The sequence below is a fragment of the Struthio camelus genome, chromosome 26 (assembly GCF_040807025.1).
Source record: "Struthio camelus isolate bStrCam1 chromosome 26, bStrCam1.hap1, whole genome shotgun sequence".
Taxonomy (NCBI): Eukaryota; Metazoa; Chordata; class Aves; order Struthioniformes; family Struthionidae; genus Struthio; species Struthio camelus.
Genome location: NC_090967.1, coordinates 722,333 through 835,617, shown reverse-complemented (window position 1 = coordinate 835,617; position 113,285 = coordinate 722,333). Strand labels below are relative to the sequence as shown.

At 50.2% G+C, this 113,285-nt stretch overlaps 3 protein-coding genes across 5 annotated transcripts; all 3 read right to left on the bottom strand.

Moving 5' to 3' along the window:
- Nucleotides 1-5,481: 5,481 nt before the first annotated feature.
- MARCHF2 (membrane associated ring-CH-type finger 2) lies at nt 5,482-44,178 on the bottom strand. Of its 3 annotated transcripts, none has more exons than XM_068920211.1 (5): nt 43,912-44,178; nt 30,778-31,005; nt 25,118-25,313; nt 11,784-11,993; nt 5,482-8,618 (listed from the first exon to the last, which is right to left on the bottom strand). In XM_068920211.1, exons 2-5 carry the CDS (start codon nt 30,951-30,953, stop codon nt 8,460-8,462), a joined length of 741 nt encoding a protein of 246 aa, XP_068776312.1. In that variant the 5' UTR covers nt 30,954-31,005; nt 43,912-44,178; the 3' UTR covers nt 5,482-8,459. The 3 variants fall into 3 exon arrangements, with proteins under 3 accessions (XP_068776312.1, XP_068776310.1, XP_068776311.1); XM_068920209.1 differs by lacking the exon at nt 43,912-44,178 and adding an exon at nt 43,593-43,667; XM_068920210.1 differs by lacking the exon at nt 43,912-44,178 and adding an exon at nt 32,345-43,325.
- Nucleotides 44,179-44,957: 779 nt separating this feature from the next.
- RAB11B (RAB11B, member RAS oncogene family) lies at nt 44,958-65,719 on the bottom strand. Its single transcript, XM_068920213.1, has 5 exons — nt 65,510-65,719; nt 58,566-58,761; nt 56,304-56,497; nt 54,566-54,646; nt 44,958-50,017 (listed from the first exon to the last, which is right to left on the bottom strand). The coding sequence occupies exons 1-5, from the start codon at nt 65,547-65,549 to the stop codon at nt 49,872-49,874; spliced, it is 657 nt and encodes a 218-aa protein (XP_068776314.1). The 5' UTR covers nt 65,550-65,719; the 3' UTR covers nt 44,958-49,871.
- Nucleotides 65,720-74,538: 8,819 nt separating this feature from the next.
- ANGPTL4 (angiopoietin like 4) lies at nt 74,539-84,635 on the bottom strand. The gene is made up of 7 exons (XM_068919841.1): nt 84,081-84,635; nt 83,772-83,882; nt 83,062-83,194; nt 77,656-77,769; nt 77,467-77,562; nt 76,868-77,143; nt 74,539-76,237 (listed from the first exon to the last, which is right to left on the bottom strand). The coding sequence occupies exons 1-7, from the start codon at nt 84,618-84,620 to the stop codon at nt 76,056-76,058; spliced, it is 1,452 nt and encodes a 483-aa protein (XP_068775942.1). The 5' UTR covers nt 84,621-84,635; the 3' UTR covers nt 74,539-76,055.
- Between the last annotated feature and the right edge of the window lie 28,650 nt (nt 84,636-113,285).

Genomic DNA, 113,285 nt, shown 5'->3' with positions numbered 1-113,285 from the left:
GGCCTCAGCACTAAAGACTGAAGTAAAGGAGGCGTTCAGTAGCTCTGCCTTCTCTGTATGCTTCGTCACCAGGGCCACTACCCCTTTCAGCAGCGGGCCCACATTTTCCCTAGCCTTCCTTTTGTTACTGATGTATTTGAAGAAGCCCTTCTTGCTGTCCTTGATATCCTTTGCCAGGCTTAATTCCAAATGGGCCTTGGCCTTCCTCATCACATCCCTACGTGCTCGGACGACGTTCCTATATTCCTTCCGAGTGGGCTGTCCCGGCTTCCGCCTCCTGTACGCTTCCTGCTTATGCTTGGTTTTGCCAGCCCTTGGTGTTCCCACATGTGTAAGGCGGACATCTCAAACTCTTGGCAAAGGGGGAAGGAGCCCAAAATATTTCTAATACAGCCGCAAGGTCCAAGGACGCGTCACCCACAGCGCCAGCTGCTGCACAGTGCAGCGTTGGAGCTGGTCAGATGTACCTTGGCAGGTGAGCCTTGTGCAGTGCAGTTCTCACTGCAATTTGGACAGCTGTTGTGCAGTGGCCGAGGCTGCTCCCCTTGCAGCTGCAGGGGAGCAGGGAATGACCAGAATCACAGTATTTCTGTGACTTGAGGCATCCGTGGCCAAGAATAGAACAGGCCCTTCCAAACCAAACCCCTCACTGTTTTACAATCAAAAGGGGAGCAGCAGCTGTGCTGCTGATGACACATGGCCCAGCTTGGAAATGAGCCACAGAAAAGCTTGGGCCCCAGCAGCACTTCTGCTGTGCCCCATGCAAATGATGTACAAACAAGAGACAACATTAAATATCTAGGTTTCATTGTTCTTACGGAGTTTCCTGTTTCCTCTGTTTGTATACAGGAGAAGGGGTTTCAGGAATTTTGTTCTTAGAAGGGGCATGGGGACTCTGTGCATTAACCAGTCTGCTTTCACCTGCCAAAGGAGGGACCCGTGTGGGAGATGAGATGCTTGGGGCTCATACAGCCAGTGCAGCATCTTTTCTCGCAGGCAGTGCCCGGCCTCTCCTCTGCAATAAAGCATGCAGGGCCCAGCACACACTATGGATACAGTGCTCACAGGCACCTTCCTTCCTTGTGAGCCATTTGGTGACTACCAGAGCCAGCAATAATCCCCTTTTGACCCAGGAAAGCCTCAAACAGGTGGCCCCACGCCTGATGTCAAGCTTAGGCATCTGCACTGTTCAGTGTCAGCCCTGGCTGTGGCAGGAGGCTCTACTTCAAACCATGCCCACACTGATATTTCCACTCTGGTTTTGCACAAAAAGGAAGCAAATGCATCCCCATGCATGTGTGTGTGTCTGCCTCTCTCTCTTCCCTCATCACTTTTGGACCCCCCCTTGGCAGTTTTCAATCCAATGCGCTAGGTGATGGGGCAGAGCGCTCCAATATTCGGTTCCCACCAGGCTAGTGAGAACAGACAGCTGGGTGGAGGAGGGACTGCATTCATGCCTGTTGGTAGCGGATGGTGGGAGCTTCTGTCTTACAAGACACTGGAGACTCCATGTGGGAAAATGCCCTTAGAGATGCTGTCGCCAGGGAAAAAGCTCCCATCCTCCTCAATCCATCCATGAGTCACCCACCGACTGAGGCCCTTCTCGGACCCTCCTCCAACCACATTGCAGCTCCTGGCACTGGCTGGCAGACTCAGACAAGGCAAGGTGGCAAAGGGAGTCACACACCAGGGCATGTAAGGAGTGCTCAGTGCTAGGATGACACCCCCCCCCCCAGCAGCCCTGCACTGTGCTAGCGCTGCCCTTTATGGTGACAACAGGAGACACAGGCTGCAAGGCACACAGGTATCCCTCTTCCCAGGTTACAGCTCGCTGATGCTTCAGTGGGGCATGGGGTACAGAGTGGGCAGCAAAGGCCTCTTGGGAGCAGGAAAGGCAAGTTTCTGTGATGTTGTCCACATCCAGCCCATCATCACATCCACGCACCTGATTCCCCAAAGCGCCAATGCCCCTGGGAGACAGACAGCTGGTCCCTCCAGCAGGGATTTCCATGGGAGACTCAAATAGGGATGACTCCTCTGGTTTCTAGACCGATAAGGGCCTGAACAGAAAAAATTGTCTGCTTCCAAATTTCTTTCTTGAGCTGAACATATGCTGCGCTAACAGTGAAACATCTGATGTCCCTTGGTGGGATGAGAGTCCCGGGGCTGGGCTTGGAACGGCCATAGCCACCTGGACATGAGCAAGGAGGTGCCAGGAGGTGGAAAAATGCTAATGTGGCTCAGGAGCTCCGTGTTTAAAGGTGGCTGGAATGAGCTACAATTTAAAGAAAAGACTAATACAAGTAGGAAAAGAAACAACCCAAAGCTGGGAAATTTCTTAAACCCTCTCATCGGAGGGACTTCTCTTGGCTGACAGCAAGGAGCCACAACTCTGCAGGAAAGCAGGTCTTGCTCCAGGACACAAAACCCTTAAAATGGACCCCAATCAACATTGATTTCATGCAAGCAAGTTAAAAGGCAGACTGGCACCAGCCCCTTTTGGAAAAGGCCACCAACAGGTGCCTACACAGGGTATGGCCCTGGGTTGCTCGGCTGGACACTGATGCCCCTATGCAGACGGATCGTCAGGCCGAAAGCCTCGGCCAGTCCGAACGCAGGCCAGGCAGTTTGGTTCTCAGCAACCCGCTGGCCAACACATCCCATACAGGTGCTACTGCCAAGGGTGTCATCGATTTGTTCTCTCTCAGGACAAGTGTCTGCACTACCAAAGGACTATCCCCAGCTGTTGCAGGCCAGCAAGGAGGGGGGCCAGTGGGTGCCATGTGCTGGATGGACCATACTGAGAGGCAGCTCTGCTTTTTCCACAAGTTACCTCCACCTGGGCTGCAGGTGCCAGGGGCTGCCCCCATCACCTCTGCTGCCCAGGCCCATCTGGCGCTGGGGGCTTTGCCCCAAGCTGGGCAGCAGTGTCACGCTCAGTTGGAGGAAGGCAGGACACTGCACTGGGCCTTGGCCAGCCTCTGAGAGCTGTCACCAGCCTGTCATAGGAGAGAGTGGGAGACACCGCTGCCTCTCCTAACCTGGGGCAAGACGGGAGTCCTGGATAAAAAGCAGTATGGGGAAGCTGAACGGGTAGGAAAACCCAGCAGTGTTGGGGGAAGGGGAATGGATGCTCCTTGAGCAGGTTGCCATTGGAGTGCCTGCCAGATAGACATGTTCATAGCCCCCTCCTTTTCCAGTTCATAGAACCAGCCCTGCCAGGGAGGCCCTGGGTGTCGCATGCCACCGGGGATCCCTGTGCATGCAGGAGCCAGCACTGCGGGTGCTGCTCACTGCAAATCCAGGCAGAGCCATGGCAGCCAGACACTCCCTGTCCCAGGGCTGTGGTGGGACAGAGGGATTCCCTAGAAAGCGTGGCAGGTCCAAGCATGGGGATGGTCCTGCAAGACACCAAGGAGGCACTGCTGGAGCCTGACCTGGCACAGCCCACAGCCCCGGCAGACTGGGTGCTGGCTGGCACTTTGGGGTACAGATCACCCTGCCACGGGGCATCCTGGCTGGGGCAGAGAGGTCTGCCGTGGCTGTGCATGGCCGAGCCCTGCTTCCTAGGAGACAGCTTCAGCCCAAGCCAGACCTTTGCCTGACTGCCCAGATCTACTTCTGTGCACACACATGCACATGGACACACACATCCATGCTCACGCCTCTGGGCACTCGCACACCCCAGGCAGGCTCACATATGTGTGCACGCATACTTCACCCCAAGGAACCTGTTTTCCTCCCCAGTCGCAGGTCCTCCCTCACTGGCCAGAGGAGCATAGTGTGCTGCAAAGTCCCACCATGCTGGTGAGTCCCAGTGAGGCTGCTCGGAGCCATGGGCAGCCGCAGGTGCTGGTGAAGCTGCTGCCCAGCATCTCTGCCTGGTCACAGGGTAAAGCCCCCAACCAGCAGGATGCTCATGATGTGCCAGCGCACAGGCCAGGCCCCCAGCTCTTGCTTTTCCCATTTGTGCTGGTGCTGACAGGCCCAGAGCATCTGGTTGTGCTGTCCCCAGGACTGGCAGAGACTGGGCTCAGGATTACTGACTGTTTCTTGTGCTTGGGTTTTGCAGGGCAGGAGGAGGCTCTGGCTGCCCTGAGCATGGCTCCCAGCCCCAGGAGGTCTGTTCATCCCTCTCAGGGTGGGCCAAGCAGCCCCCAGCCTCCACGGGAGCAGAGCAGGAAGCCAGTGGCTAAGGACAGGGCTGGGCAGCACAGTGCACTGCCAAAAGCTCAGCCTCTTCCATGGGGATAGGATGAGGCCGTGCTAAAAACAGAGCCCAGGAAGGAAAACTGAGCTCCTGCTTCCTGCCCAGGGGCTCCCCAGATACCCGTGGTCACGAGGGACCGATCTAGCTGGGAAGATCAGCACCATCCCCAGCTCAGCTGCTCCCAGCTGCAGGGTTGTGCAGGATATGGAGTCTCTGCCCCGGGGGGCTGGATCCAGCCCAGGACAGGGACTCCTGCCTCCACACCAGTCTGGAGGAACAAGCTCAGCAAGCCCTGCCAGAACTCTGTGCCCCACGTTGTCCTTGGAGCAAGCTGCAGAGTACCGTGTCCCAGGAGCCTAGATCACCCTCTCCTGCTCCAAACCAGTTGGCAGCTTTCACATGCTGCAGCTTCAGATGTAGCACTCCAAAGGCTCAGCAGAACTCAGACCAAGACTCCAAGAAGTTCCTCAGGATGGTGGCAAGGCCTCGTCAAATGGTCCTGCAGCTCTTAGCACCAGCAAGCAGACCCCCCTGGAGCGAAGCGCCAGGCAGGACTGGCTGGCAGCAGGGTGGACCTGCTCAGATGATTCACTGGAGAAATGTCAGCAATGTTTCAAATAAGCATTCCTGTGGCACAGCTTGCAAAACATGACATCAAGTTGGCATTTTAACTACGCCTGGTCATCCTCACAGGTCTAATCTGTTGGGATTCTGGTTCTAGGGACTCCCTGCCTTTGAGGCCATACCTAAGGGTTCCTTAGTAGTTTACTAGCCTTTACCAGGTCAGCAGAACACTAAAGAGACAACAAAACAGAGAACAGGTATCCCTCTAACCTGATGTAGCACTCCAAAGCCTCGGCAAGACTCGGACTAAGACTCTGGAGTTCCTCAGGATGGTGGTAAGGCCTCATCAAATGTTCCTGCAGCTCTTAGCCAGGCTGGGCTGGTGTAGCCCTCTGCCCGCCCCTTGGAGAGGCTGAAAGAATCCCCTTGGCCCAAACCTCACCATCACCTTCACCTCCTTGCTTGACCCACACTAGGGAGGCTGCAGTGTGCACAGACAGGAGAAACCTGCCCTCAAATCAGAGCAAGCCTTGGCTTTGTCCAGCTTTGGCTCAAGCAGAAAGCCTTCTGCCAGCTCTCCCAGGGGCAAGGCTAGGAAAGCTGCTCGCAGTGCCCAGGCAACCCAGCACACAGGGTACCCTAGCAGGGAGACAGCTCCAGCTCTTCGAGCCCTCCCAACTTCTCCAGTAACAACAGAACAACCCACAGTTCGTCTCACTTTTATTTACATAATTGCACAGCCCATTTCCTCACGACACTGGAACGTGGCAGGTCAAAGACATTGATTTCCCACATCCCCCAGAGCTGAGCGTCTCCACTGGGAAGGAGGAGAAGGTTCAAAGAGGCGCTATCAGCTGCTGCAGTGGCACATGCAACAACTCCAATTATTGGCAACTATGATAAAGACAACAGAGCAGAGAGTGAAGCCACAACCCTGCAGCAGCACAGGGCCAGGCCCCATCTGCCCCAGCCAGGGACTTCTGGCTTTCACAGTTGCATCTTTGGATCAACATCGGGTTTCCCAGCTGAAACACCAGCCCCATTAAGTCCATACTATGGGAACGCAGTGTGGGAATGCACATCCTCAGATACTAGAGGCGTTAGCGCCAGCACTAGATGCGTCAGAAGATCAAGCTCCTGGGAGGCAGCCAGGGATGGGAGGGTTAAACTAGACCCCCAGATTCAGATTGTTGTTGCTCTGGAAATATCCTGGCGACATGAGTGTCGCTGGGGAAGGGCTGAAGCGGGGGGGGGAGGGCCCAGCACCAGGCACAGAGCGGCAATGCAGCGCTCATTGCCAAGGGAAGGGGTTTGGGGAGGGAGGCAGCGCCCACGCAGGAGCTGCGGTGCCTGGAAGCAGGGCTGAGCCCCTCCAGCAGCACAGCCGGCACAGCTGGGGAGCAGAGGGGCTACCGCATGGCCCCCGCACACACGCAAACCTCTGCACGGTGGGAGCAGCAGGCTAGAACTGTTAGCAGCAGGAGCAGCTACTCTGCAAAAGCTGATTTGAAATGAGTGCTCGTAGGACATTACTGCTGCGCAGTGACCGTGATTGCAGCTGGACTGAGGAGGCCTCTCTTTACTGTAAGCCTCTAGGAGCAATGCGGGCCAAATCATCCCAAATTACAGAAAAAAGGAAGGAAGGGAAAGAAAGGAAGGTGCCCACAAGTAAGTGGGGAAAGGGAACAGACCAGACCTTTCCAGGGGTCTGGAAGAGAGAGGGGAGCAGCTGTGGCAGAAAGCCTTTGTCCCCATGACCAAACACATGATCTGACCCTTGTGCTCAGAGCAGAGAGCAAACTGGACCACCATATGCAAGCCCAAGGCTGGGCAGACAGAGGTTGCTGCAAAATGTGCTGGGATATCATTGAGTCATGCAAAGAAGCCTGGGACATGAGATAAAGGAGGAAAGCGGACACATGCCCTGGGGTTGGAGCCATCCTGCTGGGGACACAGGACACTGGCTACTGCTGCTCATGCCCACCAGGGGCTTCCAGTCTAACAGGGCACTAGACCGATCCACCTGCATTCAGCAAAGAGAGCAGAGGAACATGGTGCACACCCATGCCCACCACAAGAACAGGGGCACTGCTGGAGCCTACTTTCGCCCTGCTATCTACGCTCTCTGGTGCAGGAATCTGAGCCAAGGCTCATGTCAAGCAGCAGCACATAACCCTGGAGCACTCAGCAGGGCAGTGCCAACGCAGGCATCCTTACAGCCCGCTCTGCTAGCAGGGCTCTGGAGAGCACAGCACCAAATGCAGGCATCGTCTGGCACGGTGGGGAAGCAGTGGAGAGGCAGGGACAAAAGCCAAAGTCAGGAAGAGAGACTCCACACCAGGTGCTAAAGACCTTTGGCAGATCAGCCCCTCCAAGACAGAGGGGTTTGTTAGCTAGGTGCATGCAGGTGGATGGAGGAGGAAGAGGAGCACTGGCCCTGCAAGAGAAGGGACCCAGAGCCTGTGCTCCTCCAGGAACAAGTGAACTTGGGGCATTTCTCTAGTGGACACAGATAACAGGCAGGCAGCCATTTCAGGGATGAACTAAACCATAGCAGCTCCTCTGGCTTTCACCAAGGAATGTGCAAGTAAAGTGTACAGAGGCAGCCGAGGCTGCCTGCATCCTGCCAAGCAACTGTGGAGTATGGCCTGCCCTAGTAAGGTATGTGCGGAACTGAGTAACGAGAGGTCCAGCCTCAAGACACTGAAAGGACACCAGTAAACAGAGACTCTAGCTCTCACCTCCTGGGGTCAGAAAAGGTCCTTTCTGAGCCTTCTAACAGCAAAAGGCAATGGTGAGTTTAGCTAGTACAAACCATCACTTCCCACCCACAGATCCTCCATCTACCTTTGCTAGAGGGACTTTCATACCAAGAGCTGAGCACATCCACGTCCTGAGGATGAGCAGGTTCTGGGAAGAAAGTGTTTTGTGAGATCACATCTGCACAGGAAAGAATTTTCTCATTCAAAACTTCTTTTGAAATTCTCAAAATTACAGTATTTTACAGTACAAAATGTCTCCATTCAGTATTATGTCATTTTACTCCTTCTGGGATTATAATAATTATTAAAAACACACAACTTCGTAGAAAGGACAGAAACACCACAAAAGAGACCAAAGAATAACGGCAAAGGCTGCTGCAACATTGTCAAAACCCATGTAGTGCAAAGGAGAAGAATGACTTTCAAGAACGGTCAATGAAAAGTGTTCTTTAAATGCTCACTTGGAGAAAAGGCATAGATTTAACCTCTGAATGAGATCAGGCTGCCAGCTTCTATACTGAAGCTTAGAACATCAACACAAAAGGACTGAAACACGATCTGCATGGCCATTAAAAAATAATATTATATATAGATATACATATATAGGGGGAGAGATTTTCCACATATGGTATTTAGTTATAGGAAAGTGTCCCTGCAGACAGGCACATTTGCCATCGGGCTCTTTTGGGCCGTTTCACACGACAGACTTTTATCATCTGTCTGTTTGCTGTAGCATAAAGTACGTGCTAACTGCAAAGTCCCTTTGGGTGGGATGACTGTTTCTTAGCGCCTCCACAGCTATCACGTTCGTGGCATGCACGTGGAGATCTGAACCTCTTTCCTGTTGCCAGCCCCAAAGGGCTGCCCCTGCCCCGGCCGTAGGTGCAGCCTCACAGCACAGTAGGCAGCGGCCGAGGGACAGATCAGACGGTGGTTTCATCCGCGGTCTTCTTCATGAGCTTGGCAGAGAGCAGGGAGTGGGGCATGGGGTGAGGGCTCCGCGAAGCTGGGATCATCAAGCGGACTTTCTGGTTGGTCCTTCGCCACTCCGAGTACAGCTGGCAATGGTAGCGGAACGAAACCTGGTGGGCAACAACGCATCGGTCTGGTTACCATACTCCCAGCAGAAATGCCAGAGCCTGTAGGGGGCTGGCGAGACACCAGCCACCCCATCCATTCTAGTCATGCTTTCTGGCTATTCCAGCACCGCTCCTAAGCAAAGGAAGCAGCATTAACCCCAAAACGGTTTGGGGTGCTCCATGTCCCAAACCTTTAATGAGAAATCTATCTCGCACTGACACCAGTCTGAGACAGCCAAAGGGGCTTCCCAGGCAGCACCAGGACAGAGGGCCAGAGTTTACTCAGCTGGGTTTGGGAAACAAGCCACAGAGACATGGCAGGGAGGAACCATAGTTGGCCCCTTCATCCTGGGCATGGGCTGAAGCAAGCTCCGGGGCTGGACTAAACCAGGGGTTCTCAATGGGATCAGCCTAGAAGTGGCTGAATCCAGCCAAACTCCTCCAGCCTTACAGATCCCAGTGGATCTGATGCACCCTCTGCAGAAACCTTCTCTCCTTGCTCTGCAATGGCAGGACTTTAGTTGATCTTTTACCATCATTTCTTCTGACAACGCTCTTGCTCAGGAGATGGTCAGTTCTATGCACAGCCCACCAGAGGGAGACAGGAGAGGACGCCACGGCTGGACAGGACCTGCAACAGCCTGCCCAGCAGCAGGAGCTGGCCCTGTGGGGAGAGCTTTCAGCTTGGCTTCCCCAGCTGGCTGGGCTCCTTGCTTTGCCCTGCTGCAATCATTAACCCCACTACACATTTTTTCCCAGCTCCTCCTGCTTCCTTAGCTTTGAAATTACACTCTTTTCTAGAAATTTTTGAGGAATAAAATGTGACTGTGTGCGACATAAAAGGAACAAAGAGAGCAGGTATTTTCCTTGCATTTTTTTCCCTCAAAAAAGGGAAATTCCCTTCCTCTTGTGAGGAAGAAAATTAAATACTTAATCTAGTCAGCCACTCTTCAAAACCAAAGTTTTTTGTTTTGCAGAAGTAAAGGGAACATCATGCGTCATTTAGCTGGTATACCTGACAAATAAAAAGTCAGTACCCCTACTACTTTTGGATAGTACTCACACATGCTACCAGAGATGGAGCTGGGCCGTGCATGGGGCAATTTAGCCTATTCACCTGTACGCTCCCATCTTTTCCTAACATAGAGATGCAACTGTGGAAATAATGGGATTTACTTTTACATGAGAAGTAGATGCCTCTTGTAGCATTGCTGTAGTGTTCAGAGACAGTGTGCAAATGGAGAGTTAATAAGGCAAAATTCAAGGAAAGCTCCTGCTCCATAGGAAGGAGCAGTAGCCCTGACCACAGCATCTCCCACAAACCTCACGCTGGGGCTCTGACCACAGCGCATCACTGTCGACCCGCATAACAGCCCTCTGCGCTGCACAGCCCACAGTGGCACAGAGGTATTGCAATAGCCTGTTACAGTAAGTCTGAATAACGGGGCTCCAGATCAGTCCCAGGACAGAGAAGACAGAAGCACTTCCTCTTAAGCTTTCCAGTTGTAGCTCAGCTTTCTGCAGAAATGAAGCTTACGCAACTGTGCGTCAGAGCATGTACATGCAGCGCTGGGGTTCTCCCTTGACAGTTCCCTAGTGCATTGCAGTTGCTGCCTGTTTTGACAGCAGCACAGATCACACGCACTCAGTGCACTGGCTGCTTCCTATGCGCACCCCACCGAAGGGGAGGCTGCAGCACCAGCTCACCCTTCACCAGAGCCCATGTAGGAGAGCTGCAAGGAACGTCCAAACCCCAGGGAAAGCTCAGTTTCTCTGAGAGATCAGCGCACAAGGTGGCAGGGAACCGGGCTGTGACTGGGCTGCCCACAGCACGGCCAGCTTTTCTGGGCCCCACTCTTTCACCCCTGGCCACTGTGTCTCCTCCCTTCCCAAGATGGTGCTTCCCAGCAAGCAGCCAGAAAAGGGTACCAAGAGGGTGTGAGTACATGCCAGGCTTGGAAGGAGGAGAGCTGAAATGAAAACCCAAACCCTGAAACCCACACCAACAGAACATGAAAGAACTGGGTGGGAAACAGAAGAAAGTCCCCAGCCTGGGAGCCGTCAGAGAGAACAGGAGCAGCTCGGCTTGGGGAGCCTGCAGGGGCTCTGGGAGCAGCAGGGCAAGGAGCTACTCCCTAGCCCAGATGCTCCTCTGGGCTCTCAGCTGGGAGAGCTCACGGACGTGCTACACAGCAAATTCATATTTGCTTTCCTGCTCTTACGGCCCTGCTCCAAGCTGCAGGCTCCTGGCTGCCTAACACAGCATGTGTGAAAGGACGCAAAGCAAGGCATCTGTGGGAAACCCTTTCCCAGCACAGATCAGTGAAGCATCCAGGCAGAACCAAGTGCCGATTCCCACTAATCCTTGGTTCCTCTAACCCCCATAATGTAGCAGTAAAACAGCAGTGGTGGGCCAGGGCAGCCTGCCTACCCAACCTTGGCTCAGAGCTCTGCGCCTGAAAGCCCAGTTCGAGAAGGGAGGCAGAGCTCTGCCCAGGTCAGAGTACTCCTTACACACACCCTTGTGTGCTACTGACATTTCAAAAATACATTTGTAGATATTTATTTAGCTATGGGCCACAGAAACCCCAGACAACCAGTTGACGGGCTGGCACCTCCTTCCTCCTTGCTACTGCTCCTCTGAGTATGGCCCCGCTGCACTGGGTGGCACAAAGAGTGAAGGGACATGGTGGAAGGTTCCTTAGGATCAAATGTTTTCCAGGGTTTTTTTTCCTAAACCACCGAAGCGCCAAGTCTGTGTTTCTTCTCTTACTTTAAAATAGCAATAGGCACAACAGCTAGATTGATGCCTGCCCCCAGCGCCAGCGCTTTCCACCCAGCCTCAGCCATGCTCAAGCCTGTCTGTGCCTGGATACCTTACAGCCCACGGAACATGGCTCCCATGTCAATCTGGAAAGCAGATGATCAGGAAGTGGTTTCTCATTCTCAGGCACAGCCAGCAGCTCATTTTCAAGCAACAACTTTAGCAGCTCCCATTTAAAGACAATTAAATGGACATTCAAGAGAACGAGCCAGAGCTTTGCTCAGGAGGGCAGTCAGAGAAATGGCTGGCTGCACCAAAGCGGTGTGAGCCAGTACTCTGACCTCCCTTTTTAGCAGAACAAGACCCCAGGCAGTGGAGAGCGAGGCTCTCTCTTGCACACTCACCAGTGTCCAAAGGACGTAGATTGTAAAAAGTGCTATAGTTAGTGCTATGAGTCCAATGGCCTCCAGTCGGCTGTTGAACTGCAAATGATCCTGGGCTCCACGAAGACACAGCCAGCCTGAGATCGCTGCCAGAGGAGTAATGAACAGGAAACACACCATGTCACAGAAAAGGGTCCTCTTCTCATTGCGGGGACCAGGATCCTTCAGCCACTGCAGAAAGGAAAGGAGAAAGGGCATTAGTCAGCGCTGTGCTGGCAAAGCAGGACTGCTGCCCCGGCAAGCTCTCAGGTGCTCTCTGCAGTCTGCAAAGTACCTGGTGGATACACTTAACTCACAGAAACCTTCATCATAATAGGGCTAGAAAGCTCCAAGCGTATCTTTAACAACTAACAAGGGAAAAGGAAGCAACAGCTGAAGAATGTGGGGGGGGGGGAGGGGAAGGCATCAGGAAACACAGGAGCAGCCTGGGCTCTTCCCTAGAGTAGCAAAGCCCAGCATGAGCTAGCAGACAGAGGGAGGTTGGTTTAGTGAAGTTTGGTCTAGTGAAGCTCCGTCAGGTCTTGGACTGAGCTTCAACAGAAACATATCCATGTCTCTACAGCTAGTGTATGGACTTCAGGAAATCAGGGGCTGCAGGGTCTGTGGCCAGACCAAGCCACCAGGCCAGCTGTCCCAAATCCAACACTAGTTCCTTTTGGAGAACCTTGGCATTTTAGGCTGTCACTCCTCATTTAAATCAAAAGCAAATCTGAAATATCCAGATTCACCTGTGAGACTGTGCAAGGAGACAGCTGGGCAGATGGAGTACTCTCAAGGGTACTGCACTGTCCTCAGGGCCCGCTGGAGCTGAGGCAGCACTGCTCCCCAGGGAGTCCAGCTCCCACTCGATGCCACCAGTGGGAAATGCAAACACCCACATATTCAATATTTTCACTGAGTTGATGACAGAGAGGGAAAAAAAAGCATATCATTTTAGCAACTAAGTTACCTAAATGCATGGGCTGGAAGACCCCTTACCTGATCTCCCCAACTCCAAGTCTGGAGTTACTATGGGGTTGCCTGCTTTCAAACAGGCAGCGTTAAAAGGGAACAATTTGAGAACTCTGAATACAAAGTCCCTTCCCTAAGAGAGAAATCACAGTGTAAAAAGAAAGTGATACAGAAGTGCTGGTGGCAGACATGCAAGAAGTAAATGGGACAGGACCAGCCGAAGAAGAGCACTGGCAACCCGAGTGCATGGCTGGACAGAAAGATAAGCAGAAAAGGTTTGCCTTGGAGGGGCAGCATGGAAGGATGTATGTAACTTCGTGCAGATTTAACCAAGGGGAGAGAGCCTAACATCAAGGACCAACAGTGAGACACAAGAGAAGGGTGAAGAAAGGCTCTGAAGTATAGACAAATAACTCCTGTGAGCTGGAAAAGAGAAGGAGCAGATGGTGAATAGGGGCAAGGAACAGCAACGTGGCTGTGGCATCAGATCCGCAGCAGTGGCGTGCTCTCCGGGCACCTGCAGTGGGATGATGAGCCGGACAAGGCCAGAGGAGAGGACACTGCAACAACAGATAAGAGTCTGGCCAGGAATTTCAGCTGGGAGGACTGGTAAACAAGGCTGTATGTTAGAGATGTGATCTGATGCGTCCAAGAGACCCAGGCAGAGCATGAACGAGTGAAGCTAGGGAGCAAGCTGAAGAGCAAAGAGATCTGGGGCCCGAGTCGTGTTCCTGCAATAAAAACGGGCAAGTTTAAAGCATTTTAAAAGCCATGCTGAGCACAACTGGATGGTCAGACAACCACAAGGAAATTTCACAGCGGCCACAATCATGGTTTGGACATGCGGAACTGAGTGCGGGGCGGCAGACCTGCAAGTCACCCTCTGCGTGGCTTTGCAGATAAGATTAGTGGGCGATGAGCTGTGCAGGGAAGAAAAAGACCACATACACAGTCCTGAGCAACCTCAAGAGGAAGCGAGGGTGGACGACAGCTCATCTGCACAAGTAAAACTGCTCCTACAAACAGCATGTTGGCAGCCCTCTCATTCAACCCCCCCCCCCCACACACACACCCTGCACATGCCTGATTTCCCTACTCCAGACAGCAAAGGCCTTCCACCAGCCTGCCACGGCTATACAGCACTCGGGTGGATGCTCAACTGCCTCGACCTGGACCAACAACCCTCCAGCAGCAAATCCCAGAGCATCCCATCCCTGTAAACTTTTGACCCTTGTATAATAAGAATCTCAGGGACTGAGGGCAGCTAAATATTTTACTGTATCCTATTTTGTTTACATGCCTTGTGACCTTTGAAACTCCCCCTTCCTCCCCAAGACGGGAGCCAAGCATGGAAAGGCAGGAAGCAAATTAATTTCCTTTTGAAGTAGTTGATTCACTTGGCCAATATGCATCAACACAGCAAAAAGAGAATACAATAAGCCACCTTAAGGGTGCAGGGGTTTTGGCATAGCGGCAGATTAATGCACATGGGACTTAAAATAAACCTTGCAAACAATCCAAAAGTGTTCAGATTGAACAATTTTTGTAGGGAAAACCGTCAAGTAAACATGGGAAAGCAACAAAAGCACAACTTGGTCTTCTTCCAGGCCAAGTCCAAAAACAACTGCTTCCATGCCACAACCAAGTGTGAGCCCAAAGGCAGAGAGGCAGAGCTGGCTGCTCTCTGCCCCACTTTGGCTACAAGCTGGGTCCAAGACCCCCCCCCCCCACTGGCAACAACCTCTCTCTGCTTGTGCAACAAGAAGTTGTTCCGGGTCCAGAATATTTCTTTGTCCTCCAGCACAATCCTGGGGCTTTTCCAGATGTTCTTTCTTACTTGGATCAGCAGGGTTGTGGAAGGGAGCTTGTTTCTCTCACCCATGGCGTGACACCCTCCTACAGTACTGCTGTGAAATGCTTGCACAGTTGGCCATAGCAACCACAAGCCACCTCAAGTGGCTCCCTTGGGTGGACTCATGGCAGCCCATGATGGGTGCTGCACCCCCTGCAGGGACCCGCAGTATAGCATCTGGGGAGGATGCTATAGACTAGCGCCAGGCGGGGAGCAGCCCCATGCCTTGCTGTCATATTCTTGAGATTACAGGGAAAACTTCCAAGCACTTTGCTTTCCTCTCTAGGCCACGTCCTTTAAAGCTTAAGGGTTGTCTGTACTGCTGTTTAGCAGTGGCTTCAGCTGGGCATCCTTTGCACTTCATGTAAAGCAGACCTCAAAGAGGGGGAAGGACTGAAGGAAGATGAGCTCTGATGTTTGCGGGACGAACGAAGGAAGATGAGTTTCTGATCTTTGGGCATTTCAGTGCCCAAGGAACTAGGGTGAGCTCTCGATGACAGAAGGCTAGAGGACAGAAAGGCACCAGGATATCATCAGCTCCTCAGCAAGCAAACAGCAGAGCTCATAATTATGTAAATATAATGATCACAAAGACCTACCAATCTCAACTGCAGGCCCTACCAGAAAGTTCCCTCTGCACTTCACCACTACGGTATCACACAGGCAGCAGCAAAGATGACAAAGCATCTGGCTGTGGAAAGCCAGCTATGTACTAAACTTCCTTTGTCCTGCCCATCCACCAAATAGTTGTCCTGCAGCTGCTCAGGTGTCTGTTGCGTTTCCTCTTGTCGCTGACCTGGCAGGTGGCTACGTAAGCCAGGAAAGGAAAACATAACCTTGGTTCACAGCACTGTCCCTGCCCTGAGCAATGCACTGAAACAAAAAACATAACTTCAGAAGAGGAACTGTCGCATCCCTTCCCTGGGCGGCCACAATGAAATCCCACTGAAACCTCCTTGCAGGCCACCAAGCTACTGGGGCAGCCCCAGCAGGATTATCCTGTTTCCTTTCCCAAGGTGGGCAGGGATGTTTTCTGATGCAGCACTTGGGAGTTCAGGAAGCTGAAGATCAGAAATGCCCCCAGCCCTACAAGCAGGGCATGAATGAAGTCTCTCTTCCTCATCCTCCTCTCCCCGCTGCCCAACAGGCTGCTGTGGCTGCTCTCGATACTCCACAAACCTCGACAAGCTGAATCTCGCCTCACACAGGCACGGGAGCCTTTCCGATGCACTCCTCACAGAATCACAGAATCGTTTAGGTTGGAAGGGACCTCTGGAGATCATCTAGTCCAACCTCCCTGCTCAAGCAGGGTCCTCTAGAGCATATTGCCCAGGATCACATCCAGATGGGTTTTGAATATCTCCAGCGAAGGAGATTCCACCACCTCTCTGGGTAACCTGTTCCAGTGCTCTGTCACCCTCACAGTGAAGAAGTTTTTTCTCAGGTTTAGGTGGAACTTCCTGTGGTTCAGAACTGTGGTTCCTCCTCAGTACAGCTCAAGCCCCAGGGAAGCACAGGGGCACCATGCTGACCCAAGGAGAGCAATAACAGCACATAAAGGGGGCTGCAGGAGCCCTCAAAGTAGTGCATAAGAAATAACAATTGGGGGAGCAGAGGAACTGACTCGAGGCCCCACAACTCCCTGAGAAAAGGGCCATGCAATGATTTTGCAGATGCTGAAGCAGCTGTGCAGAGCACTTTTTGACACAGCAGTGTGTGCTTCTGTGGTTTGTGCCACCACGGGAAATGCTGCACCACCAAAGGCACAGCTGCAAGATCACGGCACCACCAGCAGCTGCACCCCAGAGACCCCCCCGCTGGTAGTAGGTCCTCTAGACCACGCAGGGCATGAACGGGGCTGGGCAAACTGCGGAGGATGGAGACGTAAGGAAGAGATTAGTGCTGCACAGTGCCAATGGAGGGCAGGGATGAAGCATTTTGGGCTGTGGCCCAAAAAAGGCCACTCAGCACTTGCTCAACAGCGTCAGGAGAGTGCATAGAGAAATATCGAGAGGATCTAGAGATCTAAAGAAAAGAGGAGCATCTAGAGAAATATAATGAGAAGATCTAGGATGGGATCTGGGCAAAAAGGATGAGAGAACATGGGATTCAGTGATGGTTTTTTACTAGCTGCAAGAGTCTAACATAGGCTTGCATTGAAAGAGGAGAGAGATCAGAGTGACAAGCCGAGACAGGGCATAGCAGGGCATAGGGGAGACAGAGAAGAGAATGGGGCAGCGAGTTCAGCAGAAGAGTTCAAGGAAAGCAGAGCAAAAACGTCTGTGAGGAAGATAAGTGCTGGAGGAAGGGTGGGGAGAGCTTACGTCACATCTCGCAGTTCTCTGAACTGGAAGGGGGGTAGAAACCACTCCCGCACTGGGTGCTGCGTTTGGAAGCAAAACTTCTTTTCCTAGTAACATAAGCTGGACTGATAAAAACATCACTACTGCTCCCTGCCAACCTCACTTCACTTGTACTAGAGCCATTCCTGCAGCACCTCCACCAGCACGGAGTGGAAGGACCGCATGCAGCAGACCTGCTGGAAGTGTCCCCTACTCCCGTGTAATCCAACCGCCATGCAAGCATGCCTGCGAGTTTCAAACACGTTGCAGGCAACAGCTGTGTTTGGAAGTTGAATTTTCCTTACCAGACCAAAACAAAAAATCCACTGACCTACATAAAATATCCAGCTTAAGTGAACCAAGAACATCAGCAGTCAGTGACAAATAAGCATCTTCAATCCAAAATGTGTAATAGAGCACAAAGGAAAACAGTAGGAGCAAAAAACACGGCTGTCTCCAGTACGACATGATACACTTGGAAGGAATTCTTCTGAAGAAGCATAAGGACGCACAGATATTGCTAAAGCTGCCATTTTGAAATGAAACACATTAACAAGCATATTGCAAGGAGCACCAGCACTGAAGACACGAAAGCAGAGTTTTCTTGGGGCTCCATCACAAGCCCAGCTTGCAACGACAGAAATTTGGGAACAAAGAGCATTGTTAAACTGCTTCAGTGGTGACAATACAAAACAGCCCTTGGCCCATTCACCAGAAAAACAGTTTGTGGAAGGAGTGAGTTGTCTCCAATGAATTTTGCTTTAGCAAAGGTATTAAATCCTTACAGAGGCACTATGAACAAGTCACACATAACACACGTTAGTCTTTGTCACCAGGATACATGGGCTTTAGACACCCTGGTAATTTTAGCAAAGGCAGAGCCCCTCGCCCTTATCACCCAAAATGCATGCACTGTCAGAGCCCAGCCCTGTTAACTCTGCTCTTCTGGTCCTGGGATTTAAATGAAGGGTGGCCAAAAAATATGTTCTTCCTCTTTAAGGTGGACGGACATGTTGCCGGGGATTAAAGAGCTGCTGCTCTGACGCCCGCACAATCTGCCAGCCCCGGACACTTCCGCACAGAGACCTTAACTGCTCGGCACAGGCCCGCAGCCCCCACGACACGGATTTCCCAACAGCAGACCCATGGCTGTCTAAGCAGCGCCTTGCTGAGGGGGAGGCTGTGCCAAAGGGCACAGGAAATCAGACCGGACTTGCAGCACAGGCAGACAACAGCGGTTGCTGTGGGGCAGCTCGTGACGGGACATCACAGCCTGTAACAGGAGTCATGGGGACCGGAGACGGTGTTTCTCTTAAGCCCATTTAGAAAGACTCAGAGAGGGAAGGCTACCAATAGGGAAATGTTAACATGCTTTAAAAGAGGTTAACGAGTAGAAAAGACAAACGGGAAAGGGGCAGTGCCACAGCCAGGATGCCAGCAAAATGCGCAGAACAAAGTGGCCACAGAAAGGAAATACTTTCTCTAATAGTCTGAGGAAACAAAGAAGGCAAAGGGGCCAGAGGGAGCCTGGGTACAAGAAAAACAGACTGACTAGTTCGCCCACTTCCCTGGCCGTGGGCAGCAGCTGGGGAGACGGACAGGAACCGTGCAGAGGGGACGGTGCTTGCTCCTGCCAGTAGAAACAGAGCCACAGCATCACCTTTGCTAATGCTCTCTAGAAATACCTGATGTTTCAGATCCAGCACTGAATGTCTTACTCCATGTAGCTCTGCTTGGAATCCTAGGGGACAAAGCAGCTTTGGCAGGGAGAGCACTTTGCAAGAGCAAACAGGTTTGTGATGGATTCAGCCACAGACCAAAGAAAGGAGTTCAGCTGGAAAGAAGGTGACTAAGAGGGGGGATACATTTTGCTTCATTTTATACTCTAACAACTGTTTGTCTAAATCATTTCCACTTTCTTTGACTCTTCCTAGAGTCAGAAAAAGGCAGGCACCTCCAGCCAAGTCGTCCCTTCCTAACCTAGGTTTCTAAGGAGGTAGGGACAAATTGGTCAGAAGAGGTATTTCTTTGACCCCATCGACTGCAGGACTCTAGAGAGCAAGGTTTGCTCAGGCAAATTTAAGGTGCCCCAAAGTTAGGGCAAATAAACCCAACCATGCCTGGAGCACAGTGTGGCCATCCACGGCCCAGGCGAAAGAACTGTCTAGACCGAAGCAATGTCTCATTTCCAAAGACCTGTGGCTCTTCTGCTAAAATGCTCTGGACAACAGAAACACAGATGTTTTCTGAAGATCAGTCCTACACAGTAACTAAGCATTTTGTGTGCCTGAGGTTATTTGAGCAAAGCAGAATGAATCACCTGCTCCAGAAGAGCTTTATGCACTCTGACTTGGGGTTTGAATGTTCTCATCTACACATCTACTGCTGAAGTCTTCCAAATAACACAGCAATGCATTTTGCTCTTTTTGACTTTGTCAACCATGCTAGCTACAGTCTAAAATAGTCAGATCACTTCCATGTAAACATACAAACACACATTACTCTAACGTTAATGTAGCAACGTTAATTACTGGAAATTGGTCCTTCTCCAAGGCTTGGCCATCTCATTCTCTGCTGAGGACACATTCCTCACTCAAGAGCCCCAATCCACAACCCTCTGCGGGCTGGAGGCCATTTCAAAGGGCCACGCAGAAGCCGCTCAGTCCTTTCACAGCACAGACACCTTGCACACCCAGCCAACGGCTCCATACCCTCACCAGGCACGGGAACTTCTGTTCAACTCTCCATCTTCACCTGCAATGACTACAACGTGCCCCCCCGAAAAGCATTCAGCCCATCAAACTCACACCCTAATGGTTAACAAAAGCCTTTTGGGCTTTTTCAGCTTTCAAACACTTTCCTAGTTAAAAAAATAACTAAACGAGGCTGCACTGCCAGAGATAACCTCCCCACACCCATGGGGCAGCCTGTGGCTGCCAGAGCTGGCTCAGGGCTCAAATGACTCCCCCACTCCTGGTTCAGAGATCAGGCGCAGCGGCAGCAAACACTGTTGCTATTTTTACTTTGAACAGACCACAATATAAATAAATGGCTACTTAAAGAAAATAACATCCAGTTCTATTAAAAAAAAAAAAACTTTAACCAATGCTGAACAAGGTTGCTGTCTTCCATCCCAAAAGCAGGCTGCTGAACTAAATTACTGTTTGTGAAGTGCACAGCAATTAAGTGCCCTGGAGAAGCCTGAAGAATATGAATAATTTTGTCTTGCAAGCAGGGACAGAAGAGCACACAGCCACACAACACATGGCAGGATAAACCAAGTTAGCTAGCTAGTGTGTACCTTTCACCTGTGCACTCATCCTGGACCTAAGAGTCTGTGATCACATAGAGACCACATTGTAATGCAGCTTTCACCTGTGCACTCATCCTGGACCTAAGAGTCTGTGATCACATAGAGACCACACTGTAATGCAGTTCTACAAGTGGACAGAACTAAGAATTAAGGCAACTTTGTAAGAATTAAGGCAACTTTGATCACTGCCTTTCCTGACTTCCAAGAGCTTTCTGCAGCTGCCATAGAAGCATTTCAGCTCAACCATGTAGTCTCCCCACAGCCTTTGCCAAAGTGATTCCTCCAGTCCACAGTCAGTTCTCAGCCTCCCTCCTTCTGAAGGCTCTTCATGCACAAGTAAGATAGAATTATTTTTTCCCAGGGCTGATGGCCTGTTCCAGCTTGGGAAGCATCACCATGCTGTGCCCAGAGATCAGCTGTGCTGACCATGGACCATTAAAGCCAATACAAGGAGCTGTAAGCCTCTCCAGGCTGGAAAGGTAGGGCACAGCAGAGCAAACAGCAAAAGCAGATTGCTTCCTCCTAGGAGGACCAGCATTAGCAAGTAGCATATCACGTAATTCACCTGTGGATTTCATAGCTGCTACATGACAGCAAAGGAGAGCCAGGACACCTGGGTTCCCTTTCACACCCGGGACAGACCCTTTCATCAACCTCACTGCCACCAAGCACGCTCCCACATGGCACCCAGGCCTGGTCTCCATGCCATTTATCCTCCTCCGCTCACTAACTTCCATTTCGACTTCCCAGCTCTCTGCCCAACAAGCTAAGTCTCTCCATCACCTACCAGTCCAGGACTGTTTCTTTCCCCAGTTTTCCAGCTCCTTGACCCAACACGCAGAAACTTTCCCTGTATCAGCCCTGGGACCCAGCGCTGCTCAGGTTTACAGCAGCCTTACGAGCCATCCACAGCTGGGCTGCAGGACATCCTCTTGGCCACCACAGGGACTCAGGGATGGAACAGGCTCTGAGGGAAGCATCTGCTGTGCAGCCCTGGGATCACAGCGCTCACACCCTCCAGGGACTGGGGCTCTTACAGCACTACGGGCTGCTCCCTACCATGCGGCAACCAGTTTTACTTGGTGAGGAGTGGGCTCTCACCACAGCTACTAAACAGCAGGCTCCCACACAAGGATCACATCCCTGGAAGCTTCCAAAAGACCCCTCTGTCCCCATAACATCAAACAGTAGTAGAGAATTTCTCAGGTAAGAAAGTTCAAGAAATCATGTCATTTTTAAATGACCAAGCAGCATCTCTTTCCCTAATCCTGTTCCCAGAAGTGGCCGAACAATTTGGGGCTGAAACTGCACAAAAAGTAGCTGGTGAGGAGTTTCAGCCCAATGTGGTGTGGATGAGATTAAACCAGACTGCAGATAGAGGGTATTAATGGGAAATGCAGACAAGCTGGCAAAGCAGTTACCAGCTCTTTCAGAAGCACTAAGGGCAGAGCCTCCACTAAAGAGACCCGCTTCTGAAAGCAACCCAGTTTCATACATTGGCCTCTAAGTGAATAAAAAGCCCAAGAAAATGTTTCACGCTCACGTTCGTTACTTCTGACGAGCCCAGATTTCTGTGGCGCAGTAGCTCAGCATGGTTGTAACAACTCACGAGAAAATGAGAAACTGAAATCCAGGGCACTTTCCTTATACTCCTGGTAGGGATGAGAGTGTTTTACAGCGTGGTGGAAACTGTACAACAAAAATACCTGATCTTTCCAGGCAGGTGAGCCATGTCACTTGTAGCAGGCAGCCCCCCACTCTTGAAGTGCCAGATACATAGTACATGTGCAGACAAGCTGAACTGCAAGGTACAGAAACCTGGCATGTCCATGTGCCTTGGCCCTAGCGCACATGCTCCGCAGTGCGTACACCAGGCTAATTCACACCAGACTCCCTGCACTCCCTTGCACAGTGGGCAAGCGCTCCTGAGAAGGAGCAGGTTGCCACCACCAGACTATTTAAACAGAGCTACAGCTTCCTTCTCAGGCCAGGGAAAAAGCTTGCTGCCAACAAACTGCAGGCAAAGAAACTGCTCCAAGGCTGTATGAGGATGCCAAGCTGCAGGTTAGACTCTGCTTTACAGCAGGGATCACTCTCACTGGCAAGCTGGCAACTGTTTTCAGCAGAGGTTTAGCCCCAGCCTCTGAACCTGCAAGGCACTAACAACATGCGACATCATGCGAGCTGTTCTCCTAAAAGACACGAGAGCCAGCAGAACGAGGCAGATAACCCCCTTCACTGTGCTCATGGACTCTCCACAAATCCAAAAGGGTTTGCCTGCAGAGTATAAATAATTTTGTCTTGCAAGCAGGGACAGAAGAGCACACAGCCACACAACACATGGCGGGATAAACCAAGTTAGCTAGCTAGTGTGTACCTTTCACCCATGCACTCATCCTGGACCTATGAGTCTGTGATCTCATCCCAAAGCCTTTGACAACCATCAGTTAGTAATGGCTTTTAGCACAGATCATCTGTTGGTCACCACATGCTTACAGGCTCTGTTTCAGAGGGTTCTTCACAGATTTCAGCAGGAGTTAGAAGATGGCAGTGCTGGGCTGCTCAATCATCCACCTTGGAATTTAGACAACAAAGCGCACCGAGGACCCGTGACTTTGCTGTCAGCGCTGTCGCAGCAACAGCTTCTCTCGCCTGCTGGAAGCACAGACCTCTCTGCCACAGGGGAAACGACTACAAGATACACCGGTCTTTCAGCCTTGGCTCAAGTGTCCTGTTTTCTAAGCTGCTTCTTGTTACAAGGTACTACAGCATCTGTGAGCTATGACAAAATGCATTTCCACATGTTTGTTTCTGTGCCTGAATACTTTACTAGCTCTTAAGCTAAAACACCTGACACCTGCACTCAAAACTGTGGCCTGCGTAAGCCTTGCCAAGCTTGCTGTTACAGGGTGTTCCTGCAGCGTGTTCTCAAAGCTAAGATATGGCTCTTCCCAAGTGTTTTAAGGCAGTGGTTTTCAACCTCTGGAACACCCATTTGAAAGGTTTTGGTCAAAGCGACATTTTATATCTGTTTTAGCAGCTGGGGGAAAAGCGATAAGACTCGGATCGTACTAATCACAGACGTAAATGCTGTTTTACGAACTGTGCGGTCCTAACCATGCGATTCAACTTAGCATTGAAGTCTAAAGTCATCTCCTATCTGGTGCTGTCAAGCCAATGATAATTGGTTTTAAATTAAATGATCATCAAAACCAAAGATGAGTTTTCTGAACTGATGACTGAATGCTTTTCCAATTGGAGGGCTCTTTTCCCTCCAGCCCTCTCTGGGGACCTGGAGGAGATAACAGTGCAGGAAGGAGAGCTGGGGACTGCAGGAAGGCGGAAGAGGTTGGTATCATTTCCTGAGAAAGTTGGGATGGGAAAGGAAATAGCCTCGGGAGTTGATGGGAATGGGAACAGAGCTGGAAAATACAGCTTCTAATTGCAATTGAGACTCAATTTTAATCTGGTGTGGGCTGTGTAGTGGGCTGTGTCATCTACTGTGTATAATACGCTGTAGCCAGTCACAGTTACAAACCAGAATTAAGCCTCACACACCTCTGATGGCAGGCCTCAAAAACCCTAGCTGTCAGGTAACAAGAGTTTGTTAAGAATCATGTCACAGGCCTCCTTCTGCAGCTTCATGCACCATGGTGCAGCAGCATTGCTTTGCAACGGTTTGAAACACAATAAACAGAAAAAACCCAAACTTTTGAAACTAAACCTAGAGCTATGTGCCACAGTCCAAACAGCCATGAAGACATATGATGAGAAATTCTGTAGGGGTGCATGCAAAGCGGAGTATTTATAGTGATGGCTTCAAATGATGCTTCCTCACTTCTCTCACTACCGATGTCTACAGTACTGGTGGGGCATTTAAAACTGTTAACTGTAAATCCTCACCTTCCACCTGTAACTTCTCTGCAGTTGCATGTTGTATCTAACAAATGCCCAGTCCAACCTAGAAGCAAGCTGACACAGGGAGGAGCCTGCCTGCAGTTTCTCAGGCAGTAAATGGGATCTGAATGGGACACAGGCAAGGGCTGCCGGAGCTGCTTTGCTCTGCCACGTTGGTCCTCAGGCATCCAAGCAGCCACTATATGTGGTTCTGCAGCAGCCAGAAACCCTAGCCGTGTCACCATCACACACTCACTTGCCAACACAACTCAAGCTTATTTAGACGGATTGCGCTTCCAAATGAAGTATTTGTTCCCCTTTGGGGACGTACAGCTGAATTCTCTGCAAGATCACAGAGTACAAGGCCTAGATGTTTAACGGTGTGTTTATACACCTGTGCAGAATCTGACAGAAGGAGAGACGGAGTTGGACCCAAATGTTTCAAGCACACATCAGTATTACTCAATAGAGGACAGGTCCCTAGTGAGCAGTATCGGCAGTCACCACATCACTTTTCAGAGCAAAACACAGCAAGGAAGTCACGTGCAAGAGAGCTACAATAATATAACACTGTGAGATAAGATTAAAGCTAACAGGAAAAAAGAATCATATTTCCAAGTTTTGTATTTCAGAAGGTTGTGTGGTGACCTCTGTGTTTGGACGCTTGCATTTGTCTGTAGACATGCAATGTTTCTTTCCTACAGATCTACAGCCTGCACTTGGTAGGTAGCATATGGGGAGCTCACAGATAATGGTTGCCTCAAGCATTGCCATTGCATTTTTCCAACTACAACACTTTGGCCTCTCTGTACAAATCTTTCCTTGCGAATGTTAGAGTACTGCAAGGAGGAGATAGCAGGAACCACAAGAACAGTAGGGCAAATTAGTCATTTTTTGTTAAACGGTAGGAAATAAAAGTGAAGCAGGAAGAAAGCAGTACCTCTGTCAAAGGCCTTGGTCTTCTCTCTACAACAAATTCTGTGTGGCAGAGTTCACAGTAACTTGTGTTGGAAGAGGATAACCATTTTTCCAGGCAGCTCTTGTGCACGGTGCCCAATGTTCCTGTGCAGTCACACGGGGAAAGCAGTCCCTCCCCATTTCCACCTTCATGACAGATTCGACAGATGGGACCATCACTAAAGAGGCAGACAAACAGAATGAAATCACAGTCAGAGCAGTCAGAACGATACAGCTACATCCAGAGAATGGGATCTGATGCCACCAAGCCCCAGAAAGGCACACACAGAGCAGGCAGCACACAGTGTAGCGTGCCAGGCGCTTGGAGATTGTACAGAGCAGCCTGCTGTAACAAGAAGTGGGTCTCAGGGGACCACGAAGGTACCTGGGACACTTCAGGTCAGGAGCACCTGGAAGCTGTGTCGACAAACACTACAGCACCAATGGAAGCAGGTACGTTAGCTTGCACCACTCACCAGCTCACCCGCAGCCCTGCACGATGCAAGGCAGCTGCAGAAGGGACTGCTGTGTGCACATCCTACAGACTCCAGCTCTGCTAACGGAGGGCAGAGAGCCTGACACCAAACCAGAAATCAACCTTGTAGTGCTGACGCAAACCTAAAGGCCCAAAGCATAGTCTGACGACCCATGCCAATCACAGCATATGTCGTTAGCTCCCAGCCGCCTGGAACCGCTCAAGGGGTTCGCAATCAAGTCAAAGTTAAATTTATCACATCACCCACCCATTCTCTCCCCATCTCTGCTCCACATCCTGTGTTTAGCAGTAACTGCATAAGGAACAACAACATCTAAAGTCAAAACTACATTAACAAAGAAGTGTCCTAGAAGCCAAGGTCTCCAAGGACACAATGCATTTAATGAAAAGAAGCCACTGAAACAGTTCTTGGCATACTAATCTCCTCTGTCCATCACAGTGCAGTAGATAGAAAACCGTTCTGCAGGATTTGGGTCTTCATCTGGCTGCAGAAATGTCGCAGACAGCACTGCAACCACAATCACTTCTCGCTCCCCCTCGGCTAGAAGTTTCAACTACAGGATCACACCTCTTTGATTATCTGCAAGATCTGCTCTCTTGGGACCTCACAGAGCCAGAAATACTTTACAAGGCAAGTGCCAATGCTTTCAGGGACTTGCAAACTTCCAAATAACAGGCCTGCAAGTAATTCAAGCCACCCATTTGTTCCCAAGATGTTTTCTCCTACCTGTATCTGGCACCCTCAATTGTGGACTATTAGCACTATTACCCCAGCATTGGGCAATCTTTAGCTCAGGTGGTTCAGAAGATGTTCATGAAGCAAATTCCCATCACAGACTAAAGTCGTTCTTTTGCATCCATGTAAACTTGTAGCACCCAAAGTCCTCCTGTAGTGGGGACTTCTGCACCTGCACAAAGAACCAAATCCATTTCATTTGAAACCTCTAATTTTCTTATTTTGTTTGATGCTCCCTTGTTTTGTCTTGGAAAACACATTGTTTTCCATGCCACTCAGATTTACAGACCTCCATCACCTCCTACTCGTTTGCCTCTTTTACAAGCAGAAGAGTCCTAGACTATTCAATCACACCTTACGCAGAAACCACTCCACCTTCACTACTCTCTCCTGTACCTGTTACATTTCTAAAACATCCTTTTAGAGCTGCAGGGATCAGGACTACACAGAGTGTTTGAGACGGGGGCACACCAGGGATTTTCACAGTAACTACTTTCGTTTTCTGTTTCTGTCCTAAATCCTAGCATTTTATTTGCTTTTTGGTCAGTGCTGAAATTTGCACAGAATTGCCACATTCCCAAGACCGCCCTTCTCTGAACCCATGAATATATATGTACATCCAGGACTACTGTTTCTTCATGTGCCTCGCCTCACACTGAACTGTATCTATATTTTAGCCTCCAGGCACTTCCGTTGGCGTTCAGTTGCCTAAACCTCGGCATCTAGTACCATCTTAGATCCACAGGGCATCTCAGCTGGCCTCCAGTGTGGCATAGGTCTCCTGGAAGCACTGTGCCACATCTTCCAGCCCCATGCTGCTGATGCCTGGGACTCCCTGAGGAACCTCAAATGGCTCTAGATGCACAAGTTTGCTATTCTCAGCAATTCAGTACACCCCCTCAGCATTCGCCTCTCATTGAGACCATTTAGGAATAAAATGCTAGACAGCAGAGGATTGCAGCTCTACCCTCCCTGAATTGTGAAAATCAGCCATCACTTGTATCTTACTTCTTTTCTATCTTCCAGTCAGATATTTATTCCATGCAACAAACTTCCTCTTATATCCATGGTTTCACAGATTTGGGGCTGGGATGCAGCGGGAGAAAGGAACATCTTTTGTTGAACGACCCTATTCAATGCCCTTTGGAAATCCAAGTGAGCTGTATCAGCTATCAGCTTTGTCCACATGCTATTGAGAGCACAAAAGCCACACAGATCTCATCTCACAGTTCATACTCAACTGGAACTCCGGCTTAAAAATGGGGGAGGAAAAAAGTCCACAAAAGAAGTTTGTAGGGTTGCAACACAGCACAGCCAGGATAAGCAATCTGCAATCTTCAAAATCAGCAACACTCATTTCATTAGTTTGCACAACCAGGCAAAATAGAAGGCAAGAGCAAGACCCAGCGGACCAGACTCCAGAATACGCTCCAAAGGCAGGGAGCATACTGGGGAAAAATATTGGCGGGCCACGAAGGGAAGAGAAGGGCCAGCAAGCAAGTGCACTTCAGCTCAGAAAAGTGGGAGCAGGTCTCCTCCTCTCATGGAAGTGCACCATAGGACATCTTTGCCACTCGCAACTCAGTTTCTAACAAGTTTCACCTCAGTCAGACTTAACTTCAGATAGTTAAAGTTGGGGGATGCAAAGGACTAGGAAGAAGCAACATGCAGAGCAAAGGCAGCAGCTTCTGACCCTGTTGCAAAGCCAGAGTTCAGTGCTATAGTGAGCTGGGGAGTGCATGTGGAGACATTCTGCAGCACAGCTGGGTCCGAGAGACGCTCTGCAGGAGCCTGTCTGCAGGAGCGCAGTGCTGACAAACAGTCAGCGGAAGGAGGAAACCCAGAACGTACTGAATCAGCAGCAGCGATAGAAGCATACGCATGCACACCCTATACCCCCTTCCCTCTCCCGGCCAGCTGAGAGATCACGTCCTCCAGAGGATGCAGCCCTGAGCACACTTCCTTGTATGCATATACACACCTGCCCTGTGTCGTAAAGAAGGGGGCAGAAAAGCGTCCACAGTTATTAGGTGCTCGAGAGCTTCCACAGTTCACAGGCATCTGGGCAGACCAGAGGAGCACAACCCTTAACTCATGTACGTGGGCTAGGGTCTCAGCTAGCACTAGATGAGCTAAGGAGACTCAGCACCCTTACAAGTGCTCACTGGTGAAACAGCTAGAGAGGTGAATTTCCCCTTACTCTCTGTCAGTACTAAGCCTAACATCCAAGCCCTGCACAACTTAAGACTCTCACGAGCACTTCTCTGGCCCTCGTCCCATGAAACATTTAGCAGCTAAAACTACCTCCTTTCAGAGGCAGTTTCCTCTTTCAGACTCTTCTCACCTCATGTTACCCTTACCTGTGATTTTTTTTTTTTTAAACACATTTAGGGCTCTGAAGCAATGCTCACCCACTGCACTGTCCCCTTCTCCCTGCCAAATACCACTGCTGGTGAACCACTGACCCTTGCTCTCTCCTAATTGTCACTTGCCTTTTCTTTAGGGGACTTCTTCAGCAGGGACAATCCCCACAACAGGGGTCTGGAGAGGTGGTAGAATCTCTGTCCTTTGAGATGTTTAAAACTGCACTGGACAAGGCTCTGAGCACCCTGATCCAACTTTGAAGTTGGCCTTGCTTTGAGAAAGGGCTGGACCAGACGACCTCCAAAGATCTCTTCCAATTTGAATTACTTGATGATTCTGCAACCTTTATTGCAATAAAGTTCATGTTGTATTAGAGTGACAAAATTACAGTCCACTCATATGGCCCTAGTGACAGACCAAACCCTTCCCCCCCCCCAAGCCTCAAGTGCTCTCATGCATTTGTTGTTTCCTAAGAAATGCATCTGCAAGATATTTTATCTGCTCTCTTCCTGTTGGAGAAGCTTCAGAGTTCCAGCACATTAATATAACCTTGGCTACCAATAAACAATCTAGAAGGAAAAAATTTGCTGACACAGTGAGAAAAAAAATTCATATCGCACTCAATTTTTCCTTCCTTCTTAACCGGAGGGGGATCTGATCACACCCCCACACGATACAGCCTCCAATCACAGAATCACAGAATCGTTTAGGTTGGAAGGGACCTCTGGAGATCATCTAGATACAATACATTTTTCCAGCATGCTATAGGGACTGTATCACTAACACAACCTTTCAGTACAGTCGCACAGTTCCTGGAATTGTTTCATTTGTAAGACTCTGATGTCAGCTGCCGAGGCAGTTTATATTAAAGTGTGGTGCCTTCTATCTTCCTATTTGGATTCCAACTTCTTTTTTATTTCAAGCATTTCCAATAATTGGGCATTTCACATGGTTCTGCCATGCTCACGTGCTGTCATTTTGGGCACATCACAAACAAGCCGAATCACACAGCTCCATCTGCCTTCACTTCGTTAAGTCCTTGGGACAAGGAAGAGACTTCAAATAGCTGAAAACAACAATATTCAAACTCCATGAATTGAATACAAGGAACCCTTTTTTTCAACTGTAATCCCAGGCAGTTTCCCCACCTGACTTTCACTGGTTTTAAGGGCATGCACAACTCCCCACCCAGCCTGTCTCTTGTTATAGAGCAAGCTGACCTCCCTTCATATTTTTATCTTGCTGCTCTAGTTTTGCTAGACACAGCAATTACTTTTGCCTCAGTTCTCATCTAGCCTTTCTGCTTTCCTCCCCCACATTTACACTCTCAGCTTTCACACCTCATCAACGTTCAGCCTACTTCACTGAAAAAAAAACCCCAGCTGTTGAGATAGGATTTGAACCCAAAATTTGACTGGTCTCAATAGCTGAACTGAATAGCAACGCCAAGTGTCCTCTGCTCCAGACACTGCTCAATATACACAGTGACAAGTCATGCCAGGAAGGTTCAAGCAAGCAAAGCTGCCACACGTCCGCTCTAGCGATAGCTGGACGCTGCAGTTCCTGCAACCCAAACACCCTCCTCTTCCTGGGGCTGCAAAATCTACACCAGGCCTTTATTCCAAGACCATCTTGGCACAGGGGCTTTACTCCATCTTCAGCCCTTAAAAAATCTCCATAAATAGCATGCTGTCCCTGCTAGTGTGGTGTCCCACCTTCACCACCGCTCACCAAGGACTCAGCAGAGGCATGTGGGGCAGCCTCTGCTGTGTATGCTGGAGCAGTCACAGGTTCAAAGGCATTCAGCAAATGCCCGATTCCCCTATCCACTGACCCATCTGACTGGCACAAGCTCCCACGCAGACAGCGTAGGCCTGGATGGCGTCTGGCTACTGAGGAATCGCCCTCAATATTAGCTTCCTGGGAAGTGCCTTCACAAACAAGACCTTGCTGTCTCCTGCTGTGCTGAAAAGCCACAAAAAAGGGAAAAAAACAGATGCGATCAGCACAAATACCTTCTCAGAAGCAGCAGGCAGCCCTGCCTTACCTCTGCGCACCCAGTGCCTTGATCACCGTCGAGAGGAGCCGGCCATCCTTCGCAGTGACCTGAGTGACGTACTGTGGGCGCCCGATGTCAGAGTCCTCCACTGACTTGGACAGGGCGGCGCTTCCCGGGCAGTCGCACAAGGAGCCGGGGAGGTGGCAGCAGTCGCCTGTCGTCATGGCAGCTCCGGACCCCTCTGCCCCGGGGGACTGGCGCTGGCAGCACAGAGACCTAGGGGGAACAGCACCGAGGTGAGCGCCCAGCGCCCCAGACTCCTCCGGCTGCCCTCCTCCAGGCCCCATGCATGGGCTGGCAGTGCCCCTGCAATCGTATGCACACCCCGGGGCTCCGAAAGAACACTACTTTCACTAGTCTTCTGTCCCTTTTAATATATTTTATAAGATTGCCTTAACATGTCCTACTTACATAAGTTAGTGTTAGAATTGCAAATTTGCCTTTCCCAGGGAGAATTCATGGTAGCTACCCTTTAACCTGATGAAGTCTTTTAAACTGAGCTTGCTGATGCAGAGATGGGGAAGGCACCCAGAAGCCCCGTGGGCCCATTTCAGTCTGGCTAAAGCAGTACTGAAAATGCACATGTGTATCCTTCGTAAAAGTTGTAAAGTTTCGTCTGAGCCGGCGCTTTACCATCCTCAAGTGACTCAGTTCAGCGAGGCCACTCTCTCTGGTTGCATTCGGGGGCTTTCCAAGCTCTTTAAAGCCTGTCCACCAAATCCATACGGGTTCTCCTCACCCTTTGATTTTCCCCTTTTTTATTTCTTTATGGAAATACGTACACCTTCATTTCCACATCCCGTGTGCCATGTCCCAATAGCAATCGCATGGGTATTAACCACTCAAATGCACTGTAAAACTTCTGAGAGCTTCACCAAGAGGGCAGGAGGGCCCAGATCTCCCTTCCCTTTCAACGCTTGAGGCTAGGTGTGATTTTTGATAACAACCTTTAGCCACGTGCACACAGCAAGGCTCATGATCACGCTTTCAGCACCTCTGGGATTTACCCAGCAAAGAGAGCAGACGGGATAAGCAGCAAGTGCAAGAATCAGGGAGAAGATGCCGAAAAAGCCCCAGTATGACAAAACAGGAGCTGGCTCAGATGAGCACCGAGCTGCGTGCACGCAGGAGATCTTTCTGCCCCACGCTGCCACAACAGCCACGTTCTTCCCCAGCAGAGCTTACCTCAACCCCAAAGACAGAAATGCTTTGCAGCTTCAGGAAAATCCCTTTTTTTTGCAATTTCCCTTACCCTAGTCCCTAAGAGGTGGTTGCACAGACATAGAGCTGCGGTTACAATTCGTAATAACCTGACCGCAAGCCAACAACATCATACTGTTGGAAAAGACCAAAACCCTCGTGTCTGTAAACAGGGCTCCCTTATGTAAGGCACACACAGCAATCCCTGTGCACCAGGGCTGCGAGGAGCACAGCTGGAATAGAGTCTCATTTTGGTGGCTGGATTTCAAGAAAGAAACAGACCCATAAAAGAAGCTAAAATGAAAGCAATGAAAAGGGTAAGAGGTCTAAAGAGGGGGGGGGGAAAAACACTTACCGAAGAAGAAATATTGAAAGAATTAGATGTGTTTAATCCAGGGAAGATGGGGGTGGGGTGGGGGGAATATTCAATCTCTGTCTCCTGGAGGTAGACGCACACAAACAAACCCTCGCCATCTCATCTCAGGAAATGCTTTTGTTTCGCGATCTCTGCACAACAGGAGTCAAACATTCCCACGAAACTGCACTTTCGTCAGGTTCAGCTAAGCCTAAATCAAACTAAAATAGCTAAAGGAAGTAAGAGCTTGTTCCTGGTTGGAGGCTTGGCCAGACTACAGAAGAAGAAGGAGAAAAATGCAGAGTGAGAACGTGAACGCTGAAGCCCTGTAAACACTTATTTGGACAAGCATTAGTGTTCCTATGCAGCTTGAAAATTAATTACGCTTTGCACAATCGAAAGCTTCATCTGTCAGACGGGCTCCCTTTGCGGTGAACACGTTCAAGAGGGAAACAGCACTTTCTTTACCGGTGTCTCAACACCACGCACCGGCTTCGGTAGCAAGCCCTCCAGTTATGGAAATATCAGCATGTCCAACACACCAAGTCCCACCTGGGAGCAAACACCCCCAGCCACGTTTACTAACCACACGACACAAACTGCGTTTGAGCCTTTCCTGCAAGAAGCTGTTTTTAAGGCCCTTAAAAAGTTCCTGAATAACTTTCTCATTTGGGCAGTTGAATAAAGCTGCTTTTCATAACTGACTCTACACCCTTCCTCTGCATCTGAACAGGAATAGGCTCAAGCTTGCAGGCAGGTCAGTTCCCACTGAGATGAACGGGAATCTTTCCATCAACTTTAGTATGAACTTAATAGGCTCAGCCTATCTCTCCATCTGTGTAAAAAGCACGCAGGGCTGGAACCACTTTTCTAAATACTTTCCCTTAAAAAAGAAAAAAAAAAGCTACAAGCCCTCCAGTGCTAAAGAGCAAAAAGTAAGATGATAAATCATTCCAACTGCATTTAAGTCAGCTATTTTGCAAGTTAAGGAGTTCTTTCAATTTTCAAAGCCTCTTACTGAACCAGACAAAAGAAGATATATGCTTTTAATAAAAAGGTCAGTTCCATTTGTTCAGCCAAAATGTTGTTTGTTTTTTAAGTCCAGAGGAAAAAGGTCCGTTTGTGTATTGGAATAAAACTACCCTCACTCCCTGTATCCTGGGAGTATTTATACTGAGGCTCTTTGTGCTCCCCATCTGACAGATACATGCAGCACCGTGTCCTTGCCCTGATAGCCCTATTCAGGGCTGAAAGGGAATCGCCACACGCTGCAGCCTATCAGGAAATGCGTGGTTTTCTATTACAAGTTGTTTGGCATTTCCTTGTCAGGGTCCATCCCAGGGTGTAGCCTGAACTCACTGCTTTAAGATCTAACTGACTCATGTCATTCAGTAAATACAAAGGAAAAGCAGCAAGATTTTCATGGTTACAGTTAGCAGGGAAATAACTGAAATCCAAAGATAACATCTGCAGCACAGTCCGGTTCCAATTTCATACCCAGCTGAACATGAACTACAGCATACAGCCAAGCCAGTCCCTTTCCTGGCTCCCTTAAGGCTTCAGCTCATCAACACGCAGGCTTCCCTCACAACTGTCAACAGCTCATCGTATCCAAACCCAACGTTACAGCAGAAACCCCCAGAACGCGGAATCGGGATCAAGAACCAAACAGCTAGTGCGAGCCACAGAGTTCACTCTGGGCAACTGCGATTTCTGAGCCCACTCCTTGGAGACACATTTCTTATTCCCATAAAAAAAGAAAAGAAAAAAAAAAAAGACCTCTGAGACGTTAGGCTTATTATTGATGTCTCCTCTGTTGCTGAAGTTAGACAAGAGCAAATAAATCAGAAGTCCCTTCTAGGCGGTGTTTTGTATCTTAAGCTTCTGAGCAGATCCAGGATACAAATGGTTGAGTTTGTACAGCTTACTCAAACTGAAGAAAAACAAACCCTGTTTGTGGAAAGTTGGCTCAGAAGAGTAAGTTATGCACGAGGGCTCCAAAACTCTCAAACATGTGCAGCAAGATGAGCTGGTTCCTAGAAGAGCAGCTAGCGCCTATTTGCTGTTCCAAGGCATAGATTTTGGTGCTTGTGCAGGATCCTGCCTGCTACAGGGTTCATGCAAAACATGCCCACATAATATCTGCCTTACTAGGCTTCAAGCATTACAACAAAAAACCTGATCCAGTTTATACCATCCAAAGGGCAACCAGGGTTTCCAAACACCCCAAAACGACTGAACAGCCCAAGACTGTACAGATCAGGCTGAACTACTCCTGCTCTCCATCCAGAAGACTGCCTGCCCAGCACGAACAAGGAAAGGACAAGGAGCTAAAGGGTTCCCCGGTTCTGTTTTGCATCCTCAGCCTATGCAGCCCTATAAGACAGTTACTTCTGGAAACTGTAGCAGGCCAGACAATTTGATCAAAGCCACCAAGAGAAAAGTCAGAATCAAGAAGAGAAGGCCAACAGCAGGAAAGGCTAAGGTGGAAAGAGGACTGAAGTAATGGAGAATTGTTAGCTTCAGACTTGTGGTTCATCTGGGCGGCTCACAGCCTGCCTACGTGATAAATACTTAAACTGGTGTAAACCCTTGGAGCAATTTTGATGCTTTGACAGAATGCAGAGCAAACTGGAACTAGAACCATCTCCATCCTCTTTGGGTGCAGCTCATACACACTGGCTTTTGTATAGATTAGCTTCCCTGGAACATCTCCCCAAAGAAAAACCTCACCTCCTGGCAATGCTGCCAGTAGTTAAGTCTGTTCATCTCAGACCGCTGAGTAATCCATTTCCCCGATTACAGTAACCAAGTTTTGGCACCTCACTACAGTAACCTCAGGAAATAACCAAGTTCTGTAGCCAACATAATCCACCCATCTATACATGAGCACCATTGTTTTTAAATTTAGCTAGTAATCCATTAAATTTTGTGTGCAGATGGCCAAAGATCCAATTGCTGTTTAACACTCAGGAGCAAAGTTATCAAGCTTGCCTTTGTAAATCAGTTTTAGCTAACTTGGGATTGCAGACACTATATTTTCTAATCATATGATCCTGCAAGCATCATTAGATAGCGAACTGAAGGTTTTCAGTGGCTAAAGGGCATTTTCCAACATCAATGCTTTCCTTTTCAACAGTACAATTGGATTTCCCAAATCGTACAGCTCTAAAATATCTGAAAACAAGTTTCTTGAGGGAGAGAGTACAAAGAATTCCTTCCTTTGCCACCGCTAAGGATGCTTCCTCCCACGTGCTGTCTCATATAGCCAATGCATGTATTTCCACAGTCGAAGTACAACCGCAGGTTTGCAGCACTCCTTTTGGCACCCACGTCTGCCCACTGCAGATGGCTGGAATCCTTGACCAGGGTCTGTAGCCGCCCTGCACTGGGAGACTGGCAGGGTACCCCTGCGTCCTCTCTACCCCAGAGGGCAACCTCCAGCCACTAGACCCCATCACTCACAGCCACCACACACCATGAGATACTGCCACTGGATGTATACATGCATGGAAAGGCTTGTGGGGTGGGAAGTGCTCCCTCCTCCTATTAAAACGGTTGCAGAACTGGTTTAATCTAAAAAGAAGCAAAAACAAAACCAAAAAACCCCTTAAGAACTGTCTTCAAATTGCTGCAGGGTTTTATTTTTGCTCTCGTCTTTTTTAAAATACGCTCTGTTTTGTTCTTTAAAAAAGCATGTGTTTTTGTACAGCAGCCATCTAACTCTCAAGAGTTACTCTCTAGGCCTGCTGCATAATACCCTAAAAGTACCCAAAAAGCAAGCAACGGATCTACCTACATCTGATCCATAAGCTGAACAGAGTTTTAAAGCTTCAGGAGGCGATGTGCTCTCACTCGTATGCAGAGCAGGGAGTTCTGTGATGACATTTCCCTGGAACTCCTGCATCTGCCAGGACTTAAGAAGAAATCTGGTGAGTCATAATCTTAGAAGTCATCTGAATGCAACAGACCTACTAATGAGGGTGCAATGAGGCCTGTCCGGTGCGAAAAGTGACGCTTATAGCATTTTATGACATAACTCCAAACACTCAAAATCTGATGTCACAAGACAGCTCTCAAACCATTTTAAAGTTTGGTGGATAACATGCACAGGAAAGCATTTCACTCCCAGGCAGCTTCTCAGTTTCCTGCCTCGTCCGCAACATTTGGTTGACAGTCAGAGTTCAAGGAGGTGCTGTAAAAACTTCAACGTTAACTTGCTCTTCAGGCAGTGCCAGCGGAGTAGCGCTGTGAATCAGATAGTCACAGGACAGACGTGACCCAAGGCTCAAAACAAAAAAAAACAAAAAAAAACATCCAAGGGACCAAATCCTGGAGTTTGTAAGCCATTAAAAAATCAAGCTTGACTTCAGGAACAGCCTCTTCCTACACCTTTATAAGCAAAAGCTATAGACTGAGTGCACTGTAAAGTAACACCACTGTCCAAGGAGGGCTTACCTCCCTCATCCCTATGGCTGAATTTCTAAAGTTCATAAGATGCTCCAAGTTTAACCATGAAGCCAGCATCCAGAGGGGATGAGAAGCTTATAGGGAACAACCTTTTGGGACTCCTGTTTTTGTTACATGGTTACGTTACCTATCACTATAAGGGCCTGGCCCAGCTGCCTTCCAACTACTGTCATAAATACAATTCAGAAGTCCTGAAACAGTAGCACAAGCCTTCACTTACTGGGCTTTTGCTGTGGACAAATGATCAAAACTTGCAGTCTCTAGATCAGGCCACTTTTCAGACACATTCCAAAGGCTGTCCTAAGTCTTGATTATTTAGACTATGGTTTGATGCTAAGTGAGTTTGTTTTCCAAACACAGATGAAGATAGTATTCCAAAGAATGTGATTTTTTTTCTTTTTCAAACAGACAGATTGCCAGGATCTGACTTACATTCTCTGCTGGTAAGGAAATATTATAGCGAGCATTCATGATCCTTATGATGTAACTTCCCAAAGTATGCATTCATACACATCCCTCCTCTCCAAAACCTTCAGCCTACCTGATCAACCAGCCGTATGTTATCAATGTCTTGCAACACTGGCAAACTAGCAACTGGCAAAGAAGAAACGTTAATTTTCAAACAACGTTGTAGGGGTGGGCTTCCTTCCCAGCCTTGTATGAACACAGCAGAGCTGTAATGTAGGAGGGCTCCTGTTACCCCAGAGTTCAGGGAACATCTCATGCCACTCACCTCCTTATTTCCCAAAGAAACTTCATTTTAGAAGTATATTGCCTAATATATTATATTACTTAATATTCAAAAAGGAGCAAAAGGTTGAAGCTTACACACTGGGGAAAAGAAAATCAGTAAAAAAATAAGAAGCCTAAAGGATGATTTTTTTTATTGCTGCAAGTTGTACTTGGAAAAGATCAGGCCATGCCTTACAGCTGCAGCGCCAAAATGAACAAAGTAATCTCAGATCTTCTGAGATGTTTTATCTGCCATGAGACCATGTGAAAGGAAAGTTTACTACACTTTAATTACCGACATCTGGAAAAATGAATTGCAACATTAGGAGAAAATTCTTTGCAGAGGGCATCTCCAACCAGAAATCAGCCATTCAGCCAGTTTAATAACAAGTTTTAAAAGGAAACTACTGAAAACAGCTGGGACATGAGAAACACCTGCTCTTTCACTGTATTTAGAAAGCATCAGGTTTTTTACAGTGAACAGCAACATGGGTCATGACATAAATGAAATTATACTGATTTCATGCCCACCTCTCTCTGCATTTGACCATTCTCTGTCTGCAGAGAAAAAAAAAAGATGCTTTTGCCAGGCTTGAAAGTTTCATTGAAATCATGAACCAGGGGGAAAAATACCTGGCTGTTGTGCCCAAAAAGCAATGCTTGCAAAAAGCATTACCCATCAGCGGAGAAAACATCCCTGCCACACCACCCACAAGCACATCTCTTTTCTGCCCTGCTCCTGCCTACCCTTGCTGCCATCTGAAGGCATTGGAGTTATGTGGCTTTTCCTTTCTCTTTGCACCTATGTCCTCTACTGAAATAAGAGCAAGAAAAGGTCGGCTTCCTATTCCTATAGCTTCAGACAGCTCCCTGTTGAGAGAGGCAGGCTCTGCAGTAATGCCAAAGCTCAACAGCTCCCCTGTCCTATGCAGTCACCTGCCAGGCAGTTTCAATTTATTCAAAGCAAATGAATTTTCCAGCTTTGGGAAATATAGGGGAAAACATCAACTTTACTGTAGCAATAACACATGCATCAGATCAACAAAGAAACGCCCACACAACATTGGACAGGTCACTCCCTCAAAGGGGATTACTCAGAAGGATGCGAAACATTTTCTCAGGATCTGCAATCCTATGCCAGGAAGAACTTGCACTTGCTTCAGTGTTCTCATTCTTGGTTTATAAAGCACCATGTACACTGTTACACAAATAACTATGCTCTGCCTGGAGACAAACTGGAACAAACCATCCGCCAGCATGCAGCAACCCTGCTCAGAACAAGAGAGTGCTCCAACTGCTCAGAGTAGTATGCGGCCAGCATGTAACCCCCATTCAAAACCAGGCAGCAAACTAATCCTGTAACAGAGATATTTGATCCCAAATTAACTTGCCTGTTTGTATTTTGCAACCCAATTAGTTCCCTGTACTCTTTAGCACACTTAGCTTTCCAGTAAAGGCACTGCCATAGCCTTCTACCCTTCCATCCATCCGCACCTGAAGATCTCCAAAGCGGGCATGAACTTTGGGCATCCTCTTCCTGCATGGTCAGTCAATGAACAGGATTAACTGATCTTAACTGATTTAGTCCATGTCCTCCCTTTACCCACTCTTTATCACTACAAATTCCCTCAACTCCGAAGCAAAACTTCACAAAAGTGCTGCAAAATCCCCGTCTCTCTCTTCTTCCCAATTCAGTTTGGAAGATTTTGCTTAGGCTGCATTCACAGTTCTTCTGAAAGCAAAGGCTTTGACTGATTTGTCTGCAGGGAAGTACAAGAAAAATTGGGAGCGGGGGAAAAAAGGTTGAGGAGAGTCCAGAGTTGTAGCTTACCTTGCAAACTGCTGACAGCAGCTTCCCCTCTCACAAACCCAAACCCTAATAATTTGTACTTAGAACAGGACTAGAGCGATCAAAACTTCTACGGCAACAGGTGGTAAAGCCAAGACTGCAAGAGCTTTCCTACATTCCCCTCTTTGAAGTTCTGAGAGGTGTTTTAGAAACTACATTTTGTTTGTTTGTGCTTGCTGTGTTTCCCAAGCCAATACTGCTCCTTCCCCCTCTAAAAAATATCTTAATTTTCAGGACAGCAGGAGAACATTTTCTCCAGTCTGTCACCATGACTTCACGTCAACTGATTAAAATTGCAACAACAGCTACAGCATGTTTAATAGCTAAGCTATGTTTGCCCCTGAGGTTAACCACATGTTATCATCTTGCATTAGATCAGGAATTGGAAAGTTAAGAAGTTTACTTAAAATTGCTACTTAACATCTGAAAGTAAAGCAAATTTACAAATGCACGTTTTGATTGAAAACGGGGACAAATCACAGTTCAATTCAAATCAATTGTAACACTCTTTATCCTGGAGAGGTCTGGGGCAAATAATGCATTTGCACGACTGGCAGGTAGGAAGAGCTCCAGAAGGTTGGTACACCTGATGTCAGGCTGTTCTCTTTGCCAGTGGATATGAAAGGTTCAGCTCCTACTCAGAGATATTTTGTCAGCTTGTGCCTTGAGGATGTGTTTTATTCTGCATTTTACCATCGCATTCAGACTTTTTATAACCTGTAACCAGTACAGCTATGAAAAGACATTTTCCAGCATAGTAAAAAGTGATCAAAACTGTAAGAAGGCAGGATCTCCCCACACTTTTATGCAGTGAAATAAAACAGCAGAGTGGTCTCCCAAATACTCAAGTTAAGTGGGTAACCACCTCTCCCAGCAGAGCTGCATTTCTTGGCATTTGTACGGCTGCGACACTGATGAGCTGCAGCCACAATATGGTCCAACAGCAAATACGGTATAAACACAACAGGGCAAGCGTGAGAGCATCCGCCCAGGAATGGTACTGCCACAGTTTAAGCAGACCAGAGAGCAGGGAAGACCATGAGAGCCTACATTTGGACAGGTGGAAAACCTGCTACTCACGTGCATAACATTAACTTTCCCAATAAGCCATGAACTGTGCTTCAGCACAGCTTAGGCTATAGTTTAGGCTTTTGTCCTGTATAGTTCCTACACAGGAAAGCCATTTTACGTGAACTTCATTGAAGCACTTGGCTAACATAACATTGATTCGGATCACAAAAGAAACCCACAGCTTTATTTGTCATACGACTTGTCTTGTACAAGGATACCTAGAAGTGGTTAGTGTATCTTCCAGGGGGCAAACATAAGTAAACGGAGATCATTCCTCTCTCGTGGTAAGAGTTTGCACTAAGAGCATGCAGAAGTGTAAGTTAAACCGAGTAAATAAAACTGGTGAGGGAAGAGGCTAAAAAGACAACAGTTATGAACTTTATTCTGGAGGAAAAAAAGTGAGCAGTTTAGAAAATGGAAACTCCGAGATCTCCAAACATCCAAAGCTGAGTCAAAGTCAAGCAGGGGAAAAATAAACTCATCTGGTAGTTTACAGTTCAGGACGCCTGATTCCTCCCTTCATTCTTCTAAGGTTCTGCTTTTTTTTAGTATAAAAAGTCAAGATATTTTAAAGACTAATGTAACTTCAGTTGTTTTTTTTTTTCATGATATTTTGCAGCTCAGCCAGTGGGACTACTACAAAGCCACAGACTGAGGACTTGTAACAGTCCCTCATGACTAACAGGGCCTCAGAGGCCACCTCGAGCATCAATCTCTTCATTTCCCAGCCTGCGCTAGGAGTGGTTTGGGTTGTTTTTGTACTTGCTGCTTTGAGGAGTCTTGATTAACTTCTTCTCAGGGAAGCATTGTGTCCTGCACTTGCTTGACTCAGGCCAGCATCAATAACCTAGAGTGGGAAAGCCCCCTTTTTGGCATCTATTAAAGCAAAAAACTCCAACAGAAGTTGTTTGCAGTTAGTACATTCATAACACTGCTCGTCTGCATGGTTTCCTTGGTGTCCAACATGGGGCGACCTCAGTGTAATTCTGCTGGAAACAAAGGCAGTCAAGCATGCTGGAAACAAGAGATCATTAGTTCTATTGCTTTTTTCTGTTTTCATATGTTTTCTTAAAGACTGCCAGCAGTGCGATTAGCTAATCACACAGTGTACCTGTTCTGATCCCGATTTTACAGCTGATATTTAACGTTCATGGTATAGATCTTAAGCACATGCTTGGCTGTTTCCTGTGCCACCTGGTCCACACCTGGCAAAGTTAAGACTTCCTTTCTGACGCAGGCTGGCCTGTAATGCTCCACGGTCCATGCTTGTGGGTTGCTAAGCCTTGTGTTCCCAACTTGAGTTATTAAATTCACTGTACAGAGCACATGACAAAGGGATTTCCCAGTCGCAGCTCCTCTCTCTTCAAACCCCTTTCTGAAGGGGAAAGTACTGTCATAGTTTCAAATGCACCTGGAAAACCAGGGCTTTACTCTCCCCTCTCCGCTGCAGCTGCCTCCATAATCCTTAAACACTTAAGCCTTGGAAAGACAAGGCTAACATCCAGCTGTTCGAAGGATTACTTGGTGCACGTGTAAGCCTGACAACCAGGCAGGGCTGTACGCTCCCAAGAGCAGGGTGGATAAAGGGGACTGGCCACGGCCATCGGAGCTGACCTGCAGCAGCACCATGTCAGAGGCCTTCTTGACAAGAATCTGGAAAAAGGTCTAGAAGATTAAGAAAATGCTAGAAGCTATTTCAGAAGGGAAAGACAGAGAAAAGCGTTTTGCTGGAAGGAAAGCGGAATGGGAGAATGAAAGCCTGAAACAAGGACTGGTAACAGGGAGGGGAGAAAAGCTGGGGAGGCAAGTCAGGGGAGGAGCTCGGATACACACAGTCCTTTGAGCGCAAGCAAATAAAGGGTACAGGGTGTGATGAGGAGCGGGACCCCACTGACAGATCTTCACTGCACACCCTTCAGGAGAGGCCAGCCCAGTCTCCGGACACTTTGGGGATAACTACATTGAACACAAACACACCTGACGATGCCAGATCTGCTCCAGATGACCCTGGCATTTCCAGGAAGTCACTGTCAGCCCTGACTTCAAAACCATCTCATCTTCTTTTTAAAAAAAAAAAAAAAAACCCTGAGCTTTGCACAACTTGCTCTGAGATGACAAGCTGTAAAACAACCTTAACGCTCATCAATAGTGATAACTTCCTACAGCACAGATATGTCAGGCCGCGTTTAGGTGAGCACCATTTCTGTGGGTTACCAACTAGCCAGGCAATTGCACAGATAAGCAAGAAGTCTCAGCCAAAGGACCGTTGCAGGGGTTTTTTGGTTTTTAATCTTGATCTCCCCATTAGATAGAAAATGGGCTCAAGTAAATGGTTGAGACAATGAGAAAAGCAGTTCCAATGCCACAATCAACCTTCCCGCACGCAAGCCACAAGCTCATCCCTTGGACAAATCCCACAAACAAGCCACCTTGGCCTCCGCCACTAGCAGTTAAATTGCCTCAAGAAGGCTAATTTCAGCAAAACAGAGAGAGTTACTGGTTCCAATTTAAAAAAAGTCAATTACAAACTCTAAGTTCATGCCACAGAGGGAGAAAACCGGTGCTCCGAAGCCCTTTCGCAGGAAGTTCTTCAGTTTTACTGCGACACCGACCCGCGCTTCGTGGGAAATCGCTGTAGCTCGCTCTGCGAGACGGCACTACGGGCAAGCGCTGCCTCCCCAGTCACGCCACGCAGCGGGGCAAAAACACGCGCTAGGTCTTTCCAAAAGAGGAAAAACATGAGACCCCAATTATAAGGAAACATTTTCCAAAAATAATTATTCACAGCCGCGGCAATGAAAAAAAAAGACAGAGGAACAGACAAATAAAGGATCGCAGCTCCCAGCCTTCCCTCCCCCAGGTTACGTTTCTGCCCAGCGCCGCGCACCCCGAGCCCGCGCCTCTCCCACGTCAGGCCGGCGGCGAGCCGCCCTCCCGCGGCCAGGGAGCCTCCCCGGCCGCCCGCGAAGGGGGCGCCCGCCCCGGAGCCCGGGCATCGTCCCCGGCCCCGCACCGGAGAGCGGCCGGCCCGCGCAGCCCGGCTGCAGACGGGTCCTGCCGGCGGCGGCGGCGGCGGCGGGCAGGCCGCGAGCCGGGCCGGGCCCCCCCGCTCCCCCCGCGCGCTACCTGCGGTCCCGGCGCCCGCGGCCCCTCAGCGCGGCCCGCGCCGCCGCCTCGCGCGGCTCCTGCGGCCGCCGGGCGCCGCCCCCCCCCCCCCCCCCCGCCCGCGGCCGCCGTCACGGCGGCGCACCGAGCGCCGCGCCGCGCTGACGCCACAGCCCGCCCGCCCAATGGGCTGCGCGGAGCCGGCCGGCGTCGGAACGCGACCCCGCTGGCAACAGCGGCTGGCCAATAGCGGCCCGGCGGGGGGGGGGGGGGGAGCGCCCCGCCCGGCCCCGGGGCGCAGCCGCCGCTCGGGCCGGCGCTTCCCCCCTCTGGCCCGTACCGCAGCTGCCGGACCGGGCACTGGCGCAGCTACAACGCTTCATTTGCCCTCTGCGAGCTTCGGCCTCGGTAGCGTCATCTGCGGGTTGCTCCGGGCTCCCCACGGCGACATTTTCGGGAAAGCAAGGGAGGGGGGAAGCCCCGGGGGCGGGCGCGGCGCGGTCCCGCAGCCGAGGGGCGGAGGGCAGCTGCTTTCCCCACTTCTTGGTCACGGGCGAGCTGCGCCTCCTCTTCCGCACATCCAGAGCTTCGCGAAGTTGGAAGGGGAGTGGACAGGCGGAGGCCCAAATCATCTGACCAAGGTGAGGCATGACACAGCAAGCGGGAGCGTGTCAGGGCCACTGTAGCCTCCCTCCCCACTTGGGGTTTCACCAGGAGGCTTCCTAGGAGTTGGGATTCTTCCTCACACGTGGGAATTACCAAAGAAATCTTTGAACTTCCCCCTTTAACCCCTTTGTGCACAACTCATTCGAGTCCTGCACCTTAAGTCAGTGTTGACTTCAGATCAACCTTATTCTAAATACTTGTCTCTAGAAGAGCAGATAACTTAAAACAAGGCCAGATTACACCATCCTTCCATGGAAGACCATGAATGCAACAATCCCACCTCGGTTCCCTGCAGCTGCACTAGATGTGCTCATTCCTCCTGAGCAGACACTGGAGTTAGCACTCGTATTGCCAGGCCAGGTACTAGAGGGCACCAGGAAGACCTTCAAAGACCAACTGGATGGACAGCATTTGCATTTTGAAGGGAAGAAAAAAAAAATATGTGCATATAATGAAGCCATACTGAGACAATGGGAAGAACCAGTTTGAGAACATCTGCTCTTACAAGTAATGGATACCAAAGGTCATTAATAACATGCTTTGACTTCCACTACCCCCCTGCCACACCCCCCCCCCCCCCCAGCCACTGGCAATGGCAGGGTTGCTAATGCTAATATCAATTATGGCACTTTGGATGTGGTAACTTACTGGCTCCAAAGCCAAAGTTATGTTCCCACTTCATTCTACAGTCAGGTTTGAAACAGAACTTTACACACACAATATGATTTGGCAATCTTTATATCCACAATACATAATAACCATGCACAAAAATCAAGTGATGTATATATTTACAAAGTGAATTGCACTTAACTGAATAGGAACCAGGAGTAGAAGTAAATGAAAGGAATCTCTCTTCTGGGTTGCATAAAGGTCCAGTGCTATATATAGCCTATAAAGCCTGATAGACAAACACTACTGCACATTATCTGACTGTTTTAAAATAAGAATTGCTGTTATTTACTGAAACAGTGCAGCCCTGGAGATACTATTTTTCCATGGAAACATTATAATAATCACCTTTGAAACTGAATTATCTGCAGTATCACTGTATTCAGAGTCTAAAAGTCAAACGAATCTGGCCTCAGCCCTGACCCACTGTATCTTAAAGGATAGTTAGTCTTCACCTCTAATTGCCTGATTTTTCTTATTTGAAATTCAGGCCCCTACCCTTAATACTGTTTTTCTTCACATTATATGAAGGAAAAGAGCCTCCTTAAGTGCTCAGATCACTTCATTAGTATTTTTTTCTACACAGATCAGAACCTCTAAGCAAATTCTACCTTCATGCTTGGAATGGAAAAAAAAACTTATCACCAAGCACAGATAAGAATCAACCAAACACCCCACAAACAGATCACATCCACAACTTTTGGAACTGTACAGCATGCAGGAATCAAAGCATCAGGAAGTCAAAATACCTACTGTACATTTTTCCAGGCTGATCAAATTGCTTTTGGTGAGTGACCTGCTTAAATAAAAGGCACAGACTAATCCTAAGCATCCTGGTATGTCCAGCTGAGAGAGCTCCCTCCTGTTAGCACAAAAGTTACCAGCCTTTCTACATATTGTGCAGTTATTAGAACTGATCTAGCAAAATAATATCACAGCACCCAAGCTGGGGATCTTGGGACACAGCAGTCATTCTACTGCTTCTAACCTGGCCAAAGCACTGAGGAGCAGCTGAAGTGGGAAGAAGGGATAATAGTTCCTTTTCCTTCTACCCAATTTTGATGGTCCTCTGAGGCGCGCACACACACCTCTCTTCAATAAAGCATCAAGCAGCCTCAGCAGACCCCCATCAACTGCAGTTTTATACTTACACAATCACAGTGCTTTAAAACTTTCCTCCGATCCAAGTTTTCTTGTCCTGTGGGGGCTACAGGAGAGCTAGCTCTAAGGTGATTCTAAACTTCTTCCTTAACTCACCTAGTGTCACAGAAGCAGTTTGTAAGCACTTCACTCAACTGGCAAAAAAGCTAAATTGAGGCAATCTCCCCAATGAGTTTATTTAACCAGATTACCTATTTGTGTGCTCAGCAGCAAATCTCTTACATGTTAATTCTGGCCTCTCCTCTCCCCATAATTAAAAGGGGAATTAGCAAAAAATACACCTATCTTCTGCATTGGTGGATCTAATTTCAGTCCTAGCAGGGATCTTCAACTAACATTTACTACGTTACTAACCCAGGGTGGTAAGCAACAATTTTTAGTGTTATCTTTCAAAATTTAGGAAAAATATCAATATTTGAGTGAAGTAAGTATAGCACGTTTTTCTTTCACAGGCAGCTTTCTAGTCATTGAGGTTTTACCATAAGCCAGATTTTGCCTCCAAGCTTCTTACAACATGCTTAAGAGAACTGGAGCCTTTATTATATCCCTGACACATTTTGAGATATGGAGCCAGCTAAATTATGACATCAAGCAGTCCAGCTGAGGTTACATTTTAACTCAGTTGCTTCCACGTCAGGAAAGCATGGTAAAGAGTGTGGCCTATCAGAGAAATTCTTTTTAGACAGCTCTTAAGCATTCCCTTGGGACTCCTCCGAGTCTTCCCTGCACAACTGCAGCAGCCGTTACCAGTAGTGGTTTTGGTTGTAGCTATAGCTTCTGTTAAGTATACAGTGCTTTAATTAGGATATTCAGGGATCAAAAGATCAAAAACTTTTTCCCTGTTTGTGCACAGGAATGTAGTTTTCCCAGGAAAAAACAAACTGTCCACTGTCTTCTTTTGGCACTGTTATCCCTGTGCTTAGTATATGCAAAATCATCTCAAACTCACAGAAGGAGGTCTGCTTCTCTAACTGCCTGGAAAGCAGCAAAGCAATCTAGGAAAGAATCAATACCTATTCTAAGAAACAGACTGACCATGGCAGATAAAACCACCACTTAGCATACAGCACTCACAAAACCTCTGCATGTGCACACATGCACGTATACACGTATGCTCCCCACATCCTAAGCAGACCAATCCACGGTAAGATAAACAGCTCTGCAGCAAAAGACAGCAGGCCTTCCACGTCAATCACAGAACAGTTTTCAGAAACACCTCAACCATTGTAGCGCGTATGGGTCTAACGCCCTCAACTTCACAGAGCCACTTGCTCCAAGGCGGCTTTGGTCAATGCATGGTGAAGTTGTACAGGGTCTCTTCAATACCCATCCAATCTAACAGCACTTAAGCCCAAGGCGTGAACCTTTCATTGCAACTCTGAGGCAAAGTTTCGTCTTTGACTTTGTGGAAAAGTCTACAGAAAATTTCTTTTAATAGACCAGGAACTGATTAAACTACTTCTCGGCTTCTTAAACCATTTCAGATCAATCCTAGCCACCAGCAGAGAGCTTCATGCACAAAAGCTTCATGTTAAGAACAGGATTTGCAGAGTAAATGCATTAAGTCACCCTGGACTAAGTCTTAACTGCACAATTCTTCCTCACACTATCCCAACTCATTTCTCTATACAAAGTTTTGTTCAAAATTAAGAGTAAGGAGCCTGCCTCCTTTAGTGACTACTTGTTCTTGAAGGAAATATTGAAATATCTCAGCATTTCCACTCTCTCTGATGTTGTGCTCACCTGCCACCATTTTAAGTACTGACTACATATCACATCCTGTTTGTATGACCAACGAAAAGGAGAAGTTTCCAGTTCCCACTTGCTGAACCTTTCTCAACAGGATGCTATTAAATTAAGTACCAGGTGCTGAAAGTGCTTCCAATACTATGACTCCCTTAGGGCAGAACCCTGTGGCACCCAAAGAAGAATTCAGATCGTCATTCAATGCTATTAGGCTGCAAAGCATGCGCTCCTTTACTTTGAACCTATCCTCTAAACAAAGTTGAAAACTGAAAATGCTAAGCAAGATGTGTACACCCTTAGCTTTGAACTACAGCCCTCAAGGTGCATACAGTACAAAATTAAAGGCATTGGTCTAGAAATCTTATAAAGGAAAAGCCATCAGAATTAACCGCCCTTCATTTTATTACATAACCAGACACAAAACAGTTGAGTGGAATGTCAGCTTTCCCCTTCAAGCACAACTTACAGTTTCACGTTTGCTTTGTATCAGAAAAGAAAATCAACTCACTAACATGCAGACAGTATTAATCAAGTGAGGCACAGTCTCAGAATTTGGAAGAATACAGAGCAAAAATTCACTGCAAATTGCTTCACTAGCCTCCAGAGAGCAGCAGATGGTCTCCAACTCTTCCTTGAGATAGTTTCCCCCAGTATTTGCCTCATCGTAACATTCAGTGTTTACTGGAGGGATGCAAGGGTGTAAAGAGTGAATGACAAAAAGCCATCATCATAGAGGATTTTCACAAGCTAGCAAGAGACTTACTACACAAAGTTGTGATAACATTCCTCCCATTCAGCAAAACAAAATATTATAGCAGTTAGCCCTGCTGATGACAAATCTGTTACATCAGGTGAATTACAATCTTTTGAGAATTACAGTCTGCAATTCAGTAAAACAGGGTAAGAGGGAAGCAACAGGTTAATAGTAGGTGAAATCTTAATATGCCTTTTAGTAGAGGTCAAGAAGATTATGCACAAGATCAATAGTGAAAGATCATGAAAAGAAAGTTCAAGATGCTATGGTTCTGCAGAAGTTTTACAAAATGTATAAAGTATTGTGTTTCTCTACAACAACCAAAACCCTTACAAGTGCAGGTATATACATGACATGAAAATATTGCTTCACTCACTCAAACAGGGGTAGGAGAGATCTAGAGAAGAAGCAGCATGCAAAAGAATTCTGAACTAGAGAAGATCCTGCTTTCAGACACTGATCTACAGTACAAAATGAGCCTACTTGTATAGGTTGCAAAAGGTTTTTGAAATCAATATGCTGGCACTTACTGTACAATAACATTAACTGATTAACATAAGCCATGAATAAATATTAAGCCACTTCATAAAGCCTGAACAAGCAGCACAGGCAGTCATGGTGGCAGAGAAAGCAACGCAGACGTACTTCATTGTTCCCAAATAAAACAAGAATAGAGAAAAATTTCCCAAGCAGAAAACAGTAAACTACACAGCCAGACTAACTGTATTAGGGGTAATTACATAATAAGTAATGTTATTTTCAACAGCTTTCTTATGTGTGCAGCCACTAAAAACCTCACTGTGAGACTTATCAGGAGAGAGAACAGAGCATTTGGCAGGACAGCTATTTTCTTCTAATTTCTCCCCCGTGCTTATAGAGACATGAGAGAAAAATCTGACTACGAGAGGAAAAAAACCTTGTAACCTAAATGTAGTTATTTGTTCAACTGTTATAATCAAGTCCCCATGGTTTCTCTCTCAGAAAAAAAACAAAAAAACAAAAAACCAAAACCATTTGAGAAGAGTGCTTCATGGGATAATATCCAGCAGCAGATGTTCCAACACAAAACATGTCTATCAGATCAGTGCCTATATTTCAAGCCCAAAAGTCATCACATTTAAGGGGATTTCAGAGGCAGGAGAATGTTAGCCCTACAAGTAAAGCTCTAAGATGAAAGGAGGGGCTTGAGGATGGGGTGAAAGAGGGAAGAGGGAGTCACTGAATCACAGGAGATAAAGAAGTGCACACAAGTTTCTAAATGAAGCACAGACGAAGTGAGGGGCACAAAAGTCATCTACAGGAGGTCACAGGTTCTGACAGCACTGGAGTTTGTTGGATTTCTGTCCATCGGTGGTTGGTGGGACGCTGATGTCAACTACATTGTTGCCGGGAGACTCATCGTGTGCAGATCGATCTGCAATCTGCTTCTGTGAAACAATGCGGTAGATTTCTGAAATGAGAACAGACGTGTTAGAGCACAGATGAGCATTTTCTCTAATGGAGGATGTGCAAATCTCAGAGCAAGTTGTCAAAGAGAACGGTAGAACCCAGGACAGAGGAGATTTAAGGTAAGTGGATTGCTGTTAGAGGGAATCTGGTCCGACCAGCCGTGGAACGTAACAGTTGGCTGGCTTACTAGCTCTGTAATGGATATTCTCTCTCTGTCCTGGAAAAGACAAGATTCTTTACTGTCTTTCACAACAGCTCTTCCCATAACGTTCTGTTCAACAACTCCATGAACGTGGGCATTGTTAAAAGGCTTTTTAACAATAAAGGAGCAGGAACGCTCATTTCTAAAAGAGGAAATCATAATATTTTTGATAAAACAGAGCATCATTATCTAGAAACACCAATCAACAGGATGCTTGCAAAACATCATCCCGCAGTAGTGGTTTTCCATCAGTATGTTTCACACTTTAGCCTCTGGCAAACTGTTACTACCGAATGACAGAAATGCTTATTCTTCTCTGAAACAAATCGGTTTTCCCACTCGTGGCAGTAAAAAAAAAAAAAACACACATAGTTCCATAAAGCTCCATATTGATCCAACAATGCCTTTTCTGAGAGAATTAATTTCTTCGACCCCTATTAGTTTAAGCCTGAAAGCACAGAGATTCACAAAACTAACTGCTGCAGAGAGACTGCCAGGTTAGAAGCTTTCAGAAATAAACCATTTCAGTTGCATGCTTAGCAGAAATAATTCAAGTTGAAATATTTTTAAATCACTTATTTCACTGAGTATAAGCCTGTGTTCCAACTTCCCTCCATTGTGAGACAGGAAAAGGGCAAGTACCTCCCCTGGAAGTCTGCAGTAAATATGACGGTCATATTCATATAGCCACAGCTTCAAAACAGTCTTTGATAAAGACACTGGCTGTTGCTAAAACTCATGAGAGATCGTTTGTGGGTTCTTTTTGGTTTTGCTATGTTTTGCCCCTTTCCCTCCCTTTTTTTTTTTGGGGGGGGGGGGGGGGGCCAAGCATGTTTACGCTGGTTAAAATGGAAGCCTTTAACCCAATACTGATCTCTTCACCATTGATCACCTTCAGCCCTTTTAGCAAAAAAAAAAAAAAAAAAAAAAAAAAAAAAAAGGGGGCGGGGGGGCTGAAGAGAGTTGTAGCGAGATTATCACATCCCCCTTCTTTCATGCTCAGTGGTGTATTTTAATGCTAGTTGTTCAGAGTTACCAGCAAGCCCTCCTTTCTTTGGGGTAGCATCCATTAGGGTTTTTTTTGTTTGTTTTTAAAGTCTTTAGTGACTCCCTCAAACTTGAAGCCTGTAAAGGAACTCCTGGCCTGCTGCTCCCACTCCCTTCCTTCCTTCCAGCTCCTCATGGTTTCGCCCAACTAACTGCTCCACACAGAACATTTTCTCAAGTTTCTTTTCCCTCCCTTGGGAGGATGATTCTCCCTCAGGCAGTCACTTTAGAAACAGCTTTTTAAGGATTATTCAAGCCCTACTAGCTACATCCACACTGGATCTAAACTGGCCAGTCTTAGCACTCTTTAAGAGCCCAGGATGCTGCTAAGAGGCAGTACTTTGAGTTCAGTTTGCCCAAGCCTGACCTCAGACTTGAGTTCTGGCACCCTAAACACCTTATCTGTTACAGCAGACAGTATTGGCAGGTCTGTCCTAGCAGCATTTTAGGCCACCTTCTGTACCCAGTGTCAGTCACAGGACAATACTGCAAAGTAAGGCATGACTGATGGCGACTGCTGAACCACTCTCAGAGCACTCAATCCCCTGATACCATCTCAAACTGCCAGGTAGGTTGCCTCAAGTGTCATAGACAGGCAGCAAATCTGGTCTCAAGGCTGCCCCTACACATGAAGCATAGACAGTTTTAGCTCAGGTTCCAGACTCTCTTCTCCACAGCTTTGTTTCAGCAGCAGTATTCTCCAGGTGCTTCCTTCATTAGCAGGTCTAATAAATAACTCAAACCAAATCCTGCTGGGCAGCAGAATATAACCCATTGTTAGTCTGTCGGGCTTATTACTTTTATGAGGAGCTTGTCTGTCCTCTCTCCTGCCTGCCTCTTTTTGGTCATCTTTCTCTTCAAATGCAACACTGTTCTGTTATCAATGGAGTTGGCCAACACCAGACTTTGCGATCCCGACGCGCATCACTTATTTGTGCTGCCCCGTATGCCCCTGCAAAAGAAACCTGACAGAGCCTGCCTTAAAGAAGGCATCATATTAAAATTCACCTATTTTATTAGCAATGGGCTATCATTTATATATAATCAGAAAAACAACAATACAAAGCCAATTCTTTATTCAGCATCCAATAAGCAACGCGCACCAGGCGCTTCCTCATAATCAAGTGGTCCTAGAACAGAGGCTCATCATCCCTGTCTCATTGAAATCAATATCTAGTCACAATAAAGATCAAAAGATGCCGATCTTGAGATGTGGTGGAAAATGAAAATCAGACACATCTTCAAAGGAATGTGTGGGGGTAAGAATACAAAGACAATTAATCTTTCTAGAATTCAACTATGGTAACAAATAGCAAGAAATTGGATTTTGCACACTCTCCATGTTCATGAAAACACAAACAAGCTGATAAGTTGTATGGAGGCTTCCTCTCTTTAGGACATGATTCAAATCTCAGGGGAGAGCCAGAGGTAGAGCAGTAATTTAATACCTGTTTGATAGTCCTTTTCATATTTATGTCACACTGAAAAATAGGGGGTCTTCGCTAATTATCAGTTACTTCCATTTAGGAACAGGAGACTATATTGTGAAACATCAGTCAACTTCCTGTAGCATCAAACAGCATTTTTGATGCTGGACCAACATAACAAGGTGACTATGTGGTAAACTCTCCCTCGTCTGTTGCAAAGAGGGGCTTGGACAGCCCTCAGAACAGAATCCCTGATCACATTACTATGGCAGGACATAGCAGAGTAGCAAGCAGAGTCTCTAAACACAGAGATAACTCAGGCTTATTGGGATTTGTTAGCGCTGATTCAGCACCAGTTCTACAAGACCATGATGGTTTTATTCAAACACATTTGGGTGTTCCAGCACCATGCCTCCCAGTACTCTGCTTCCAAGAATTAGCACAGCCACAAAGCTACTCAAATGCAAAGAGTCACCTCAGATTACGTTCCAGAGGATGTACTGTTTTGGCACCAGAGTGCTAAAGCATGCAGTGCTGACACACTCCAGCGCCTCATACAATCTAAAGTATGACTAAAATTAGAGTAAGATTAGGCCAAACTCATTGGAAAAGTTACCCACCCCAACTGAAGGGACTAAAGAGATCAGTAGGGCTCATCTTAAACACCTCTTTTGCCATGATTGCATGCTTGCCAATTTACTGCCTGTAGTCTGCATATCTCCCAGCACACATCCTCACCATCTCAACCCAGTCCTTCCCTGTTCTCCTACCTCCTGACCATACAATTCATAATTCTTCTTGGCCCATCTCACTTTTGAGGAAATAAGTAAGTTCCCCATATGCTGCACTGTGCCTAGAACAGAGCTGCACTCTTCCAGAGGTCAAAGAAGTACTAGGCTCAAATTTGCAAAACACCAGCTGCACATCCCTGGGAACCTCCTATCCAAAGTGCTTTTGCTACAACTTTGGCACAGCAAAAACAACTTTGCTGGTGTACCTACTCTATTAATAAAGATTTACTGGGGCTTCATCTTAGTAGGGTACTCCCTTGCTCCAGGGGCAAGAAAATACGTGCAGGCAACAGTCTCATCTTAAGGAGGAAAACCCAAGTCCCAATACGAAAGAGGCCAAAAGCAAGTAGTAGAATATTGCTACATAGAATACATCTAATAAATACTATAAGGCAGTGGACCTACTGCACGAGCCACACAGCATTTCAACACATATGCATCAAGTCTGAAGCTGCAACTGGAAAGCATACACTCAAGTAGCTGCATCTACACCAATTAAACAGTCCTGTGGAACATTCTTGGGCAGTGGAAATCACTATTCCTGGCCTGGTTTTAGCTTGTGACCATTATCACTTTCCCAAACAATTTCTAACACTGTTCAGGGACACTCTCAGAAGGCAGCCTGCGTTCAGCTGTGCTGTTGGCATGTAATCATGCACAACCCTCGCAATCAACTCAGAGTAAGAGTTCAATAGTCTGGACAAAATAATTACATACCACTCTGCTTCAGTGCAAGAAAGCACTCCAGCACATGTAACTTCTCAATATGGATATGCCTTCACTGCTTAGATTTTGTGCAGGTATAGAACTACTAGTATCCTTAGGATAGTGTTATTGCAAGAGCTTGAATTTAAGGAGCATCAGAAGACTAGAACATCTCCAAATTTTGGGGCACAGAGGTGAGTTGTATGCTTGGGGCAGGGGGGCAGAGGGAGAGAAGGGCAAGACAAAGGTATGACTAGAAGACTTACAAACAATCACTCCCAACATTCCTTTCCAAAACAGTTTAGACAGCTGCAAAACGTGCCCATGAAGGAGGTTTAATACCTCAGTGTGTCACCTGAATCCATAACAAACCATACCTGTAAGGATGTTCTTGAAGGCTTCTTCTACATTTGTTGAATCCAGAGCAGAAGTTTCAATAAAAGATAAGTTATTTTTTTCTGTAAAAAATAACAAATAGTTCAGTTAAGAAATTTAACAGCACTTTATTTTTTAGGTTTTCACCTTTTTTTTTTTTTTAGGCTGAATCAGTTAGTGTCTGGTCTAGCCTTTTTTTTTTTTCCTGTTATACAGTGAACAACTTTGTGCACCATTTATTTAGCTAATAGCCTTTCAGCAGCATCACCATTGGCCACTGTCTCACCATAGCGTGAGAACATCTTCCTCGCTGCAGTCCTTATTCAGTCAAGCAATACATTTCCCCAGCCCAGCACAGTATTGTTCTCAGACTACAGCTCACTGGTCAAAGCACCTTGAGCAAGAGCACAGGCTGAAGCATGTTGGCTGCCACAGGAGTCATAAGCCTTCTCTGCATCCCAAAACAGATCTACAACTTTCTAGTAAGATCTCACCTCCAAATTACAATAACTCTCCTGATAATACAGTCTATTTTTCTTCTTGCCCCTTACAAGACAAAAGATTTTTTTTAAAAACTATTGCCATAAACACCTGAACCTCACAGCTAGAATGGTACACTACTGCCTGCCTAGACATAGGTGACTTTCAGTCATAGAGCTTACATTGCAACATCTTTACCATCACTAGATATTTATACCAGGCTTGATAGGAAGGTAGGGGCACCCACCCCCCCCCCAAAAAAAAAAGCAGGGGATCAAAGTAATATCCTATTTAGAGCACCTATTAACTTGTTTCAATACTCTTGTACAGACTTCACCTCATTCAATTGAGGTTTAGTGAGCAAGTACACTAAACACAGTGTACTTGCTTAACAGCAGACTTCAGAAAAAACGTTTAAGCAAGCCCTACTAATATTCCTAGAAAGATTTTAAAAGGCTATACATTTAAATTCAAGCTCAAAAGCCCCACAACAGTGAGCTGAATGTCCTTAGGGGTATAAAGGCAAGAGATTATTTGAGCAGTCCTCTGCAAGCTCTTGAAACAGAAATACTACAGTGACAGAAGCTCACATAACCAACTGAATTTCTCCCAATTGATAACTCAAGTCTGATGATCAATGCATTTGAATGAAACTAAGTGACACTACTATGTGCATCAGTGCTGTGGAGCAGAAGCCACACCTTCTAAGAAAAGACTCAATGTTCACTTGAAGCTCTCCATATTGATACAGCTCTCAGCAGAGCCAGGCCTCCACAAAGGAAGGACATTTTGTGTCGTGATGTTGTATACTGAGACTGGATTGAACAAACTCCAAAGCAAGGAGAATTTTAAATCCTCTCCACAGCCAGAAGTTCAGTTCATTTTAAGTTAAAGGGTTATTTTCAAAACTTCTAGTGCACATTAGAATCCCTTTGAATTTATTTTTCCAGGAATGCTTTCTCCTCTAAATGTTGCTTACTGTTTCTAGCCTGGCTAGAGGAAGTGTTTACGTTTCAGATATCAGGCAGCTCAAGGACAGTGTTTCAAAAACATGTACTACAAATAGCTTTTTTAAAAAAAAATACTATTTCATAAGCCAAGATATTTTCAATTAAAAAAAAAAACCTTAAATACTTTGATTAGGGCAAAGATAAAACTTGAGGTGAAAGTTCAGCCCTGGACAGCAGCAGCATGAGTTCAGTCTGCACTAAACGCAATCAAGTTCAGAGAGCACCAGCCCAGAACATACTCTCTACAAACCTGCAAAAGCCCGGGCCTCATCAGTGGGAACAGCTCTCAGATGGCGGAGATCACTCTTATTACCCACCAGCATGATGACAATATTGTTGTCTGCATGATCTCTAAGCTCCTTTAGCCAACGCTCCACATTCTCGTAGGTGAGGTGTTTGGCAATGTCATAAACGAGAAGGGCCCCAACAGCACCACGGTAATATCTGAAACCATATCAGGTACATTTCTTACAGAGAGCTCTGTCCAAGAGTTATACCAAAACACTTGATATCTGGTTCTTCTATACTGCTTACTACTAAAAAGTTTAAAACAGTCCCTTCTGGCCCTTTGGAAAAAAGTTGTGATAATGCAAATACTACTTTTTTTTTTTTTTTTTTTTAAAAAGGCATTCCTTAAAAACCACAAGTTCCAACTGCCAGGTTTTACTAATGGTATCTCTAGAAAATAGAATTACATTTAACAAAATGCTGAAGAACATGGAAGCTATGACTTTTTTAGTCTGCTAAAATGCTGTGCAAAAAATCTCATAATGCCTTCCAGAATCAGTGCTGCTAGAAGGTTTTTGTGAAGTTTTTAACTCATCTTTCTACTAGGAAAAACCGTTTTCTAAATCAGTGTTTGTTGTTCATCCTTCAAATAACTCCTGTCCCTCTTAACAAAAAAAGAGAAGGGGACTCTGGGCTATTTGACACTTATCTACAAGCCCATAATCTGAGAACAGAGTTTGCTCCCTCAGCGCAGGTTTGGACCGATTTCAACTCAAGCTGAGGGCTCAGGACTGCGCAAGCCAAACTACATCAGCACTGATATGATCTCCCTGTTTCTCCCCTACACAATCTCACCATTTCTCCTCTCTTCCACCAGCACTTGTCCAACATGCATTGAGCTGATTCAGGGCAGCAAATCAGAGAAGACAAGAGGAAAAAAAAAACAAAACAAAAAAAAAACCACACACACACACACACCCACCACACACACTTCATATGTTACCACTGATTGGTCTTCTGCTGCCTTAGCAAGGTGAACGGGCCTACCAACGTGTCCAGCAAGAGCTTGTGCCCACACACAGGAAAAGCAAGATCACAGGACTATAGATGCATCAATTCTCATCAGCCAAGTCTGCTGTTGAATTAGACTCAGCCAGCAGTTTTTTGCTAAGCTTTTGTAGCACTGAGAAAAATTTAAGGGTCAGAAAATGCTCTGAAAGACAAGGCAACTATTATGGAAAAGATGCAGTTTGAAATTGTCACTTACTGCTGCTTCTATACCTCTTTGCTTTTGCATTCTTTCCCTACAGATTTTTCCCTCTGGACTCCACTCTCTTATTTTTCTCCCATCTGTTCTGCCTTACCATTTTCTCTCCCTCTCTCGCCACATACATATATTTTACATCAAAAAAGTACCCCTAATCTGAAGTTTAATACAAATAGCTCAATGTGTGCACAATTCAGGAATAACCTTTAGAAAGTGATATACATCTGTAACACTAGAAAATTTCAGCTCACTAATCAGAACATGGCCTGGATAACTAGGGCCTACCAGGAGCTCCTCCTCTACCCCCAGAGATACTTTTGCATACTACCTGCAAAGAAGCAGATACAACCAGAGGTTACCTCTTAAAACATCACCTGGACTAACAACTTAACAACTCGAAAGCTTCTCAACACCACTGTCCTAAAGAGGGACATGCCTCATGCTGCAAATTCTGCATCTTCACAGTTGTCTTCCCATTTACTAGATGTTTAGTGCTCTTGGACCTAATTTCCAGTGCTATGACTAACTCAAACTGTGTGAGATTTCAAGTGAATCTGTGGCTGCAGAATGTCCTAAGAATACTCTCAACCTCAAGATTGAGGGGGCAACGAAGACCGAAAGCCACTTGAACTGTGTTAAGCTACCATGCCTAGACTACAACATGATAAAATAGAATACCTGACTTCCATCAGGAGTGACACTCATTCCATTTGATGAGGCCAGCACGTTCAAGATAGGTAAAAAAAACAAATTTCACATCACAGGATTCAAGTAATTTCTCAGGCTTTTGATTTAAGCTATCATTTTTCTACAATAGGATCACTGCAATCTAAAAATTATTTTCATTATATTAATCAAGTGACACAATTATTTGCTATGTTATGATATGGATCAACACTGAAGTCTCTCCAAATGATTTTTGTCATGCATCCCAATTAAGACTCATTGATTTCTGTGAATTTATCTATAAGATCTTTGCTAAAATTCTATTAGTCTGAGAAAAAACATAGTACTCACGCTGAGGTAATGGCACGGTATCGTTCCTGTCCTGCAGTATCCCAGATCTGTGCTTTTATCGTCTTCCCATCCACCTGGATGCTCCTGGTGGCAAATTCCACCCCAATGGTGCTCTTACTTTCCAGATTGAACTCATTGCGTGTGAAGCGTGACAGAAGATTACTCTTTCCAACTCCAGAGTCTCCAATCAACACAACTGAAAGAAAACACATTATTTTCAAAATTAATTATTTACCTGAGCATTTACATAAAGCACTGGTGCTTCCTGGCGGCTATGCTTGCTTGCAGGGAGGACCTAGAGGAGCTGCACAGCCAGACGAACATAAGAGAAGTTATGCTGACAACACCTCAGATTTTACTAGTCACACTTGCTTCCCCCAAAACAGCCCCAAACCTTAGTTGCTAGCAGCTGTTCAGTTCCTCAGAGATGGAAACGAGAACTAGCTACAGCAACAGTCAACAGCTAAACACTGCTGAGGAGGAACCAAGCCACAACCAGTAACTAGAGGTAGCTAGATGTCCTCCTGCATAGTCAACATCTTGCAGAAGGCGGCTGCAACCCACATTTTGAGAAACATTGCAGTCGAGAACCTGTCAACAGGCTACCTACCTGTCTGATAAGAGTCTGTGTGCTCTGTAAACCTGTTCAATTTTCATTAAAAACCCCAGTAAGTAAACAGTTATCTGCATTTCCTGCTGGGCTCACACAGCATGTTTTATTTTGGTAATTTAATTCATAAACTTGTTGACAAAAAGGAGAGGCCAACATAAGAGACCATATGACACTACAAACAAGATACAAAACAAAAAAAAATTTTGCCCCAGCAAAATGAGATCTAGTAGGCTTCAGGAGGAGTAGAGGATGAATTAAAAATCTCTGCCTCCACACCACGCGTTGCCATGTTAACAGAGAAAAACATTAGTGCAGAAAAGATCTTTAGCATACAAAAAAAAAAAAAGCTTTACTGAAAAGAACCGTGAAAGTAAAAGGAACATCGTGTAGTAAAAGTTCTCCATATACTGAAGTTGAAGCTCTCTGCTGATCCTGATTCATACCTCTTCCCTTTCTTTTCTAACAGGCTGCTTCTCCACAGTCCAGCCATGCAAGACTGGGCTGTGAGCGAGACCTTCTCATCAACAACTCAAAGAACAAGACTTGTCATACTAGGTTCTTTACTATGCTCGTAAGGAAACTATGCATGTTTTCCTAAATCCTCATATTACTGACTAGAGCAAGCAATAATTAAATGGAAACAACTTAAAGCAATTAAGCCAACCTCCCTTTGTCTCAGGGAATACGATATAATATGTGACTTTGGGTATTCAAGTTCATAGCAACCCAGCTTGAGCAGAAAGAAAAAGGCATTCTTAGTGAGGTTTCCTTAACCTTGGGAATATTTTCTATTTCTATTCAAAATGCAGATTTGTTGATCTTTCTCATTAATACAATTTGTTTTTCCTATAGAAAAGGAGGAATGAGCACGTAGCAAAAGGTATTCCTCATCCCTCCAAAACAAATTATAGAAATGCTCTTCTAATTACACACTTTCAGAATTAGCTCAGCAGCATTCTCCCAGGGCCACAGATGACAATAGGCATTTAATGTTGTTACAGCTTTTTTATGCTCAGGCCATTGTTCACCATACAGCTTTGGCAGCACACTGCTCCAGTTCTCATACCTCCCCACCCTTGGTAGCCCATTCCCAGAGTTTCACTGCTGCCCTCAGATGCGCTGCTCTGACACCTCCTGAGCTGTACTGGGAGACTGCTGAAACGCTCAGAACTCACCCACCAGCATTTCATTCGGCTGACAGCACAGATAGACCAACAATTGTACTAGCACAGCTGAAATAGTCAAAATACAACAGAGGCAAGAACAGGCAGCCAGTGGATTGTGGCAAGATGCCACAACTCCACACCCGGGATAGCTTAAACCGGCTCCTCACAGCGCTCTGGCTTCGCTGGCAAACAGCCTAAACAATTTTTTAGGGCATGAGAACAGATATAGGAAAAAGATGTTATTAATGGTTGAATGCTAGGATTTTGTTTTGGTTTTTTTTTCCTCCTCCCCCAGACAAACAATATTTCATCCCTACCATCATTAATTCCACTGGGCGTTCCAAAAACAGACCGTAGGTCACCCATTTTGTACAGAGTCCGGCTGGCTTGCAGTAGGCTGTACCGCACAACAAATTCCTGACCGCAACTAAAAGAAGGTAAGAATATCCCTTACACAAGCTAGACCACTTGTAAAAACCTTGAGGCTTTCAACTGTTCCCAAAGGAAGTCTCCCTCTAATGAAGCTGTGGCTCAAGAAAGCAGAGCCCTCTCTCCAGGTCATATCAACCTTCTAACCTTTGGCATTTTAAAGTTACTAGTTTCATGCATAAATTGTGCAAATGACTCCTGGGTCATTAACTCCATCTGCTACAGGAAGAAAATTCAGAGGGTCTTGTACTACCTTAGTTACCTGCCTCTGTTGCAAGCTGGCTACATTCAAAGCCCCAGACTCCCCTTTATCACACTATACACCATTCTAACAGTGCTTATAAGAAAGCGTTTTGAAAGCTTAGTGAATGCAGGAGTATAAAAGAAAGGCAACTAGATCCAATTTAAGTAACAACATATATTTTTATCCTACCTATAATCTCCAAGCGCTTCCTGTCATTTCTCAATCTCAAGCATTAAACAAGCATTTCCTCTTTCAGGAATATACAAAGACTAGGGGCCTAGGTGTCGACAGGTCTCACATACCTTTATTTTCTATTGGAATTCAGCATGAAGATAGCAATAAGATTTTGGACCAAAGTGATTAGATCTTGGGAAAGTTCTTAACTCTGGGGAACAGACAACTAGGCAGCGCTGACTGTTTACCTGCAGAATTCATGACAGAGTTAAAAAGAAAGTCCCAAATCGAATGCAAGAGCATGACTGAATACTCTTTAAACCCATTTCATTAGAATATATGAAATCACACTCCTTAAATGGCCTTTAGGCCCACATTGAAAATGGAAAGGTACACTGGTTTTAACTTGGAAATTATTTGAGCCAAAATTATGAGCGCAAAGCATCATCAGATGTAAGTACAATAAGCATGGCTTGCTTAGAGTCTCGTTTACATCCTGAATTGCTATGCTGCTCCTTAAATCTTTCCTAGCTTTGATTTCCCCTTTGCTACTCTATGCCAGTTTGCTGGTTACCATTCACCACATTAATGGTATTTGGTTAAAGGATAGGTAAAGATGATCACTAAGTCAGTGTGGCCTCCACATTTTGTTGGGCCCCACAAAAAACAGATCTTTAGTCTGAGCAAAGTATATCCCACTACCCAGACAACCTGTTTCATACTTCAGGATCCTGGTACAAAGAAAATGAAAGCGAATTAAAAAGAAAAGTGCAATAAACTGTTGGTTAAAAGTAATAATAATTAAAACATCGAGTTTATTGTATAAGTTTAAATAAATACATAGATTATTAAGCTGACAAAAAATATATTCTTTTGAACAATCAATAGAATTAAGACTCTTTTCATCAGAGACCACATAAGCAGAGATCGTTAGAAATACTAACTACATAAGGCTGCCAGATATTGATGAATATGACATGCATTTGCATTAAGCACACCCTTATGCTTAAGTTTTAGTTAGAGCAGTCTAAATTTCCATAAAGCCAAGAAGGACAAAAAAAACCCCACGCTTTTTCTGTATTTTCCCCATTTTTAATGGGCCAGTACATTTGCACATTCTCAAATTTAATTTTTAAAATAAACATATACAACAGCTAATCTTCTTGAGAGGAAAATTAATGTAGAGATCACATTTTAATAGGTACAAGACTTCCAATAATTTAACAAATATTAAAATGTCATATATTCAATTCCTGCTTTTTAACCTTACAAACTGCAAAACTAACTTGGGAACAGACAGATCCCTAAACCATTAGATTTGCTTGGGTGACATCTCTGAAGTGCATCTACAATACCATCCTCACAATTTAACTATTCTGTGCAGCACTGCATACAGAATCCAGCTTGTTCTCCCAAAGGTTGGCTCAGTCATTTTGCTAACAAACAACTTTTTGTTTTGGTCAATAAAATAAGCAGTTCTGACTGTAGGGATGCATACATAAGAGAGGGAAATTGGTAATAAAGATAAAGAGGAGCTAGTTCAGCAGAACAGCTTTGACTATAACCACACTCACCTCCCCAGAGTACTACTGAACCTTAAATTAGTTTTGGCCTACTGCGTGCTAGACCTGATAAGCCAATAACATATATGTATTTTTCATACAGCCCTATTAAAATGGCCAGTCCTATAAACATAAGATGAGTGATGACATGAATAGTCAGTCTTTTGTGTGAACAGTAAGAACAGTGTGCCAACTACAAACATGTTGCTACAAACTCCTCAGCCATTTTCACCTCAATCAATTTTTTTTTTTTTAAACGCAGTCTTTCACATTAAAGAGGCTAACAATTAATAGGGCTCTGTCTTTTAAGCAAACGTTCACAAAGCTGATTGACATCATTGCTGCTAAAAACAAAAGAAAAAGTTGCAGAAGCAGTTCCAGATCTCCCACTACATAAAAAACTAAAAATTGAATCTGGTATGGCTTTACAGTCACAATCATGGACATCCTAAATAATATGACAATGCAATTATGCAAATTTCTTTAACAAGCTGCAACTGTAAAAAATAATAATAAGAGTCCAACAACATTTCCCTTGGGAATGGGTGGATAGGGGAAATGGTCAAAACTAAGTCAACTTCAGACATAAGTAAATGAAAATAATCCTTCCTGGAATGCCACCCTCCTCCACCGTTATTTCTACCTCTGCCCACTATGTGGGAAGAAGAGCGTTCAAAAGCCATTTACATAGATAAGACTGGGCTATTGTCAATCAAAACCCTTAGGCATTAGTTTTCTCATGATGTTAATTCTCCTTGATATTTAATTCCATTATTGGAGGGGGAAGAAGGGAAAGGAAGGGGAGTTGGTCCTATTCATTTTTCTTATTACAGCAGACACATGATCCCACTTGATCCCACCTATATTCATTATTTCTTATCTGGTCCCAAAAAGCCCGGAAGGAAGGAAAGATGACCAGACAGGCCAGGGTTTTTTGTCTTGTTTTTATACTAAGATGACTATCCCTACCCAAAAGGCACACAGAAAAGGACAATCCTCTCCTCCTTTTTTCATTAAATAAAGTAAGAGAAAGTATGCCAAGGTACTTTGCAGTATCAATACAACAGTATGGTTCCTGCCCAAATAGCTTTAAGTCAAGTTTAACTCTAGATAAAATTAAAATTGAATTTCAAAGCAGCATAAATATTTTTAAAGATGAACGCAGCTTTGCCTACCTAATTGAGTATTTACAGAAAGAAAAAAGAAACAAGTTTTTTAGGCTTTTAAGTTCCCAGTTATTAAGCCACTTGGGAAATAGATGGTGGAATGACTTCAGAAGGAAACTGGTTTCAGACCTAGACAGTTCAGCATATTTTTGAGGTGTTTTCTGCTTCATAAGTAGAAAAGAAATAAAAGATATTCGCCCGCTATCCGGAAGACTGCAAAATAAATACCCCAAGCAGACAAAGACATCCATACTGATTATGGAAAACAATCAATAATCAAAAACACACAGTAAACTACTTCCAACAGATGAGTAACTGCTCCTTCCTTTCATCAATAACTAAGGGGGAAATTACTGCTGCCCTGGTTAGGGGTCATATATGCACAGCAGACACCACCTTTGAACTCCAGGGAGATTTTAATCACAGCAAGCATACGCGCACATGCACAGACACACACTCCTCCACTCCAATTGCAAGTGTGTCTGCACACTCAGACAGGGCAATATTAAACTTGCCTTTTGTAACAGTGGCTGGATCTAAGGATTTCAGCCAGGCTACCACAGGAGACCAAGGGTAAGACAAGTTGGGCAACATGAGGGTTATCGTTTTAAAGCCACCTGCACTCTCCCTATAGGCCACAAAGTCACAGCTGCAGCATGCTTCAGGGAAAAGGTCAGCCCAAGCATCTCTACAAGTGCAGAGCATTGACCTTTAAGTATATTAAAAAAACCTGAGTCAGCACAAAAAGTCGTAGATCTCTAAAAATGAAGCAAACAACAACAAAAACCCCAACTGATCTCAGAAGAACACTAAATCCATACCCTCATTATCTATTTTCCTCACACAATCCCTGCATACAGCTGTTGAGCAATCAGAAACTTCACGAGTATCAAGGCAGATGTATTAAAATAACGCTAGGTAAACCAAATTAATACTTTGGCATTAAGCTTCATTTTTTTTAAAGTCATTAACCGCCAGTCAGCAGCTTCTGAAGAAGTTCTGTATTTAACCTCTGGTTTATTCGACCCTGGCTGGACCACGGTAGTTTTTCCGACCCTCCACGCAAACGACACCGCTGGTTCGGGGCAACCCAGCGCTCAAAGGCCGTTTTTCACTTCAGCCTCGGGCTCTACACGCAGAGCTTCTCTCCCGCTGCCAGCTCCCCGTGGGAAACCCGCCCGCCGCACTCTCCAAACCGGAGCGGCTCGCGCGGAGGCGACGCGGGACGGCGAGAAGCGCCGGCGGCACCGCCGGACACGCCGCGGCGCGGCCCCCCGCAGGCGGCGCATCACTTGCGCGGCCCGGGAGCGACCGCAGGCCGGGGCCCAGCTGGGCCCCGCCGCCGGGGGGGGGGGGGGGGAGCGGGCCTCGCCCGTCAGGCCGCCCGCGCACAAAGGCGGCGCCGGCGCCCCGCGGCGGGCCGGGCCCCGGGGCAGCGCCCGCCGGCCTGGCGGGGGCGCGCGGCCTGGTGGGGCCGGGCCGGGGCCGGGCCCAGGCGCCGGCGCGCGGCCCGCGGAGAGGGCGGCACGGCCCCGGCCGAGGCCCCGCCGCCGGGACCCCGCGCGCGCGCGGGCGGGGCGGCGGCGGTACCTTTGAAGAGGTAGTCGTACTCGTCGTCGCGGGTGCCCATGGCGATGGCGGCGGCGGCGCCGATCCTCTCGCTGCCAGGCACCGACTCGCTGCCCAACCGCGGGAGGGGCAGCGCCCGCCGCCGCCGCCTATCAGCGCCCGCCAGAGCCCGCAGGAGGCGGGCGGCGAGCGAGGACAACCAGCGACGTCCAATGGGCGACGGGCGCGCCTCTGATTGGCGGGCCGGGATGCCCAATCGGACGAGGGCAGCTGCGGAGGGGCGGTGCCTGAGTGCAGGAGGCCGGGACCGTGCGAGGCGGGGCGGGGCCGGGCGGGGCGGGGCCGGGGCCGGTCGGGGCGGGGCCGGGGCCGGTCGGGGGCGGGGCCGGGGCCGGTCGGGGGCGGGGCCTCGGTGCGTTGCGGGATGCGCAGCGCCGAGCACCCGGCAGGCTGCAGTGCGCGGCGGGGAGCGCGGCGCCCGGGGCTGCCAGCCTGCCCGGCCCAGGCGTGAGGGAGCCAGGGGCTGGGCGGCCTAGGCCACGTTTGCTGATTTGCTGGCCGTTACCCCCCAGCTCGCTGTGTCTGTGTGTGGTACAGCAGCCGATGCTCGCTTTCTGTGGGGCCTGGGTGGCCAACGTCACCCCCTCACTGGGCTGAAACGGACCAAGTGAGCTTTGCGGCTTCATGGAGTCAGGAGTCAGCATGTCCCCAGCTGCCCCGAGTCGACGTCCTTGGGGAGCTGCGGCCATCGCAGCCTTGCCTGGCCCCTTCCCCTCTGCCAGCCCCGCTCCCATGCGCACCGCCTTTCTCGGAGCCGCAGCTTTCTGGGCCCCAGACGGGAAAAGAGACGCAGCACGGGGAGTCTGCGGCTTTATCACTGCTAATAATCCCCAGCCCGGCCGGGAGCTTCTGCAGCGCGGAGTCAAGAGGAGGAAGAGAGGAAGGAAAAGGGCACAGAGGGAAAAGCGAGCAGGGGGTTGCCTTCCTTTCAGTGACAACACTGCTTCCCAGAGCACTATTTTCCAGAAGAGTCTCCGGTTCGGGTTACGTCCAGACCGCGGTGAAGCGGGTGGGAGCGCCGGCTCTGCGTTTGAGGGAAGCAGGGCAGAGCGGAGGGCTGGGTTTCACCCGTGCAGGGGTTGCTCAGCGCCTGGATGTCCCTCTCGGCCCACTGCTCCGGCCTCGGCTGCGCTACGGCCCGCCGGCGACGACCGCAGCCGGGGATTCGGAGCAGATGAGGCCTCATCCCAGCTCGGGCCCCATCTCTGGCCTGCGGATCGCAGCTCCGGCCAGAAGAAACCACTGCGTTTGACCCAGACGAAGGGCAGAAATTAGCGGAGCGTCTCCGGCCAAGAGCGGTTCGGGTGGCAGCCCCCTGCCCAGGAGAGCGAGCCATCGCGCCCCACCAGCTCCGGGCGTATAGTCAACCCCTGAGGCAGGATTATCGTGTAGGAAAGCAAAGGCAGCCTCTTAAGCGATAAATTACTGCTTAACGTGCAAATGAAGCTGGTAGGGAGGGGTGGGCGTGCTGGCAGGGGGACCAGCCCTCCCGGAGCCCGGTGGAGGGGCCTGGGCCGCCCCAACCAGCCCGGTCCCTGCCCGCCCCGGACTGGTGGCACTGCTCCAGACGCTGTGCCCTACATAAAGGGAGCTGCAAGCCCCTGGGCAGTGGTTTCTTCTCTCCCGGCATCTGGGCACAGTGCGGTGGCTCAGCCATGAGCTCGGGGAAAGAAATCAGCTTTTGGAGTGGCGCAGCGTAGAGATTTGTTTCATTATAAAGGGAGATTTATTTTTGCTTTGCTTCAACTTGTTCCCGCTTAGTTTGGACTCCACGTTTCAGCACGCGCAGGAGCAGATCTGCTCGCTGCGTCCAGCAACGTGCGGCAGAAACTCCCCGTGCCCCTGCCGGACTGGGCGCACGAGGGGGCCCCCGCTCTCCCACCCTGCCCACAGCCTCGGAGGGGACCGGCCAAGGATGCCGGCTGGTCTGAGCAGCCAGAGAAGAAGCTGCAGCCAGAACCACTCTGAAAACTCCCTGACCAGTGCTGAGCACAACAGGGCCCTCCTGGAGTCTCAGGCATTTCTACACTAACTGCAATCAGAAAGAGCTTTTTCTGGCAAAAAAACACACAACTTGTGACACAACTTGTTCTAGGAAAACATTTCCCTTTTTTTCCTGGCATGACTTAAGGCAATTTCCTGAGCTGAATCAGTGATAACAGCAAAAGGACGTTTCACCCCTGGGGAGTAACAGTGACTGCATGCAGAGTTTGCTGCTGTGTCAGGTCCGAGCAGGATGCTTGTTCACATTTCTGACAGGGTAGCTATGCCAATTAATCCTTCTAGCACAGACCGAGCTGTAAGGTAAACTTCAAATAGCTGCGCTAAAAGGAGCAGATCACAGGGATGTTCCCACTGATTTAATTACACTGCTTTAAATTTGCACCTTATGTAGCCCATGCCTGCGCAACATTCACTTGCATGCAAGCATCACAGCCTTTGTTTTAATGTGTTTGATTTGTGGTAGAGACAAACACTCCCGGTGAAGATCACGACTCCATGTTTTCTCTCTCTGTGATGTGCAGGAAAGCTCTCTCTGCTTATTAGATGTATTCCTTAGCTTCTGTGTTACGTTTATCAAGGCTTGTCTGTCCTACTTTTCCTGGAGGAGTCTTTAGCTGGCTAAAGAACTAGTGGGTCTCTATTATCACACGGGAGTGAAGGCTGAGGAAGTGGGAAGAGAAAAGATTTCTTTGCGCTTATTTTTGTCAGCCTTCGGAGATGCTCGGTGCACAAGTGGTAGCTGGGGAAGTGGGAGGTGCGGGTGCAATTCCCTGATCTGTCTGTCATGGGCTTCCCGTCTGACTCCGCAAGTCACAGATTCAGACCCTCAGGGTGCCTAGGCACCGAGCTACCCCTGGCTTAGGCATCTGAACACCTTGGGTAATTTGGATCTTAGTTTCTAGGGGTCCCATTTCCCAAATGTAAGTGCTAATAAGTGTGTGGGAGTATGCAAACAGGCAGCACCCGGAATAACAGCTAGCTATCGGCGGTGGTACCTTGCTTCTGCTCAGTGACAATTATTCTGTTTGTGAGCTAGGGCCTGAAAATGAGATGAGAATTATTATAAAGTAATGCAGCAATGTAATGTTACGTTGTAATGTAACAGGATGTAATGCACCTCGCTGTTGCATATGGGGCAATTGAGGCAGCTGGGGAGGAAAGCCAACAATTTCTAGATCCAGGGATCTAAGGAGGATGCTAACTCTGAGCTTAGCAATGGGCCGGGCAAGTTCCTCTTCTATGACAGACAGAGAGTTTTGAAGAAGCAAGGAGCAAGGCTCTCTTCTCACCTTTTCCTTGCAGTCTTGGTACTTACCTACCATATGGGGTATTGGGCTTTTAATCCTTCCCATGCACAAGGGTGTTTTAACAGCCGGGATCGGTGGGAACTTGTTGTCACTTTCTCCTGTCGATGATCTTCATATCCTCGTTGGGCCGCAGCAAATGACTCTGTTGTGTAATGACTACAGCATTCCCTGGGACATCGAGCATCCAACCAATGAATAGTTAAGTAGCATCAGTAGGAGAGACAGCTGTAACATGTTGCCTGAAGAATCTCCTGGGAAGTGGAATAATCCTGTGTTGAGTTTCCTGAGGCAAAGTGTCTCCCACACTTCTGATAATGCCATATCCAGTAAGTGGTTGGCTAACAGGAGAGAGAGGAGGGTGGCTCCTTGCTGATTTTGTGAATGAGGCTCTTCACTTCCATTGCTTTATTCTTGTTTCATTGTCATGAGTTGCTTTATCAGTTCTGAATGAACATTGTTCAGGGTCAGGGGTGGGGTTTCATTTAGCAGGAAAAAAAGTAAAACTAAACAAAACAGACTATTTCATTTTGGTTTGGATCAAAATGATTTTCTTCCTCTCTTCCTACAGTGCTTGGGAATTGTTATAAGTTTTAAAGAGTGATATTCGCAGAAATATCCTCGGACGAGTGAATGCTATCCATCTCTCAAATCCCCTGGGCCAGAGGTTTAAAGCTGGCTGCAATGAGTGAAAATGATGGCTTTTTCTTAGAGGAGGAGTGCTACCCAGGGGGACCATCTGGTGGTGCAGAGCAAAGCATGAGCTTCCAGCCCACCCATTGGACAGGAGCTGTTCTCCCTCAGGAGCTCCTCTAGGCTCGGTGGTGTCTTCTGCATCATAGAATTGGTGTCCTATCAACGAAACCAGCCATGTGTCACCAGCATGTCCATTGCTGACTAGCAATGTGTTTGCAGATCCTTTCTGAAAAATCCCACATGTGTCTTAGGACTTGGTCCTTGTCCATCAAGCCTCAGACAGCAGAAGTCCTACAAGCCCCAAAGATTTTTACTAAAATATGCTGAGGCACAAACCCTTAAAAGTAGATAGGCAGCTGCTTCCTTTCTTTGCCTGATAGAAACATGCTCAAAATTGTCACTCAGGATTATCACTCACCTGTTGTCCTGGGTGCCTCAGGTCCTGCTGGTGCCCCTGGGCACAGCTGCCTGCTTGAGATGCTTGAAGCAGGTGTTCCCCTTCCTTCTGCATTAGTGGGATCTGATCTTGTGGGCGTCTATGACCATCCCACATACTAGCAGAATAGTTGGGATTGGAAGGGAGCTCTGGAGATCATCTGATCCAACCTCCCTGCTCAAAGCAGAGGCAGCTAGAGCTGGTTGCCCAGGACCATGTCCAAGTCAGGTTTTGAATATCTTCAAGGATGGAGACTCCACAACTTCTCTGGACAACCTGTTCCAGTGTTCAACTACCCTCACAATGAGAAAATGTTTTTACGTTCAGACAGAACTTTCTGTATTTCAGTTTGTGACCATTGCCTCTTGTTCTGTCACTGGGCACCACTGAGAAGAGGCTGGCCCCATCTTCTTTCATCCTTCTGTGAGATATTTATTTATAACATTGATAAGATTCCCCTGAGCCTTCTCTTCTCCAGGCTAAATAATCCCAGCTCTCTGAGCCTCTGCTTGCTTGAGAGGTGCTCCAGTCCTTTAATCATCTTTGTGGTCCTTCGCTGGACTCATTCCAGCATGTCCCTCTCTCTCTTGTATGGGGGAGCCCAGAACCGGATGCAGAACTCCAGATGCGGTCTCACCAGGGCTGAGCAGAGGGGAAGGATCACCTCTCTTGACCTGCTGGCGACAGTCTTCCTAGCGGAGCCCAGGATACTGTTGGCCTTCTTGGCCACGAGGGTGCACTGCAGGCCAATGTTCAACTTGTGCCCCTGGACCCCCCCCCCCCCCCCCGATCCTTCTCACAAAGCAGCTCTCCAACTGGTCAGCCCCCAGCATGTACTGGGGGGGGGGGGGGGGTTGCCTTGACTGTGCCTTTCCCTTGTTGAACTTCATGAGGTTCCTCTCTCCCCATTTCTCCAGCTTGTCGAGTCCCTCTGAAAGGCAGTGCAACCAGAGGGTGTATCAGCCACTCCTCCAAATTTTGTATCGTCTGTGAACTTGCTGAGGGTGTCTTCAGTCCCATCATGCAGGTCATTAATGAAGATGTTCAACAATATTGGCCCCAGTAGCAACCCCTGGGGGACACCATTAGTGACTAGCCTCCAGCTGGACTTTGTGCCACTGGTCCCAGAATACTCAGCAACCTTCTACATAGGACATATCTTTGATAAGGATGCAGGTGTTGCAAAACCATGATGGATGCTTCCATGGGAAACTCGACCTTGTGAGTTCCCATGCCTTTGGGAACAATTTGTTCTTGGCAATGCCAAGCCCCAGCAGAACAGTTGAAGTCACAGGGCGGGGCTGGGAGAATCATGCTGTAGTGTGTCCACTGGGCATCTGAAACACAATTCATCCCGAGTGAGTGACCACTTTGAAAATGTGAATCTTTCTCATGCTAGAGAGGCTGACTATCCAGGGCCTGGCTGAAGGGTGCCTGAGGTGTGTAGGTGAGCGGAAGGTTATGGAGGACTCATATTTTGTTATTAATTGGCCATTTCTTGCATTTGCACTAGATTTCAGATTCAAGTATGGTTTCTGCCAGTTTGCCTTTTTTGTTCTGGCTTGCTTTGTTTTGTTGCTCTGCAGCAGCACATCCTAAAGCCTATGTTGTTGGTGAAGGGCTCAATATAATGCCTCTGTCTTGCATACATCGCCTGAGCAGGCAGGTGGGCTTCCTCCCCTTCCACACTTTTCAGTGCCACAGGGTGAAACCAGGGGATTAAGCCTGTCTAACAGATCTGGTACAGCTTTGTGTGTGCATGAATACTCCTCCTTTTCACCAAACTTTGCAAATACTGGTTTGGATTTCACCATTCTGTAAAAAAAGAGGGGGCACAAAGATGCACTCTGATATCTCCCATCTGCTCTGTGGTTCAGCCGGCTTTGTTCTGTGGCTATCAATGCCAGGTCCATGCTCTCCTCGCTTTCTGAGGAAGTTGCCACAGTTTGTGCATTCAAGTTGGGAGCTGTTACAGCCTGCAAATGACTGGTGCACTGCTGGGTCAGGATGCCAGTATCTGATGTGCAACATCTTCCTGGTCTAATGACGGTCTGAGGGATCCCTTCAGGTCCATACCACATGCAGTTCAATATGCTCCTGCTGATGCATCTGACCTCTGCACTGAATCAGGCAGTCAGGCACCAGCCCTTTGTCATCCTCGCTCTATCTGTGGCCATCAGCTCCAGGCTATCCTGTTACCCTCTGGCCAGCCGCAGCATTTCTGACCCCCAAAAGCCCTGTCCCACCTTATCTATACTCTAGACCTTGCATTCTTTAGCCAGTGGCCCCCTGGGCCCCCTCTACCTTCACTCACTGCACGCTCCTCTGGCATGTGCTAAGATCACATCCAATCCCAGCCTTTGGAGCAGCTCTTCTAAATGCCTGGAACTCCTTTAAGGTCTCACAGCGCTACTCAACTCTTTTCCTCAGGCTGCACTTTCTGTCCATGGCACCCGAGGCATCGCTTCTGCTCCGCTTGCCCTGCAGCCAGGAGCGCTTATCTCCATTAAGGGCTACTCGCTCTGCAGCCCTCACAGGCCTCCTGCTCTCGCTTTGCAGCTTTGAGGAGGGTTAAAGGCAGATATTGTTTATCTTGCACTTCTGTGACAGGCAGAAAACCTGTGTGGAGTGGGGATGGCAGAAAACAGTCCTTTCAGAAACAGGATGGGTAATCAAAATTAGCAGCAGGCCTTTATTTCCAGCTGCACTGAGAAGCTTTGCTAAGAACTCTAAGCACATTTTGCTTGGGCTGAATGAATGAATAACAAAAGCTTTTTTGCAGCTGCAGATGGAACATCGTGTTAGGAATTGCTGTGGGGGCCACAGGATCACATAGCGTGTTACAGCCTGTGCATGAGTGATGGCCTATTTGGAGTAGCAGCATTTCGTAACCGGAGGGATATTTGCAATGGTGTTTTCTGCGATGTTGGGTGCCATTTCTCCTTTTGTCACTGGAGGGAGCTGCCTCATCTTTCATTTCACCTCCAGGATATAGCGCTAAGCTATATTTAAAGTATTTGTTAAAAATGAATGAGCTGGAGGATTCAAGGAGTATTTCAGGTGGGGACAGAGAACTGCATGGCAGAACAGGCTAAGACCAAGACACAGAAGAAAGCAGCAGATCTAGTTCTTGGGCTAGGCAAGAACCTGTACATTTGGCTAGTCTACAACCTTGCCCAAGCTGGTGTTTTGTAACCGGCTCTGCTGCGGCTGGCATTGTCCTCTGGGCTGAGGTTTGCATGCAGCTGCGTGTTGGCGGGGGAATCTCACAAGGGCTCTTTCTGTAAGTGCTGAAGATCAAATGCACCTCTGGAGAGCAAAGCCACGTTCTGCCAAAAAGTGGGGATCTGTCAGTGGTGTACCTGCTTCACCAATTTCTATTTTATGCATAAAATAAATGCCTTAGTCCAGTCACATTAGCATATAGACTGAGTATGGCACTCCAGTACTAGCTGGACCCAGGGACTAAACAAGTTTTGAACTGAGCAAATAGAACATCATAAAACTGCATTTCCAAATACAAGCAGGAGTAGAGGGAGTTCAGGGCAGGGTATAATGGGCTGTTTGTGTGATTGTGCTTCAGGCTTCAGGCTATCATTAATCCCAGAATTTTCCCTAGGGAAGAAGGAAGGACACAGGATCGGGGGGGGGGGGTATTGGACTAAGTCACATGTTTATACTGTTGCTCTATGGAACTGTCATATTTACTCTCATCTCCATTACAGAGTTCAGCCTCTGAAAGCCAGATTTCTTTCTTCAACTTTTAGCCATCCTAGAAATAAGCCAGGCTTTTTCCTACCTGAATGAGCATTTTTTCCCATTTTGTGTTTTGTGGTAAAGTACCTATGATCAGTTAAATAAGTGCGTGCAATTTTCTCCAGCTGCAATATGAACTTGGGATGTGCCATGGGTCTGGAGTTTTTGCCCGTCTAGCTGAAGAGAGATCACTTTGCACCTCTGGAGTTTACCTGATGAGCAGATCATCTTCATTAAGGCTCCTGTTAGATCCACAGATCATTTCATTTCTAAATATGTAATCATTTCCCATAAGTTGTAATAAATACTTTGGGAGAAGATTACGGGTCACATATGGTGTAAACAGGCAAAGGCTATTCCTTTCTGTGGCTTTTCCCAACCAGATCTGAGTTAAATCAGTTTACATAATCCTGACTTCAGCCTTTGCTCTTGTTCGTTAAGTTTGTGACTACTTCCACAGCATAGGGTTTTCCAGCATGTCACGTGGGCATCAGGGAGCTATTACTTGAAGAAGGTCTGCAAATAGGGAATAAGAAATGCCAGCTCATTGTCTTGCTACACCAGAGCCTGAATTTCAGGGGAAACGGTACAAGTCCATACACTTTGGAGACTGAAAACCAGTGCTGGGGGCTGTAGCAGGGACAGCTGTCTCAGAGAGGTCCATAACGCTAAGCTAAAAATTCAGGAAATATTGTGCTCAGATCCATAACCCACAAGCTCAGTTTCTGAATCCAGAGTTTTTGCATTGTTCCTCTGTGATTTCCACTGGCAAACCATCAGGCAAATAATCCAGCCAGGATTTACAGGCTTGTTTTTATTAAAAGACATGTTCAGAAAAGATATTTTAGTACAAAAAAAAAGTTTAAAATACACATACTACAGTTTTTTTCCAGAGCCAACATTTATAAATTACACCACATTGTTATTAACACTGCATTTAAATATATAGAAACAAATTAAAACAGGAAATTCATCAAAAAGATCCAACATCCTACAAATGACTATTTACAATATTTAGCAGCTAGGAGCTCTAGCACAGTAGTCAATATGACTTCAATAGGGCAGGATGCTTGGGAATCCCCAAGATGGAAGCTTGGCCTGTAACAGTTTTCAGTGATCTGTTTTGCCCACATCTCCCCAGAGAGTCTCCTCTTACACCCATCCCAAAGGTAAAACCTATGCTGTGTTTCAGGATATGCACATGAGAAGTCAGTGGAGCTCTTGCAGAGAAACCTCGTTGTACTCGAGGTTGCCCTTTAAAGCAAATTAATTTCAGGTCAAAGGGAGTCTTTCTGGAGAAGGCAGACCTCCAGGCTTTAAGGAGATATATGGCTGCAGCTGACTCAGAAGATCAAGCTGAAGAGACGAGGCTGATCTTGCCCAGGGACAAAACTGCTCCGTACCTGTGCTGTCCTAGAGCTCGTCCTAGCCATCCTCAGCTGCACTGATGGGCTCCAGGCAGAGCTGAAGAGTCAGACTGCAAGCAGAAAGGCTCTCTAACATCTCCTCTGGCCCCTGTGTAATCAGCTGTGCGATCTCACCCATCATTTCCTGCAACAGAAGGAGTTTTCCCTGCTCCTGGCAAATTTCAGCACAGTCAGAAATAAATGGCTTTGAAGCCTTAGAGGGCAGGGAAGGCAAGTGAGCCTCAGGTCCCCAAAGCGTCCTTCCCACCAAAAACCCATATTCTCACGGAGTTTAAATGACTGGAGTGGGGGCTGGGCAGCAAATGCAAAATTGAGATGTCAGATGCTCGTTGCCTCCACAGTGGTGGCAGGAGGAAGGAGGGCCTAGGGACATTCAGAGGAGAGTGCATACAACTTCATTTGGGAACAACAGTGAGAGATGGGACACCAAAGCCCAGTACCCAACTGTTCTGTTCAGGGCAGCAAAACACTTCCATATGATTCCCTCTCCCCTGGCCTCAGCGCTCGGCTGAGCTGATCAAAACCAGCACGGAAGTGTTCAGACAGGACAGAAAGCTCCAGATGCCTTTAACTCACTACAGCGGCACGAGGCAGGTTTGAAGACCCCTAGTACATACTCTGGAGATGGTTCTCCCTGTTGGCAGCTCCTCTACTGGTCTGGGAGCTCTCATCCATGGCTTTCAGCAACACATGGCTGTTTTATCTACAGTGAGAAGATGATCACTGCATTGTGCCATGCCAGTCACTGCCCACTAAAGGGCCACTAGCAAGAGAAATGGTCCTCTGTGGACTTCCTGGGGAGGGTGGGTTTATTTTCTGTAAACACCAAGTGATGGAGCTCACAACTGTGCTCCGCAAAGAAGGTTAAGTCTGAAACGGCAGCTTTAGGGTTCTGCTTCCAGCTCTGTGGGTTGGATTTTCATGGTGGTCGACTTCAGAGGGTAGTACCTCCCTTTCCATGTCTTCCAGAAGATGCCCTGCTTGCGCTCATGCCTCTGGCGGGGAATGGAGCGGAAGTACTTCCCATTGAGGTTGGCATGGCCACAGGTGCTGAACCACCAGCCACCTACCGAGGCAATGCAGAGGCAGGTTTAATCCACAGCACTTCCAGACAGAAAACAAAGCCACGTTTAAGGTAGCTACTGCCCACATTCTACCCACGCTCCGGTGCTTTGGGAAGTTAAAAGAAGACCTGGTACACATTTGGGGATTCCCACGCACTGGAAACCTTTGCACAGACTTTGTACAAGTTCAAGCCTAAGGCATCCCTGCTGCTCTTTTGCTTCCATGCAAAAACTAACCAATCCCTTCAGCAGCCCTATCTCAGGCCTTTGGTCTGGCCTCCACTTTTCTTGAAAGGTTTCTAAGCAAGGTGGCAGCCAGCAAAGCTGTTATGAAGACGGATGCTTGGGCCAAGACCTGAACCACAAACCTCCCTTGGTTTCAAGCTTCTTTCCAGTTCCCTGCATGGCTCCTCCCAAGGATTCCTCCTGCAGGTTTTCCAGGGAACAGGGAACAAAAAACAAGCTGGGCTCAACACCAAAGGGGTCTAGTGTAGCAGTGCCCCTGTCCCAGCCCAGTCAGAGCCCGAGTCCTCTCGCCTGCAGACTCTGCCCCTGTGCTCACAAGCAGCACTGAACAGCGGAGGGCAGAAGAGAAGGCACACATCCCCTGCTCAGGAAGAGCTTATACTGACCTGACAGGTGTTTGGCACAGTTTGTGTCAGCTTTGAGATCATGGTCGCGATCTCGAGTGGAGAAGGGCAGCTGCCTGAAGTCCCCAATGGCATTTTCCAGTTCTCCAGACAGAGGTCCCAGCAGGTTGAGTGTGTAGGCTGTGCTCTCTCCACCAAGGCTGAAAACAAACTGAACCACCTGGGAATTTCCTTCCCAGTCTTCCAGCTCAATCAAGAGATTGTATCTTCCCTCTTCAACAAGGTGATGTATTTTCTCCAGGCCCAGCCAGAAGTCACCTGAAACACAGGACAGTTTGCATTGGCTGTAGGTACACAAACATGCTGTGCAAAGCAGACAGATGAGCAAGCTGCTCCAGATAGGCAGGACCCTAAACGGGACAACTGAGGACACTTCAACATTTGGACTTTGTCTGGCACACACAGCAAAAGGCAGGAAGAACAAGGGCACTTGCTCTGTGAAAAGTGTCCTCTCCCTCCTCATCCCAACACTGGGCTGTGGTGGGTAGAGATCTCCAGGGGCCAGCAAAGGGGAACATCTTGTGCTGTGTTAAGATACCACTTATCCCATGATAAGAAGATAGACGCCATCATCCACCTACCATGAAGGTCTCCAAAGCCATTCTTATAGGCATCCCAAAGCTGGTCAAAGTCCACAGAGCCGTCTCTACGCCTCTGGATCACTGTCCAGCCACCTTCTGTAGGGAGAGAGAATTTGGTCATTTCAGGGCTACATTTGCAAGACCACTGTGCAAAACCTGGAGAGACACACAGCCCCTCCGCTACTTTACCTGCTGTCATGTCGCAGTAGACTTTAAAGGGCTGAGACCCAGAGGGCTGAACCTGGTAAACACCACTGCTTTGCTGCCCTTCCAGGAAGAGCTGCTGACAATTCTCTGGAAGCTCTGCAGAAAGAAAGAGAAGGCAGTTAAGACGACTGCCCCGAGTCTCACTTCCTCAACAGGTTACTCCTATCACCATGCTAGCACTTCTACCTCTGGGCACGAGCCCAGCCAGACACGCGCATCAGTCACTGCAGATCTGAAGAGCGAGAGACAGACCCTGACACCAGAGCAGTTAAAATGCTAGTGCCTCAGAGTCTTCCAGTTTACCCAAATCTAGCTCCTTGGGCTCCTGTCCAAGGCAGAAGCTTGGCATTAGGCCAGGATCTGGTGACCCAGGATTGGAGAGCACAGAGAAACTCCATGAGCTTTCCAGCTCCCTGCCCACCAGCTGTGGGCAGGCAGCAGCCCGATTAGGAATGGGTAGCGATGAAGGCAGACGCGCAAGGCGTAACCTTCCCCATCTCACCTCCTAACATCGCAGTGGTCTCCAAGGGCAGAAAGAAACCGCAAAAGCCCTGAAGTCAGGAACACCAGCCAGCCGTTCAGCGCGTGACCCCCCGCTCCCAGTCCAAGCCAGACATCCCTCGAGTCCTCTAGCCCGCCAGACAACCTGCTGGCCTGTTTACCAGCTGACACCCGGAGGTGCAGAGCCAAGGGGAGCCGCAGTGACCCTTTTGCCTCGAGACACGCTGACCGGGGAAGGAGCAGGCAGACCCCAGAGGATTCGCAGCTCATTGCGGCAATGAGCTCACCTCCCTGGTTCCCCGAGGGGCTGCTGCCCGCAGGCATCAGCCCTAGGGCAGGGCTCCCACCTCTTCTTCCTCCCCTGCTGGAACTCTGCCCCGCGTTGCCAGCGAAGCACCGTTTCAACAGCGCCGTTAAAAGTCCGTCCTGGAGCGCTCACCCGCGGCGCTCGGAGAAACCTGTTACAGAACCGCAGCCAAAAGGCCGGGGCAGGATGTGCAGGGACTTCAGGCTCCCCGCGCTGCGGCGGGGCGGCAGCGCAGTCAAGTGGCTCTTTGTCTGCGGGGGACAGGTGCCCCCGGGCCCGGACAAAGACGGGCCTGTTCTCCACGCGCCGCGCGGGCCGAGCGCGCCACCCCGCACGCGGGCTGCGGGCGCTGCCTGAGCGAGGCGCGGAGCGGCTCCCCCACGCTTTGGGGGGGTGGGGAAAGGGTTTTGGCTGCTCACAGCTGCGACGAGCGCCAGCCCAAGAGGGGCAGCGGCGGGGGGGGAGGTGGAAGGAGCAGAAATAGAAACCTCCCGCCTGCCCCCCTCCCCGACGCTACACCTCCAGGCCAGGCTGCGAGCGCGGGGACCGGCCTCCCTCGAAGCCCTGCCGCACGTCCCGCCGGCTGGCCCGGTTCCCTTGCCAGGAGGGCAGGGTCACCACGACCCAGCCGTACTCAGGGTCCCCCTCGGAGCATCAGCCAGCACGCCGGGTCGGGGCCGGCCTCGCTGCTCGCCGCCACGCGGGGCTGCGGCCCGGAAGAGGCAAAAGAGGGCCAGGCCTCGGCGTCGCTTGGGGCCGAGGCGGTAGGACACAGGGCTCTCGGGCGGCAAGGGGGAAGGCGGCGTCCCCCGTCCCCTCCGCAGAGCCCCAGGCGCGCGGGGCGCTCTGGGGGGCCGCGGCCCCGCCGCAACTGGGGGAAAGGGCGGCGGCAGGGGAGGGGATCAGCGCCGTCACCTTTCACCCACTTCCCTCTTGGCCCGCCAGCGCCGCGGGTCGGGGCCCGGCGCCCCGCCAGCCCCCCCGGCTCCGCCGCCGAGGCCCGGCCCCCCCCCCCCGGCATGAACTTTCCCCTACTTGGCTGCAGCCGGCCCCGCTCGCGCCCACCGGCCTGGCCGAGCCCGGAGCCGCCGGCCGGCGCCGCCGGGCCGGAGCAGGCGCGGCAGGGCCAGCCCCGCGGCGTTGCGCGCGCCGCGGCCGGAAGAGCGGCTGGCAAAGCCCGAGGTTTGCCCGCTGGCTTCGGACACGAGGCCTTCGGCAACGAGGGTCCGGGACGGCGTGGCGAGCGGCCCTGGAAGGAGGCCGCGGGCGCCCTGCCGGCGTAGGGCGAGTCGGAGGCGAGCGCGAGGCCAGCCACCTTCCCGCCGCGCCGCAGGCGGTGGGTGGCGCAAACCGTACGGCCAAGCAGCGCGCCTTGATGCGCTCCCAGCCTACCTCTGGGGCACCGCTCCGCCTGCGCGGGCTCACATCCGGCCATCAGCAGGCCTGGCACCCACCGGGCCAGTGCAAATGCAGGACTAGGTGCCACCGAAGCAATTGGCTCCAGCACCTGCAAGCCGGGCAGCCGTGCGACAAGCAGCTGGCCCAGTGTCTTCACCCAAGCCAGCCCACGCGTGGACCCAGGGTGGGCATTTTGCCTGAAGGAACAAGACGCACAAAGCCACCAAGAAGCCCAAGAGACAAACAAACGTATCACCAATATCCTTACTCTCTAAGCAAGCATGCTCAGGCAAGCCAAAGGGAGCCTGGAGGAAGGAAAAACACCTTGGTGATAGCTGCCAACAAGACCTGACTCCACGGCTGGAGAAATCCCAGCTCACAGAGCAAGGCAGGGCGGACATCTAGGAGGGTCCTGGTACCAGTGAGCCCAGCAACACTGCCTGCCTCGGCCTGCCGGAGGTCGGAGCCTCCTTTCTCAGAGCGCTTCCCCTCTGCTTCCACCTCATCTCTCTGCAGCTGCTGGGACGGTGCCCGTGCACCCTTGCTGATGCACAGGTACGCCACGTGGCTCCAGCAGAAGTCAGCCCCATTCCTGGTTGTTTTTTTTCCCCTGGGCTCTGGCCAAACTCACTGCTCTTATCTCTTATGTTTTCCCGGTGTAGCAGGGACTTTCAAGCAGCTGAATGAGATGCAGCTGCTTGAACAGCCTCCACTCAATCTTTTTGTTTGAGGAACACACTCGTTAGTTCCAGTTCATGTTGCACATCCGTATGGCACCAGCAGAACAACAAGAGCTCATGGCAGCTCGGGATGTTTTTCTTCCCCTCCCCCTTTATTTAGCCAAACAAGAGTTCAAATCAACAAGGCTTGCTGGAGCTGCCCCAGGCATGGCACCGTATTTACTGAACAGGATCTCCAGGCATGACGCAAAGGTCACCAACCTGGGATAAACACCGTTCCTTGAGGACAGCAGGGCGTTCCTAGTTGCAGCTTACTTCCTCCCCCCAGGAACTGTTTGCATCGCCTCCTCCTCACCCTCCCCAACCCAATTATTTTGGAGAGTCCCAGCGCCATGGGGAGAGCGGGGTTTTACCTTTCGCCTACTCGGCCAGCTGCCAGACAGAGCAGGCTCTGCCTAAAGACGTGATCCTCTTTCTGCAAGTGATTAAACCTTTCGCTCTCGAGGCTGCTTCAAGCCTTCAACTTTCACATGCTTGGCCTCGTGCCATCTCTGGCCTGAAAACTTGTGTTCACTGGATGCAAATAAAAGGGTCTTTCTGAAAAGGCTGCTGGTGGAGTTCATTGCTGTTCCCCAGGGCCGTGCCAGCATTGTGGGTCTGCCTGACAATAGGCAGGGAGCAGCCTCAGGCCCAAGCCTTCCCCACTATTGCCTGTTATGAATGCAGCCAGCAAGCCTCCCAGGCAGAGGGCACGGGGCTGGCCGGACACATATTTTGTGCTTTAAGACTTGCCAGAAAACTCACTCAACTTGGTAATGAGAGGAAGCCAATTTGTTTCCTTTCAGTGATACAAACATCAGGGATTAGGCAAGAGAGGGGGAGCTCACAGCTTGGCCTAACAGGGCGGAAGCGCTGATTCCAGGGAGCAAGGATGGCCCGGCTCACTGGGGAAGCTTGGCATTGCCCATCAGATGGGCCCACATGGCACAGAGACAGTGCAGCATGGGAAGGTACCAAGAACTTGCACCCTCCCTCTGCAGCCGCTTGCTGTGTCCAACTGTGCTTCGCAAGGGCTGCACCAAGTGCCCCATCAGCCAGCACAGAGCAGCCAGCACAGCCTGGGCTCGACACCAGTCGCACTAAATAGCAAAGACCCTAGCCCACATCCAATGTGCACAGCTTTCAGCATAACGCAGACCTGAGAGAGGAGCAGCAGATACTGCTGACGGCAAGTCACAAGGGAAACAGCTGGGAGAAACTTGGGGAGAAACCATTTTGAGACAGTTTTCCAGCTTGCTAGACACTGCTCGGGCCTACAGAAATCTCACTGCAGCCCCGCTGAGGGCTGGCCAGCCCCACCAAGCTGAGCGCCAGGAGGATTTTGGAGCACTGTGTTCCACCTCTCTCCTTATCTGCATTGACTCTGGTTCTTTGCTCTGTCAACCCAGCTTTCAGGCACCCCGATGACAGCTCTAGGCAGCACATACAAATGACTGTGTGTTTCCCTGTAGCTATCCCTGACTTAAGCCCTGAGCAGGATTTCCCCGCGCATCCTCACCCTACTCAGTTTCTGTTTGGCTCGAACTGGACATCCCCAGACAGCTGCACAGACGCTTCCCTGGTCACTGGAGCCAGCGCTGTGATTTAGCTGACATAACATGACAGCAGCTGCTCCCGGTCAGTGAACCCTGCAGGAATGCAAGTTCCTGTCTGGTAGGGAGGCGGCAGGGCATAGCACAGCTGGGGACAACCACAGAGCCGCTCGCTCCTGGCTGCTCCGCTTCCCTTTCATTCTACAGAAGCTTCTCCATCCCAATTGCCAACAAAGAGGATGCTCCAGTCAGAGCCAGGGGCTCCAGATGCAAATATTGACTTTCCTGCTCTGGCACAGGTTTCCCAGGATTGCAAGTCTCCATGCCTTCACTCTCCTGGTATTTGCCAAGCATCCTTCTCCAAGGACAGGGAGAGCTGAGACACTTGTCTCCCCAGGTACAGGACCCAAACATGCACCAAGGGAGATGGATGCACTAGGAGCTAGCTATCTGCTCATGGTCCAGCATACCCTTCCCCTCCTCCAGAAGGGCACAGATTGAGAAACAGTTTTTGTCTGGCAAAAGAGAGAGCGGTGGACAAGACCTGTCTCCAGAGAGCAGAGACTCTCCTTTCCTCCCACCATTCAACCCCCGCACACCTGCCAGTCCCAAGTCTTCTTCGACAAACACCCCCTAGCAGAATTTCTTTGTTTTCGACTGCATTCTTAATGTCAGGCAGAAAAATCCCTCTTAAATCCTTAAATTCCCACTGGACTAATACTGATCCAGAAGGCTTGATCCTGCCCATGCTCCAGATCTCCCCAGTTCTGGCCACACTCCCAAGCCCTAGACTTGCAAGCAAATCTCACATCCTGAAACAGGACAACAGAACCTTTTGTTCCTGAACTGTTGAAATTGCTGCTGGTTTGATCCAGCAAGGAAAAGCAGGGTGGCATGTGCAGATACTCACTCTGTGGCAGCACAGTCTCCACACTAGCATTCTGGCTTTGGTTGGTGTGGCTGACGCTTTTCTTCAGGTTAATCTTCCACTTTGGAGACTGAGTTTTGTTGTCCTTCAGATGTAAAGGGATCAGTAGATTGACCTGAGGTAAAAAATAGAGCAAGTCAGAACAGTTCTAGCTCAGCTAATTTTCAACTCAGGGGAGCTGATTGGCTGAAGCTTCACCTGCTCCCCCATGACCACGGTGATGCTACTGGGCTCAGACCAGAGCTAAGGCTGAAATTGCCCAGAAAGCTCATGGAGTAGGAGGCTGGCAAAACTAGGAACGACTGTGGTTTTTCACACCCATGCAAATGAGTTTATTCTATGGATAAACCAAAAGACAATAACCCAGAGAGGCTCAGTTCCCACACAGTGTAATTTCTCATATTTCACTATCCAAACCCTCAAGAAGCTCCCACTTTTGGCCTTTTGCTACCCTTGCATCAACACTTTAGCACACGGACTGCACAAGGCACTGAGGGCAATGCCTTTTGCTGAGTCCTTGAAGTCAGGTAACAGCAGCACTGTGGCTGCTTCTGCCATCAGAGCCGGAGTGCATCAGCTGGGCTGTGAGAAACTGGATCGGGCTGGGATCCCAGGAGCCCACAGCATACAGGACAGGGCTGTTGTCCCCCAGCCCCATGGCCACCACGCTGCAGAGCCAGGCAGGAGCTCACCTTGCTCTGCAAGCTTTTGATCTGCAGATTCTGCTTGTCCAGCTTGTACTGCTGCTGCTTGATCTTCTGCAAGAGCTCCTCGATTCGCGAGTTCTGCGCATCCATCAGGGACTGCAGGGGGAAGAGAGGGGTGAACCCTGCAGCCCCAGGTGCAGCCCGCCGTGCTGCACACATCGCCCGGTGCCCTGGGGCCGGTCCCCGCTGGCCGTGCCCAGCGCTCCCGGGTTGGTCGCCTCCTCCCGTTGCCCTCGGGCCGCTCCCGATGCCCCCGGGCGGGTCGGGTCCCCCCCGGTGCCCGGCGGCGCTCACCTGCAGCACGCCCAGGTCCTTGGCGCTCTGGTTCTCGGAGGGCCGCGCCTGCAGCGCCTGCCGGACGCGGCCCTCCAGCTGCTCCAGCCGGCCCTGGATCTCGGCTTTGTCGGCCGCCACCTCCTCCAGGCGCTGCCGCAGCGCCTCGGAGAGGTTGAAGAGCTGCCGGCCGCGGCCCTCCAGCTCCCGCACGCTGGCCCGCAGCAGCTCGCCCTGCTCCTGCGTCTCCCGGGCCTGGCGCAGCAGCCGCCCCATGGAGGTGTTGTGGGCGCTGAGGCGGCTGCCCAGCTCCCGCATCTGCCCCTTCGTCTTGTCCACATGCTCCTTGAGGCCGTGGCCGAGCTGCAGCAGCCCGTGGGCGATCACGTTCACCTCGTCCCAGGAGGCGAACTGCGCCCGCCGCTCCTTGCTGCCCGCCGCCGCCGCCCGCCGCTCGGCTCCGGGCCGCGCCAGCCCCGGGCCGGGTCCCAGGGCCGGTCCCACGGCCATGCCCGCCGCGGCGGCGGCGCACAGCACCAGCGCTGCCCCGGCCAGCTGCATGGCGTCCCGGTACCGAGTGCGCGCCCCGCCGCCGCGCCGCCCCTTTTATAGCTGCCCGCGGCCCCTGCTTTGCATCACGGCGGGGAGTGCCCGGGGCCGGCCCGCCCCGCCGCCCGGCCCCCCCGCGCCGCGCCCCCCCGCGCCGCCCGGCGCCGCCGCTTTGTTCGCCCCCTTCCTTTCCCCCTTCCCCGGCGCGGCCCGGCGCGGCCCTGCCGCCGCGCCCCCGGGCCAGCGGCGCGCTCCGCTGGGGCCCCGCTCCCCGCCCCGCCGGGGCCGCCCCGGCTCCTGCCCCGCCGAGCCCTGCCCGCACGCCCGGCCCGGGGCAGCCCCGCGCTCGCACCGCACCGCACCGCGCCCCGGCCCGGGGCAGCCCCGCGCTCGCACCGCACCGCACCGCACCCCGGCTCGGGGCAGCCCCGCGCTCTCACCGCACCGCACCCCGGCTCGGGGCGGCCCCGCGCTCTCACCGCACCGCACCGCACCCCGGCTCGGGGCGGCCCCGCGCTCTCACCGCACCGCACCGCGCCCCGGCCCGGGGCAGCCCCGCGCTCTCACCGCACCGCACCGCACCCCGGCTCGGGGCGGCCCCGCGCTCGCACCGCATCCCCGCCTTGAGGCGGCCCCGGCTCCAGCCCTGCCCATGTGCGGCCCTTGCAGCGCCCCTTGCAGCCCCCCTGGTGGTGGTGCCCCTCACCCCGGCCCAGATAGCCCCATCCCCACCGAGCCCTGCTGCTTGGTCCCCCTCGGAGCAAGCCCCGCGGAGCCCCCAGCCATGGGTGCTGCTGCACCGCAGCGGGGTACCCATGTCCTCACCCCGTGGGTGAGGGGCCTCTCGGCGCAGAGCTCCCTACAGAGAACCAGGCCGTGCCCTGCTGGCTGCTACTGGCCCTGGGGTGGGTGCATGCTGTGGGTGCTGGAGGCACTGGAGTGTGTGCCCACTGTGGATGCAGAGCCCTGCTGGGTGTCGCTGGCCCTGGGGTGGGTGCTTGCTGCAGGCACAGGGCTCCCAGCACCGCCCAGGTGTCGGGCAGAGCCTGGCAGGCTCCCAGCTTCCAGGAGCTTGGAGCCAGCTCTTCTGTGCGCTCACAGGGTAGGTGGGGTGCAAGTTGTTCCCCTGTGTCATGGGAGCCTGGGTGCTGTCACGGTGGAAGGGAACGGCTAGCATGGCCGGTACACAGTCGTTCCCGTCTCTGCTCTGCTGAAAGCTCAGGTTTGGGGGCGATTGCTCCTCTATAGGCTCCCAATCTTCCGGAGTGCAAAGGATGACAAAATCCTCCCCCCTCTAAGGGTTAAACTATCATCCCTATGGAAAAATGTGCACCTGGTTTCATTTGTGAATGTTTAACTTTAGATACCAGCTCTTCCTTCTTGTCTTGCTTTTTTCCACTGGCTTAAAGAGATTTTCAATTTCTGGTTTTTTTCTCCCCATGAAGGAATTCACACACTGAGATCAAGCCACTCGCGACTCTGCTCAGATAAGAACAGATGGAGCCCTTCTGCTCCTTCCCTGCCAGGCGTTTCCTCCTGCGCCCGGTTGCTTTTGCGGCTCTTTTCAGTACCTCCTTCACAAAACGCATCCTAGAGCAGGAAGCTGCTCTCTTATCTGCACCGCCTTCAGGGGCTAAGTCCCCGCTTTGCACAGCTCGCTGTTCCCTGCCCGCACATCTGGCTGCCATTGAGCTTGCGCAGGGCGGGGGTTGCATGGGCAGCTCGTGCTGAACTCCTCTCTGTCTCCAGCCCCACACACTCGTATAGGACCGCAGCAGTCGTGCCTCAATCCCAGCCACGCCGTTCCCAGCCCTACGGCTCGGGGTACGGCCCAACCGTTCTGTTCTCGAGGCCAAGCCTTTTCATTTTGTCCGAGTGTGTTCAGCAGCATGATTTGCCCTTCCAGCAGTCCCTGTGCCACCTGCCAGTGCAGCCAGCAGCGGGATGACGTTCAGAAACGGCTTTCCTTGCCCAGCCCCGGAGAGCTCACAGCTGAGTTTTGCCAAGGCTGTTTTTGAGATGTGCCACTTTGAATTTAATTATGGCTTTGCATAGCCAACTTTTAAGCTCAGCCACTCCCGTGGCACCCAGCCTTGCATAAGTTTACATGCACATGCAACACTACCATCATCCAAACTGGTTTTCCTGTGCTCCGGCAGGTAGCTAGTATTCAGGGTTTCCCACGTTTTTCCTTTGGAACAATAAAAACCCTATTGTAGTGAGTGAAGCATCTCTTTGGTGTAGTTGTGTTTATGTACAAAGGTGTATGAGGTTCCTGTACGAACAAATACCAGCAGTTTCTTGTGCCGCTGGCCCTGGGCCGGTCTCCCAGCCGCGCTCACAAGCTGCTTCGTGTGGAAGGGGTGAGTGAGAGGCTGAGGCTCGGCGCGGCCTGGCAGCGAGCACCCAACAGCCAACAGTGCAGGGAGAAGTTACAGAGGTAGGAGGTGGGGAAGGAGGAATTTGGGAAATACTCCGCCCTTCAGACCAGCACTGAGTCCTGAGAGCCCCCTTTTTCCCAGTCCCCTGCTCCGGCATTGGTTTCTCATTTGTTCCATGGTCAAAACTATTTTCCAAATGACAAAGGAAAAGAATGAAAAAAAAATCCCTTGGATGAGAAATAGAAAGCACTGAGGGAGAAAAAGAAACAACAAAAAATCAGAAATTGCTGTCATTGCTCTTCTGGTGGAGCTTTGAGGTTTGCAGCAGGCTCTCTGTCCTCACCCGGCTGTGCTGCCACTGTCGCATGGGGGGAGCTGGGGGCATGTTAGTAGTGGGGGACACGATGGCTCATGCTGCTGGGGATGTCGGCCGGTGGGGTTGCTGCGCTGCACGATGGGCAAGGCCCTGTGGCATCACTGGGCTCTCCTGCCCCAAGGGGCAATGCGAGGAGATGGGACAAGAGATGGATGGAAAGCCTGGCTGGCCCCATGCAGGGTCCTCCAGGTCGTGCCAGATGTTGCACAGCTGGCTTCCCTGATGGGCACCCTACTACACATATCGCAGCTTCACCCATGTGTGCTGGAGGGGCAGCTGTGGCCCTGCTAGCACCAGTCTCAGGGGACTGCCTGGGAAGGGGGAGCCAGCAGGGTGGGGGGCAGCACTTGGGTCTATCCAGCCTTCCAAGGACTGCTGCTGGGTGTCACCCCCAGGCAGCATTTCTGGGCCAGCCAATAGCACCGATCGCTGCTGAAAATTCCCAGAGAGAGTTTTTTTCCCCCCACAGAAAACGTGAACATTCTTATATCTTTTTATCTTGTTGCTGCAATTTTTTGCCATCCCAGAAAAATGACAGCTGGTAGGAGCCGTGCCAGGAGAGCAAGAGGTTGGAGTGCCCACGGGCTGGATTCTCAACAGCGTCTCAAGAGCCCTCCGGATCTGGAAACACAAAACACTCGAGTCACTGGGACAAACAGGGAAACACAATTTCAAGTGTTGACCATTATTCTGGGTTAACAACGTCAGGCTAAATGAATCCTGTGTGTAACTCAGTTGCCTGCCCTGGAGTTACCCAACATCAGTTTGTCCCACATAGCAGCCTGGGAAAAAACAGGGTTATGTAGGGTATTGAAGCAAACGTGTTTCCACTAGTTATTTTCTGCATTGGTAGTGTCTGTGCTGAGACAGGAGAGAGCTCATGTAAGATGCAGAGGCCTGTTCAGAAGCCACATGATTTATGCATTTTACTTTGAATGTATTTTCCTATTGAGACATGTCCAATTTGCCCTGAGAAATATGAATTTTTAACATAGAAAAATGAAAACTTCCCCAGGGCACTGAGCTACCCAGAACTGTGAATGACCATGGATTAATGGAAAGGTGTTGTCTGTAGTCGGATGCGCTCAAGTTTAAATAGAGCTTAAAATGGACTGTCCAAAGCAGTTTTGTCTCACAGTGCATTTCTCCATGTTGACAGGGAGCCAGGTCTGTCCTGCACAGAAATGGGTTTCGATTGAAATCCTCGCATGTCCCTGACTGCCCGGTGCCCTGCGATCAGCTCCACTGCTGAGAGCTGGTTTGGGAGATGGGGAAGGCGTGCCCTGCTCTCTGCCTCTCTCTGCTGAGGGTCTGGGAGGACAGAGCCCATGCAGAGCCTGGGTAGGTGTCACGCTTCCCCGTGGAGGAGCGAAGACCCATCAAAAGAGCATGACAGTGGGAAAGCACCTGGCTATGGCCAAGGCCGCTGCATCCCCATGAGGGCCAAGAGGCAGGACCCTAGGTCCGGTGTCTGCTCCTGGGCATGGGGCCGCCAGAGTGGAGGCAATGCTGTCCCCTTCCCATGCCGCAGGGGATGCAAAGGCCTCTCTCCCCTGTGCACCTGGTCCAGCCCCAGAGGGGTCCCCACAAGTATACTGACCCCAGAATGGACCACACAAGGACCCTGTCCCCAGAAGGGTCCCCACGAGGAGGCTGACTACAGAAGGGACTACATCAGGACCCTGTCCCAGCCCAGCAGACCCTGAAGCCTTTGGGCACCCAAGCACCCCAGGGAGCAGGACAATGTCCTGGCCTGCAGGATGACCCTAGCTGGGTCTCTGCATGCTCCAGTGGCGTATGCCCAGCTGGGGTCATCCCTGTGGCCCCAGCGGGACCTCAGTGAGAGAAGAGCAGACTCTAGAGCAAGTTTTTTGGGGGGATCTCTCTGCGGTTGTAGGGTCCCCTCATCCCCATAGCTACCCCCTGCGTGGGATCTGAGGGCAGAGGAGGGCAGAGAGAGGAGTCACCCCTCCTTCTGCCCAGAGAGGGCAGATCAGGGCAGGACCAGGGCTGTGCCCAGCCCTTCAGGGCTGCATGAGCCCCACAAGCCTGTGATTTTTTACATCACTTTGCTATGAGGTCGTTTATTCTCCATATTTCTTCTGTTGGAGCAACTTTTGATGAGTGATTAGCATTTCATTTCTAACACCTTCTCTTCCATGCAATCTCCCCCAGCCTAGCCTGGCTCTGCCTGCCGGGAAAGGCAGTGCCCCCTGTGCAAGCATGGCTCTCCTGTGCACTGCAAGCAGCTATTTGAAACACATTCACACATCTCATGGCACATAAACATTTTGCAGCACCAGCGTGTCATGCCACGAGTGGCAGGCGCTCAGGGTGTGCGCTGCTGCGGGCGGGCAGGCAGGCTGTGATGAGTGTCTTTGTTCTCTGACTTTCTCTATCCCGCTCCTTCCCACGCTGACCCGGCAGGTCACTGTGCAAAAGTTCAGCGCGATCTGAACTCGAATGAATTCCTGCAGCTGCTCAGCCCCATGCTCACGTCACCAGGAGGCATGGGAGAGATGCAGATTTACAGGAAGGTTGATCTCAGCATTGCTCTGTTGTTAGCAACAGCAAACGTAAGGGCAACTCCAGTAAAAGGGGAATAGGGCATGAGTGAATTAGTCCATCACTGTTTTAAAGATAAATTTAGGTCTTCGAGAGGAGCAATTATTTCTGATTCAGTGGAGGTTGGGGCACATCCAACAGGAATTTCCTACTCCCTCCCGGTTTGAGCGCAGCAGGCAGGTCTCACCCAGACAGGCACTGGCAGAAGTCCCAGCCAGAGCTGGGCATCCCCATCTGGGCTTGGTCTCAAGTCAAACCCAGTCCTGGGAGTGATTCATATGTTGCACATCTACGGGACACAGCCCTGCTGGCTAAATGGTTCTGGCTGGTGAAAGAGCCATATACTGGGGTCACTTACTTCTGCTCTTCCCAAGCATGGACTTCATCTAGACAAAAGACTCCATCACAATGTGGCTGCCCTACTCCAGAGAGGGGGCTGTGTGGCTCCTGGCCTCAGTGCGACACAGTTAGGGACCTGTCCTGGTCCGGCAGTCTGGGCAGTCCTATGGCACGTCTGGCTGAACTGGATTAAGCCAGTGACACTTTCTGAGCAATCTGAGCTGGCAGTGGGAGCTCAGAGCCAAACGAGCACTTTACATTGCTGTTCGTTCAGCAGCCAGGTTCATTGTACCCTTAAACCCCAGCCACCCTGAGGGCAACGAGCAGAGGGTAGAAAGCTCCCTACAGAAAAGACTGCTATGTACATCCAGGTCTCACTCTAGCCACCCTGGTCTGCTGAGCTCTCGGCCAGAAACCCCCTCTCCAAGGCTATGGCTTGTAGCAGCGTTCTTCCCATGGCTCTGGGGAGAGGGTAGGACCATCCTGTCACCCAGCAAGTGAAGCTTTCCTGAGGCAACCTGTAATGTTGGAGCCAGCTCCCCTTTGGAGCATGCCTCCAAGCCTGGTCACACAGGGAGGCTGTAGCAGAGCAGGGAGTTGCACAGGGCTGGCTGGGCACCCAGGCTTGTCCTTCCCCAGGGCCAGGGACCCCCCCGTTCACCTTGGGCAATTCACAAGGGCTTCTTCTTTTGATGGTGTTTCCCCTTGAGCAGAGATTCACTTCCAAGTGGGGTGAGTCAGGAATGACCCATGGAAAATTCCTTGCAGCCTTCCATCTCCAGCAAGGCCCAGATGCATCATGAGTGCAGTGTTGCCCCATGGGCTCCATTTTCATCTTCATTCCTCCAGCCTCCTCTGCCAGCAGCCCTGCTAAGCACAGTAGAGCAGCTTTGGATAGATTGCTGGCAGCCCAAGTGAGGCCCATATCTGCTCGGTGACAACTGCCAGAAGTCAGTACCGCAGCCTGTAATGTCCCCCACAGGTTCCAGGGGACAGGGTGGAGGTTGCAGCCTTGGCTGCATTCCCCTATTGCCAACCTAGGGTTCTGCTAACTGTGGGAGGTTCTCATGGACCATTAGTTAGGAGCAAGGAAGCCAGTTTTCACAGTCACATAAAGAGCCAACATAAAAAGCCATTGACACTCTCATTCCAGACAGCCCCCTTATTTTCCTGGCGGCGCTGAATGAAAGTTATGCAAGTCTTTGCTACCCTTTATTCTTCCTGCCATCTCCAGGGCTCCTCAGGGAGCTCTAAGGTTACTGTGTAGTAGGTCACATTCACCAGGAGACAGGAAATCGGAGGTCTTTGGTTAACGTGGGAGGCTTGGCAGCCTGAGAAATTAGACCCATATTTTTACAGTCATCTTTCAATTTAAACAACATGCGTTTCGAATTACTGACTCTTGCTGGCTGCGCTCGCAGCTCATTCATGCAGGGAGCTCCAGGTCTCCCAAGGGGGATGTTCCACCTCAGACTGCCTCACCCTTAGTTTACTCTCAAGACTTCACATGAAGGACTGGATTGCATGCTGTGCAAGACCATTTTTTGCTGGTCATTGGAAGGAAATAGTTGTACCCAGTGGGCAGTGAGGCTGGCCCAGGCGAACATGTTCAGCCTGTCCATGACTTTGATGTCTTTTCCATCAGATCATTTGATGACATGAAGGACTCCACATTAATCAGGATAGTTCGGAAGAGGGAGAAAAAAAAACTTTTTTGGAGGATCTACCTGTTTCCAGGAAGTTGGCCTGCTTTCAGCAAGCTTATTTTGGGGAAGTAGCATGTTCCCTGAAGAGGGTTTTGGGCTCAGCCTGGCTATGGCATGCTGCAGTGCATAGGGCCCTGGGCGCACGACCTGCACAGAACGTTGCTAACTGCAGGCTTGTGCGTCCTCCACTTGGCCTGCCTTGGGAAAGAGGGTTGGGAAAAGCACAATGAAGCCATCGTTTCCACAGGCCTCTTCAGGAAAAGAACTTTTTTACCTAAAGAAAACATGGCTGGGCTCTTGTGTCTCAAAGAGATAATGGTGGCTTCCCTTCTATTAGTAACCTTTGCCCAGCAACAGGTAGAGGGGCTTTGGAAAAGTCTTTTGTGGGCTCCGTGGCACATTAGTGACAGGAGATTTCCCTAGATATTTTATTAAAGCCTTTTCATTTCCTTTGCCTTTTCTGGAAGGAGTTGCCCAGAACTACTAGAAGGAGAGACCTGCAGCAGTGAGTATAAGCGAATGCAGTCTGTGATGCTGATGAGCCCTCTGGCCCTCCCTGGCCCCTCGTCCCCTCCTCTGGGATGAGGGACTGAGGCGGTTCTGGCATCACTCGCCAGTTATCAGCGGGTGTCTGCCAGTGTCCATGACCCCTTCATCCTGCTGGCAGAAACCCTCATGAGCTGGTTCTGCTGACATGGCACAAAGGTCTTTTTGGCTGTGCTGCGTTACAAACCTCATGGTCACTTCTGCTGCCCAGAAAGGTTTCTAGCCGCCCCAGGACACTCAGGACTGGTGGACACACTGGCACCTGGCAACTCGCACTCCTGTCTGCCACCTTGCAGGCTAACTGATGAGTAAGTGCTGCTAGGCCTGAGGAGCTCTTCCACACACCTCATTCATCATTTGCTTTGCTCATGAGGCTGCCTGCAGCCATTCCCTCCTTCAATGGTGCTGCTAGGCAGGACCCCATCTCTTCAGGACACCATAGTACCTGGATGCAGTGAGGGATGGTGTCAGCTCGTCAGAGCTAGTCTTGGCAACACAGAGCTGACCCCGGGGCCAGGGTGAGGCTGGCACTGGATTCACTGTGTTGCACCTTCTGGTCTCAGCAGTGACATCTGTTGAGGGACCTGCTGGTCCCTGCATCTTCCTGCATCCCCAGGTGGCCACATCTGGTTTTCCCACCTACAGCAGAGGAGCTGCTGGCTCAGGACACCTTTAGGGGAGGGCTGCAGTGCCTTGGGTGGAAGAAGGCAAGGCAAGCTCTGCACGTAGGGGCATATTCCTTATCAGAGCAGCCAACACACTGGAAAAAACAGACAGGCTTTTGGGCACAGTCCTGAAAGGCCCAGCTCAGAATCAAACCTTTCCCCAGCAGCTTCCTGTTTGGTTTATGACTAACATAGAGTAAGTCTGGCTCCTCGGCATGCTCTGATGGCCAAACCACAGGGAGAGATTCATGGCTCTGCCTTGAAGGACCAGGCGAGGTATCAGTGCCGTTTCTCAGCACCAGCTCCCAGCAAGCTGTACCTTACCCATGTACAGAGATGTGTAAAAGGGTGTCTGGGTGTCTCATGATGTGTCTCAGAAGTGGGAATATTTCCAGCTACCCACGGCTGCGGAAGCTCAGAGCTCACATTTGTAAAGTAACGGGAAGGGAAGAGATGGCAAAGGCTCTGTTGGAGTGAAGAAGTAAAGTGACTGAGAACAGACTTTCTTTGCTGTGAACACTTTCCAAGAGGGTATATAAAGGTGTTTTAATCTTTATCTAAAATTTTTCTACATTTTTGCACTTATACCCCTCTCCATAGGATGCGTGGGTGTTAGGTGATGAAAAAATAACTGCTTTCTCTTTTTTTTCAGTGAAAACTCTCTGAAAAATGGATGAAAATGCCCCAAAGCAGAAATTTTTTCAGCAAATAGTCTCCCAGCAGCCTTGCTAGTGAAATGGCATTGAAGTCCGAGAGCCTAGTGGGCTACAGGAAAGCTATGAATCCACAGTGACAGGGAGATAGGAGGAGGGAGATTGGCCCCATTTACAGCCCTGGGCTCTTTTCCCTGCCTTGACAGTGATCTCAGCTGTTTCTCAGTTTCCTTAGCTGTAAAATGAGCATTTCCCTGCCTGCCAGGAGGATCTGAGCTCTCCCCAGCTGGCAAGAGCCCTCATCTCTGATGCGAGGCTTGGCTTCACAAGCAGAAGGCACCAGGCCTGGGGACATATGCAGACATGAGGCCTGGGGACATCCTGGACCCCAGGACCTGCCATCTGGCATGGCCTGGGGAGCTGTGGGCACTCAGCACATCCAGGCGCCAACATCCTCCCAGACAGTCCGGCCAGGAGCCGAGTGCAGGCCATCCTGCTGCCTGGACCAATGCATGGACGACACGTCTCAGAGAGAGCTTCATGTCCTTGGGCTCGTGCCCAGGGATGCACTGGGGTCACCAAGGCCTTCCTGTAGAAGTAATGGGGTAGACTGGCTTCATAGCAACCTTCAGCCAGGCTTCTGCCCCCTATGCCTTTGTACAGAGCCATCCTATAAATATCTTTCACCAGAAGAACATTTCCAGTTCAGAAATTTCAGCTTTCCCTTATGTTCTCTTGCACAGCCAAGAGAAGGAGCATATGGCAATAAAGCAATTCTGCTTGAGTATGGCTGGGATAGAACAACCTCGGTTTAGTTTTCATCTCTTAGAAAAACAAATGTGGTGGGCTTTTTTACAGTATAGATGGATTTTTCAATCTATCGGACTTTGCTCTGCAGACGGTAACAAATCTGAAGCAGGTCAAAGTCTGTGTCTGAGCTTTCAGATAAGATGCTCTCTTTGAACCACCTCACTTATCAGGCACTGAGCATGTGCCCCTTGGAGCTGCATGCGTTTGGCATCTCGTAAGCCTCCCGGTCACAGTAAGGATAAACAGGTATCCATAGAAAAGAAGTCAGATCCCAAGAAACTGCCCAGGAGGGTCAGGAGTGCTTGGAAATTGCTTCCTCATTGCAAAGCACAGAGAAAAGTGATATCCTGAACACAGCCCAGAAACTAGAAAGTCCAAAAACCAAAAATGAAACAAAAATGGGACATTTCCCATCAAAGTGACTCAGAATGTCATAATAGTTGTAGTTACCAGTAACGCTCTGAGATCATGGAATACAATGACTTCAACATTTCAAACTTAGAACTGCGATTTGTGTTTTGAAGTATTGCTTCAAAATCACTGCTTTGGGGTTCACTTCTCCTAACTGGAAAACATTTAAGACATCACCCATATCAATGCCCTTGGCCAGGTAATATTTTATTTTGGAAGAAATCATATTTTCCAAAGGGGAAAAAGTCTTGCTGCACTCTATGCATCCATCATCCAGTCACACACTGAGTCGTCAAAGAGCCCTGGTAGCAGGGATAGGATTTCTAATGAAAAAAACAAGATCAGAAGAAGCTTGCTGCTATAAACCACCACCACGCTCTGGGCTGGGCTTCATGCATAACAGATCAGCTGAAAGGTCATGCCCTTGGTTTTCCTCCTTCTTAGTTCCCCAGGCATCTCATAGCACAGCCAGACAGACTGACAAAACTCCCCAGCAGAGGGATTTTGCATGCCACCTTGGGTCCCCGCTGGGTCCTGGGCAACCTGTTCCACCTAAATGACTGCCTGCTCCGCTTGCTGAAGCAAGGGCTGCAAAGGTGAGAGGCGCCTGGATGCTTGGCCGCCCCTCGGACAGGGGTATCGGATCAGCGTCCACTAGCTGCCTTGTCTGCACTGTGCATTCCCAGCCTACAATTAGCACAGAGTCGTGGCCTCACATTGAAATCCTCCTCTTCCACTTTGTGTAGACGCAGCCTGGGGCAAGAATCTGTCTCCAGTGCCATGGCTGTCAGCGTTGCAGTGGTCCTCCTGCACATCTCGAGGCTGGTTCCTCCTCCCCGCTCACCCTGTGCCGGAGAGAGGGCCACCTATTGTGCAAAGGATGGTTTCCATTGCTGAATCACTCAACAAAACCTCAGGGCATATTTTTCTGATCCCTCCAGGGTGTGCCTGACTGTTCCCAGGAAAGATGGGGCAGTTAAGACATGTTTGACCCTTACTGAGGCAGCAGCAGGTTTTAGAGTGATCTAGCCAGGACATGATATGAGCAAAGGTATACGCTGCTATCAGAGGGATGAAGTGAGAGAGGTAAATAGAAAGAAGTAGTTATCTTAAAATAATGCATGACATCTATAAATGGGTGAATGCAAGAAGTGCAAGAGCCCTACGTGCCCTGCAGTATGTGAGGCCCTTGGTGTGACAAATGGGTGTTTGTTAATGGTGTCCCTGGGAACGGCTGGCTGCAAGTTGGGGAAAGCCAGGCCAGAGCTGGAGAAGTAGAGGTTGAGGTGCATAGGAGAGTGCTGGTCCAGCATGCTGACCAGGGGGCTGGTGAGGATGAGCTGTGCACCTGGCTGGGTTCCCCCGGCCTGGGAACAGGTTGGGGCTCATACGGCTCTACCCATCTGCTGTGCTAGGATAACTCTTTTGCATGGTGGTGCTTCCAAACTAGGGGAATTTTCAGCCTGACTTTAACTAGTTTCCAAGCACAGCAGCTAAAAGACCAAGTGAGAGCTGCTGCTGGGGTTAATTTCAGCAGTTCAGACTCACACAGTAACTTGTGCCCTCCTAGTGTCCACAGGAGAGCCTGCCTCAAGGGCCATGAGACCTGGGCTAGAGGAGGCATCTGAGGCCTCAAGCTGAAGGTCAGGACAGCCAGCACCTTGGGATTTCAGTGGATGCCTGCATGGAGAGCTCTGGGCCTGCCCTCCCCTGCCAGGCAGGAGATACCAGGGGTGCCTCTGAGCACTGCAGGCTTTCACAGCCCATGATCCCCACCACAGGTATCTGCCTGAGGACAGGGCAGGCTGGCACATTGTGAAGGCCCCAGCTCCCTGGGATATGGGCCATGCATAGCCCCATCAGCACTCCAGGGAGGTGCAACTCAGAGACCGGGGCCCAGCTCCCATGAGCTGGCCACAAGCCCCAGTACAGAGGGCCGTCCAGTTCTTGCCAGCAAAAAGACACCTTAGCCGTGTGCAAGGGATCCTTCCATGCATTCAGTGCAAAACTGGCCCCATCTTCTCCCATTTTCTCCCACCTCTGCTCCCCAATATCACATGTAAGGGGAGCTGGGCGAAGGGGCAATGGTTCACTCCCACCTCCCATCAGTCTGTGCACCCTAGGCCAGCCAGGTAGGGCCCCTGAACTCAAACATGACATGAAGGATGAGGCGACCAGCATTGTGTAAAGAAACCTCTTAGCCAAAGCCACGTTCAAGGAAACTACGTCACCCTACAAGGCTATTTTAAGGATTTATTTTATCCCTGGTCTTGCATGAATAGGAAGGGGAAGTTCACCTGGGGCATGCTCCCAGGGCAACTTGCAGAAGGAAAGACCACACTGCAAAAAATGCAAAGTTCTAATACGGTCTCTGTTGAGATGTGTCTGATTCACCAGAGAAGCCATGATTGCTCTCAGTGGTGAGAGGCTGGAAAAGAGCACACCACCGCTTTGGTTTCCACCCAGACATACCTTTACCCCATAACCTACCTATAGCACCATGTGAGAGTGCTACAGAAAGCAGATGGTCTGAGCTCATGTGAGCATACAAAGAAAAGGACTCTGTCTAGATCCTCCACCCCAGCCTCCAAGTGAATTTATGTGTTTAATATTTGGAAGGATTTTGTTTAACATCGGAGGAACTAATGACAGATAACACAGATGGTTATGACAGAGAAAATCATGTTGCAATACGTTACTGGAGAATTCTGCTCTCATTAGGATTTTCTCTGAAGTAACTAGAGAAAGTCCACTAGCAGTTTCTGGTAAATACTCATCCTCCCAACACGTGGTTCCCTGGGGACAGCTCACCATCAGCATTGGCAGGGTTTCTGGAGAAAAACTGAATTTCAGGTGAAATTTCAGGGTACCCAAAGAAGGGGATATTGGTTTATCAAGAAAGGTGTGTTTACAGAAAAAAAAAAAAAGGTTTACTCAGCCACGAAACAAGACCACAGGCTGCACGTGTGCTGTCATGGCCAGCAGCGCAGTCCAAGTGAGCCTACACAGAGAGCTGCCCATGAACCGGCTCCAAGTCAGGAATTACCGTCAGGAATGCGTGCTTGCAGGATGACTCAAGCACCATTTCACTAGGAAACATGGTTCACATTCATGTCAGGTGGCCTTACGGGCTGTGCTGGGCAGATGCAGGACCACAAACACCAGGCTCAGCCCTGCCAGTGTTTTTTCCCACCTCTATTTAGAGCAAATCTGGGTACAGCTGTGAAGGAGGCTTACTGCACTGCGAAGGGCACTATCCTTCATTTATACTGTGGGAGTGAGCCACTCCGACTGGAAAGAGCTGCTCACACAGAGTCTTAATGACAGAAAGGACTGGGGGAAGCTATCTGTTAGCGTCACAGCTAAGTTCCCAGCCACATCTGCCTCCTTGCAGATGCCAGGGGACACAGGCCTGAACAGGGACCCAGGTTTCAGGTAACCTGTGCCAAAAGGACATGCAGAGGGGCATGAAAACACAGAGGGCATTTGGGGTTTGCAGATCCCTAGGCAAAAAGCATCTTCCACCTTTCTGAGTTGCTAAGAAAATCAAAATTAAATTAATTTCTGGGGTGCTCCAAATTGTTATTTTAACTGTTGGTGAGTCAAGGGAACGTGATACCTGCAGCCTGAGCCGGGAGGTCTCAGGCCTGGTGGCACCACTTTGACTTGATGTTTTCAAGGTGATGCTGAGTCCCACCAGGATGTTCACAGCTGCTCCCCACACATTACCTGCTTGGAGGGGCTGTATTGGGACCACCACAGCAGCCTCAGGGCTTTGGGCAGAGGGAAACCCAGCCCACACAGTCAGCAGGGCTTTGCCCTCTCCTTGTTGGGATCCCAGACATTGCTGCTTGTTTGCACAAACCCCAGGTGACTGCATCAAACAAACGGCTGCAAAACCTGAGCTGGGAGCTTGTCTGGTGATTGCAGGGGATGTTGGTGCTGGAGGCCTGATCTGATTTGGGCAGGCATCTGGATGAGCTCTGAGCTACTGGGATCTGGGCTGTCCAAGCATCTCTGGTTTTACTGGTGGGGCAGGACAGGGCAGTCTGGGAAGGTGGCTAGCCCTGGAGCATATGGAGGGAAGGTGCTGAGGCAGAGATAAGGAACAAGAGCCCTCTCCACCGAGGCCTCACAAAGGAGCAGGAAAGCAAAATATTTTAGTAGGGAAAGACGGCATCATCCTGGGGCTGCCCCTGTGTCATTGCAGTTGCCGGCACCTCATGGCCAGGCACGCGCAGCCTCTGGGCCTTGCTGCCCCACACCGTGTTGGTGCTGGCACTTACATGGGGAGCACAATGTGCACCCCATCTCCTGGGAGGCAGGGAAAACCCTGGATTGGGGGGACCCTGTCCTCCCCATTCCTGCCCTGCGATGATTTCCTAGGCTGGTTTCCTCTCTCTTAAATCCCTCTGATGTCCTGAGCTGGTGCGAGGGATGGAGCTTCGTCCTTAGCACGTCACGCATGGATCTGCAGCTCTGTTATCCTTGGACTTTAGTACATGGTACAAAAATAGCTGTCAAAAAGGGAAGAAGTGACCTTTGTCATTTGAATAAATATTTGCTTGGTCAGCATAAGCATGGCATGTTTGGGGGATTTTGTGGAAGGTTCCAGGGGCTCTAAGCCAGAACGAGATGATTTTCACTCTCTCCAGCGGCAGCCGTGAAACGCACGGGTAAAGTGGCCTCCTAATCCCTGCTCTGCGTAGCAGTCGTTTGGGAGAAGAGATACTTTTCAGCAAGTGCAAACAGAGCCTCTCAGCTTCCTCATGTATCTCCATGTCAGAAACACTTTGCTGCCTGGTCATCCACCAGCTGACAGTCTCCCAGCCCGCAGCATGTTCCCAGCTTGGGGTGTGTGGATGGGAAGCAGGTATGCTGCAGGGGTGGGACAGGAAGCAGGGATGCTGCAAGGTGCTTGAGTTTTAACGGCAAATCCTTGCACCATGAGAGTTTTTTGAATGCAGAAAAGCTAAACCTGAGCAAGCACTTCCAGGCTGTGAGCTGTGGTCCAGGAGGAGCAGAGCCCCTGGCTCCAGGGGCTTGATTAAGACACTAAATGTCTTTGCCATGAGGGTGGCAAATAGGGTTCCTGCAGGAGCCAAGATCCTTGTTTGGGCCAGGTGAACGGGGTTCAACCAAGCCAGCTGAGCTGGGAGCCCTGTCACAGCTGTGGGGGGGGGGAGGGGGGGACATGTGAGCAATGGCAGAGCACCACTGCCCATGGGGCTGATCCTACATGCTCCCACAGGGCCCTGTGCAAGTCCTTTGCTCTCCCCAGCACGCATCCCAGGACGTCCAAAACAGTGAGCTACACGGAACCAGTTCCCTAAAGCCCCTTTGAATCTTTCCAGGCATCAACAATTTCAAACCCTTTGAAGGATCACAGCACAGACCTGGCTGAAGGCTGCCAGTAGAAGGCCTCGAATTCCTTGCAGGCTGTGCTGGCTGGAGCAAAGACATGACACTGGCCAGAGCGCCAGCCGCGGGCGACTCAGCCCTGCACCTGCTGCCGCGACCTTTCTGAAGGCCTTGGCAAACCGAGCCAAAGAGAATGAAATTAGAAGCAATTAAAAATTAATCTTAGCACAAGCTCAGATCAAACTTTCTACCAATTTTAGCTGCTTGTTGCTTTGGAGATGGCATGCACCAGAGTTCAACCACTTTTGGTGATGCAACACAGAGAGGGGATTTCTGCTAGCCCAGAGATCTTTGAGCCAGGAATAGACACGAGGGCATCCAGTGGCTGAAGCTCAAGTGAGATGAACCCAGGTTATAATTAAAGTGTAAGTTTACAGCAGAAAGCAACAGGCAGGTCCTGCAATACTTGACTTTCTGCCAAAAACTTAGCAGCTTCATTTTCTACCTTTCAATTAATTGTTGCTGGGATCCAAAACGAAGCTTTACTAACAATGAAAAGTCAAAATGTTTCCCTTTGATAGTGCTAGAGTGAAGCATTTTAGTTTTTCTCCCCAGATTCCCCCAAAAGCAGCCAAAAACTATTTGCCAAATTCAACATTAATTCCCTGACTGTTTCTGTTGCCTTGAATCCATTGGGCGAATAGGAGGTTCATGGGGAACAGGGGATGAGTCCAGCTCTTTTGTTGATCCCCGGAGTGAATTACCAAATAGGTTTTCCATGACTCCAAGAATTTCAGTGTCACTTGGGCATCCCTACCCACAGACATCAGCTCCAACAGTAGCCCCAGAGATGGGATTGTGGCCCAGAGTTATCTGGTCATAAGGGGCTCCTGTCTCCATCCTGGGGCTCAGGAGCACAGCCAATGGCTCTTGCTGAGTTTGTTATTTGGACTTTTTGAGCCAAAGTCTCTCATTTTGGGAGCCCTTCTTCCCTTGAACTTGTCTGGAAAGTCAGAACAAATTAACTTGTTGTGTGTGACTGCTAAAATAAGCTGAATTTCCTATTCCAGAGGAAATAGGAGCTTTGTGGGCCAAGGAGAGAAACGCACCACTTACTTGCAAAAAGACCCAGCTTAAATTTTCCACTCAAAGCCTCTGAGAATCTTCGGGGAAGTGAGGTTGGGAGGCATGTTCCGGGGGTCTATGCTGAAAGCAAGGCTTTGTGCCATGCCCCTGACTAACATGGCCTTGCAGAGCCGCTAGGAGCAGCCGCCGTCTTGCCCTGTGATGCAACACTTGAGAAACGAGGGAGGGCTTGGGGCTGGTCCAGAGGGCCCCGGGAGGCCCAGGTGCACTGGCCAGGGTTTCACCCCGGCAGTATCTGGAAAGCTTTCAATTGCCTTTTTTGCCCATCTCAGACGCTGACTCATGAGCAGCAGGGTGAGGGCACGAGCTAGCTCAGCACAAAGCAAAGCAAACAGTCAGGTAGATGCCTGAGGTCAAAAGCAAGGACAAGAGCTGGGAGTAAGGCTAACACAGCAGAGTGGCGCTTGCCTCCCACCAGAAGGAAACCCAAACTGCGAAGGCGATGGGCTGCTCTGCAGCACGACTGGCTGCAGCCCTGTGACCATCACGGCCTTCACCATGACATAGCCCCAGGGATGCTGCAGCTGCAGTTACAGCAATGGTGCCCAGCGCTGCAGGGTTCATGCCACCACCATCACCCCTTGGGGAGTAGAGAGGCCATCCAGCACTGCCACCAACGTGGCCCAAGCATGGCTGCGCTGAATGCCAACAAGAGCAGCTGGGAGTGGAGTCGGTGTCCCAACACCCTCCAACACACACACCCTTCACGGTCCTGCCAGCACAACCTTTCCAAGCCGCAACGAGCCTTGTCAGGCTCTTTGCCCAGCCAGTGGGTCTGAACGTAGCATTTTTCCTGTCTCCCACCATGTGCTTGGTGCCTGCTGCTTGCCCAAGTTGCCCATTTTTCTCTTTTCAGTATCTGCAGCCGACGGACTGTCAGAGTCGGCGTTTCACGGGAAGACTCCTCTATGCTTGGCTCTTCCTTCTTGCTCTTGGGATGGGATTGGGGGTACATGCACCTTTGGGTTGGTGCTGCCAGGAGGCAATGGGCCATTTGGCAGTGGGAGCCCAAGCTGCCTGGGGGACTTGGGGGTCCTGTGGGAAACGTTGGAGGCTCTCTCCTGTAAAAATTGAAGTGATTAAAAACTGGAAACAACCAGCCAAGCAAATCCAAGGCTCAGTGAAAAATTAAAAGAACCTCACAAAATGGATTCTTCTAACGAATATTAATGTTAAAATCTGCATTGGGGGGAGGGGGGGAGAATAAGCAAACAATAGTTTGGGAGAAAAATCTCCTGTAGGCCTCTAGAGACCAAATAACCAGCCCAGCACAGGTCCCTTTCCTTTTGCTCATGCTGGCTCTGCAGCAGCTGATTTTTCTTACCACCAGTAAGTGGCCCCGCATGTCCCCACTGCCACAGCTGGACTGTCTCCTCCCTGCAAAGGGAAGAGGTGAGGTGGCTCAGACCCAGCGCCACTGTGGGATGCTTTCAATGCAGGGGAGGCATTGGAGCCATGTCAGGATGTTTCACGGGGCTTGAGCGCTGTCGCAGGGCAGCTCTGCCTGCTGCAAGCTGCCCAGTCCTGGCTCTGCCTGGCTCAAGTGTTTACAGAGGGATTTTTCAGGGCCTCAGGTGTAGAAGTAGCTCCTGAAGTAGCAGCGAGATCTGGCTGCTTGGGTTTCAGAGCACTGGAGAGCACGTGTGATGCTTCCTGATTGCCGCTCGCCTTCAGGTCTCAAAATGCAAAGTGGCCTCTGGTCAGCTAAAAAATCAGTTTCTTTCACTTCCCATTGTGGTTAATTTTTTTCTGGTCTTGACCGAAAACTGGAAACCAGAAACATTCCTCCTCTGCCAAGAGGGGCCTAATTGCGGACCTGCTGCTGTTCACTTGTCCAGGCTCCAATGGTCCCTTGCGTGCTCACTGCTCCCAAAGAACAATTCCTGGGCATCTTTTGGTGATGCTCTGCAGTGCAGAAGAGACTAGCTCAAGTCTTGGTGAAGCCAAGTGGATTTATACCAGGGGAGGGCTCAGGAGCTGCCTCTGCCCACACGGGCACCACTGGAGGCTGCAGGAGAAGCCTTGGGGGCTCGTGTCAGAGAGATGCCCCATTTCTGCCTGTGGTGCAGGGTCCCTCCCTGATGGAAACCCCGTTTGTGCATGGGAGCTGTGGCCCCGCAGGAGCAGCAGTCAGGAAGAACAGCACAGAGCAACTCCTTCTTCCCCCCAGGACCTGCTCTGGAGCCACAGCTGCACCTGAAAAGCTGCCTGGTGCTTCAGATCCTCTTTTCCAAGCTTCACCTTCTCACTAAGCTGCTTCTGAAGCTGAGTGAATGGCTCATAAACAGCCAGGTTCTGCCTGCTCTCTGTAAAAATCCTGTCCTGTAATGGTCTCATGAGTCATGTGATATCTGGGAACACTCTTGATGTCTCAGCTCCTGGAGCCATGCAAACAGTAGCCCTCAGCTTCCATTTACCCAAGATCACAGCCCCAAGAGCTGAAAAGAAAAGCATGAAAACATGACTCAAGTGTGCTGGAAAGCTGTGATGCATCACCTAGCCCTTCCTGAGGGTATTTTTCCTATTCAAAGCTCATTTTTACGAGGAGAAAGTCCATGGTGTGATTTTCTAAGCATCTAGTGTTGGTGATGGGGGAGGCAACTGTGGCACCATCACCAGCTTCTGCGAGCAGATCCTGTAAACACAGCAGGGTGAGAAACGGGAACAGTCACAAGCTAGAGCTGAGCCCAAGGGGACAACGTGGCATGTCCATGCTCCTCATGCAGAAAGGGCTGGCCAGGACCCCAGTGTCCCCATCCCCGCTTGCACCATGGCCCAGCGGGCATCTCCCAGCAGCCAAGGGCCACGGCACAGCTGGAAGGCAGCTGTCCCATCTGGCTCTGATCTCCGGGCAATCCATTTTCCCTGGCAGATGCAGGGCCATGAGACCCTGCCTGGGCACCGCGCCCTAGCCCAGACCCCCAACCAGGCTGGCTTGTGAGCAAGTGGAGCCATCTGCTAGCTGAGGAATAGTGTGGCTGAAAAGACATTAAGCCCCTAAACACCCATCACCAGCAGAGATTTGACCCGGAAAAGTAGGAAATTTCAGGCTCTGCAGAGTCCCCAGAAGATTTCACTGTCATTAGTGATTTCATGTGGAAGGGGCTGAGAGAAGGCAAGATGCCTCAGTGACAGGCAATCATCTAAAACCCAGTGATAGCCAGCAGCTGGGGGGAAAAAGCCTGGCTGGGACCTGTCTTTTTGCCTTTCAGTGCCTGCTATGGAGAGATCTTATGTAAGTGCCCTCCTTCACTGCCTTTGTGCTCAGTGCTGGTTTAAGACATGATTCCTCTGGCCATATGTCTATGTTGGGTTGAGCTGAATGGCGTCCTTGACTCCAGTGCCCATAGCGACTAGGTCACCATGGCGTGCAGTGAGCGCCTCAGGTCACTGGCTCAGACATGGGTCCTGTGCTCCAGACGGCTGCTAGGGAGACGAATGCCACCCCTCATTTGTGTTAGTGTGACAATATCCCCCCATAAATGACCAAACAAATCATGCGGAGCTGGGAGAGACATCCAATTATCACAGTTATTATTAGAAACATCAGGACAAAGCTTGCAAACAAGCAAATTCAGAATCTCTGTGAAGGAGATGGCAAGTGCACGACCACGGAACCACATGAGCGGTGGTGGGAATACAGCTTCATATGGCTGCAAAGTGATTGCCTGGTAAAAGATGGGACAGTTGGAGTAACACCCAGGGTGTCCTCTGCATCTGAGGCTAGTGAGATGAGTCCAGATCACATCCCGACTGCCAGAGTGGGGACATCCCTGGATACCAAATGGACTGGAAGGACTGGAAAGGCACCAGTGGTGTCATGGGACTAAGGGCGCAGGGATGTGTCACTGCAGAGCCACATTGTCCCCCAGCGCCCATATCTTCCTGTTCCACCAGGGAGCCAGCACAGAGAAGTCCTGCCTGCTTCCCCCAGTGTGAAGGAGATGAGAATCCACCCTTGGCTCATACCCAGGCAAAACCCAAGGGAATTGGGGCCTTCAATATTTGGGCCATGACTCTCAGGCATGACTGGTGATCTCAACCTCTGGATGTTCAGTGGGAGAAACATGAGAAGGTGCTGATGTGCAGAGGAAAGTGTTCCCAGTCTCCAGCCAACAGGACCTTTCATGGCGCTTCTTCTCAGGCCTCCAAATTGCTTTGGCCTTTGCCTGCGGGACTGCAGCTACACAGCCTCTTTGTCGTATGTAGGGCACCCCCAGGGAGCCCACAGCAGCTTGTGCCTTGCTAGAGCTCCTGTCACTTCTGCTCCCCATTGATCACTTGGAGACGCGCCTAATTCATCCTTTCAGAGGGGAGATAAGATGGATTAAGGCCTGCTGAATGGTTGCCAAAAGAATTGCCATTAGGCCCTAGAGAGCTTAATCTCCACCAGACTAAAAGCAGACTGGCTGCATCACAGCTAGTCCTGTCTGCAGCACAGCTAGCCCTGTCTGCATGGGGATAAAAGCATAGTGCAGGATTCCAGGGGCTATGGAAACATTTGAAAGCTACTAGATCTGCCCTGAACCCACATGATGTCCAGAGCAGCCAAATGTGGGTGCTGAGCACCACTGCTGCCACACACTCATTCCAGCACCCATGGGTGACATCACCAAGCATGGTGCAAACACGTGCAGAGGACCATTTTGGGCGCTGGAGTTTCAGACAACTCCGTGCCATGATTCTCCATCTCCCTTTCAATTTGTTTGTCTTTGAGGCTCCTCCATCCCAGGCACGTTATCTCTTGCAGATGAGTTTTCTGAAGCTGCCCTTGCCTGCATGTTTCTCAGCTGACTCACTTTTGTTATTTCCTGCCTGTATCTCTGATTTCCTTTACTGTCCTCATACTACCTCTTACTCAAGGCCCAGTGCCTCTTTGGGTGTCCCTGACCCACTGCTGCTCAGGGAAGAGCTTATTCCTTGGCCTCCTTGGTGATTTTGGAGGAACATGACGTCCTTTCCCCATGTGGGACTGCCTCCGAAGCAAGCCTAGATTGCAGAGCCCACTTTTGGGGTGGGTGCTCACTTTCTCAGTGGTCATGGGGCTGAGCCAGGGCTGGGGAAGCTGTCAGTGGTCCAGCTGAGCACAGGAGCAAAATTCGCCATGCCCCGTGCCCAAGAGCTCTGCCTTGCCCCAGGGTAGAAGGAACGCAGGGCAGTTCAGCATTGCTGGGGAACCAGCGTGGGGAGCCGGCAGCCCCCAGCTTTTCCTAAGGAGCTTGAGATGGAGCCTGCACACAGCTGGCATAAAATCAGCCCCACTCCAGGATCTGGCCCTGCAGCCATCCTTCCTTGTGCTGGTTCACAGCTCCATAAGACATGAGTTCCAGGTGCGCAGGCAGCAGAGCATGAAAGACCTTTCCAGAGGTGGGCTGCACCAACTTGTCTGTGCTCTCAGAGCCTGTTCCAGGCAGGGCTGGCAGAGCCAGCGGCGGGTGCTAGCACCCACCTCCTAATGAAAGTGCTGCTGGGTGCTGAAACACGTCCCTGGGTGCATGAGCAGCCACCCAGCTCCTGAGCAGAGGCTCCGGGAGTGCAGTGGTGGGCTGGTGACTCACCCCTGCCCAAGAGGAGGCAAGGAGACAGGCCTGCTCCCCGCAGCCTGTGGTTTAGGGCTGCAGCCTCTTTTAAAAGCCAGGTCAGACAGGCAGGTATTTTCATTTTAGTCAAATCTTGTTGGTAAGGAGCCAGTCAGATGTGTGCCGGGTGCTGGGCACTGCTGGGTTTGCGCCACAGCCTCCATCTCTCAGGGCCTGGGATAGAGGAAACGGTCCCTGGCACCCATAGCCTGCTGGACTTGGGCACCCAAGCAGCTCCCCACACCTGTCAGTCTCCCAGAGCTGCCGGAGCCAAGGTGGCCTGATCCTGCACTCCGGTCCCATTCCGGGCCCTGGCTGTTGGCCATCTCTAACCAGGTGGGGGCAGCTGAGCTGGGGCTGAGGCACAGGGCAATGATTTCCACCTGGACCCAGCAGCAGTGAAGGCCAGACCCATTTCCCAGAAGAAACGAGAGCCTGTGCCTGTTCTGTCGCTTAGCCTGGCTACATAGGGGTTAGCTCAGTCCCATGGCCTGGGCGGGGGGCAGATCTCCTGCCTCATAGCTGACTTTTGCAGGCAAAGCTGGGCAGGCAGAGCTGTTCTTCCCACAGGAGAGTGGGGACCTCTATCCCGCCTGATCAGGTGGTCAGAGGCAGGATAAGTCTGGTTGCAAACACCCCAGCAATCCCAGGCAGCCCAGTTCGCCCAGCACTGCTGCCTAGGGAGCCATGTGGGAGCCAGTGCAGGCACAAACCAAAGGAGACATGATAAAGGACCCTCCGGCCATGCTCCCAGGGGGACAGCCCAGCCTCCTTGGTGCATTGGACTCCAGGCTTGCAGCAGCGGGGCCACACTGCCCTCGCTAGGGGAGGTCAACTCGTGGGGGGCAAACCTGCACACCAGCTGCTGCAAGCACCAAGAGCAGGGGCACGGCTGTGCCATCCCCCAGGGCTGCCGGCCCCAGGTGCAGGCACTGCCCTCGGGACGCAGGATTTATCTCTCTATGGGCTGTCCAGGCCGGGACAGGGGAAGCAGCATGGGCTGGCACTGGGCAGAGCGTGTGTGTGGGAACGTTCAGTAGCTCAGCCCTGCACTGATCTGTCTGTCCCTCTGTCTGTCTGTCCCGATAAGAGGATTCTTGAGTTCACTTTTCTTCCAGTGATTTAAAGCCTAGATGAGGCCAGACCCTGCGAAGAGGCAGGTCCCTGGTAGCATCCCAGATGCCTTTGGAGCCCAGGAGGGAGGCTCGCGGTAGGGAACTTGTGGCTCATCATGCCTCTGCCCCTGGAAGATGTTGAAATCATGATGCAACTTCCTCTAGTTCTGAGTTCTGAGCTTTTTGCAAAGAACTGCTTTGCGGCTGGGAAGGACAGGCCTCTGCCAGGTCTCCCTGGCATCCCTCACCCGCCAGGCACTATATGAGATAGTCCAGTTGCATTAGTAAACAGGACTAAAATCTCCAGCCCTGTGCCAGAGCCCTTCCCCTCCAGCTCTTCACCCCTAGCTTCCTTCCTGCGGGTAGTGAATGCTCCTTCAGCGCCATCTTCCCCTATCCCTCCCAAAGCTGTCCTTCCCCCTTCCTCTCCTCCCCTCTCCCATCCTCTGCCCTTTCATCCTGCCATGGGGCGCCTGTAGCCAGAGACTCCTTTTTGACAGGGGAGTGGAAGAAGGCTGGGCACCACTTAACTGTCCCCACCAGGATGATGCAACTCGGATCTGAACAGTGGTGACACGTTGTTCCAGCAAAGCAAACACAGCTCAGAGCCTCGTGTTTCGTTGCAACAGCCCTGGAAGCAACGTGCTGCCTGCATGGCCAGGCGCTCGTGGCCCAGCAAGAGCCTGTGCTCATGGCCAAGAGCAGCTGGGGCTCCAGCAGTGTCAGCTCCTCTGGTTTTTGTCTTCTAGGAAGCTGTTGTGGCCGTCGCCCGCAGGGTCACGCTGTCAGCCCAGTGCTCCAGGTGTTTGCTGCTGAAGTCAGTCCAGCCACCTCAGGGACAACATGTCCAAAGCATGGGGTTCCCTGAGGCAACAGCCTTTCGCCGCGAGGGCTGCTGGGTCTGTCTTGCTGCCGAGTGAGCTGGGGTGGGAGGCGTGGTGGGGTGGTTACATGGCATATGACGGAGCCAAGGCTGCAACACCATCCTCTTCTGTGATGGGCCCAGCCCCAGGCACCAGCTCTCCCTGCTCCTGGGCAGCAGATCACTCGGTGTGGGGAGAACGAGGGGAGCTTTTTCTTCAGGGAAGGAGGAGAAGTCTCAACACTGGGCTTGCTTTTTGCTTTGACCCTGCTTGCAATGAGGGTGGCAGGGCTTCAGGCATGGCTGGAGACTGGCCAAGACCAGCGTCTTGCTCCGGCCTTTGCTTCCTCTCTCCCGGGCACCAGGAGGCCTGGCCCAAGCTCACATCAGGAGAATCCTGCTCCCATGGTTGTGCTAGAGCCTTCCCAGCTCCTCTGAGGCTGCTCTCCCATGCGTTGGGGCTAACTGCTACCTCCTCAGCCAAGGAGAGCAAAGGAGGGCTGAGTTCTCCCAGTGCTCCTGCCACATCCCAGCGTGCAAGGAACACATGTCTCAAACACACTTCCCAGTTCCCATCGCAACCTGTCCAACAGTAGCACGGTCCCGAATCCAACTGGGATCCTGCAAGGCTGGGTACAGACCGCGGCGGTGCTGCACCCTCATCCTGCGATGCACCGGCCCCATCTCGGTCCTGTGCTCTCGGTGCTGCGCTGCCTCCCAAGGCCCGCGCTTACGGCCACGGCGACTTGCACCCACCGCCCCCAACCGGCAGAGAGGGGCCAGCAGAGCAGGACCACCAGGGACACGTGGGTTATCTCAGCGAACTGCACCGCCTGCAGGCTAGATTCACCAAAAACCATTCAGCTCTGCCCCTGCACTCAGGCGCAGGGCAAGGAGTTCGACCGCCCTGGGGTTTTTTGGCACTGCCCTGACGCGCTCAGGAAGCACTGGAGGGCGGAGACTGCAGGCAGGCAAGCAGGAGCTGCGGCCAAAGCGAAGCCATCTGCTCGGCACCGGACCTCGCAGCGGGAGCAGCCCGGCACGCAGGGTGGCACAAGGAACCGCGAGGGCTCCCGTATTCTGTGCAGTAGCAGATGAGACACGAATGCAACTGAAAAGATGCTCCTGAGCAGCAGCCGAGGGCAGCGAACACGCACGCCGATGGCCCCGGGAGCAGCGACACACAGAGCAGCACGCGCTGCCCGTCGCAGCCGCCGCCTCCAAGCAAAACCGGAGACAACTGCAGCCTAGCGGGAGCCACTCCACCTGGACGGGGACCAAAGTCCGTGTCCGAAGGAGGCGGTGATCTCAGCCGTTGGGTGAGGTGAAGGGGACAAGGTGGACGAGCGATGACGGGAAGAAGGAGACGGCAGCGGGCTGGAGGCCTCACAGCCCCGGCAGCGCCGCGGCTCCAGCGGGAGCCCTCTGCGCTAACAGCCCCTGGCCTCGGCGCGCTGCGGACACCGGCCAGAGGTGCAGCCAGAGCAGTGGGAAGAGCAGTGAAAGCGCCCCGCGCACGGGGAGCGCAGCCGGGCTGAAACGAGACGCCCCTTGGCGCTCCTTGGAGCTCCTTTTAGGGCGAGATCTCAGAGATTCCTCCCAAGTCCCCTGTGGTTATTTTAAACAGCAGCACAGATAGCGCTGCCAGCTGCAAAAAGCTCTGGGATATGTTTTCCAACAGATGATGGCTCGGGGGAGCCCTGGCCAGCGTCCGGCACGTGCGGCCGTGTCTGGACACGCAGCCCTCGGCGCGCTGGCCTCCCAGACGGGGCGAAGCGGCCCGAGCTCTCGGGAGACGATCCCACCCAGCGCTGCTGGCCCGGAGGCGGCAGATGTAGGTGAGAGTTAAGCCACGCTCGGGAAGCGGAGCCTTCCCCGCGCTGCCTTGGTGCAACGTTTGCGGGAGCGGCATGTTCCAGCACAGCCATAAACACAGGGTAGGAATAAACTTGCCTTTATCTGCCTGCAGGGCCTTGGGACTAATTTAGGAAAGAAAGAAGGGAAAAAAAACAACCCAAATGGTTTATTTTCCAGCAGAGCGGAAAACAGAGCAGAAGCCAGGGGGGAGAAGTTCAGCCCGGGCACAGGCAAGTGGGAGTCATGACACCCAGCCTGGCCCTGACGGCATGGGATGACGGCTCGCCACCCTGCTCTGCCCGGGGACATGCACCCGTGAGCCGCTGCCCTAGCAGGGCTGGTGGCCAGGACAGGGGTCCCAGGGCCTGTTGCTGGTCACAGCGGGCGAAGGTGGCCCCAGCACTGCCTGCAAGTGTCACCCTCCTCCAAGGCCTGGCTGCAGGGGATGCTTAACCCAGCTAGAGGCCTCTGTGTGGATATGGTGGGCCTCCGGGGAAGAAGTCTCTGATTAAGATGTGCGAAATAAAAGATTCTGAACAAGATGAATGAGCTGGACTGCAGCAAGCCCTTAACAGCCCACAGCTGCCCGGGCTCATGTGTGAGCGCCCAGTCCAGCCCAGCGGATGGGATGGCTGATGGACCGCTGCTCGCCCTTGCCATGCTGCCCAGGATCCAGGGTCTCCACAGCTCCTCAAAACCTCATGTCCCTGCAGAGCTGTTACCTACTTACAGTCCTGCTGCTGGGGGTCCTGCAGCCCTGCACACCACCCATAGCCCCCGCACCCTGCTGGTACGCCCTGCACCTGGTCTGTGCCTCCTGTAACCTGCTTGCCCCCCCTTGCACCCTGCCCATATGCTCTCCACTGTGTCTGTACCTCCTGCACTCTACATGTACCCCCTTTCACTCTGCCCGTAACCTCTGCACCCTGTTTGTCCCCCCTGCACCCTGCCTGCAGCCACCCTGCACCCTGCCTGTAGCCCTGTGACTCCTTGCCCTGCTATTTTGGGCAACTTCCCCCGTAGCTGTGCCTCATTTACTGGACCCCTTGCAGCCCCAAACCAGCCTAGCTGCTCAGCAAAGGACAGAGATGTATCCGGTCTGCCCTGGCTCCTTGGCTCCAGGAGGGACCTTTCCCGTCTTCCTGACCTCAGGCTTTGCTCTTCCAAGCTGTTAACTTGATAAAGGTTATTCCTCTCCCCTGGGGCCCAGCTACCCTCAGCCTGGGCTGCCTGTCTTTCCCAACCTAAGTTTAAAGCCTTTCCTTGCAACATCATTGTTTTTAACAAAAAGCCTGTCATGTGCAAGTCAGGCCTGCGATGCCTACGTGCTGTTGCTTCGGGATTCAGACTCATACCAAACCCCCCCTCTGAATAAGCTGCTGATAAGGTGCCCTAACTCAGCTCAGTCCTGTCCCTCGCTTGGGTACAAGTACTTCCCCTTCCCCTGCCTGCGCCTCAGCTCAGCACCCGGTGGCTCCCGGGCACAGGACTTCAGTGTCAGCTCACTCAAAATGAAATATTCTGGTTCATTTTCCTTGCAAGAGGATGCTGATATTGCAGAAACGGAACTTTTCATCCAGGAATGGTTATGAAAAGAAGTTTCCATCCAGCTCTATCCACCCACGGGTGCACTGTCATCCCTCTTCCCTCCCTTCTGCCCCAAGTCTGGGAAGTTTTATCATACTTTAGGGTCTTCCTGCAGCCCCAGTTCAAGAAACCAGCCCCAGTCAGGACAGCACTTACAGAAATGACCCAGGAAGCCCACGGAGGGCTTGACCCCCAGACAGGGCTCTGCTCTGAAGAGCCACTGTTAAAATATCCTGCTTTGCCACAAGCATTTCCTTGTGTGTGTGGACACCGGCTCCAACAGCCTTTGGGTAAAAGATATTGTTTAGTTCCTCTAATATCACCTACCTGAACACAGGCAGGTTGGTGCTGGAGAAGACAATGGAGCGGTGCAAAGTCCAGCCCCCAAACTGAGACACTTACCCTGATTTGAAATCCTAGTTTCTGCTTCATCGTGGTGTCATGGGGCAGGAATGGATCCCAGCGATGGTCCCTGCTGAATATGCTCCAGGGTGAAACCTTCCAAGGCTGTGCAACTCTGCCTGGCCGTGGAGAGACAGAGGCTGTAATGGGGAGCCACAGCCCTGCCAGACAGTCAGCCCTGCTCCCCTGGCTCATGCAGCTTGGGCAGGCCACCAGCATCCTCTGCACAACAGCTGCGGAGAGCCATCCCCACAGCAGCTTTGAAGGGTGTGCCCACACAGTGGACAGATGTCGGTCCACCTTGAAGAACCTTGCC

Coding starts and splice junctions, on each gene's coding strand:
- MARCHF2 (XM_068920211.1), bottom strand. CDS start 30,953: ATGACGACAGGCGACTGCTGCCACCTCCCCGGCTCCTTGTGCGACTGC. Junction 25,314..30,777: donor AAGGCACTGGGTGCGCAGAG/GTAAGGCAGGGC, acceptor CTGCCTCTTTAG/TGATGGTCCCATCTGTCGAA. Junction 8,619..11,783: donor TCTACGTCCTTTGGACACTG/GTGAGTGTGCAA, acceptor GTTGCCCACCAG/GTTTCGTTCCGCTACCATTG.
- RAB11B (XM_068920213.1), bottom strand. CDS start 65,549: ATGGGCACCCGCGACGACGAGTACGACTACCTCTTCAAAG. Junction 58,762..65,509: donor GTACGACTACCTCTTCAAAG/GTACCGCCGCCG, acceptor GTTTTCTTTCAG/TTGTGTTGATTGGAGACTCT. Junction 50,018..54,565: donor CTTCAAGAACATCCTTACAG/GTATGGTTTGTT, acceptor TTCTCATTTCAG/AAATCTACCGCATTGTTTCA.
- ANGPTL4 (XM_068919841.1), bottom strand. CDS start 84,620: ATGCAGCTGGCCGGGGCAGCGCTGGTGCTGTGCGCCGCCGCCGCGGCG. Junction 83,195..83,771: donor TCAAAAGCTTGCAGAGCAAG/GTGAGCTCCTGC, acceptor TTTTTACCTCAG/GTCAATCTACTGATCCCTTT. Junction 76,238..76,867: donor CTGTGCCAAACACCTGTCAG/GTCAGTATAAGC, acceptor TTGCCTCGGTAG/GTGGCTGGTGGTTCAGCACC.